The 126,091-nt window shown below is 43.3% G+C and overlaps 1 protein-coding gene across 2 annotated transcripts; it reads left to right on the top strand.

Moving 5' to 3' along the window:
• Window positions 1-33,454: 33,454 nt before the first annotated feature.
• Window positions 33,455-108,964, top strand: FBXO38 (F-box protein 38). 2 transcript variants are annotated; one of them, XM_073651354.1, is made up of 22 exons: window positions 33,455-33,583; window positions 35,214-35,370; window positions 48,582-48,715; window positions 49,962-50,125; window positions 50,790-50,955; window positions 51,043-51,180; window positions 67,044-67,181; window positions 69,593-69,686; window positions 71,964-72,094; window positions 72,262-72,432; window positions 75,817-75,959; window positions 76,960-77,191; window positions 78,481-78,597; window positions 83,566-83,745; window positions 90,425-91,081; window positions 91,194-91,291; window positions 96,796-96,898; window positions 98,039-98,205; window positions 100,103-100,248; window positions 105,905-106,008; window positions 106,391-106,504; window positions 107,911-108,964. In XM_073651354.1, the coding sequence occupies exons 2-22, from the start codon at window positions 35,243-35,245 to the stop codon at window positions 108,087-108,089; spliced, it is 3,504 nt and encodes a 1,167-aa protein (XP_073507455.1). In that variant the 5' UTR covers window positions 33,455-33,583; window positions 35,214-35,242; the 3' UTR covers window positions 108,090-108,964. The 2 variants fall into 2 exon arrangements, with proteins under 2 accessions (XP_073507455.1, XP_073507456.1); XM_073651355.1 differs by having other exon boundaries at window positions 33,461-33,583; window positions 35,218-35,370.
• The last annotated feature ends 17,127 nt before the right edge of the window (window positions 108,965-126,091 follow it).

The following is a 126,091-nucleotide window of genomic DNA, read 5'->3' as shown; positions in this document are numbered from 1 at the left end:
GACATAACAACCTCGCGTGAGGTCTGGAAATGCGAGTGCCGACACAGCTGGAACGACGCCGACACGGGAGGTGAGCATCAGTGTTTTTATTTTAATAGGGGCAAACATTCAGCATAAGAAGGGGTGGTCCTAGTAGTGGACAACCCCTTTACATTTTTTTAAAGAGTATCTCTCAGAAAAAACAACAAACCTCCTGCTTTCCCCAAGCCACATACAGTACAGACCAACAGTTTGGACGCACCTTCTCATTTAAAGATTTTTCTGTATTTTCATGACTATGAAAATTGTACATTCACACTGAAGGCATCAAAACTATGAAATAACACATGTGGGATTATATACTTAACAAAAAAGTGTGAAACAACTGAAAATATGTCTTATATTCTAGGTTCTTCAAAGTAGCCACCTTTTGCTTTGATGACTGCTTTGCACACTCTTGGCATTCTCTTGATGAGCTTCAAGTGGTAGTCACCGGAAATGGTCTTCCAACAATTTTGAAGGAGTTCCCAGAGATGCTTAGCACTTGTTGGCCCTTTTGCCTTCACTCTGCGGTCCAGCTCACCCCAAACCATCTCGATTGGGTTCAGGTCTGGTGACTGTGGAGGCCAGGTCATCTGGCGTAGCACCCCATCACTCTCATACTTGGTCAAATAGCCCTTACACAGCCTGTTTGGGGTCATTGTTCTGTTGAAAAATAAATGATGGTCCAACTAAACGCAAACCGGATGGAATAGCATGCCACTGCAAGATGCTGAGGTAGCCATGCTGATTCAGTATGCCTTCAATTTTGAATAAATCCCCAAAAGTGTCACCAGCAAAGCACCCCCACACCATCACACCTCGTCCTCCATGCTTCACGGTGGGAACCAGGCATGTAGAGTCCATCCGTTCACCTTTTTCTGCGTCGCACAAAGACACGGTGGTTGGAACCAAAGAACTCAAACTTGGACTCATCAGACCAAAGCACAGATTTCCACTGGTCTAATGTCCATTCCTTGTGTTCTTTAGCCCAAACAAGTCTCTTCAGCTTGTTGCCTGTCCTTAGCAGTGGTTTCCTAGCAGCTATTTTACCATGAAGGCCTGCTGCACAAAGTTTCCTCTTAACAGTTGTTGAAGAGATGTGTCTGCTGCTAGGACTCTGTGTGGCATTGACCTGGTCTCTAATCTGAGCTGCTGTTAACCTGCGATTTCTGAGTCTGGTGACTCGGATAAACTTATCCTCAGAAGCAGAAGTGACTCTTGGTCTTCCTTTCCTGGGGCGGTCCTCATGTGAGCCAGTTTCTTTGTAGCGCTTGATGGTTTTTGCAACTGCATTTGGGGACACTTTCAAAGTTTTCCCAATTTTTCGCACTTACTGACCTTCATTTCTTAAAGTAATGATGGCCACTCGTTTTTCTTTACTTAGCTGCTTTTTTCTTGCCATAATACAAATTCTAACAGTCTATTCAGTAGGACTATCAGCTGTGTATCCACCAGACTTCTGCACAACACAACTGATGGTCCTAACCCCATTTATTTGAAGCTCATCAAGAGAATGCCAAGAGTGTGCAAAGCAGTCATCAAAGTAAAAGGTGGCTACTTTGAAGAACCTAGAATATAGTGTTGAGCCACCCCCACAGTGTTCGAGTTCGGTTCGGTTCGTCGAACACCCGTATGTTCGCCGAACTGTTCGTCGAACTGTTCGTCGGACACCTTCGAACACCATTAAAACCAATGGCAGGCAAACAAAAACACATAGAAACACATAGAAAACACATAGAAAACACTTCAAAGGTGTCCAAAAGTTGACAAACTGCTCAGAAGACACAACTAACACATGGAAAAGTGACAAGTACATATAGTCATGTGAAAAGAAAAGAGCTGGAGGAGTAAAAGGAGGGGGAGACACAGATATAGGCATGTCATGCCCTTGTAAAATCAAGAAAGGCTGGAGTAAAAATCTAAAATCAGTCTACCAACACCCAGACGTCGTGACAAGAAAATTAAAAAAAGAAATATCTTTAGGTAGAATGGCGGTTCCATTCAGAACACTTTCCTTATAAGACGTAGTGGTATCCCCGTTGTGAGTTGTGCCAAAAACGGAACCCAATACATTCAGACTAATCCACCATTTGTCATATCCAAGGGGCAGGTCAGTAAACGACAACATCGACGCGGAACCAAGTACAGTAGTATATACTGTACATCCTTTGACAAGGCAATCAGGCGGATCAAGAAGTTGAGAAGGGTCACCCTAATGGCCAAAACAGACATTGATGTGGCGTTCCGGTTACTTACTACCTGTGCCTCCAAATAGTGTCCACCTATTGGGCTGCTTCTGGGAAGGAGCATACTATATAGATAGCTGTTTGCCCATGGGGTGGTCCAGATCCTGCTCACTATTTGAGGCGCTTAGTTGCTCCTCGAATGGGTTGTCATGGACGTTTCTAAGGGAGCACATATTATCCATTACCTCGACAACTTCTTATACCTGGGCCCAAAAGATTCGCCACAGTGTGAATACACGCGGTAGTCCACCTGTGAGAAGGAGAGAGCTGGAGGGAGAGCGGACACCACAGAACCGAGGGGTTAGATGGAGAACGGAAGAAGGAAAGAGGGCGAGGGAGGTAAGCGAGTACAGTGGAAGGCTGACCTGAGCTCCCCCACGTTCCTGCTGGGCGGGGAACAGCCCTGGGAAGAAAAGCAGCTTGCGCATCCCTTTGAGGTTACGGGCGCGAGCGGGCAGAGGGACTACGCTGGAGTGTGAAGCCGACATGGCCAGTCCGTTCCTGCCTGTGCGACCTCCGTGTCGCCGGGTTTGTGCCAGAGCCACGGTGGACCCTGACGGCCAGCCCCCCTCTCCCAATACTGGTGCCTGTCTGCTGGTGGGTCGAGCCCCCCCGCGGTGGGGGGGAGTAACATCTGCAGAAGAAAGACCATCTTCCAGCCAAACTAAGATGTCTATTTCTTTTCATGGACAATGTGATACGATCCCTTTCTTACGGACACGCCCATCGCTACAAATTCCAGATGAGGCACAAAAACAGCAGGTGCTTCAACGGATATCAAGTGCTCCTTCAAGTGGGCTCTCCTTCACCTCAACTTCAACATCACAAAAACTCCAGTCCTCAGAGGTGTCACCCCAATCGCACTTGCTTCCTCACAGCTCCCAAGTCTCCAGCTGCCCCTGTGAGTATGGGGTAACACAGAAGGTTGAGTCTGCACAGCTGTTTACTCATACTATAGCCTGGGAAACAGAGGTCTGCTCCAGAGCTTCTGTTAATCCAGACGAGGAAATGATCTGCACTGATGCCCAGAATCTTTATGAGTCGGATCCAGGACCAGATGAAGAAGGTTCTGTGCATAATGTAGACCCTCGTTCCCAAACTGTAACTCCTGTTGGTGGAGACAATGATGAAGAAGATGATGAGACTCAAATACATGATTGGAGCGACAACTTGACTTTTCGGTCAGGGCAGGAAGAGGTTGGCTCTGAGGACGATGGGTATGAGAACACACAGGGTGATGATGACGAGGTTGGAGATCCCACTTACTGTCAACCCACAGGCAGCCAGTCGATGAGGTCAGCAGAGGAGGTGGAGGAGGATGTGACTAGCCCAGGGGATGGGGATGACTCGGTACCTGGGCCTTTGCCTGGCCTTTGGGATGTCGCGGTGGTCAGCTCCCCGGCCCGTACCCTGGGGTCAGTATTTAAAAGGGTGGATAATTGTTAATTTTATAAGAGTTTGTGACGCCACCTGTGGTATCTGGTGAGAAGCACCAGCGCTGCAGTAGTCCACTGAGGCCGGTGATAAGGCAGCTCGATGGTATAGCTCCCCACAGGTGGAGCTAGGCCTCAGAAAAGCATATGCAGGGGGAATGCAGGACAGGCGAGACCCAGCTGGGTCAGAGCAAAAACGGGAACGGACACGGTAGTCACTTCAGTACCTTTTACTGGTGGAAATTCAGGCACATCCCGGAGCACTGTAGGGTGAAGGGTGCATATCAGCATCCTCCCCAATGAGCGGGTGTAGGGCCTCCTGTTTCTTGCCTCCGCGTAGTAAGTTTCTGACCTGCCTGGAGCTAGGACTAACTTTGTCTCTGTCCTGCGCTGGCTGACCTTGTGGTAGGGCCTTGTCTTGGAGTTCACGCTCCCAGTATGTGGGGCCTAAGCGACTCCTGGCTCTGTTACGTATCAGCACCTTAGCGATCCTGGGACTTGTATTTCTCCAGGGATTCCGGTTATGCCTTACTGGGTCATAGAGATCCCGGTAAGCTCGGATCCGGTGTCCGGTAAATACTTCGGGGTGAGCTGGTTAAGCTCCTCTGGCCCCTATGTACTAACTCTCCACTCGCCTTCGGCCTACTCGGGCCCTCACTAGGCTATATACACTAACGGCAGCTTGCCGCGCTTCACCGATTTTATGGCGCCTGCACACCTTAAGCTCTAACTGGGCTCCCTGAATCTAGCTAGCAGGAGCCTCGTGCTCCACTGCTGAACTATTAACTGAGTTCTCTAGACTAGACTGAGCTCCACTGCAGACTGACCTCTCTTAGGCTTCTCTACTGCAGGAAATCTTCAGAGGTACTGAACTGCCTAGCTCCACCTTCCCTATTTATATCCCTAACGGGCCCCCTCTGCTGGTCTGAGGTGGAAGGTGGAGATGTGTGAATGTTTATGGGGGCCTCTTGTGGAGGATTCCATCAATGCACTCTTCTAGGATCTGTGATACCAAGCGCAGCTGGACGTCACAGATGCTATTGACGACGAGGTTAGGTTGCGCCTTCCTGGACAGAGACGGAGTACTGGAAGCACGTCAACAACTGCATCCTCAACCACAACTCTGCCTCTGACCACAAGTTGTAGTGGCTCTTCAGGTGGCATGGGCTCTAAGCCTTGCATAGCCTGGGCATTTTTTCAGATCGATAAGGATGACCCAACTCATGTTATCTGTAATATTTGTCACCAAAAGCTAAGTAGAGGCCAAAAAATCCATAGTTTGAGTACTTCATGCATGAACCGTCACATGGATATGAAGCATAAGTTGCAGTGGGAAGCTCACCCTTGCTACAATGCGGCCTAGCGGGCCGGGCCAACCACCGTCTGCCCCATCTTGTGCATCCGCGGCCTCTTCATCCTCTGTGACTGGGGGGACAGCAGTCACACATGTTTTTGGACGCAGACCTGCCACCTCTTTACCCGCAACAGCCAGTGTGATTGGCAGGTCATCATTTCATTTGGAAGTGGAAACACCAGCTGGTGTTGAGCGCTCTCCGACATCGAGAGCACCACCTTTGGATCAAGGCAGCCTAACTTTTCCGCCTGCATCTTCCTCACAGACCGGCAAGTTTGCCGGGGACACCCTACTCAACCCCGTCTAAGCACAACAGCCAGCTCTCGGTCCCTCAAATGTGGACAAGTAAAAGACCATTTCCTCCTAGACATGACAAAGCTAAGAGGTTGAATTTCACCATCTGCAAGCTGTTGGCTACAGAAATGCTGCCTTTCCGCCTGGTGGGCACAGAGGATTTTCGAGACCTTATGTCCGTTGCAGTGCACCAGTACCAGATGCCCAGTCGGCACTACTTCTCAAAGAAAGGTGTGCCTGTGCTCCACCAGCATGTCGCACACAACATCACCGCTTCTTTGAGAAACTCTGTGTGTGACAGGGTGCATTTCACCACAGACACTTGGGCGAGTAGGCATGGACAGGGGCATTACATGTCGCTGACTGGGCACTGGGTAACTATGGTGACAGCAGGACAAGGGGCTGCTGTCCAAGTCTTGCCGTCCCCACGAGTTGTACGTTAATCCTCTTTATCTAGAAGTTCCTCCACTGCTTCTGCCTCCTCAACCTCCTCTCGGTCCTCCACCTGCACCCAAAGCCTGTCTGGTAATGCCACCCGCTTTCTAACTGCGCAGAAGGAATCCTGCACATCTCCTTACTATGCTGGCAGCAGGGCTCAATGGCATCAGGCAGTGTTTACTTTGAAATGTCTGGGAAATGTGAGTGACCAGCTGAGAAGTTGTGGTCAGCTCTGGAGACCCAGTTTCATGAATGGTTGTCTCCACTGGACCTGCAACCAGGGAAGGCCGTGTGCGACAATGCTGCAAACCTGGGTGCGGCCCTTCGCCGGGGCAATGTTACACACATGCCTTGTATGGCTCACGTGTTGAACCTGGTTGTCCAGCAATTTTTAGCCCACTATCCCGGACTAGATAGCCTTCTGCAGAGGGCACAGTCGCTGTGTGCTCACTTCCGCCGTTCGCATCCCGCAGCTCAACGACTTACATCTCTACAGAAGTCGTTGGGCCTGCCAGTTCACCGGCTGAAATGCGATGTGCCGACATGGTGGAATTCAACTCTGCACATGTTGCAGCGACTGTGGCAGCACCGACAAGCCCTGATGCATTACGTTCTGATGTATAGCCTGGGCCAACGAGATCCAGAGGTGGGGCAAATCACGCTGCAGGAGTGGTCTCAGATCAGGGACCTATGAAGTTGACGCGCCCCCTGGGCCGTGGGGTACCCGGAGCAGGGCCGGTAGACGCTGGGGGTTGTATGCACTGTGGCGGCGACCGGGTCCGTGACCCAGGGCGGTCAATCCAAGGGTAATTTGTATATATGGGTTTTATAATGTCCGACTACGCCACCTGTGGAGTGCGGCCAAAGGGGCCGCCGCTGCGGAACAGTCCTCTGAAGCGGGTGGTTTTGCAGCAATGGTACTATTACTCCCCACAGGAAGAGTGTAGCTTCAGGGCAGTGTGGGTGGATGATGGTGGTTGTAGTGCAGGGAGTCAGTAATGAACACAGAGTCCGTGTGATGCAGTCCCAAGATCTTTACTCACAGTTGTTGCAGTCCAGATTACAGGTACCAGAGCAATCTCCCCTGTCATGCTGTGCATACTCAGTGAGGGGCTCAGTCCACCCTCAGATAGCTCCGGAGTACTTAGCAGGACCCCCTTATGTGTGTCCTTTCTCTGGCCTTCTCCCTGCACCTCACACCCCGTTACACTTCTATCCGGTATCCTTGGGCCTTGGCGGGCGACGTGTGTTCCGTCCCCTGGGTCCTATGTGGCTACCTTCTTAGTGAGACTGGTGTGGACTTTGGCCTTCAGTACATGAAATTCTGCAGCCTCCGGTTTCTAGTTGAGCCTTGCTGTTTCTCCTCTAGTTGAGGGACCGGTTCCCCTTATCTGGCCTGACCCCTCTACCTCCTGGTAGCAGCGGGCGTACGGGTGGCCTTTTGCACGGCCCGTACCCCTAGGGTCCCTTCGGTTCCTGGAGTCTTCCTGCTCCCACTCCTCTCTTCTCTCCTTCAGTCCTGGGCCTCCCAGGCTAGGCCCGCCTCCGGAGCAGAGCTCATGCAGAGCCTCTGCTCCTGTCACTTCTCCTCTGACTGGCTTGCTCTTTCTAAGATGGCTTCCTATTTATACTCTCCCTGTCATGTGCTCCCCTAAGCTGCTTTCTCCACCCACATCCACTACATAGGACCCTCCCACCAGCTAGGGACCTGGGACTGTGCTCTCCCTTAGGAGCAATCTCGCACTACCCCCACTGCGGGTATGTGTTGGATGCAGGTGTTAGGGTCCCGAGCCATACTCCTTCCTTACGTGAGGGTGAGATACCACACGTCTGGGTGAGATGCAGTACCTCTGTGGTGACTGAACCCTCAGGGGCGCCACACATCCTTCTGCACAGTTTTGAAATGGCGACGAAGATGTTTAGTGCTGACGACGATGCCATTATCAGCATGACTATTCTGGTGATTTACATGTTGGAGCACACGTTAAACAGAATTCAGAGTCAGGTGGTGGGACAAGAGGAGGTGGAGGAAGTAGAGGAGGAGTCGTATGCGGAAGGGATAACATCTCCAAGGTCCAGACGGTCGGCAGCACCAAGGCGGCAGGCATGGGAGGGTGGGGGAGAGGGATTAACCAGGGCGCATGGTAGCAGCAAAACTGTTGAGAAAGGTGCAGAAGCCGTGGAAGAAGTGGAGGACGAACTGGCGATGGGCATGTAAGACTCATCAGATGAGGGAGACCTTGATCACATTTCTGATGTACGAGGTTGGGGGGAGAGGGCAGAGGAAGGAAGCATGATTCTTACCTCGCTACCAACACAACAAGGACTTGGTCCTCCTGGATGTGCAAGACGCATGAGTGCCTTCTTGCTGCACTACCTGCAACATGACCCTCGGATTGTCAGAATTCGAAGTAATCCCAACTACTGGGTTGCTACACTCTTAGATCCCCGGTACAAAAGTAAATTTGCCGAAATAATTCCTGCCATAGAAAGGGATTCACGCATGCAGGAGTATCAGCAGAGGCTGTTGCAGAATCTTACATGTGCTTTTCCACAAAACACCAGTGGTGCACGTAGTGAATCTCACAGTTCTAACTTGCAAACCGTAGGACTGTCGAGTCTTCATCACTCAAACCGTAACAGTAACACAGTATCTGCTGGTAACAGCAATTTTGTGGAATCGTTTCACCACTTTTTTAGACCATCCTTTGCAAGGCCACAGGAGACAAGAAGTCTGACACATAGTCAACGCCTAGAGAGGATGGTACAGGAGTATCTCCAAGTGAACATCGAAGCTATGACTGTGTCACTGGACCCTTGCTCATTTTGGACTTCCAATCTGGAAAAATGGCCGGAGCTCGCCACTCACGCCTTGGAGATCTTGTCATGCCCTGCAGCCAGCGTTCTCTCTGAACGTGTGTTCAGAGATGCTGGTGGTGTGCTGACAGATAAGCGCACGCGGCTGTCCTCTGAGAATGTAGACAGACTCACGTTCATAAAGATGAACAAATCATGGATCCACAAGGACTTTTCTACCCCTGTGTCATCCTGGGGAGACTAAAAGCTTGAGGATTTGGTAAAATCACCTCACCAAACATTTTAAACAACTCTGGGGCAATTGATGCCACTCTTTTTGGAGTCCCCTTGCTGTGTTTTACGTGACGTTGGCATCGTCAATTCCAGGTGGGTTGGGTCGCCCCCCTTCCCCTTTTAACTGTAAGAAACTACATACACTATGGCTTGGGGTAACACAGATGGTTGAGTCTGAAGAGCTGTTTACTCAGAGGTCTGCTCCAAAGCTTCAGTGTCTGCTAGTCAGCGTAGAATTTTTAACTGCATCTAGCCTAGGCAATACTTTGGGCATAGTAGCCCAGCTGCAAAGCAAGCTGCACCGCCTGTGTATCTAATAAGAATTTTTAAATGCATCTAGCCTAGGCAGTCTGTGGGGACCCCCAACCAAACCCAGACGCTCAGCCCCCCTACCGCCCCCCTTTCCTTGACAATACAATAATGTAACTCTTACAACTGGATGGGTGAGAATCGGTCACAGCTTTATTAACTCTTTATACTCATTCCATTAGAATGGCATTTTATTTCAAAAATAATTCAGCTTGTTGCAGCATGCCCTGGGTCTCCACACCGGCAAGTTGGCCAACAAGTGTAACTCTCCAACATGTCCTTTCTATTTCCAGGCCACGAAGGATCCTGTGTACTCGTATGCAGGACTCTGACCCCCATCCATCACACTTAACGCTTGTTCCACTCCGTCCTGGAGTCCTGACAGGAATATGTCCAGTTCAATATCCATTAAGTGAACACCGTCGGGCCGTATGAAGCCTGCTTTATCTCCTTCCAGTTGTCGGTGTTGTATCATTACACCGCCTCAGTCTCTTCTAAATTTTGCCATCCGAATATTTATTACCCGCCTTGTCCGTTCGATGGCCGTGATGTCTCGCGCACCTTGCCATACCGCTATCGGCACAATCTCTGACCATACTATAGTTAGTTTTGTGAAAAATTCTCTGAAGCGCTCAGTGTCTAGTTTCATTATTGCCATTAGTTAAGCGCTCTTGTGATCACCTAGGTCGCTTCACCCGGCCTGTATAACTAAGATGACCGGACCTCTTGCCTCTCTCCCTACCTTGATTACCTTCATTAGTACCTGTGGCCATAGCAGGCCTCTAATACCTCTCCAGTTGAAATATGTGTTATGAAACTCTAATTTCCTCCCGCCTGGGCTGACTTTCGCCCTTTTTACTGCCCAATATATATACGAGTGGCCTATCACCCACACTGTTGGCATAGCATCACCTGTAAAAGAAACAAACCACGTTAGGATAACAAGTCCGGTCTTATGTATCTCGCCAAACACGTGGATCGCCATCTTCCTATCCTCTGAACTTCCGTTTCTGACAGTCCTGCTCTTGCTGCTTCCGTGGCCGCGCCTATGCGGAATGATTGTGTCCCGTAATCTTTGAGGTGGTTCCCTGCCGATGTTATGCATTTATTAAATATAGCTTGGAACTGGTATCTTGATAATGGCGTTCCATCAATGTGTGATAGGAAGAAATTACTTTGTGATCTGATGGTTATATATGTTTTTACTATTGTTACCCGACTCAGTGTACCGTTTGTGGGTTGTAGAAGTACCCAAGTGCCCCTGCCCACTGGAACCGTTTTCGATTGGCGTATGCGTAGACGTATTGCATTATTGGCTATGACTACATCCTGGTGTAATAAGCCTCCACTGGTGGTAATTTTGGATTGAGGGACTAATTCGCTTATGCATAGCGCCCCGAAGAAGGCGATCGCAAATGCAGTAGACAGTAGTGTTGCTTCAAATTGTGAGTGTCATGTTAATGGTGTTAGGGATATGATGTGAGAAATCAGTTTTAGTGACACGGGACGGGACATCTACACTCCTGACTTGGCTGACCCCTTTTCCACCCTTTTATGGATTGTCTGATGATGAATCTCTTTGTCACATCTCCCCAATTCAGTAGTTAGAAGTGAAATGCTACTTCGGTCAGACACCGCTGCGCTGACGCCTCTGATATGCCCCTCATCATTAGCTGGTGCAGAAATTCTATGGTGACTTGTAATCTGGCTTGTTCACATTGGTCAACCCGTCTGTGTGCTACTAGTCGTGTCCACTCTTCCCATGCCTTACCGTATGCTTGACACGTCGACGGGGCAACTGACGCTCTGACTAATGGCATCAACTATTCGCCACTAGATCCCATAGGGAGGGTGAGCAACTGTTGCCCGATGGGTGGGCGTTGGGGAGGAGCTCTGTGAAAATCTGCCAATTGAATTGTGATAAAGCGTTAGCAGCAGCTTTAGACCCCTCAGCATCGTGGCTAGCGTGGACCCATACATTGTGTTTTAGGCACAGGAATGCTAGCCGGCGTAGTAGGCCTAGCACTGGGAGAGACGATGATGCCATCTTATTAATGCAGTGCGCTAGGCTGGTGTTTTTTGTTATGAAGCGTATATTTTTGTTAGCCAGGAGCACGGCCCATATTTCTATTGCTACCACTATTGGGAAGAAAAATTATTTTCCGGGCTAGATGCAGCTACAAATTATTATTAATTTCAAAGCTGGTGGAGCTTGGTATAGATGGCCTAATACAATGAGTACCACACACTGCTACTATGCCCAAAATTATTTTCCAGGCAAGATGCTGCTAAAAATTATTAGCAATTTGAAAGCTGGTGGAGCTTAGTATAGATGGCCTAATAGAATGAGTACCACACACTGCTAATATGCCCAAAATTATTTTACAGGCAAGATGCAGCTAAAAATTATTATTAATTTCAAAGCTGGTGGAGCTTGGTATAGATGGCCTAATACAATGAGTACCACACACTGCTACAAGCCCAAATATTTTTTCAGAGCTAGATGCAGATAAAAATTATTTTGAATTTGCAACCTGGTGGAGGTTAGTATAGATGAACTAATAGAGCAAGTCTCACACACTGCTACAAGCCCAAGCCCATATATTTTTTCAGAGCTAGATGCAGATAAAAATTATTTTGAATTTGCAACCTGGTGGAGGTTAGTATAGATGGACTAATAGAACAAGTCCCACACACTGCTACAAGCCTAAATATTTTTTCAGAGCTAGATGCAGATAAAAATTATTTTGAATTTGCAACCTGGTGGAGGTTAGTATAGATGGACTAATAGAACAAGTCCCACACACTGCTACAAGCCTAAATATTTTTTTCAGAGCTAGATGCAGATAAAAATTATTTTGAATTTGCAACCTGGTGGAGGTTAGTATAGATGGACTAATAGAACAAGTCCCACACACTGCTACAAGCCTAAATATTTTTTCAGAGCTAGATGCAGATAAAAATTATTTTGAATTTGCAACCTGGTGGAGGTTAGTATAGATGGACTAATAGAACAAGTCCCACACACTGCTACAAGCCTAAATATTTTTTCAGAGCTAGATGCAGATAAAAATTATTTTGAATTTGCAACCTGGTGGAGGTTAGTATAGATGGACTAATAGAACAAGTCCCACACACTGCTACAAGCCTAAATATTTTTTCAGAGCTAGATGCAGATAAAAATTATTTTGAATTTGCAACCTGGTGGAGGTTAGTATAGATGGACTAATAGAATGATGCTATGCCCAAAAGGTTTTACTTCACTAGGTGCAGTAAAACAATTGGTATTCTATACGCAGGTGGTGTAGCTTGCAACACAGATAGGCTATTCCACTGACTAACACACACTGCAAGAGGCCAAAAAGGATTTGCTTTGCTAGATTTAGCCAAATGCTGTGAAAAAAACTTGCACAGCACTGGCACAGACCTGCCTGGCTAAAAGTGATAGGAACTAATGTAACCTAGCCCTCAAAAGGACTGCAATTACAATTAGTCTTTACTCCCAACCTATCTATTTAAGAGCACAGACCTGCCTGATAAAAGTGATAGGAACTGATGTAACCTAGCCCTGAAAAGGACTGCAATTACAATTAGTCTTTACTCCCAACCTATCTATTTAAGAGCACAGACCTGCCTGATAAAAGTCGTAGGAAATGATGTAACCTAGTTCTTAAAAGGACTGCAATCACAACTATTCCCTACTCCCAAGCTATCTGTAGATTTGTGCGAAAATTGCCTTGAAATTAACAAAGTATAGCGCACACAGCAACAGCGGTGCCGTCTAACACGCAGCTGCAGCAGTGAGAAAATGGTGGTGACGGGGAAAATGGCAGGGTCTTATAGGGCAAGGACATGTGACATACACTGCCAATGACACATGCCTTTGCTTGTGTGAAAAAAAGCAGTTCGCTCCGTGTGTGCGCTGCTGATAGGCTGACAGATTGCACCTCCCCACTGTAAATGCGGGAAAGAGAAAAAAAAATGGAGATCTTCATTATTCCTGCAGAGATCCATCCCCTGCCCCTCCCCCCGCCCCGCTGTACACTCAAACTGCGTATTAACATTAATTTTCAGCATTACTGAGAAAAAATCCAGTTATGATTTTGGTGCACGAACAGTTATCGAACATAGCCTCGAACAGCAGAATTTTTTTCAAATTGTTCGTGTTCGCTGAACGGCTCGAACACCGCCCAAAACAGCTCGAATTTGAGATTGGCGAACAGTTCGAGTCGAACACCGCTCATCTCTGCTAGAATATAAGACATATTTTCAGTTATTTCACACTTTTTTGTTAAGTATATAATTCCACATGTGTTAATTCATAGTTTTGATGCCTTCAGTGTGAATGTACTATTTTCATAGTCATGAAAATACAGAAAAATCTTTAAATGAGAAGGTGTGTCCAAACTTTTGGTCTGTACTGTATATAAGCATGCAGTTCTTTGAAATGTAAATCCATTGACACCCTTATATCTTCTATCTGTTGCTGCATTTAAGAATAATTAGCATTTTCATTCATATTCAAATGAGGCCCTAATTTCTCTGTGCTCAATAGAACACTTATCAAGCCACTGCCTCCCAAAGGTTGTTTCCCCGACCAGTATCAGCGTCTTTAGGCCGGGGTCATAGGACCATAGGTTCTCTCATCCTAGACAATCAGGTTGATTTTACTAATGACACTCTGATCAAATGCTGGTCAGAGTTTGATCCGAGTGTCAGCATAGTGTGCTCTGATTCCCTCGGATGAGAGAACTGGAGAACACTGTGAGGAGAAGATGAAAAACAAAATTTCTCCATCTTCTCCATTCTTTGAGTCCGGAAATCGGACTGCACTCGGGTGTCATTCAAGTGCAGTCCGATGATTTCCACGCACCCATAGACTTGAGTGGGATTGTCTTGTCCGATTCACGCATACTGCGATTTTTTTCTTGTGCCAAATCGGTATGAGAAAAAAAAACATTGATCAGCACTGCCCCATTACACATGATTGGCTCGGGTGCTATCCGCTACAAAATCGGATTGCATTCGTCTGATTAATACGGGGATGTGAGTGGGCAAGGCCCTCGAGCTATGAATCAAGCTAAAGTTATTAGTGCTAAGCGGGAAAACAACCTGGGGAGATCGTGGCTTGCTAATAGAAGCTTGTCACCCCCAAAACTCAAAATGAACTATTCAGACCTTCATATAAGGGACGTAGACCCTATAAAAATCATACATCTACTGTCGATTTTAGTAATTTTGTTATATATAAAAATAGTTTTATTAGTTAAGTAAATGAGGAAGTTTCAGAGCACCATTGGCATTGGCCTTTCCGCCATGTGTACCTTTCCGCCCCCTCAATTACTATCCTCCGCATTTCGGTGATTGACAGGGCACACTTTGGAGTGCTGCCTATTTTAAAGCCACAGTCCTGCATTTTGCATTCTCTTATTTCTCCTGTCTGTATTAGATGCTCACTGTACACAGGATCTCAATGCAGTGGGCGGCCGATGTGGACAGGAGGAGTTGAGAATGTGAACACACTGACATTGCATGTTCATTCACTCGGCCCCTGCAGTGTCAGTGTGTGCACATTGTAATTTTCTACTCCTGTGTATGTAGTGGCCACTCGCTGCACAGAGAATAACATAGCAGCGGGCAGCCGATGCTGACAGGAGAGGGAGATGAGAGCGTGCACACACTGACATTATGTGTGTTCTCAACTCTCTCTCCTGTCAGCATCAGCTGCATTGTGATCCTATATACATTGTGTACTCTCTCGGTCCCTACAATGCCAGAGCATGTAGGGCTGTAAATCACCATTAAGGGTGGAGCAAAGGATGGTAATTGAGGGGATGGAATGGTGCACTGAAACCTTGACCAAGTGAAACCTTGACCAAGTGAAAGAACAAATGTTCTTTTTGTGAATGCAGCAACAGCCAAAAGATTTAAAGGTGTAAAATATCACAGAAAAAAGCCGCCATACTTAACAAATGCCTGCTCACAATACTAATGCACTATATAATGCAGCAAGCTCCCATGATAAAAGGTGTGGTCCGGGACTTTTTTTTTTTTGCTATGTCAAAAAATTAACAGGCAAGTTGTTGCTAACAGAGGCCACTACCTGCCTGATGTACCCGACACTGGCACACAGCAGTCATTGACTACTCCTACTGGTGATTCAGATTCTGCCTGTCAACAGACAATCCCTTCTTTCGGGCTGTTCTATCGACATAGCATGACTGTCCATGTCATGCTGATTGACAGTTGGCTCCCCCAATTAGGCAGCGGGGATACGGCTGTCAATCAGAATGACTTTGAAAGACTATACTTGTTTCCTTACCTATAGAGTCTGTCGAGGAGCGGGAATTCACTGTTAACTCCACATTTGGGTGTCAACCACAGGAGCTAGGCAAGGATTTATTGCCCCTTGGTGTTTGCCTGGTATCGATACAGGGCTTATATCAAATCAGTTCCCTTTTTTCATCGACCCTGATTCTATCTAGATTTTTATGTGTGCTTTGTGGATTTGTGTTTGCTTGGTGTGTCTTGGACTTTTTAATGCATATCTAATAAATTCATGTATTTAAAGGAATTATTTTTCAATATTAGCCTTCCACCCTGACCTCTGAGCCATTGGCGATTTTTGTTCTAAAATTTTACCTATGGTGTCCTGAAAGTCTGCTCCCTCCTCATGGTTTAGCTGAGCCATGCATATTTTTTGTATTTTCCATAGGCTCGAATAGAGTAAAATTTACATGCCAATAAATTAATACTTTCATGTTTATCAAAGAGGAATGGTCATCCTGTGTTACAAATAAGGGCAAACAAAGACAATACTTACCTGGTATCACAAGACCAATATAGACATATCTAACTACCCTCTTTTATTTGCAGACTTAAGGTTAGTGTTTCCCTTTCCCAGGGAATAAGTCCTGATAGCAAAACTAATAGAATGGACAACAGGAAAAAAAAACTAATCCACTGGACTAATATATTTGCAGGTTCGTACATTACAACCCTTTACTATGCATAATACCATCTTACTTTATTTCTTTGTGCTTCATAATTTGCATAATAGGTCACTAAACATGAAATATAGGCAATGATACCGATGTTTAACCCCTTCACCCCGAAGCCTGTTTTCACCATTTCTGAGCAGGTCAATTTTTTCAATTCTGCCCATTGTCAATTTATGTGGTAATAACTTTGGAACGCTTCAACATATCCTAGTGATTCTGGGAATGTTTTCTCATGACATATTATACTTCATGATAGTGGTAAAATTTGTTCGATAAAACTTGCATTTTTATGTGAAAATGTGGAAAATTTCGCAATTTTCAAACTTTTCATTTTTATGCAAATCAGGGAGTTATGTCACAAAAAATAGTTAATAAATGACATTTCTCACAAGTCTACTTTACATCAGTACAATTTTGGAAACATAATTTTTTTTCTTTTAGGAAGTTAAAAGGGTTAAAAGTTGATCAGCAATTTCTCATTTTTACAATAAAATTTACAAAACCATTTTTTCTGGGGACCACATTTGAAGTGACTTTGAGGGGCTTATATGACATAAAATACCCAAAAGTGACACTTTTTAATTTTTTTTTACAAAAATTTGACTTTAGCCCTAATTTTTTTCACAAGGGTAACAGGAAAAAATTGACCCCAAAATTTGTTGTGCAATTTCTCTTGAGTACGCCGATACCCCGTATGTGAAAACTACTGTTTGGGCACATGGCAGGGCTTGGAAGGGAAGGAGCGCCAATTGACTTTTGAAATGCAAAAAGTAGATAGCGGACACCATGCAGTGTTTGCAGAGCCCCTGATGTGCCTAAACAGTGGAAACCCCCCACAAGTGACCCCATTTTGTAAACTACACCCCTCAAGGAACTTATCTAGAAGTGTGGTGAGCAACTTGAATCCACAGGTGCTTCACAGAATTCAATATTGTTGAGCTGTGAAAATGAAAAAATGCATTTTTCCCACAAAAATGTTCTCTTAGCCCCAAATATTTCATTTTCACAAAGGTAACAGGAGAAAATGGACAATACAATTTGTTGTGCAATTTCTCCTGAGTACACAGATACCACATATGTGGTAGAAAACTACTGTTTGGGCGCACGGCAGTTCTAGGAAGGCAAGGGGCACCAATTGACTTTTGGAACGCAAAATTGTCTGGAATAGATAGTGGATGCCATGTTGCATTTGCAGAGCCCTTGATGTGCCTAAACAGTGGAAACCCCCCCCCCCACAAGTGTCCCCATTTTGGAAGCTAAACCCCTCAAGGAACTTAAATAGAGGTGTGGTGAGCACTTTGAACTCACGGTTGCTTCACAGAATTTTATTTTGTTGAGCTGTGAAAATGAAAAAAGTTGCTTTAACACCAAACTTTTAATTTTCACAAGAGTAACAGGAGAAAATGAACAATATAATTTGATGTGCAATTTTACCTGAGTACACAGAAACCCCTTATGTGATGGAAAACTATTGTTTTGGTATGCGGCAGGGCTTGGAAAAAAAGGAGAGCCAATTGAATTCTGGAGTGCAATTTTGGCTGGAACAGATTGCGAATGCCACTGACAGGACAAAACAGCTAAAACCCCCACAAGTGACCTGATTTTAGAATTTACACGTCTTGAGGAATTAATCTAGCAGTGTCGTGAGCATTTTTAACCCTCAAGTGATTCTCAGAATTATATAACATTGGGCTGAGTCAATGGAAAATTATCATTTTTTCCACTAAAATGTTACCTTGGCCTGAAGTTTTCAATTTTCAAAAGGGATAATAGGACAAAATGGACCACAAAATATATTATGCAATGAGTGCGCCAATGTAACATCCCTGTTGGTGTGCTGGCATGGTTTACCATCTCCCACCATGCAAGACCGCCGACTTTCCCACCAGTCTAGGCTGTGCACCTCTACTTGCTGTGTTCATGTCTCTTGTTTGCAGGCTTAGGGCAGCGGCGCTGGAACTTCCTGAGTCTTAAAGGGACAGTGCATGCATTCCTAATGCGTCCCCAGCCTATTGCTGTGAGGCACTGGATACTTAAGGCACCCCCGCCCAGTGGGAGGTGCCTGAGCTCCTGTCCTTATCTTGTCTTGTCGCTATCTTGTCCTGTCCTGTCTCTATCTTGTTTTGCCACCCTGGGTGTTGTATACTCAGGCCTGTTACCTGTACCTGTGACTTCTTGTCTAGTTCTGCCACCCTGGGGGCTGAGTACCCAGGCCTGTTACCTGTGACTTCTTGTCTAGTTCTGCCACCCTGGGGGCTGAGTACCCAGGCCCGTACCTGTATCTCATTCCCGTCTGAACTGTGCCCCAGCCCATTACCTGTTTGTCTCTATGTCCAATCCTTCCCTTTGCCTGCAGTGTCTGTACCGCAACCTATCTCCTACCTGTTGTCTCTGTACTCCAGCTTGTGTGTCCACTCGCTACTTCATAGCAAGTACCTTGTGTGTATCTGGCTCTGCTTGTCCCGTATCCCTGCCCCTGTATCTACCTTCTGTGTTCTAGCTACCTTCCTGCGTTTTCCTGACCCTGTCTGTTCCATGTGAACAGAGCCCTGTTCCACCGGGCCACTTCTGCGGCATTCCCGTTCGCTCTAGTCTGCGGCTCCACTCCCCGTCCGCTCTCGTCTGTGGCTCCGCTTCCTGTCCGCTCTCATCTGCGGCTCCGCTCCCCGTCCGCTCTAGTTTGCGGCTCCGCTCCCCATCCGCTCTCGTCTGTGGCTCCACTCCCCATCCGCTCTCGTCTGCGACGCCGATCCCCGTCCACTCTCGTCAGCATCTCCGCTCATCGTCCACGCTCTGTGGCTCTGCTCCTGTATCCCAGTCTGTACTGGTCCCTATCCAGCCTGTCTACCTGCCTGCCTGTATACGAGCCGTGCCCACCAGTACCTGCCCGTTCCTGCATACCCTGGTGTGGATCAACAGCTGTGTGACCGGGGTCTGCCCTTGAGTAGCACCTGGGTCACCTCCCTCTTCCCTCCTTGTTCACAGAGTCGACTAAGCCGCCGTATTAGCCAGTGTCAGATCTGGCAAGGCCCCTAGTCAAGACCTTCCAGACACTCCTCAGTTCATGGCCCAGTGGGACTACTAACCACGCCAGAAGATCCAGGCGTGAGCGTAACAGCCAACACCTCATATGTAGTTGAAAACTACTTTAGAGGCACAGTGCAAAGCTCAGAAGGGAAGGAGCACCATATTGTCGCATTAGTAAAGCCCCTGAGGTACCAGAACAGCAGAAATCCCCATAAGTGAACTCATTTTACAAACTACACCTCTCAATGAATTCATTTAAGGGTGCAATGATCACATTGACACCCCAGATGTATCACAGTATCTTACACTATTGGGCAGTAAAGAATAAGTAATTACATTTTTACCACAAAAATTTTGTTTTAGCGCCAGGTTTTATATTGTCACACGGGAAAATGGGTAAAAATGGCACCAAAATTGTCACACAATTTCTGTTGAACGTGGCAATATTCCATATGCGACTGTATAGTACTGCTTGGCCACACGGAGAGACTTGGGAGGGACGGAGAGCTATTTGACTCTTGAAGAATAAATGATTGTAGAATAGTTTGCGGGCTCCTTATACAGAGCACCTAAGTGCCAAAAGAGCAGAATCCCCCCTCAAGTGACCCAATTGTGGAAATTACACCCTTCTGGGAATTTATCTACAGGTGTAGTAATGATTTTGACTCCATCGGTGTGTGCCAGAAACAAGCAGCTGTAACGGGTCCGGGAGGCGGAACCTCTGAGCTATTATACAAGGGGGCGGCCCTTGTAAGGGAGCGGGTGGCAGTCTCTGGGTGAACGGACAGGGAGTTACGGCAAGTGATCAGGGCAGTCTCTGGGTAAGGGGTAGGTACGACCTGTGATGGCAGAGCCTCCGGGTAGGCTAGCAGGCAGATGGTAGATGTGTGCTCCCAGGTGAGCAAGCGAGAGTCTCTGGAATAGCAGGTGGTCACGGCACGTGACGGCGGAACCTCCGGGCTGGCAGGCAGGTAGGTAACGGAGAAGCGCTCCCAGGTGAGCGGGCAAGAGTCTCTGGAATAGCTGGTGGTCACCGCACGTGACAACGGGACCTCCGGGCTGGCAAGTAGGCAGGTAACGGAGATGCGCTCCCAGGTGAGCGGGCAAGAGTCTCTGAGAAAGCTGGTGGTCACAGCACGTGACAACGGAGCCTCCGGGCTGGCAAGCAGGCAGATAACGGAGAAGCGCTCCCAGTTGAGCGGGCAAGCTGGTCCATAGACAGACTGACCGGAGTAGTAAGGCAGACCGTCGGACCTCAGGCAAGCAGGCAGGTAGCTGATATGCGCTCCCAGGTGAGCGGGCAGGCTGGTCCTTTAGACAGACTGACAGGAGTAGTAAGGCAGACCGTCGGACCTCAGACTGGCAGACAGGTAACAAGTATTCAGGCAGGAATCAGGCAGGTAACTAGCAGGAAACTGGCAGGAAACTGGCAGGTAACTGGCAGGTAACTGGCAACGGGACCTGAGGGCTGAAGCACAGGTGAGACACAGGTGCAAACAACATTGCTCGGGCACCTCCATCTTGGAGGAGGTGCCTTATATATGATGAAGTCCTCCGGCCATTGGCCGGGGACTCCTTAGGACGACGCGCGCGGTCCCTTTAAGAGGAGGGGAGCGCGCGCGCGCGCGCCCTAAGCACAGGGGCCGGGAAGGAGCGCGCGCTGAGAGCAGAGCGGGAGGAGGACGCCGGGAAGGAGCGCGCGCTGACAGCAGAGCAGGAGGAGGACGCCGGGATGGAGCGCGCGCTGACAGCAGAGCGGGGAGAGGACGCCGGGCACGGAGCAGAGCGGTGAGGGGAGCAGCGTCCCTGCCTAGCAGAGGGCAGGGACGCCAGCGCTACAGTACCCCCCCCTTTAGGCCCCCCCTTTTTTAGGCCAGACAGAAATTTAGCTAGGATGAGAGGGGCATGGATGTTCTCCCGGGGCTCCCACGTTCTCTCCTCAGGACCAAACCCCTTCCAATCTACCAGAAAAAAGGTCTTTCCTCTTACCCTTTTGGTGGCAAGAATGTTCTCTACCTCAAACTCGTCCTCAGCAGAAACCGGAGCAGGAGGCGTACCTGTAGACTTGGAAAAAGAGTTAAGCACTACAGGTTTGAGGAGAGACACATGGAAGGAGTTAGGGATCCGTAAGTTGGCCGGGAGTTTCAATTTATAGGCCACCGGGTTGATCTGACTGATGACCTCCAGTGGGCCGATGAACCGAGGCCCTAACTTATAGGAAGGGATCTTGAGCCGGACATATTTGGACGAGAGCCAGACTTTATCCCCAGGGCGGAATTGAGGAGGGTCCAGACGTTTTTTGTCAGCGTGTCTTTTCATACGCTCGGATGACAGAAGGAGTGCGGACCGGGTACTCTCCCATATGGAGGAAAATTTGTAAACAAGAGATTCCGCAGCCGGATTGTCCGCCGAGGTGGAGACGGGAAACGGGATCCGAGGATGCTGACCGTAGACTATAAAAAACGGGGATTTGGAGGAAGACTCGCTCTCGTGATTGTTGTACGAGAATTCGGCCCATGGCAGGAGATCCACCCAGTCAGAATGGTGGGCATTAACGAAGTGCCGAAGGTAACTGGTCAGGTTCTGATTGATCCGCTCCACTTGACCATTAGACTGTGGGTGGTAAGCGGAGGAGAAGTCCAGGGTGACGTCCAGCAATTTACAAGTGGCTCTCCAGAAACGGGAAGTGAACTGTACCCCACGATCCGACACGATGTGACGGGGCAGGCCATGAAGACGGAAGATGTGGTGGATAAAGTCTTTAGCCAGCTCGGGTGCAGACGGAAGACCTGGCAGTGGAATGAAGTGAGCCATCTTGGAGAAGCGGTCAGCGACCACCCAAATGACCGTACAACCGGCAGAGACGGGTAGATCAGTAATGAAGTCCATCGCTATATGCTGCCAGGGGGCAGCAGGTACTGGCAGAGGTAGGAGGCGGCCGGCCGGCAGGTGTCTCGGAACTTTGTTGCGGGCGCAGGACACACAGGCAGAAACAAAGTCTATTACATCCTTGTGCAGGTTAGGCCACCAGTAGTGCCGGGTAATAAGCTGGAGGGTCTTTTTCTGACCGGCGTGGCCAGCTAGTTTAGAAGAATGACCCCAGTGTAGGATCTTCTCCCGATCAGGTACTGGTACGAACGTCTTACCAGGAGGAAGACGATTTAGACTCACGGGAGCCACCTGCATTACTCTGGCGGGATCGATGATATGTTTCGGATCCTCCTCGAGATCAGACACCAGAAAGGACCGAGACAAGGCGTCCGCCTTGACGTTTTTGTCAGCCGGGCGAAAATGAAGGACAAAATCAAAACGAGCAAAAAACAAGGACCACCGGGCTTGGCGCGGGTTAAGTCTCTGGGCATGCTGGAGGTAAGCCAAGTTCTTGTGGTCAGTGTAAATTATTACCGGGTGAAGAGCCCCCTCGAGCAGGTAACGCCACTCCTCCAATGCCAGTTTGATGGCCAATAACTCTCGGTCTCCTATGGAATAGTTGCGCTCAGAGGGGGAGAAGAGTTTAGAGAAGAAGCCACAAGTTACCATCCTCCCGGAAGATGATTTTTGAGTAAGTACCGCTCCGGCTCCAGAGGAGGAGGCGTCAACTTCCAGGAAGAACTGTTTGTTGCCATCTGGGCGATGCAGCACCGGGGCGGAAGAGAAGGCCTGTTTAAGGGAAAGAAAGGCCTCCTCTGCTTCGGGTGGCCACTCTTTGGGATTAGTACCTTTACGGGTGAGCGCAGAAATTGGGGCCGTCCGGGAAGAGAAGTGTGGTATGAAGAGGCGGTAGTAGTTGGCGAAGCCCAGGAATCGCTGAATGGCCTTCAACCCCTCCGGTCGGGGCCATTTCTCGATGGCAGACAGTTTCTCAGGATCCATTTGTAGGCCGGTCTGAGAGATAATGTAGCCCAGAAACGGAAGCGAGGTCTGCTCAAAGAGGCACTTCTCAAATTTAGCGTAGAGATGGTTCTGCCTTAGCCTGAGCAGGACCTGACGAACGTCCCTCCGGTGAGTCTGGAGATCCGGAGAGAAGACCAAGATGTCGTCCAGGTACACCACTACGCAGGAGTAGAGAAGGTCCCGGAAGATGTCATTGACCAACTCTTGAAAGACGGCAGGAGCGTTACAGAGACCAAAGGGCATTACCAGGTATTCATAGTGGCCGTCCCGGGTGTTGAATGCCGTCTTCCATTCATCCCCCTGACGAATACGAACCAGGTTGTACGCCCCACGAAGGTCCAGTTTGGTGAAGATCCTAGCCCCCCTCAGGCGATCAAATAATTCTGGAATGAGCGGAAGGGGGTACTTATTCTTCACCGTGATCAGGTTTAGGCCTCTATAGTCTATACAGGGACGGAGAGAGCCGTCCTTCTTTTTGACGAAAAAGAAGCCTGCTCCCGCCGGGGAGGTAGATTTCCGGATGAATCCTCTGGCCAGATTCTCCTCAATATATTCGGACATTGACCGGGTCTCAGCAGCGGATAAAGGATAGATACGCCCACGGGGAGGAGTAGTACCGGGTAGCAGATCGATGGGACAGTCGTATGGTCTATGTGGTGGTAATGTCTCTGCCTCCTTTTTATTAAAGACATCAGCATAAGACCAATAAGGAATCGGAAGTCCAGGTAGATTAGCTGGGGTAGGAGAGGGACGGACGGGATGGACGGGAACCAGGCAGGTTTTATGACAGTCTTGTCCCCAGCGAAGGACCTCTCCGGTTTGCCAGTCTAGCACGGGTGCATGTCTCTGGAGCCAGGGCAGACCTAGCAAGAGGGCGTGAGAGAGTCCAGGCAGAACATGAAAGGAGATACTTTCAGAATGCAGCATTCCCACCTGCAGGGTAATGGATTCGGTGATGAGTTGAATGGGGCGAGGTAAGAGGCCCCCATCCACGGCAGCGACAGACAAGGGTACAGCCAGAGGTTTGGTAGGGATGCGGTATTTCTCAACCAGGGACTGTGAAATAAGGTTCCCGGCTGCTCCAGAGTCAAGTTGGGCTAGTTCGAAATAACGGTTCTCCCCGTAGATGATCGAAACTGACAACAGCAGGGATGGAGAGGATTTATTCTTGTCTAGGTGGACCTCTCTGAGCGAACCTAGACACAGGCGTTTCCCGACCTCTCCGGGCAGGCACGGATCCGGTGCTCCTTACTGCCACAGTAGAAGCAGCTCCCCTCGGCACGGCGTGAGTCCTGACGGGTTTTGACCATCTTGGTCTGGTCGACCTGCATAGGCTCAGGAGAGTGTACCTGGGGAGAGATGGAGGGAATGACGGGTTTCTGGAAAGTAGGAGCTAAACGTGGAATCCTTCTCTCACGGGTGACCTCTTTGGCACGCTCCTGGAACCGTAGGTCAATCCGGGTGGCAAGGGTTATTAGATCATCGAGAGAGGTAGGAATGTCCCGACCAGCAAGTTCATCTTTAATACGACCGGACAGACCCTCCCAGAAGACGGATACCAGAGCGTCGTTATCCCAGGCCAGCTCCGAGGCAAGGGTGCGGAACCGTATGGCATATTGGCCCACGGTGAGACCCTCCTGACGGAGGCGTAGCAGAGAGGATGCGGATGAGGTCTTCCGTCCGGGTTCGTCGAAGACTTTCCGGAAAGCCGAGAGAAAAGCAGGCAAGTTGGACACCAGGGGGTCTCCTCTCTCCCATAGAGGATTTAGCCAGGCCAGGGCCTCCCCGGTGAGATGGGACATGATAAAGGCAATTTTGGCCCGGTCGGAATTAAACTGATGGGACAAAAGTTCAAAGTGCAGGGTGCACTGGTTTATGAAGCCCCGAGCCTGGACGGGGTCGCCTCCGAAGCGAGGAGGTGCAGAAAGCCGGGGTCCGGGGTAGGATACCATAGTATTAGTGGGCAGCGGAGCTGCCGGATTGCAAGATATGGCACTGGCGGAGGTTGTTGGTGGATCAGACAGGGTGTTCAGGCGAGTATTAACATTCCGCAGATGACCCAGGATGGCCTCCTGTTGGGACTTCTGACGGGACAGTTCAAGACAGAGGTCCGAGAGCGAGGGAGCTTGGGTGCCACCGGGTTCCATGGCCCGAGCAAACAGTAACGGGTCCGGGAGGCGGAACCTCTGAGCTATTATACAAGGGGGCGGCCCTTGTAAGGGAGCGGGTGGCAGTCTCTGGGTGAACGGACAGGGAGTTACGGCAAGTGATCAGGGCAGTCTCTGGGTAAGGGGTAGGTACGACCTGTGATGGCAGAGCCTCCGGGTAGGCTAGCAGGCAGATGGTAGATGTGTGCTCCCAGGTGAGCAAGCGAGAGTCTCTGGAATAGCAGGTGGTCACGGCACGTGACGGCGGAACCTCCGGGCTGGCAGGCAGGTAGGTAACGGAGAAGCGCTCCCAGGTGAGCGGGCAAGAGTCTCTGGAATAGCTGGTGGTCACCGCACGTGACAACGGGACCTCCGGGCTGGCAAGTAGGCAGGTAACGGAGATGCGCTCCCAGGTGAGCGGGCAAGAGTCTCTGAGAAAGCTGGTGGTCACAGCACGTGACAACGGAGCCTCCGGGCTGGCAAGCAGGCAGATAACGGAGAAGCGCTCCCAGTTGAGCGGGCAAGCTGGTCCATAGACAGACTGACCGGAGTAGTAAGGCAGACCGTCGGACCTCAGGCAAGCAGGCAGGTAGCTGATATGCGCTCCCAGGTGAGCGGGCAGGCTGGTCCTTTAGACAGACTGACAGGAGTAGTAAGGCAGACCGTCGGACCTCAGACTGGCAGACAGGTAACAAGTATTCAGGCAGGAATCAGGCAGGTAACTAGCAGGAAACTGGCAGGAAACTGGCAGGTAACTGGCAGGTAACTGGCAACGGGACCTGAGGGCTGAAGCACAGGTGAGACACAGGTGCAAACAACATTGCTCGGGCACCTCCATCTTGGAGGAGGTGCCTTATATATGATGAAGTCCTCCGGCCATTGGCCGGGGACTCCTTAGGACGACGCGCGCGGTCCCTTTAAGAGGAGGGGAGCGCGCGCGCGCGCGCCCTAAGCACAGGGGCCGGGAAGGAGCGCGCGCTGAGAGCAGAGCGGGAGGAGGACGCCGGGAAGGAGCGCGCGCTGACAGCAGAGCAGGAGGAGGACGCCGGGACGGAGCGCGCGCTGACAGCAGAGCGGGGAGAGGACGCCGGGCATGGAGCAGAGCGGTGAGGGGAGCAGCGTCCCTGCCTAGCAGAGGGCAGGGACGCCAGCGCTACAGCAGCAGTGAATGTTGCTGAGTAAAAATTGAAAATCTGCCAGTGTAGTGCCCAGTATATTGTAGTGCCTGTACATTGTGCCCAGCTCGTGCTTCTGGAGATATGCACTCATAAATTAGGCAGGCTTTCATCGCTACAGAAATGTCAAACGTGATTAAGGCACACTAAATGTTGTTTAGGCACTGTGGGGCTCTGAAGGGAGGGAAACATTTTGATTTGGGAGTGCAGAATTTGCTGAATTTATTTTGTGGGGTGAGGAGCAAAAGCACTTTTCCAGAGCCTTTGTGCTATCAGTAACGTGAAAGCCCGCCATATTTCCATTGACAGATAACGGACCTGAGTGGGGACTTGCTTTTTTGTGGATTGAGTTGAAGCTTTTGTTGGAAACATTTTACATAACGTTTGGGATCACATTTATCCTGTACTTTACGCTGATCACTTACATCGGGGTTTCCATCTAAATCTTCTAGTGACGTGACTCAGATGAAACCCCCGATGGATCCATGCACTATAATGAGGCAGCAGAGTTACTCTGGACTCCGTCTGGCCTCTGTTCAGCAGTGTCCTTCTTTTCAGAGGTGCACAAAACTGTAGCAGACCACGCTTCTATGCACTCCTAAAAATACAGACACCGCCAGCAGGGGTGTGGAGTCGGAGTCGTGGAGTCGGTATAAAATGGACAGACCCCAACTCCTAAAATATATAATAAATTGGGTACAGTAGTTCAATGCAGTTTGTGGGGAATATTTTTTCATAAGAATTTGGGAAAGTTATGAAATGTCCTATTCCTGATCTAAGGGTCTAGACTTTTAGCTGACATTAATCTGTGCTACAGAAAATGTATAACTTAAACATGAGCCATGTATGTCGGAGTCGGTGTCATGGAAATTGAGAAGTCGGAATTGGAGTCGGAGGTTTGGCCTACCGACTCCACAGCCCTAACCGTCGGATCATAGGCCAGGTGGCGTCCACAGTGTCTCCATCTGCCTAATTATAGGGAATCTTCCGCCGGGGGTTCCATCTGAATCACGTATTTTAGAAATTTACACAGAAACCCTGGTGTAAGCGCTCAGCGCATAGCGCAGGATGAATGTGCACCGAGCCTTACTGCGATCTTCGGGAGGCAGAATGAACAAATCAAGAGCAGGTGAGGAATTGGTTTTATTTTTTATCTTTTATACCATTCCTCATACAGTATAAGTGATTAGACGATTTTATTCTTTGGGTCTGAGAGATTACAGCGATACCAGATTTATATCGTTTTTTTATGTTTGGCTCCTGTCACTAACTAAAAGAAGCTTTTTTTTGCAAAATTAAGTTTTTGCATCGCCATACTTTTGTAAAGGACATATTGATATTCATGCTTTGGCAACTCCATTTTGTCTGCCTGCTTCAAAATTATGTTATTATACTCTTTGCATAACATACATTCTTTCCCTCCTTTTCTCTTGCTTCACATAAAACTTTCCCACACTAACCTTTTCTCTCAAGAACATTCTATGAGACACCCTGCTCCTGCTATCTAGCTAGTCTGAGCCGGGATGTACGACCTTGTAACTTTCCACCATACACCGAACTAACGATAATATGACCATATGGGTATTTCCGTAATAATTGTACTAACATTGGTTCAAGCTTGTAGAATGGCTGAAGGTGATTGGATATTAATAAACTCACAACAATATAAAATGCTAAGTAGAAATAAACGGGGTGAGAGATTCTTGAATCCCCCCATACAGAGCTTTGCCTCCGTCTGGTTTTCTGTTGGATTGCACAATCAACCTTGTAACAAAATAATTTGACACTCACTTGGTCAACCGTGAAGGGTCATTACTGCCCTCCCTCAACACTTTGAGAGCTATAAGTTTTCTATATTTCCGCTGACAGTCATGTGAGGGCTTGTTTTTTGCGGGACGAGTTGATGTTTTTATTGATATCATTTTTGGTCAGATAACGTTTGTTTGTTTTTTCAAACATCATTTTTATTTGGTAGATAACGTTTTTTCATCGCTTTCTATTACGATTTTGGGGAGGCAGAATGAACAAAAAACAATAATTTAGGAATATATATATTTTTTTAATGCCGTTCACCATGTGGTAAAATTGGTAAGGTAGCATTATTCTTCGGGTCAGTACGTTTACAGCGGTATCACATTTATATCATTTTTTTATGTTTTGCCGCTTTTACAAAATAAAAACAATTTTATAGAAAAAATAATTATTTTTGCATTGCTTTATACAGAGAGCTATAACTTTTTTATTTTTGCATTGATGGAGCTGTCTGGGGACTTATTTTTGTGGGACAAGATGACGTTTTCAGAGATACCATTTTTATTTATATTCAATGTCTTTTTTTCGCAAATCAAAACTTTATTGAAAAAATGATTGGCAATCATTAATAAACAACATGTTGCAATTGTGGCATTTCTTGGTGATTTAAGAATACAGAACTCAATCAAAGTGCATCACCAAAAAATCAATACAATAGAATTACGAGATTGTAAACAATATAATCAAATTACAAAAAGTGTGAAAAATATTAAAGTAGTATTCTACAAAATGGAAGAAAAAGGGAATAGAAAAAATAGGTAAAGTGAGGGAGGAGGGAAGGGAGAGATGAATGTGAGAGAGAGAAGTGTGGGAGGGGAGGGAAAGGATATTAAAGGGATTAGAGGGATTTGATCTCTCCTCAGATAGGTCTCATCTAATGACTCTATGAGTAAGGCAAGCCACTCCGTTGATTAGAATCCCAGTTTTGTTATTTATAAAGACCATGATGAGTGCATAGCGTAGCTCTCAGGTTGTTGTTTAACTCAACCAGGTGTTTAAAGGGAATTTGTCACCCCCCTGGGCGATATCAGACCACTACTATGGCCATACAGGTGATAGAAAAGTAAATCTATACTTACCCGTATGGCCAATAGCAGTGGTCTGATTCCAGAGAAATCTTCTTTTATAAAGTTTCTTCTCCAGAGGCTTGGCGTCCCATACGGGTAAGTATAGATTTACTTTTCTATCACCTGTATGGCCATAGTAGTGGTCTGATATCGCCCAGGGGGTGACAGATTCCCTTTAATTCAGGGGTTTCTCTAAAAGCGATCCACGGAGCCCAAGTGTTATAAATCTTATCTGGATTTCCACCAATTTGACCTATCAAAAGTTCAATTCTACAGATGTTGTTTAGTTCAGACACAAATTCCGAGCGGGTTGGAACTTTTTCTTGTTTCCAATAACTCGGGATTAGGTTCCTGGCGGCTGTAAGGAAATGTCTAAGCAAACCTTTCTTGAATCTAGAAATGGAGATGTCACTCAACGAAAGTAGGGCTAGCTCTATAGATGGATAAATCTTATGTATGGAGAGTTTGTTATATAGATCAAAAATTGCCAACCACAAGTTCTTAATACGGGGGCACGACCACGAGATGTATGTGTATGAACCTCTGTCTTCAAGACATCTCCAGCAGGTGTCTGTTGTTGTGGGGGACACAGTGAATGTTGACAGGGTATCTGTACCATCTAGAAGGAACCTTATAGCTTCTCTTCTGTGATACTGAACATAGAGAAGACCTAAACGTGAACAAGAGGATTTTGGAGAAGTCCTCAGGCGAAATGGGACTACCCAGGTCACTCTCTCAGTTTGTGAAAAACAGAGGAAAGTTTTGTGAGGCAGTTTGGCCATCTATGTATAGTTTGTATAGTGATGAGACAGTGTGGTCCAGAGGGCTCTTTGATAAGCATAGGGTTTCAAATGGAGTCAGAGGTCTAAGGATATCTGTTTCATTATTGAGTTGATGTAACTTTTAAGCTGTTCGTAGAAGAGCCACGTGCCCACTGGGGGCTCTTCGTCCAAGAAAATGTCTTGAAGTGATCTCATTCCAAATTGAGTTATGAAATCAAGTACAATAGGGTGTGAATTTTTACGCTTATTTCGAAAAAATGTTCTGTTATTACCTGCTGGGAAACCTGGATTGTCATAAACTGGGGTTAAAGGGCCTGGAATGGATGACAGACGAAGAAACCTATTGCTTCGTCTGAGAAATGGTATGAGGCTCCTAGTAAGAAAAGGAACGACGCCCTGACTCTCTCCTGTTGACCTCGTAGTCCATAAGGTCGCAAGTGGGTCAAAGCTGGACAGATCTCTCTCTAAACCTACCCACTTCTTGCTACGACCATGATGAAACAGATCTAGGATACAAATTACCAAAGTGGCATAACTATATAGGGTGAAATCTGGTAGGCTCACACCACCAACTTGTTTGGGTTTACTCAATAAAAAGTAGGCTAGACGTGGGCATTTGTGGGACCAGATGAATCTAGTAATCACTTTCTTGAGTCTAAAGAAAATACATTCAATGTTTTGATCGCGTTTTATTCCACTTTTTGTTCGACGGTATGATGAAAAACCATAGTTTTTTGCCACTCTTTTTTTACATTTTTTACAGTGTTCACTGAAGGTGTTAACTAGTGGGACAGTTTTATAGGTCGGGTCATTCCGGATGTGGCGATACCAAATGTGTACTTTATTTGTTTATTTATGTTTTTATACAAATAAATGTATTTATTGGATTAATATTTTTTTCTTTTTTTTTTGTACTTTATTTTGTGATTTTTTTAAAAAAATATTTTTTACAATTTTTTAAAACTTTTATTTTACTTTTTTTTTTTTACCTTTTCCCAGTATGAGACATCAACTTTTCCTGCCCTGATCGCTAATCTAATACTCTGCAATGCTTTTGCAGTGCAGGGCATTACTTGGCATCTCGCACACAGGGAGAATGCACATCAGCTACTGCTCTGAGCAGCAGCTTACAGGCCACCATCCATGGGTGACCCTTAGGCCATATTTCAGTGCAGAGTCACAATGGACACCATGATTGCGATTTTGTTGTGCCGATGTGAGCAGAGAGGGAGCTCCCTCCCTCTGCGATGCCCATCGATGTCGCTGTCACTATTGACAGCGGCATCAGAGGGGTTAAACGCCCTGCTAGCACTGATCGTGAGCATTGCTGCAGGGTATCAGCTCTAATATAGAGCTGACACCCGCATTTTATCACAGCGGCGCTCGGCGTGAGCCCGTCCGATCGTCACGAAGTATATGTATAGTGGTTTGCGGAACGAAGCTCCCGCAGTGCCATACAAGTACAGCGCGTGTCGGGAAGGGGTTAAACCTGCAAAAAATGTGCACACTATTTAATATAACAAAATATATCATTTTTATTAGATCATTCTAAAAAACATCCAATTAGCTAAAACAATATAAAATCAGGGAAATAGATCATAAAATTAGACATCCATGGGTTGGGATATAAAAGTACAGAAGGTCGGATCAGAGTATCAATAAATGTAAAAATTGATGGCTACAAAAAATGTAGCATATTAATATATGTCTATATAAATAAGTTGAAAAAGTATATAAATATATACAGTACAGACCAAAAGTTTGGACACACCTCATTTAAAGATTTTTCTGTATTTTCATGACTATGAAAATTGTACATTCACACTGAAGGCATCAAAACTATGAATTAACACATGTGGAAATATATACTTAACAAAAAAGTGTGAAACAACTGAAAATATGTCTTATATTCTAGGTTCTTCAAAGTAGCCACCTTTTGCTTTGATGACTGCTTTGCATACTCTTGGCATTCTCTTGATGAGCTTCAAGAGGTAGTCACCGGAAATGGTTATGCAGCATTTCTGCACCGTGGGCACTAAGCCTCAGTCTGCAAAAAAATCACGGAGCTATGAACAGCCCAATAGACTGTAAGGCTATGTGACCACGATGCAGAAATGCTGCATATTTTTTCCGCTTCTCCCTGGCAGGAAAAACGCATGGGGTTTTTACATGCGTTTTTCCCGTCAGGTAGAAGCGTTTGTCAAGCGTTTTTGCATGCATTTCTGCATGCGGGTTATCAAGCGCTTTTACAAGCGATTTTAGCATCACTTGGAAAAGTGCTTTAAAACTTGGTCACGCTATATACAGTAAATCCATGCAACCGGCATGGATTTATAGTAGTGTGACCAAGTTAGTTAAAAAAAAAAAAGAATGAGAATGGTAAAAAATAAAGATTATACTTACCTTCCGATGTCCTCCTGGTGTTTGACGGCTCGCGGTGGTGTGAAGGACCTGCGGTGACGTCATTGAGTCATGTGACAGGTCACATGACTCAGTGATGTTATGGCAGGTCCTTCACAACACCGCGACCGATACAGCAGACCAGACGGAGCGGAGAAAACACCGGGAGGACATCGGAAGTTAAGTATAATCTTTGTTTTATTTTAAATTCCTTTTTTTACAGTTTCTATGATACTCAGGTCTGGAGGAGAGTCTCCTCTTCTACAGGCCTGGGTACCATCCGCACATTGAACCGTGTGATATCCGCATGTGCAGATGCAGTGATTCGGATGTCACGCGGTCCAATGCAAGTCAATGGCGGCGATTACGCTGCGTGTCCGCAAAATTAATGGACATGCTGCGTATTTTTCCACAATGATAATCCGCAGCACAGCACATGCGGATTATCATTGGGGACCATGGGGCACGTATTACCAAGCGGTTTTTAAGCGTTTTCGCTGCGGAAATTCCGCGGCAAAAACGCTTGAAAAACGTATAGTGGGCACGCTGCCTAATTAGTATGAAAAACACGCATAGCAGTGGTACAGGTAAAACTACTGTGTGAATGAGACTTTAGATTACAACGCAGCAGATGGGAGGACAGCAGGCACACTGCACCATGCGATTATCACTGCTGTATAAGCATTTCTGTGGAGAGTATAGCATTGTTCTCTGCGTGGGCCACACGCCAACTGGTGCACACATACGCTAGAGTGGCTACCACTAGTGCCCGCCCGGCCACGGACAGAACCATACTGCAAAGCAACGCGCTCCTCCAGCGGTTATTAATAACGTGACGTCACGCTGTGTCATCACGTGCTTACAATCTACCAATGGACGCTGTCTTCGGCTCGCGTGCTTCCCCTGTACACAGTATCGTCTGTACTGCTACTGGCTATGCACATAGCGGCCGCTGATTGGCTGTACCTGGAGCAGTAGGCGGGGCTGAGTCAGGAAGTGTTTGCCTGGACTGTCTGTACCTGCTTCCGGTACCCACAGACGCTCAGCAGCTGGACGGCCGGGGGCCGGCACCTACCGTGCACTTGGCAGGGAGGTAAAGTCAGTGGAGATGATGGCTGCTATTTCCTTGTATGCAGGGGAACGCGCAGCTACAGAAGCCCCCTGCTTCACTACACTTGTCACTCTGCTTTACGTCTTGTCTTCACTCTCATTATTGTTTACAGTTAAAAGTTTTCCCTGCAGACTGACGAGCTATCCTCCATGTGTGCTCAGCACATTACACACAGGGTGACAGCACAGGGTGACAGCACATGGCCACTTGTCTGTCTGTAGCTCTGTCACTACAAGTCCCAGCAGTCATACAAATGCAGTGCACTGTATAATATCCAAGGCTGACCTGTGCAGAGGAAGTGCCTGGTGCTGTGGTGATCAGATGTGGTTCCCTAGCTCTACATGTAGGGGGCGAGCTTCTATAATGGCCTTTTATTAAATGCTTGGACACATTTACTTCCCCAGAGGAGTTCTCATCACGCTGTGGTATGCCACTCGTTAAAGGGGTATTGGATAGGTGATCAGTGCCAGGGCCCCCACAGATTACACCCCACTTGTGACTCCATTCTTCCTTGGTTGTAAAGATCACATCCCAGAAGAGATGACTGGAATAGCCGATCCACTTTCTTCAAAGTCCATGGCACAGCCAAAGATAGCCAATCATTGAGCGACCTGCCCATTCATTCAACTCCTGACATTGGTCATGTGACCAGAGAAGGACGGAGAACGCTGTCCTCCAATAGGGCGATCAATGGGGGTCTCGGCTGTGGCAGACTCACCAAATTAACAGTGATCACCTATGATGGAATATCCTTTTAAACATAGGTATAGCTACTAACCCCTCTTGCAAAGTGCTGATTGTATCAGTGGGAGATCGCCGTCATCCAGACACATTTTGCTAAGTGGCAATGTTGTCTCAAGTCAACCATATACCGTACCTTAAAGCGAAGCAAAACAGAGTACCTGACATGTACAATTCTTATTAGTTGGACCCATGTATGATGTTTGCTGTGAATCTGGCAATTGCCATGACAGCTTTATTCTCCTGCAAGCAGATGGTCAGGTCGGCCTAGTGATCAAAAGTCTGGGTACACTAAGGCACAAGGACAGGGTTTGTCATTAGGAACTGATATTCATGAATCCTCATTTCCTTTTATGAAGCCATCCATTTTTGCTGGGGTTCAGAAATATTGGAAGGGAAATAAGGGGCACATTCATACCTAGAAAGCAGTCCCAAGTACTTTCTTTTTTATTACCCCAGAAGATATCATGTAAATTCTGTTTGGCTGAAGGATCACGTGGTACTATCTTTGACATGTTAATTTTGAGTGACTTTAAAGGGATAGTCACCGGATCTGTCCTGTGACTGTCATAAGCAGCACCCGAATAACCCCATCGATGTGTAATGCTTTCTCTCAGGTCCCACCGCTGTGTCCATCAGTATGGTGGGAAGAATAACTGCGTGCTGCACTATTCTTCCTATCAAATATGACAACATCTGCAAGTGTAAATTGAAAAATTGCTTTTTTTTTTTTCTTATCTACATTGTTTTTTTTTTGTTTTTTTTTAAAGCTGGTAATCTAACACTTTTACATGAAGTTACAGTAGCCTTGTATTCATTCTACAAAGTTATAAAATGTATTTTCTATGTTTTTTTTTTTTTCTTTTCTAAGAAAGGTGTTTAAAAATCTAAGTTTTGAAGATGGGGCCCCGACGGAAATCGGTAAAAGGATGCAGAGCTAATGGTGACATTGAAGAGCTGGACAAATCCAGTGATCCTAAGGATTACATGAATCAGCTCTCCCATGAAGTGCTTTGTCATATATTTAAGTGAGTGTATTTTTTTAAAGTCCCCTGTAGATTGCTAGATCTCCTATTTGATAACACTTTCTGTTTAATATGACTACCAGTAAATTGCATAGGTGCTGATTTTCTGAGTGACAGACACCATTATTAGTTAAAGCACATTTCGACCCGTCGATAATCAGCATATAAGCATTATAAGGTCACTCGTTCCCGATTAACGGCCTGTGTAAACATGTAAGTGATCACAATGGAAATACAGTTCTATTGCTTCAGGTTCCTGATGTGCTGAATAACTTTTTTGCACCATTCTTCCAGGTAAAAATGCAAACAGAATGAAACCATTACATCAGTTATTTATTTATTTTTTTCATCTATAGAACTTTAAACTGCATATAATTAACTGCTTCCTAAACAGTGTAGGTGCAGAAACATCAAGGGTTGTGGCCACACCATCTGCTACTAATGTCACCTGTAACTAGGGCTGTTACGTCCACATGCCAAACTTCTGACTGCTCTTCCCTACCTTCTGATTCCTTCACAAATGGCTTGTGTGTGATACTATAACAATCTGACTCACACAGCACACCTTCAGATCATGAGCTCGGCAAACCTGTAGTAAATAACTATGTATAGAAAAGGGTCACTCAAACTACATAAGGAAAACACTTTGTTAGGTAGTCAATGAGCTAATTAAAAAAATCTTCTATTATACATCATTAAAAATAGTAGTAATAAAAAGTCTGCCACATTGGCAAACAGATATTTAAAAAGGATAACACCCACATAATCTCAGAAGCAAAGTCTGGATAGGTGGTGTACATAGGTCAATTGTAATTATATGGGTGGCACAGTGTGTAACGACTTTCTTAAAGCACCACTCCAGCATTTTTTTTATTGCACCCCTGGGGTGATGCTTTAAATGCAAGTCCCCTGTCTAATACTCACCTTCCAGCATTTTCATCTGTTTTTGCTGCCGCTCTGGTCAGTCTCTGGCGAAAAGTGACCTGCCTGGATTACTCCAGTGTTTCATGGAGCTGCAAGCTGGTCACTTTACAATACAAGTCTATGAGATCCTTGTTCTGGCTGTCATAGGCTTGCATTGCACTCTTGTAACGTAGCTTCTGACTTCTGGCCAGTCAGAAGCTGTGCTCACAAGATGGCGCAGGGGGACCGGAGTGGCACCGAAGAAGCTGTGAAGACGCTGGAGGGTGAGTATATGACTGGGGGCCGGGGGCTAAGATTTCAAGCGCCACTCCAGTGCTGAAAAAAAAACCTCTAGGGGTGCTTTAACTATCTTAGAAAGTATTAAGACTCAACTATGTAAAATAGTTGAGGATTGCCTTACCGATAATGTTAGTCCAGTACTTGCCCACTATTATGCCCTGATGAGCATTTTGCATACTCACTTCTTGCTGAAGGTACTTTTCGTCCAGCTCAATAGTCAGACTTAAAGGGGGACTTGTGTAAGAACATATTATCACCTATCCAAAGGATAAATGAATAATACTAGATCAATGGGGATCCAACCTCTGAGAACCCCACTGATCCTGAGATCAGGGTTTTCCAGTGTCTGAATGGAGAGGAAGTCGAGCATACGCACCACAGTTTTTTGTTTGTTACTGCTGGAGATGGCCAAGGGCTCTACCTAGCTAATTTTGGCAGCTGCATAGTCGGTGATTAAAGTGGAGGTAAATATGCTTGAGAGCTATTGTTTTCAGACAGGTAGGAATGTCAGCAGTGGGACCACCAATAAACCTTTCATGTGAATAAGTTATAAATTGTTCTTACTGGATTACCTCTTTAATTCTGATTCCAGCTACATAATACAGCGACAGTCACAATATATTAGCAACTCTTAAATAGGACTTCTACATGACAAATTTGGTGTGAACTGGAAGGTAATGCGGAGCAGAATAAAATTTACACATACAGCTACAGCTCTGGCAAAAATTAAGAGACCACTGCAAAATTTTCATTTTCTCTGATTTTTCTCTTTATAGGTATATTTTTGAGTAAAATGTACATTGTTTTATTCTATAAACTATTTCTCCAAAATTCAAAGCTAAAAATTTTGTATTTCTTTGCAGCAAATCCGAAATCGTCAAAATAATAAAAAAGAAACCGTGCTTTCAGATCTCAAATAATGCAAAGAAAACAAGTTCTTATTCATTTAGAAACAACAATACTCATGTTTTAACTCAGGAAGAGTTCAGAAATCAATATTTGATGGAATAACCATGATTTTTAATCACAGCTTTCATGCGTCTTGGCATACTTTCCACCTGTCTTTCACACTGTTTTGGGTGACCTTATGCCACTCCTGCCACACAAATGTAAGCCGTCCTTCTTTGTTTGATGGCTTGTGACTATCCATCTTCCTCTTGATTACATACTAGAGGTTTTCAATGAGGTTCAGGTCTGGAGATTGGGCTCCTTCATTCACACATTGATTGACCTACAGTACAGACCAAAAGTTTGGACACACCTTCTCATTTAAAGATTTTTCTGTATTCTCTTGACTATGAAAATTGTACATTCACACTGAAGGCATCAAAACTATGAATTAACACATGTGGAATTATATAGTTAACAAAAAAGTGTGAAACAACTGAAAATATGTCTTATATTCTAGGTTCTTCAAAGTAGCCACCTTTTGCTTTGATGACTGTTTTGCACACTCTTGGCATTCTCTTGATGAGCTTCAAGAGGTGGTCACCGTAAATGGTTTTCACTTCACAGGTGTGCCCTGTCAGGTTTAATAAGTGGGATTTCTTGCCTTATAAATGGGGTTGGGACCATCAGTTGTGGTGTGCAGAAGTCAGGTGGATACACAGCTGATAGTCCTACTGAATACACTGTTAGCTGCTTTCTGCTTTTTTTCTTGCCATAATACAAATTCTAACAGTCTATTCAGTAGGACTATCAGCTGTGTATCCACCAGACTTCTGCACAACACAACTGATGGTCCCAACCCCATTTATAAGGCAAGAAATCCCACTTATTAAACCTGACAGGGCACACCTGTGAAGTGAAAACCATTTCCGGTGACTACCCAGATCATGGGTCAGACGCCGTCCACAGTTCCTCCATCTGCCTCGTTACAGGGAATCTTCCGTCAGGGGTTTCCGTCTGAATCACGTATTTCAGAGATTTACATGGAAACCCCGGTGTAAGCACTCAGCGCAGAGCGCAGGATGAATGTGCGCCGAGCCTTACTGTGATCTTTGGGAGGCAGAATACACAAATCAGCAGCAGGTGAAGAATTGGTTTTATATATTTTTTACGTCGTTCCTCGTGCAGTATAAAAGTGATTAGACGACTTTATTCTTTGGGTCGGTGCGATTACAGAGATACCAGATTTATATCGGGTTTTTATGATTGACAGCTGTCACACACTAAAAGACGCTTTTTTTTGCGAAAACTAATGTTTACATCTCCGTATTTAGAGAGCTATAATTTTTCCATATTTCGGCCGACAGTCATGTGACGGCTTGTTTTTTGCGGGATGAGTTGACATTTTTATTGGTACTACTTTTGGGCAAGTTACATTTTTTTTGATCGCTTTCTTTTCAGATTTTTGGGAGGCAGAATGAACAAAAAACAACAATTCAGGATTTTTTTTGTTACTTGTGTGGTAAAATTGATAAGGCAGCTTTATTCTTTGGGTCAGTACGTTTATAGCAGTACCACATTTATGTAATTTTTTAATGTTTTTGCGCTTTTACATAAAATTTTTATAGAAAAAATAATTATCTTTGCATCGCTTTATTCTGAGCGCTGTAACTTTTTAATTTTTCGGATGATGGAGCTGTATGGTGGCTTGATTTTTGCGGGACAAGATGACGTTTTCAGCGGTACCATTTTTATTTACATTCGTCTTTTTGATTGTGTTTTATTCCACTTTTTTCCAGCGGTATGATGAAAAGTCATAGTTTCTAATGTTTTTTTTTTTTTTTTACGCTGTTCACTGAAAGGGTTAACTAGTGTGATACGTTTATAGATCGGGTCGTTCCGGACGCGGCGATAACAAATATGTGTACTCTTTTGTTTTTATTTTTTTTTTACCTATAAATCTGTATTTATTAGTGTAATAATTTTTTTTTTTTTTTTTTTTTTTTTATACTTAGTCCCACTATGGGACTTTCACTTTTTTCATAGGTATAATGTACTGCAATACACTAGCATTGCAATACATTATACCTCTATTGAAAGCTCCTGAGACCATGCTGTGCATTGGTCTCAGGAGCTTTCCGTAGCTTGGTGACCTGGGGGTCGTCTTGACGACCCCTGGTCTCCATGGCAACGGTCGGGCCCCCGCGATGACGTTACGGGGGCGCCGACCTGAAGGCAAAGGGAGCTCCCAGCCCTCTGCCTGCCTCCTGAACACTGCGATCGCTCTCGATCGCAGTATTCAGACGGTTAACAGCCAGGGGCGTCGATGCGCTCCAGCACTGATAGAGCAGCAGACCCTGAAATTTCAGCGTCTCCTGCTCCATCATGCTGTGATTGGTCAGTCAGATTGACTGACTGATTGCAGTGATCTGGGTGCAGGGACCGACGGCATGGGTCCCTGCACTTCTTCTCGTGCCGCTCAGCTGTCACAGACTACTGTCAGTTCAAAGCCATGACGGACACTGCACGGCAAGGAGCAGTAACTTACTCCCGCTCATGCCGTGCAGTGTCCGTCATTGAGCGTTATGGGGTTAAGTAGAATGAGGTGGACTTTGGTTGGAATTCAACTGACACTGGAATGGAATGGCTGTCAGACATGTAGAGATGGTGATTTTTAGAAAACTGTGCAGTGGTTTCTTATTTTTTGCCAGAGATTTTATATACTTGTATATACTGTACAGACCAAAAGTTTGGACACACCTTCTCATTTAACCCCTTTACAACCCAAGGTGGTTTGCACGTTAATGACCCGGCCAATTTTTACAATTCTGACCACTGTCACTTTATGAGGTAATTACTCTGTAACGCTTCAACGGATCCCCCTGATTCTGAGACTGTTTTTTCGTGACATCTTGTACATGATAGTGGTAACATTTCTTCGATATCACTTGCGTTTATTTTTGAAAAAAAATGGAAATTTGGCGAAAATTTAAATTTTTATGCCCTTAAATCAGAGAGATATTTCACACAAAATAATTAATAAATAACATTTCCCACATGTCTACTTTACATCAGCACAATTTTGGTACCAAAATTATTATTTTTTTATTGGGGAGCTATAAGGGTTAAAAGTTGACCAGCGATTTCTCATTTTTCCAACAAAATTTACAAAACCATTTTTTTTTAGGGACCACATCATATTTAAAGTCACTTTGAGGGGTCTTTATGACAGAAAATACCCAAAAGTGACTCCATTCTAAAATCTGCACCCCTCAAGGTGCTCAAAACCACATTCAAGAACTTTATTAACCCTTCAGGTTAATTACAGGAATTTTTGGAATGTGGAAGAAAAAAATTAACATTTAACTTTTTTCACAAAAATGTTACTTTAGACCCAATTTTTTTTTTTTTTCGCAGAGGTAACAGGAAAAAATGGACCCCAAAATTTGTTGTGCAAATGGGCTCGCAGATACCCCATATGTGGGGAAAAACCACTGTTTGGGCGCCCGGCAGGGTTCGGAAGGGAAGGAGCGCCATTTGACTTTTTGAATGTAAAATTTGCTTGAATAATTAGCGGACGCCATGTTGCATTTGGGGAGCCACTGATGTGCCTAAACAGTGGAGACCCCCCACAAGTGACCCCATTTTGGAAACTAGACCCCTCAGGGAACTTATCTAGATGTGTTGTGAGCACCTTGAACCCCAAGGTGCTTCACAGAAGTTTAAAACATTGAGCCGTAAAAATAAAATTTTCACATTTTTCCCACAAAAAATGTTTTTCATCCCCTACTTTTGCTTTTTCATAAGGGTAACAGGAGAAATTGCACCATGCAGTTTGTTGTTCAATTTCTCCTGAGTAAGCAGATACCCCATATGTGGGGGAAAACCACTGTTTGGGCGCACGGTAGGGTTCGGAAGGGAAGGAGTGCCATTTGACTTTTTAAATGTAAAATTTGCCTGAATAATTAGTGGATGTGCCCCTGATGTGCCTAAACAGTGGAAACCCCACACAAGTGACACCATTTTAGAAACTAGACCCCTCAGGGAACTTATCTAGATGTGTGGTGAGCACCTTGAACCCCCAAGTCCTTTACAGAAGTTTATAACATGGAGCCGTGAAAATAAAAAAATCAAACTTTTTTCTCAAAAATGATGTTTTAGCCCCAATTTTTTTATTTTCACAAGGGTAAGAGGAGAAAATGGACCCCAAAAACTTTTGTGCAATTTCTGCTGAGTACGCCAATACCCCATATGTGGGGAAAATACAGTGTTTGGGCGCACGGCAGAGTTCAGAAGGGAAGGAGCACTGTGTGACTTTTTGAACGCAAAATCGTCTGGAATCGAGAGCGGACGCCATGTCGCTTTTGGAGAGCCCCTGATGTGCCTAAATAGTGGAAACCCCCCACAAGTGACCCCATTTTGGAAACTACACCCCTCAAGGATTTTATCAAGGGGTATAGTGAACATTTTGAACCCAGAGGTACGACACATAATTTGATAACATTAGGTCATCATATTGAATAAGTTGTCATTAGTCTTGAGCGCAAGTGCTCACTACTTGAGTTTGCATCGGGTACTCAGGTATGCACCATGTATCGCGGGTGCTCGAGTCCCCGCCCACATGTTTCACGGTTATTAGACATCCCAAAAAAAACATGCGGGGATCGCTCGTGCATGGCAGACAATCTCCACGAGGTTTTTTTGGCCGCGAAGCATATGGGGCGGAGACTCGAGCATGTCACTCCAGCACCCGCGATACTCAATGCATACCAGAGCACCCGATGCAAACTCAAGTAGCGAGCACTTGCGTTCAACACTAGTTGCCATATCGTCATCTTTTTTTTTTTTTTACTTTTGAAAAAAAAAAAACAACCCTAACATTAGCACAACCCTAACCTCAACCCCAGCCCCTAGCGTTTATTTTTTACGCCGTTCCTAGTGCGGTATAAGTGATTAGACGACCTTGTTCTTCGAGTCGGTGCGACTACAGAGATACCAGATCATATCGAGTTTTTATGATTGACAGCTGTCACACACTAAAAGACACATATTTTGTAAAATCTAGTTTTTGCATCGCCAAATTTTGAGAGCTATAATTTTTCCATATTTTGGCCAACAGAGTCATGTGACGGCTTGTTTTTTGCGGGATGAGTTGACGTTTTTATTGGTGCCATTTTCAGGCATGTGACATTTTTTGATCGCTTTCTATTCCAGCTTTTGGGAGGCAGAATAAACAAAAACCAACAATTTAGGAATTTTTTTTATTTATTTATTTATTTTTTTTATTCTACTTCGCGTGTGGTAAAATTGATAAGGCAGCTTTATTCATCGGGTCAGTACGTTTACAGTGGTACCACATTTATATAGTTTTTCTATATTTTTCCGCTTTTACACAATAAAAAGCTATTTTATAGAAAAAAATATTTTTTTGCATCACTTTATTCTGAGAGCTATAACTTTTTGATTTTTCGGATGATGGAGCTGTATGGTGGCTTGTTTTTTGCGGGACAAGATGATGTTTTCAACGGTACCATTTTTATTTATATTAGTCTTTTTGATCGCATGTTATTCCATTTTTTGTTTGGCTGTATGATGAGAAAGCATTGTTTTTTGCTTCGTTTTTTTTTTTTTACCGTGTTCACTAAAGGGGTTAACTAGTGGAACAATTTTATAGGTCAGGTCGTTCCGGATGCGGCGATACCAAATATGTGTACTTTTATTGTTTTGTTTTTTTTTATAATAATATTTATTGATGGGTACATTATATCTTTATTTTTGGTGGATTATTTTTTTTTACAATTTTTTTTCACTTTCTGACCGTTTTTTTTTTTTTGTTTACTTTGTCCCACTATGGGACTTTCACTTTTTTTATTCTGATCGCCTGCATAGCATAGCGATGGAGCACCATCCCTGTGCTATGCAGGCTGTCAGCGCTGCACAGTGAGAAGGTAGTAGTTTGGTCATGTACTGCGCATGACTAATAAATCTTCCTGCTGTCTGGGGACCCGGATGTTGTCATGACGACATCGGGTCGTCATGGCAACATCCGGGAAGCCACGGCAGACAGCGCTGGAGGCCGGAAGAGGAGGTGAGTATACCGATCACCTCCCCTTAGCCACCGCAATGCTGCGATCGACTTTGATCGCAGAATTGCGGGGGTTAATGTGCCGGGAGCGGTGTGGGACTGCTCCCTGCACATAGTACCGGGTGTCAGCTGTGACAATCAGCTGACACCCGGCGGCGATCGCGCCCGCACAGCCTGTGTGCGCGCGCGCGATCGCCATGACGTACTAATACGGGTCAGGCTCTTAAAGCCCAGGGCACTGACGCGTATTAATACGGCATGGGCTTTAAAGTGGTTAAAGATTTTTCTGTATTTTTATGACTATGAAAATTGTACATTCACACTGAAGGCATCAAAACTATGAATTAACACATGTGGAATTATATACCGTATATTCCGGCGTATAAGACGACCTGGTGTATAAGACGACCCCCCTACTTTCCTGTTAAAATATAAAGTTTAGGATATATTCACCGTATAAGACTACCCCTTTTCCAACGCATACCAAACACCGGTAAAAATTTAAAAAAAACAGATTTGAATTTAACATGGTCCTTTTTTAATTTAAATTCTTATGACATGCAGGTATATAGCAGGAAAACTGTCACTCATAAACATATTAAAATAGGGGGGACCCCACATCATTTTTTGGGGGGGTCCCCCATTCTAATAGCTAGTAAAGGCTAGGTATTCAGCTGGGGGCTGATATTAGTAGCCTGGGAAGCTCCGTGGGTATTACCCCCTTCCCAGACTTCAAACATCTGCCCCAGCCGTCTGCTTAACCTCCGCTAGAGACTATAATGATGGTGGATCCCACGCCAATTTTCTTTTTAAAAAATCCTTTATTTTAACACTAAATGACAATTGAGGGGTTAATAAAGATGCAGTCCCTAAATTATTATTAATTTTGTAATTAATTTTTCCCAAAAATGTTGACGTGGGCTTCGCCATATTTTTGTGTCCAGCCAGGTACAGCAGGCAGGAACGGGCTGCCCCCAACCACCAGCTGCCTATTTGTACCTGGCCGGACACAACAATATAGGGAAGCCCTTTTTTTTTTAATTATTTCATGAAATAATTAAAAAAAAAAGACGTGGGGCTTCGCCCTATTTTTGTGTCCAGCCAGGTACAACTAGGCAGCTGGGGGCTGGAATCTGCAGCGCAGGGAGACCCAAGCTTTCTGGGCCCCCCCCGCTGCAAATTGCAGTCCGCAGCCACCCCGGAAAATGGCGCGTTCATAGAAGCGCCATCTTCTGGCGCTGTACCCAACTCATCCAGGGCCCTGGTGCGGTGGCTCACTGGGTAATAAAGGGGTTAGGGCCAGCTTGGCATTATCAGCTGGCCCTAAGCCCGAAATTCATGGGGTCACGCCAATATTAGACATGACCACCATGAATTTCTAGTAAAGTAATTAAAAAAAACACAACACCCAGAAAAAAGTCCTTTAATTGAAATAAAGACACAATTTTTTAATGTTCTAAATTAAACCATACTTACCGTCACGCCCATTCCAGCTGAAGCCAACGATCTCCTGCAATAAAAGAAAAATAATAAAGCAACCTCATCCGTACCTTTCCATGGTTCCCAGGACCGGTCCAGCTCTGCTACATTCACATGACAGGCTGCACCGCAGCAGAACGCTGCCGTTCAGCTTGCCATGCGGCAGACACTGAGAAGCGCAGGCATGCTTGTGCTCCTCAGTGTCTGACTGTGACGGCATCCAGATGAGCCGAGATCATGTCCAATGAACTCGGCTCACCTCATGCACGTCACTGACAGCGTGGGAAAATTCTCCTGCTCCCCGCATGCGCAGTAGAAGTTTCCCACGCTGTCAGTGACGGACGTCCAGGAGGTGAGCTGAGTTCATTGTCGGCTCATCTGGATGCCGTCACAGCGAGACACTGAGGAGCGCAAGCATGCCTGCGCTTCTCAGTGTCTGCGGGATGACAGGCTGGATGGCGGCGTTCTGCTGCGGTCCAGCCTGTCATCTCGATGTAGCAGAGCTGGAGCTGTCCTGGGAACCATGGAGAGGTAAGGATGAGGTTGGTTTATTATTTTTCTTTTATTGCAGGAGATCGTTGGCTTCAGCTGGAATGGGCGTGATAGTAAGTATGGTTTAATTTAGAACAATAAAGAATTGTGTCTTTATTTCAATTAAAGGACTTTATTCTGGGTGTTTGTGTTTTTTTTAACTTTGACTATGGGGTTAGTAATGGGGGTGTCTTATAGACGCCTCTCCATTACTAACCTGGGCTTGATGTCAGCTGGCATTATAAGCTGACATCAACCCCAACCCTATTACCCCCTGCCACCGCACCAGGGCAGCGTGGAAGAGCGAGGCTAAGTGCCAGAATTGGCGCATCCTGTGGATGCGCCATTTCTGGGGCGGCTGACGGCTGGTGTTTCTAGCCTGGGAGGGGGCCAATATTAATGGCTCCCTTCCTGGGCTATTAATATCAGCCCCCAGCTGTCTGCCTAGCCTTTGCTAGCTATTAAATTAGAGGGGACCCCACGTCATTTTTTTGGGGGGGTCCCCCATTTTAATAGCTAGTAAAGACTAGGTATTCAGCTGGGGGCTGATATTAGTAGCCTGGGAAGCTCCGTGGGTATTACCCCCTTCCCAGGCTTCAAACATCTGCCCCAGCTGTCTGCTTAACCTCCGCTAGAGCCTAAAATTAAGGGGAACCCCACGCCAATTTTTTTAATAATAAATCCTTTATTTTAATACTAAATGACAAGTACAGTAACCAACACTATCACTGTACTTCATATATATGTGACTGACATGTTTCTATCTATCTAATCTATGTGTGAAGCTCTATTCTGTCTGTTATAAATTGTCGGGTACCGCTGCTGAATTGCCGGCCGGCTTTTTTAAAGAGACGGTGCATGAAAACACTATTATTTGTTTTAATAAATCCTTTACACTAAATGACAAGTACAGTAAGCAATACTGTCACTGTACTTCATATATATGTGACTGACATGTTTCTATCTATCTAATCTATGTGTGAAGCTCTATTCTTTCTATTCTAAATTGTCGGGTGCCGGCTTATGCCGCTGCTGAATTGCCGGCTTTTCATATATTGTCACAGAAGCGATGCGAACTTCCCTGCTCCGGACACAGCGCAGCGCTTCTGTGACAAGTGAAAGCTGTCGGCACAGAAGCCCTGCGCTGTGTCCGGAGCTGGGAATACGCAGCGATGTGTCAGTTTCAGCACAGAAGCGCTGACTGTCTGGACCTACCGCCGCCGTATTTTAACTCCCTCCACCTTATATTAACTCCGACATGGCAGGGATACGGCTACGGCAGCTTATTAACACCCCCAGAGTATCCCCGCATGTCAATTTCTGAAAGTTTAAAAGCATTACCGGCGTATAAGACGACCCCAGACTAGACAGAAGATTTTTCAGTCTTCAAAAGTCGTCTTATACGCCGGAATATACGGTACTTAACAAAAAAGTGTTATACAACTGAAAATATGTCTTATATTCTAGGTTCTTCAAAGTAGCCACCTTTTGCTTTGATGACTGCTTTGCACACTCTTGGCATTCTCTTGATGAGCTTCAAGAGGTAGTCACCGGAAAAGGTCATCCAACAATCTTGAAGGAGTTCCCAGAGATGCTTAGCACTTGTTGGCCCTTTTGCCTTCACTCTGCGGTCCAGCTCACCCCAAACCATCTATATTGGGTTCAGGTCTGGTGACTGTGGAGGCCAGGTCATCTGGCGTAGCACCCCATCACTCTCCTTCTAGTCAAATATCCCTTACACAGCCTGGAGGTGTGTTTGGGGTCATTGTCCTGTTGAAAAATAAATGATGGTCCAACTAAACGCAAACCGGATGGAATAGCATGCCGCTGCAAGATGCTGTGGTAGCCATGCTGGTTCAGTATGCCTTCAATTTTGAATAAATCCCCAACAGTGTCACCAGCAAAGCACCCCCACACCATCACACCTCCTCCTCCATGCTTCACAGTGGGAACCAGGCATGTAGAGTCCATCCGTTCACCTTTTCTGCGTCGCACAAAGACACGGTGGTTGGAACCAAAGATCTCAAATTTGGACTCATCAGACCAAAGCACAGATTTCCACTGGTCTAATGTCCATTCCTTGTGTTCTTTAGCCCAAACAAGTCTCTTCTGTTGTTGCCTGTCCTTAGCAGTGGTTTCCTAGCAGTTATTTTACCATGAAGGCCTGCTGCACAAAATCTCCTCTTAACAGTTGTTGAAGAGATGTGTCTGCTGCTAGAACTCTGTGTGGCATTGACCTGGTCTCTAATCTGAGCTGCTGTGAACCTTAGATTTCTGAGGCTGGTGACTCGGAAAAACTTATCCTCAGAAGCAGAGGTGACTCTTGGTCTTCCTTTCCTGGGGAAGTCCTAATGTGAGCCAGTTTCTTTGTAGCGCTTGATGGTTTTTGCAACTGCACTTGGGGACACTTTCAAAGTTTTCCCAATTTTTCGCACTGACTGACCTTCATTTCTTAAATGAATGATGGCCACTCGTTTTTCTTTACTTAGCTGCTTTTTTCTTGCCATAATACAAATTCTAACAGTCTATTCAGTAGGACTATCAACTGTGTATCCACCAGACTTCTGCACAACACAACTGATGGTCCCAACCCCATTTATAAGGCAAGAAATCCCACTTATTAAACCTGACAGGGCACACCTGTGAAGTGAAAACCATTTCCGGTGACTACCTCTTGAAGCTCATCAAGAGAATGCCAAGAGTGTGCAAAGCAGTCATCAAAGCAAAAGGTGGCTACTTTGAAGAACCTAGAATATAAGACATATTTTCAGTTGTTTCACACTTTTTTGTTAACTATATAATTCCACATGTGTTAATTCATAGTTTTGATGCCTTCAGTGTGAATGTACAATTTTCATAGTCATGAAAATACAGAAAAATCTTTAAATGAGAAGGTGTGTCCAAACTTTTGGTCTGTACTGTATGTATCATTTTTCCTAACCACATGAAAAAGTATTCACAAATGCAATGTTAATTTATTAGTAACCCTTATATTATTGTAATGCTTCATAACACAATTTCTGGGTAGATATCTGCCACTGCAAGACATCATGTGCATGGAATGCTTGTCCAGGAAGCTGAAGGAAGCCGTGACTCTGTATCTGCGTGTTGTCAAAATGGTTGACCTTTGCGCTGGACGCTGGTGGGAGTATATGCCAACTGGTGAGCAACAGTTATTGTATTATTGTTCTTGTTTTTATAGCCAAACAGTATTTGACTAATGCTGCCTATAGGGTAGCTGATTATGGCCTGAAAAAATGAGCACCAATTGACTATATACAGGTCATTTGATGCTTAATGAGCAATTATGGACACAGAACGATCAATAATATGATCGTTCTGTCCTCACAAAACATCATGTTATTGATGGTACATTTATTGCCAACATTTTCCTCATTTGACGTAGATTGCTGGCATGTTATCAAGGGCCTATAATCAGGAACGACAACTCCTATGGATGCTCTTAGGCCACGTACACACATGCACCACTTCTGCATTTTACACCCACTCCTGGTTTTGGCTTACAATCAGAGGAAAAGTATAATAGAAACAAGTCACCACTTCTGGATTTATCACCCACTCCTGGTTTTGGCTTACAAATACTGATCAAATACTGAACATGTGAACATGACCTTAGTCTAAATACACATTAAAGGGGTTGTCAGGTTAAACAAGCTATCACTTATCCACAGGGTAGATGATAACTTATTGATTGGTGGGATTATGACCACTGTGACCCGCATTGTCAGAACAGAGAACTTTTACCCCTGTTAGAATGGAGAGGCAGAGCATATGCTCGACCACTGCTCTGTTCATTTCCTATGGGGCTGCCAAGCGCTGAGCTCAGCTTTTTCCAGTAGCCACTTTGTGAATAAATGAATGAAGCTGCATTTGGGCATCCGACCTGACACGATAATTTGCCATAGTTAAAATTTCCCCAATCTACCCATTGGTTTGGGCCTCATTAGGGCATCGACTGACAGATCAGAAGGCAGACATCCCCCTTTTATAAAAAAAAAAAAAAAAAAAAAAAAAAAAAGTGTGAAATATGTGTAAATTATTTATAATGAATTGGATTTAACTCTTAAAAGGGTTTCCAGCTTTGATATTAGTAACCTATCCTTAGGTAGCTAATATCAGAATAACTGCTCGCCAGTTGGCTCTCTTGAAGGGGCTGTGAGGTTATTTTGCTCTGTACATTAGAACACTGTATATTTAGTAGCAGCTGCAATACCATGTATGTCATGATTACTGTATTCACATATATCTGATGCATACACCATTCTGCTATACTGCTGGATTACTGGACTCTTTATTTCCATAGCATATTTAATTATAAGACTTCTCTTCTGTATCCGTACAGATGGTAGTGTCACTGATTGATGTTGCTTGTTTTCTGTTCCTGTAGGCTTCACTGATTCCAGTTTTCTGAAACTCCTTAAGAAGATGCCAGACATTGAACAGCTTTATGGCCTTCACCCAAGATATTTGGAGAGGCGCAGAGTTCGGGGCCATGAGGCCTTCAGCATTCCTGGTGTGCTAGAAGCTTTGCAATCATGCCCAAACCTTCTGGTGAGCGACGCTTAAGCATGTCCAAAGACACAGTAAGGCTATGTTCACACGTTGCGTCTTTGCGGTGTTTTTTTTTTTTTAATGCAAATTTTAAGCTGCATTTTACAGTACCAGCAAAAGCTATGATATTTCAGAAATCTCAAGCACACACATTGGTTTTTCTTCCTGACTGAATTGTAAAACTGCGGCGTTTTTGAAAATTGCAGCATGTCACTTCTTTCAGCATTTTTGCACCCAGAGAAAGCAATGAGTAAGTGCAAAAACGCAGCAAAAAATGCAGGTATCAGGGTTTGCTGCGTTTTTGTGCTGAAAACTCAGGAAGTTGCATCATGTTTTTTTTTTTTGCTGGGGGGGGGGGGGGGGGGGGCACTAAACTTTTATCAGCATGTACAAGACACAAATGTACCTGAAAAAAAACGCAGCAAAATCTGCTTTTTGTATGCAGCTTCTTTACTGCCAAGAGAGGCAACTTGTGAACATAGCCTAAGAGACTAAATGTCGCCTGTCCCTGCTGTGCTGTTATCTGTCAATGCTCCTTAGATGTGTATTAATATACAGATGGATACTCAGAAAGTTTTACACGTTCAGTCTTCGGCGTAGTCTTCTCATGTATCAATGCGTACTATAACCTAACCATTTCTCTTTATTGCCATACTATCACCAGGGTGTAGAGACCTCACATCTGGAACTTGTAGAAGCTATATGGACCTATATGCCACAAGTTCACATTCTAGGCAAGTTTCGGAATCGAAATGGAGCTTTTCCCATCCCCCCAGAAAATAAACTCAAAATACCCATTGCTGCAAAAATCCAGACGTTACATTTAGTGGGTAGGTATCTTGATGTACACAAAAATGCTTCTCCTCTGACATTGTCTTAAATTACTAAGGTGTTGCAACTTTTTACACTCTATACAGGAGTGAATGTTCCTGAAATCCCCTGCATTCCTATGCTGCGTCATCTGTACTTAAAGTGGGTGCGTCTAACCAAACCTCAGCCTTTTAAAGACTTCTTGTGCATTAGCCTCCGAACCTTTGTGATGCGAAACTGTGCTGGTAAGGACTCGATATTGTCGTAACTTATGACCGGATTGCACTCCCTAATTGGAGAACATTTATTTAAAAAGGACCAAAAGTGACCCGTTTTTTAGTTTAGTTCTGCTGCTCCCTTTAGTATTCTGTTTTATAGATACCTGTCTTGCTCTGCATTGCTCCACATGTAGAGCAGCCAAAGACATGCCAACAGAGGAAACTGTGAACAACATCCCTTGGGTAAATGCCACAAATATCTGAATTTGGGGCACTTTACTCCAACCCACTTTTCATCAAGACTTGCTTCCAAAATCACCAGTTTTGATGAATCGGAGCCTTTATTTTCATCTTGAATCACAAGCTTTCGTCTTTTAACCCCTTTACCCCCGAAGGTGGTTTGCACGTTAATGACCGGGCCAAGTTTTACAATTCTGACCACTGTCACTTTATGAGGTAATAACTCTGAAACGCTTCAACGGATCCCCCTGATTCTGAGATTGCTTTTTCGTGACATATTGTACTTCATGATAGTGGTAAAATTTAATCGATACGACTTGCGTTTATTTGTGAAAAAATCGGAAACTTGGCGAAAATTTTGAAAATTTCGCAATTTTCAAACTTTGAATTTTCATGCCCTTAAAGGGAACCTGTCACGTCCTAGCTACTATCTATACTGCCCCCATAGCGTTGTATGTGATGCAATGTGCATCACTAACAAGCTGTTTTCATGAAAATTGGTGGTGGTATAATGATGTTATAAGGTTTTATATACACTTTGTCCTATATGGTCGTATTCAGTCATAGGGGTGTGATTCTCAGATTCAGTCATGGGCGGTTGCCACGTTCAGCTAGTGCTGGTGCTGCCCATGAAATTTGAATACTGCTCCTGGCAAGTGCTAGGTTTGAGGGGTGCATGCGCATTTGCACACGTCGGGCCGCTGATCCGGCACTTGCGCACTGAGGCTGTGTGATTACCAGCTTCAGTGTGCACGTGCTGTGTCCTGTGGCTCCCACCGTGTGCGCACTGAGGCTGTGTGATTACCAGCTTCAGTGTGCACGTGCTGTGTCCTGTGGCTCCTGACGCGTGCACAGTGAGGCTGTGTTCTGTGGCTCCTGGCGCGTGCACGGTCAATGTATCTTACAGTCACCGCATGCGCAGTGACACTGGCAGTGGTAATCACACAGCCTCAGTGCGCACGCGCCGGACCAGCGGCCCGACGTGTGCAAATGCGCATGCGCCCCTCAAACCTAGAGCTTGCCAGGAGCAGTATTCAAATTTCATGGGCAGCACCAGCACTAGCTGAACGTGGCGACCGCCCATGACTGAATCTGAGAATCACAACCCTATGACTGAATATGAGCAGGTAGGACAAAGTGTATATAAAACATTATAACATCATTATGCTACCACCGATTTTCATGAAAACAGCTTGTTAGTGATGTACATTGCATCACTATCAACGCTATGGGGGCAGTCTAGAGGGCAGCTAGGACGTGACAGGTTCCCTTTAATCCCTTTCCGACGTTGTCAGTAATAGTACGCACCACGTCGGAAAGGTCAGTTCAGCGGGGGCTCCGGCGCTGACCCTGCACTGAACCGAGCACATGTCAGCTGATTATTACAGCTGACATGTGCCTGCAACACATGTGCCGCGGGTGGAATCTCGATCCAGAATCGCCCGATCTATCAATATAAAAAAAGAATTAGGTTATATGCACACGATGCGCTTTTAATGCGTTTCCGCAGCATTTTTGGAGCTGCGGAAACGCATTAAAAACGCATGGTAGAAGGTCTGCAATGTTCCCCAATGATAATCCGCATGTGCTGTGCACATGCTGCGGAAATTTCCGCTGCGGATTATCATTGCGGAAAAAAACGCAGCACTACCAATTATTTTGCGGAAGTGCTGCGTCTTCACCGCCATTGACTTGCATTAGACCGCATGGATTCCGCATCACTGTATATGTAGATGCGTAATCCAAGCCCCTTCCTATGCTGGTGCTGAAACCTTTTCTCTTCCAGTCTTAGTGAATGCCCTCTTGTTACCGTAATATCCCTCCTTTTGAACAAATCCCGGGCAAGGTCTCTATACTGTCCCCTAACATATTTGTACACATTTATTATATCCCCCCTCAACCTTCTTTTTTCCAGGCTGAATAGTCCTAGTTTTGCCAACCTCTCTGGGTATTGCAGTCCCTCCATTCCCTTTATTAATTTTGTTGCCCTCCTTTGTACCTTTTCAAGCTCATTTATATCCTTTCTATATATTGGGGCCCATAACTGAGCACAGTATTCCAAGTGTGGTCTGACCAGTGCTTTGTACAGTGGAAGAACAATGTTCTCATCCTTTGCAGCTATACCTCTTCTGATACATCCCATTACCCTGTTTGCCCTTACAGCAGCGGCCTGACTTTGGGCACTCCAATTTAGTTTGCTATCAATCAAGATGCCCAAGTCCTTCTCCATCTCTGAATTCCCCAATGATTTCCCATTCAGTGAGTACTGGTGACTTCCATTTTTCCTTGCCATATGTATGACCTTACATTTCTCCTCATTAAACCTCATTTGCCATTTAATGCTCCACCTACCCAGCTTATCCAAATCCCTCTGTAGGTCTGCACTGTCCTCTTTTGTATTAATTGTTTTACATAACTTTGTGTCATCTGCAAATATTGATATTTTACTATTTATCCCATTGACTATGTCGTTAATAAAGATATTAAATAACATTGGGCCTAGTACAGACCCCTGTGGTACCCCACTAGTGACGCTTACCCAATCTGAGTATATTCCATTTATAACCACCCTCTGCCTTCTATCCTTTAGCCAGTTAGCTACCCACTTGCAAACATTTTCCCCCAGCCCCATCATTCTCATTTTGTATACCATCCTATTATGTGGCACGCTATCGAACGCTTTTGAGAAGTCGAGATACACGACATCCACTGGTTCCCCATGATCTACTCGAGAGCTAACCTCCTCGTAGAAGTCAATCAGGTTTGTTTGGCAGGAGCGATTCCTCATGAATCCATGTTGGTTCGGGATTAAAAGATTATTAGCATCAAGATGCTCCGTAATTGCCTCTTTAATGAAGCTTTCAAAAATTTTGCCCACAACGGACGTCAGACTCACCGGCCGATAGTTTCCGGCGTCACTTTTCGCTCCCTTTTTGAATATTGGCACTACATTCGCCTGTCGCCAATCAAGTGGTACTGACCCAGTCTCAACAGAGTCCTTAAATATAAGATATAACGGTCTGTCTATCACATTACTTAGTTCCCTTAGTACCCGTGGGTGTATGCCATCAGGTCCTGGTGATTTGTTTATTTTAATGTTACTGAGGCGCTTCTGTACCCCAACTTGGGTTAGATTTGTCATACTTAGTGGAGGATTAAGCTTGTCACTTCTCATTTCTCCTGTTAGTTCTATTTCCTTTGTGAAAGTTGTCGAAAAAAAATTATTTAATATATTAGCTTTATCCTCATCTTTCTCTATGATTTTGCCTTCATCACTTTTTATCGGTCCAATATTATTCGATTTAATCCTTTTACTATTTATATACGTAAAGAACAGTTTGGGATTTGATCTACTTTCCCTAGCAATACGTTTCTCTGTTTCCTCCTTCGCTATTTTTATTTGTTTTTTACAGGTTCTCGTTTTTTCCTTGTAACACTTTAGTGCCTCCTTACTGTTTTCCTGTTTTAATCTCTTGAATGCCTCTTTTTTGCTATTTAACGCCCCTTTTACCTTCTTGTTCAACCATATTGGTTTCTTCTTATTTCTGGCCCTTTTATTCCCATACGGTATATACCTCTCGCACTGAGAATTCAGAATTCTTTTGAAGGTTTCCAATTTACTATTCGTATCCCTTTGATTAAGAACTTTGTCCCAGTCTATAAGTTGGAGGTTTTCTATCAGCTGATCAAACTTCGCCCTCCTAAAGTTTAATGTTTTTGTTGTTCCCTTATTGATAACCCTACTGAAGGGCATTTTGAAGTCGATAATATTATGATCGCTATTACCTAGGTGCCCCCCTATCTGTACCTCAGTTATTCTATCAGGCCTATTAGTCAATATTAAGTCCAACACGGCCTTCCCTCTCGTTGGTTCCTGCACTAGTTGGGAGAGATAATTATCCTTAATATTTGTCAAGAACCTTTTTCCTTTCTGAGATCTACAGGTTTCTGTTTCCCAGTCAATATCCGGGTAGTTGAAATCCCCCATTACAATCACTTCATTATGTTTTGCTACTTTGTCTATTTGTCCTAATAGCAGATTCTCATTCTCCTCTGTTATATTTGGTGGCTTATAGCAGACCCCCAGTAATATTTTATTATTATTTTTTGCCCCCTCTATCTCTACCCACATGGACTCAACCCCCTCTTCTCCCTCTCCTATATCTTCCCTTAGTCTGGGCTTTAGACATGACTTTACATATAAGCAGACTCCTCCTTCAATCCACTGCTGCCGGCAGCCGGGACCGAGCGAAACAAGACAGCGCGGGCCATCTGAGGGTAAGTATACATTTATTTTTTATTTTTAACCACTCTCTCGGGTCACACTATATAAATCCATGCAGTTTGCATGGATTTATATAGTGTGACCTAGTTGTCACAAACACTTTCCAAGTGATGCTAATCGCTTGGAAAGCGCTTGTCAATCCGCATGCGGAAATGTCAGTGAATAACGCTCCATTTCCGCATGTCCCTGACAGGAAAACGCATGTACAATCCGCATGCGTTTTTTTTCTGCCAGGGAGATGCAGAAACGCTCAGGATCCTGAGCATTTCTGCATCGTGTGCACATAGCCTTAATCCGATCGGTAAACGGCGTAGCGAGGAAAAAAAATTCCAAACGCCAGAATTTTTTTGGTCGCTGCAACATTGCAATAAAATGCAATAACGGGTGATCAAAACATTGGATATACCCCAAAATGGTATCAATAAAAACGTCAGCACGGCGCGCAAAGAATAAGCCTTCACCCAGCCCCAGATCATGAAAAATGGAGACGCTGCGGGTCTCTGAAAATGGCACCATTTTTTTTTTTTTTTAGCAAACTGGAATTTTTTTTCACCACTTAAATAAAAAAGAACCTATACATGTTTGGTGTCTACGAACTCGTAATAACCAAGAGAATAATAATGGCAGGTCAGTTTTAGCATTCAGTGAACGTGGAAAGAAAAAAAAATTGCGGAATTGCATTTTTTTCGCAATTTCACCGCACTTGGAATTTTTTTCCCGTTTTCCAGTACACGATATGGTAAAACTAGTAATGACGTTTAAAAGTACAACTCGTCCCACAAAAAAATAAGCCCTCACATGGCCGTACTGACCCAAAAATAAATGGCTCTGGGAAGAAGGGGAGCAAAAAACTAAAACTCAAAAAAAGGAAAATGCTCCAGTCGTGAAGGGTTAAATCAGAGAGATATGTCACACAAAATAGTTATAATAAATAACATTTCTCTAATAACCCCCCACGACAGCACACAGGAGAATGTAACCCCACCCTAATAGGGACAGGAAATACGAAGAGGTTTAAATAGCCCCTCCCACATCCTCCCTCCAGTGTTATTTCCTGTCCCTATCGGGGATGAAGAGGTCATCCCCAGTGTGCTGGGCTGGCAATGGGCACTAGGGCAAGCTATTAGCCGGGCAGCGGAGGATCGAGCGGTTTTACCATTCCTCCTCAGGGCGCTGCTCCTGTCTCCTCCGGATTCGGGACCCCCTCCTGCAGTCCGCGCTCTCGGGCAAGGTCCGCATAATCTTCTGGCCGGAGGCCTTTTTGAGCTCTCCGGTCCATCTCCTCCACTCCCACGCTGGATGCGCGGGCGATGCCGGCTCCAGGATGTGGAGCGCACGCCGTTGCGCCGGAATTGACGTCGGACGCCGGGTGGTAGATGATGACGTCACTTCCGGCAGTTTTGCTTTCCACTGTGGACCACATCAGGAAGCTAAGGGGAAAAAGAGCGGTAATGCCGCCGGTAATCACAAGTCTTCACCTGGACACTGGGGGAGGAGCCCTCTAAACAGACGGAGGCGCTGGTCCAGTCGCCCATAAAGGAGCTCTGGACAGGAAGACATCTGCAGGTAGGACAAAACCATGTCAGTTGAAGCTTCTCGCTCTGCATCTGTAGAGCCCAGCGCCGGTCCGGTCCCAGTAAGTATGGCACTGGTAGTCCATCTCCCAGATGCAGGTAATAGTGATTATAGCTCCCCTTCCCTTCTCCCCTCTCTTGTAGGGGGACAAGGAACCTGCATCTGGAGACAAAGTTAAACCGTCACGCCATTCCCATCTGTACAAAAAAACTATCATCCTCCCATAGAAAGCCCCTATGCAAGGATTGTACTGAGAAGATTATCAGGCAGGAACAACCTTCCTTAATGGCAGAGATAAAGGGGATTGTACGTCAAGAGATCAAATCCTCCTTAGGCTATGTGCCCATGATGCAGAAATGCTCTGGATTTTTCCTGAGCGTTTCTGCATCTCCCTGGCAGAAAAAACGCATGCGGATTGTGCATGCGTTTTCCTGCCAGGGACAAGCGGATGTGAAGCATTCTTCACATGCATTTCCGCATGTGGGTTGTCGAGCGCTTTCCAAGCGATTTTAGCATCACTTGGAAAGTGCTTGACAACTTGGTCACACTATATAAATCCATGCAAACGGCATGGATTTATATAGTGTGTCCGAAAGAATGTTAAAAAATAAATATCATACTTACCTTCTGATGGCTCCCGGCGTCTTGATTCGATGCGTTTCGGCTTGCCGGCAGCTTGCGGTACACTGAAGGACCTGCCGTCACATGACTATGACATCAGCGCAGGTCCTTAAGTCCACCGCGATCTGCCGGCAAGCCAAGACCAGCACACCGGGGGCCATCAGAAGGTAAGTATAATATTTATTTTTTATTTATTCTTTTTTTTTTTTTTTTTTTATACAGGTTCTGTGGTACCCAGGTCTGGAGGAGAGTCTCCTCTTCTCCAGACCCTTGTACCATCCGCACATTGAAACGCATGGAATGCGCATGTACAGATCCAGTGATGCGGATTCCATGCGTTCCAATGCAAGTCAATGGCAGCAAAAACGCAGTGCTTCCGCAAAATAATTGGTAGTGCTGCGTTTTTTTCCGCAATGATAATCCGCAGCGGAAATTTCCCCAGCATGTCCACAGCACATGCGAATTATCATTGGGGAACATGGCAGGCCTTCTACCAAGCGTTTAAGCGTTTCTGCAGCGGAATTGCCGGTGCGGAAACGCTTAAAAAACGCATCGTGGGCAGACAGCCTTAGCCTCGGTTTCTTTCCCTAAGCCCTCACCTAGTCAGGGTTCTACATCTACTCCCTCAGCAGCCAAAAAGAGGAAAATTAGCCCGCCAGAGGGAGGGGAGGAAGACTCTCAAGAGGATATGTATATCTTGGAAGATCTTCCAGAGGAAGGTGAGCTTAGTCCAACTCCTGATAACTCCCAGCGAGAGACATTTTACTTTCCATCAGATAGCTTGGAGAAACTCCTCATGGCAGTAAGGAGAACTATGGAGGTCGAGGAACAAAAAGTTCCCCAAACAGTACATGATCAGATGTTTGGGGGGGCTACGTTACAGAAAAAAAATTGGTGTTCCCTATACACCAGAGTATTAGGGACTTAGTCTAGAGGAGTGGGAATCTCCAGAAAAGAGGTTAAATACCCCTACGGAGTTAAAGGATAGATTTCCTGTAGACAATGAGACGGCAGAATGCTGGTCTGAAGTTCCAAGAGTGGATATCCAAATTGCACGAGTGGCAAAGAAAACCACACTGCCCTTTGAAGATTCCTCTCAATTAAAAGACCCCTTGGAACGCAAAATGGAGGGACTACTCCGAAAATCCTGGGGGACCCTCGGCAGCACTATTAAACACCAACGCAGTCTCTACGGGCGTAGCTTGGTCAATGGCTCATTGGCTAGATCAACTGGAGGAACACCTAGTCTCCGGCACCCCCAGAGAAGACATCTTGGCATCCCTACCGCTTCTACAGAAAGCTATGGGGTTTTTAGCTGACGCTTCTGCAGAATCAGTGAGAGTGGTGGCAAGAGCATCTGGGCTATCAAACTCTGTAAGAAGGGCCCTATGGTTGAAATCCTGGAACGGCGATGTGGCATCAAAAATTAAATTGTGTTCCATCCCCTTTAAAGGGAAATGCATGTTCGGGCCAGCCCTAGATGATCTTCTAGAGGCGGCCTCAGACAAGAAGAAGGCCCCGGAACCTAGGAATATGAGGAAAAGGCCTTTTCGTCCCTCCCAGGAGCAGAACCCTCAATATAGGGGTAAAGGGAAAACAGGACGATGGAGCTACCCAAAAGCTAGAGGAGGCAAAAATCTTTCTCTACCAAAATCAACGTCAGAACAGACCATGGCGTCAGGACAGTCGGGGGCCGCATCTCGAATTTTCTCCCTCAGTGGAAGGAAATCTGCTCAGACCCATGGGTCCTGAGGGTTGTCGAGTTTGGAGTAAAAATAAATTTCTCCTCCTATCCTCCAGAGAGGATAAAGTTAACACAGCTCTCCTCTCAGTCATCAGGCCACCCTGATATCCGGTCTTACAGACCTATTGTCCTCAGGGGTGATATCCCTAGTTCCTACAAGAGAGATAGGCATAGGACATTAATCCAGACTTCCTAATAAAAAAAAAAATAAAAATGGCCCACACCGAGTTATAATCAATCTAAGTCACTGAATCAGTATATCCACTATCAATGATTCAAGATGGAATCCATCAGGTCGACGGCCCCCCTGACAGGACAGGACCATGTCATGGCCACAATCGACCTCCAGGATGCATATTACCACATCCCCATACATCTACTTCACAGGAGGTTCCTAAGATTCGCAGTGGCTCAAGGGGAACAAATGTTCCACTATCAATTCAATGTGCTCCCATTTGGAATATCACCAGCCCCGCGAATATTTACAAAAGTCATGGCAGAAGTCATGGCTTATATCCAGGATCAGAATATTTTAATAGTACCATAACTCGACGACCTGTTATTAATCGGGCCCTCAGTACCAGTACTCCAAGAACATCTACAGTTGACCACTCAGATCATATCATCTCTGGGCTGGTTAATGAACCACAAAAATTTGGATATGGTTCCCTCCATGACAAAAACATTTCTAGGAGTACTATTGGATTCCCACAGCAAGATGTCATTCCTGCCCAAACAAAAACAGGTCATGATAAAAGTAAAGATCAATGTCCTAAGGAGCAGGAGATCAGTATCATTGAGAGATGCCATGTCGGTCCTCGGGTCTATGACATCCTGTATTCAGATGGTGGCCTGAGATCAGGCCCATACCCGAACATTACAGACCCACATCTTTACGAATTGGGACGGATCCCCACGGTCTCTGAACAGGAGAATCCCTATACCACCACGGGTAAGAACCTCTCTATTCTGGTGGCTGAGTGTAAAAAATCTGAACAGAGGATTACCATGGATCCAGAATCCGCTAGTAACCATAAAAGTGGATGCCAGTGAGAAGGTATGGGGAGCCATGGTCTCCCAGGAGCTATTCCAGGGTATATGGACCAAAGAGGTGAGCCAACGCTCATCAAATTTCAGAGAATTAAAAGCCGTAGAGGAAGTCCTCAGTGCAGCAGAGGCTCTGGTCCAGAAATCTCACATTCAGATATTTTCAGACAATATCACCACAGTAGCCCACCTTCGTCATCAAGAGGGCTCAAGATACGAAAGTTTAAAAGCAATCTCCGCGAGAATATTTTCAAGGGCCGAAGAACGTCTTCTTTCCCTGTTGGCTCTTCACATCAAAGGTTCAGTCAATGTCCAGGCCGATTTCTTAAGCAGAACAAAGATTCATCCAGGAGAGTGAAGCCTAAACCCAGACTTCTTCCAGATGTTAGTCGAGAGATGGGGCTATCCAGAGGTAGATCTCTTCGCCGGACACCAGAACGCGAAGGTACCTCAATATCTCTCCCTGGATCCAAACGGCCCTGCTTGGGTGTGGACGCGTTCGCTTACCAATGGGAATTCAAACTAGCATATGCCTTTCCCCATCTGCCTATCCTTTCATAAACCTTACAGAAGATAAGGACCAAAGGGACCAGAGTAATCCTAGTGGCCCCTCTCTGGCCAAAAAGAAGTTGGTTCGGAACGTTAACCAGTCTGAGTGTGGAGAGTCCTCTAATCCTTCCTCCCATCAAAGATCACCCATCAAAGAGTGTGTGAACTACAGGCCCTTTCGGTCAACGAACCCTACCTGAGAATCCTGGAAGATCGTCTAATTTTCCAACTTGACCCTTCATTTCTACCTAAAGTGGTTTGAAATTTCCACAGAAATCAGGAGATAATCCTGCCATCATTTTGTGACAACCCAAAAGACAAAATAGAAATGGAATTCCACACTCTGGATGTTTGGAGAATAGTACTGCACTATCTTCAGGAAACTGAAGAAGGAAGGAAAGACTAGAACCTATTTGTCCATACACAAGGTCCAAACAGAGGAAAGAAGGCAGCAAAATCCACAATAGCCAACTGGATTAAGAGGGCAATTACGGAGGCTTACCAGATCCAGGAACTACCTCCTCCAGCAAAGCTCAAGGCCCATTCTACAAGGGCGATATCTGTCTACTGGGCTGAAAAAGCCAGTGCACCCATCGAACAGATTTGCAGAGCTGCTACATGGTCCTCAATTCATACTTTCTCCAAACCCTACAGACTAGACCTAATGTCTGTTGGAGATTTAGCCTTCGGAAGGAAGGTCCTTCAGGCTATTGTCCCTCCCTAGTATATCTTTGGTATACCTCCTGTGTGCTGTCGTGGGGGTTTATTAGAGAAAATAGAACTATACTTACCGGTAATTCGGTTTCTAATAACTCTCCACGACAGCACGGGTAATTCCCTCCCCCTCGCTTATTGTTTCTACGACAGCTGGATCAGTAGAAATAAAAATTAATTTGAATCATCTATACTCTTGTGGTCCTTTGTAATAACACTGGAGGGAGGATGTGGGAGGGGCTATTTAAACCTCTTCGTATTTCCTGTCCCTATTAGGGTGGGGTTACATCCTCCTGTGTGCTGTCGTGGTGGGTTATTAGAAACCGAATTACTGGTAAGTCTAATTCTATTTTCCCACACGTCTACTTTACAGCAGCTCAATTTTGGAACCAAAACTTTTTTTTGTTAGGAAGTTATAAGGGTTAAAAGTTGATCAGCAATTTCTAATTTTTCCCACAAAATTTACAAAACCATTTTTTTAGGGACCACATCACATTTGAAGTGACATTGAGGGGTCCATATGACAAAAAAATACCCTAAAGTGACACTATTCTAAAAACTGCACCCCTCAAGGTGCTCAAAACCACATTCAAAAAGTTTATTAACCCTTCAAGTGCTTCACAGGAAGTTTTGGAATGTGGAAGAAAAAAATTAACATTTTTATTTTTTTCACAAAAATGTTACTTTAGACCCAAATTTTTTTATTTTCGTAGCGGTAACAGGAAAAAATAGACCCCAAAATTTGTTTTGCAATTTCTCTTGAGCATGCAGATACCCCATATGTGGGGAAAAACCACTGTTTGGGCGCACGGCAGGGTTCGGAAGGGAAGGAGCGCTGTGTGACTTTTTGAATGTAAAATTTGCTTGAATAATTAGCGGATGCCATGTCGCGTTTGGGGAGCCCCTGATACGCCTAAACAGTGGAAACCCCCGACAAGTGACACCATTTTGGAAACTAGACCCCTCAAGGATTTTATCAAGGGGTATAGTGAACATTTTGAACCCAGAGGTACGACACAGAATTTGATGACATTAGGTCATCATATTGAATAAGTTGTCATTAGTCTTGAGCGCAAGTGCTCGCTACTTGAGTTTGCATCGGGTACTCGGGTATGCACCAAGTACAGCGGATGCTCGAGGCCCCGCATGTTTCATGGTTATTAGATACTCAAAAAAAACATGCAGGGATCGCTCGTGCATGTCAGGCAATCCCTGCAAGCTTTTTTTGGCTGTATTACAGCCACAAAATATATGGGGCGGAGACTCGAGCATGTCACTTGAGCACCCGCTATACTCTGTGCATACCCGAGCACCCGATGCACACTCAAGTAACGAGCACTTGCGCTCAGCACTAGTCACTAGTGTTGAGCGAGTGTGTTCTATTAACCCTTTCGGCGAGTATGCTCGGGCCGAGCTCCGAGTATTTATAGCTGCTCGGTGATATGGTTGAATCGCTCCCGTGTGCATGATTTGCGACTGTTTGACAGTTTTATTACATGGGAGGAATGTCTATTTCTTACACATTCCTCCCATGTAATAAAGCTGCCAAACAGTTGCAAATCATGCACACGGGAGCGATTCAACCATATCACCGAGCAGCTGTAAATACTCGGAGCTTGGCCCGAGCGTACTCTGACAGAACATACTCGCTCAACACTACTAGTCACCATATCGTCATCATTTTTTTTTCTTTACTTTTGAAAAAATCCCAACACAACACTAACCCTAGCACAACCCTAGTACAACCCTAACCCTAGCGTTTATTTTTTTTACGCCGTTCCTTCTGTGGCATAAGTGATTAGACTACTTTATTCTTCGGGTCGGTGTGATTACAGAGATACCAGATTCATATCGAGTTTTCATGATTGACAGCTGTCACACGCTAAAAAAAACGCTTTTTTTTTTTGCAGAGACTAGTTTTTGCATCTCCATATTTTGAGAGCTATAATTTTTCCATGTTTCAGCTGACAGTCATGTGACCGCTTGTTTTTTTGCGGGACAAGTTGACGTTTTTATTGGTACCATTCTCGGGCATTTGACATTTTTTGATCGCATTCTATTCCGAATTTTGGGAGGCAGAATAAACAAAAACCAACAAGTCAAGAATTACTTTTTTTTTTTTTATTCTGTTCCGCGTGTGATAAAATTGATAAGGCAGCTTTATTCTTCGGGTCAGTACATTTACAGCAGTATCACATTGATATTTTGTTTTGGCTCTTTTACACAATAAAAACTTTTATAGAAAAATATATATTTTTTTTGTATCGCTTTATTCTAAGAGCTATAACTTTTTTTTTTTTCTTTTTTTTTTTTTTTTTGGCTGATGGAGCTGTATGGCGGCTTGTTTTTTGCGGGACAAGATGACGTTTTCAGCTGTACCATTTTTTCTTTTACATTTGTCTTTTTGATCGCGTTTTATTCCGTTTTTGGTTTGGCGGTGTGATGATAAAGCATTGTTTTTTGCTTTTGTTTTTTATTTATTTTACCGTGTTCACTAAAGGGGTTAACTAGTGGGACAGTTCTATAGGTCAGGTCGTTCCGGACACGGCGATAACAAATAAGTCTACTTTTATTGTTGTGTTTTTTGTTTTGTTTTTTCTTTAATATTTATTTATGGGTACTGTATATTTTTATTTCTTTTGGATTATTGTTTTCATTTTTTAAAAATATTTTTACAAATTTTAATTTCGTTTCCACTTTGACACTTTTTTTTACACTTTGTCACACTATGGGACTTTCACTTTTAGCAGTCTAATCGCCTGTATAGCATAGAGATGGAGCAGCATGCTATACAGCCTGTCAGCGCTGCACAGGCAGAAGTTACTTTGATCGCACTGTGCATGATCAAAGTAACTTCCTGCTGTCTGGTGACCTGGATGTCATCATGACGACATCGGGTTACCATAACAACTTCCGAGACCCTGCACAGACAGCGTGGGACGCTGGAGAGGAGATAAGTAAGCGGCGCTTACCTCCCCTATGTGCGTTCCCTGCACATAGTACCGGGTGTCAGCTGTGAGAATCAGCGGACACCCGGCGGCGATCGCGCCCGTACAGCCTATGTGCGGATGCAATCGCCAGGGCGTATTAATACGTATCTGGTCCAATAGGCTCAGGGCGCAGATACGTGTTGGTATGCCCAAAGTCAGAAAGGGGTTAAAATTTTCTGATGGGGATGTCCTATACTTTGGCCATTAGGGTTTAAGTCGCATTAAGATTTACCGTATCTTTTGGACTATACGACACATCGGACTATAAGACGCATCAAGGTTTAGACAAAAGAAAACAGGAAAACTATTTCACAGAACAACCTGTAAGTATTAATTACTAAGGAAACACAGGGGTTATTGTAACTGCGCAAACGTACCTGGTGCATGATGACTGTTTCCTGTGGCTTCAGAAATGATGCATAGCAACAGCTGAATCAGGGTTAACTAGACCGGTGTATCTTTAAACCCTTAACGGCCTATTTGCCTTTTTACTAACTTGAAAAATTTACTAACTATGCTCTGTGTTGTCAGTGATCATGACCCTTTACCCCCCTAAATGCAAGCTGTCAATAGCAATATTGGCATTTGGATGGTTAATTGGTTTAAGAGGGGGGCACTGTCACTGAAACTGGCACGCCAAGATCGTGATTGTGTGGTTGCCATGTTAATCCAAGGCCAAGTAATAACCTTATGATTTTCTAGCTATGGTGGTCTGAAATAAAAATGTATATATTTTTTTCTAAAATTGAAACATTTTAGTGGAAAAAAATATATATAATTTTTAATTTCTTCCATTCCACCTTGCTTGAATTCCTGTGAAACACCTGGAGGGTTAACAAACTACCTTACAGCACTTTTGAATACTGTGTGTTTTTAGTGTTGTTTATAAAAAGGTATTCATTTTGAGGGGTGACCAATATATAGGCCCCTCAGTCACTTCCAAAACTGAATGGGAAGGAAAATTTGTTGCTAAACTTTTGAACCTCCTAACATCCTAACAAAAATAAAAGGACACTTGAGAAATGATGTTGAAGCACGGTAAAAATATATGAAATGTTGTTAGTCATACCACACAATGAAAGTTAATTATCTGCTTAAAGGGTATAAACATTCAGTTTGAAAACTGCTAATTTTTCAAAAATTTTGTTTGATTTCTGATATTTTCATAGGTTGATATGTTTTGCATTTCCTTAAGTTACCATTACCATAGAGTACAATGTGTCACAAAAAAACATTCTCAGAATCACTAGGATATGTAGAGGCATCCCAGAGTTATTACTACATAAAGTGACACATGTCAGAATTGGAAAATTTGGCCTGGTTACCAAGGTTTTTAAATACAAAACAATCTACATTTTAAAGCATAAAGCAGAAGAACTTTAATGCTGTCTCCCTGCCTGCGCTTGCTCTGCACTGATATCAGAGCTTCACAAACATGGGGGGAGGAGGAAGAGAGGATAAAGGAGAGGCTACAAGGCACAGTATATGTATGCAGGGAGCAGGGGATTCTCTGGCAGACTGCAGGTGAGCCAGTAAGGAAATTGAATGACATTCTTTTTCTCCTGCCCTGCACAGATTACAGGTCAGTGTCTGGCAGGGAGAGATCCCTCTGCAGCTATGTGTTCTTTGTGATGCTCGGGATTATCAGGAGGTGCGATTCATAAGTGATCCGTCAGATCACCGAAGAAGCGATGATGAGCTACTGGCACAACACAGTGGATTCTGACTGTAAAACACAGGCACTTTTTAGCAAGGCTTTTTCTTTCTAAAAGTTTATCATATAGTTCAAAAAATACTGTAATTCTTCCAGTATAGTGTAGAAAGTAAAACCTGAACTCTAAAGACATGGCCACACGCTATACATTCTAGGGCATATCAAATGTTTATTTTTTTTCTTTATACATGTATAAAGAAAAAAAATAACCCTTTGATATGCCCTAGAATGTATAGCGTGCTACTGCAGCTCCCTGTTGTAGTAACTGATCGCTAGCTTCACTTTTAAAGAGGGTTTTATTTTTGCCGGTTTGAGTACACAAGCCTATGTCCTATATGATTGTAGTCACTTTTTTTTCTTTATATACCAGTGCATCTTCTTAATGTTGTCTTTTTCGCTTTGTTGTAAAAGGACCTACAAACTCCTTAAAATATGTGCCATTGGTCACTGGTTTGGCTTCCGCTCGCAACTTGGAGCATTTAGAGCTTGTTCGAGTTCCTTTTCTAGGTGGCCTTATACAACATGTCGTGGAGGACAGCTGGCGGTCTGGTAAGTAATGCTCAGTACATACCATAATTAATGTTCACAATGTTCAGAATAACTGGGTAAACTTGTTTTATGTGCAAAATTATATTTATATTCTGGTTAAGTCAACTGTAGCCAGTGTCAAGGATTTGTGTTTTTCCCAAAATAGTTATTACATATCCTCAGCAATTTCAAGGACAGAGTCCCAAAAGTCCCATAAGCAATGAACTTCTGACTATTTCTGACTCATAGAGGATGAATGGTGCGAGATTGTACTTCTGCACCTCTGCTCCTGAGTTCTGCGATGCTTGGTTTTGAACCCTTGTTTGGGATCTCTGGAGTTCCCAGCATTTGAACCATTAGCGATTAATAAATATCCCCTATCCACAGGATAGGTAAAATAACTATTTTCATAATAACTCTGTTTACTGTTATATATTTTTTTACACGTTATATACATTTTGACAGTTCTATATATTTATTAGATAGTTCTATATAGACAGATGTGTAGAAATAAAATAGTGATAACAATGATTGCATTACCTATAGATTACCTACAAATATCTAAATATGTAGTGTTCCTTGTAGGTATTTTCTACATATACAGTGGCTTGCGAAAGTACCTTCCCAACCCCTCTGGCTTTTTACCTATTCTGTTACATTGCAACCTGTGTTTAAATATTTTTGTAATCCTATTTGTGTGTGTGTGTGGTGCATCAGCACTAAATAGTCTAAGTTGGGGAAGTGAGAAAAATATAGGCATAAATTAAATTTATGGGATCAAATAACTAAAAATAGGCATGTGCATATATATTCACCCCTTTTGCGTTGAAACCCCTAAAAATTTTTGGTGCAAGCAATTACCTTCATAAGTCACATGCTTAGTGAAAGGAAGTCCCCCTTTGTGCAATCTAAGTGTCACATGGTCTGTCAGTATATACACATCTTTTCTAAAAGGCCACATAGAGGCTGCAACACCATGAAGACCAACGAGATCTCCCAACAAGTCAGGGACAAAGTTGTTGAGCAGTAAAAGTCAGGGTTGGGTAATATAAAAATATGTCCCAATCTCTGATGATCCCCATCAAATCCATTATCATCAAATTGAAAGAACATGGTACCACAACAAATCTGCCAAGAGAAGGTCGCTCACCAAAACTCTCATCCCGGGCAAGGAGGGCATTAATCAGAGAGAGGCAGCACAGAGACAAAAGGTAACTCTGAAGGAGTTGCAGAGTTTCCAAGCAGAGACTGGAGAATTTGTCCATATGACCACAATAAGCCGTACAATCCATAGAGGTGGCCTTTATGGAAAAGTGGCCAGAAAAAATCCTTTACTTGCACACACAAATTGTAAGGCTCGTTTTGAGTTTGCCAAAATAAATGTGGGAGACTCCCCAAATGTATGGAGGAAGGTGCTGTGGTCAGATGAGACCAAAATTTTACTTTTTGGCCATCAAGGTAAACGCTATGTCTGTATCAAACCAACACAGCTCGGCACCCCAAGAACATCATCCCCACAGTGAGACATGGTGGTGGCAACATCATGCTGTGGGGAGGTTTTTTTTTTCAGCAGGGACAGGGGAAATTGTCCGAGTCAAGGGGAAGATGGATTGTGCGAAATACAGTGGATATTCTTGAGCAAAACCTGTTTTTAGTCTGTCAGTGATTTAAGACTGGAACGGAGGTTCAGCTTCCAACAAGACAATGACCCAAAGTATACTGCTAAAGCAACACTTGAGTAGTTTAAGGGGAAATGTGTAAATGTTTTGGAGTGTCCTAGTCAAAGCGCAGACCTTAATCCAATTGAGAATATGCAGTCAGACTTGAAGATTGCTGTTCACCAGAGGAAACCATCTAACTTGAAGGAGCTGGAGCAGTTTTTCCTTGAGAAATGGGCAAAAATCCCAGTGGCAAGATGTGGAAAGCTTGAGACTTATCCAAAGTGACTTGCAGCTGTAATTGCTGCAAAAGGAGGCTCTCCAAAGTACAGACTTTATGCGGGTGAATAGTTATGCACACAGAAGTTTTCAATTATTTTGTCCTTTTTGTTTGCTTCACAATAACAAGAAAACCAAATGATCACAGTTTTAGGCATGTTCTTTGGATGAACTGATGAAAACCCTAAAAAAAAACAGTGAAATTCCCGGTTATGATGTAGTAAAATACGATACATTTCAAGGGGGTGGATACTTTCGCAAGTTACTGCATTTTTCCAGTTCTTTTGCCTAGCACTAAAATTCTGCTCTTTGAAGATGACATACATATTCATTAACTTGTGTTTAGGCACTGTGAACTCTCTTCCAGACCTCTTATTCATAATTGTGGTGTTCTTTTTTTTTTTTTTTTGTCATTTTTCCCTCAAATTCATTAAAATTTATTTAGAACCTGTATTTTTAAAAGAGATTTTATGAACAGTGGTATTTTCTTTTCAGGTGGCTTCCGGAATTTGCATACAATAGTTTTAGGAGCATGTAAGAACGCTTTGGAAGTTGATCTTGGCTACCTCATAATCACAGCTGCTAGAAGGTAAGTTACTGGAGTTATATGGGTTGCCTAGGATTACAAGGTTGAAAAAACAATATTCTTCTCCTTTTCGCTCTTGTTCCTTACTGTCAGTCTTCAGCATCCCTCAACACTTACGTTGCCTGTCTATTTGTGCTAAAGTAAAGTTGCTGTAGACAGACCATTGCTGCTGTACTCACCTGATCTGCTACATAAAAAATCAAGGGAATGTACTTTTTTTTTTTTTTTTTTTTTTTGTACAGTGCATCTAAAATATAAAAAGCAACTTTGCAGATTCTGGTGATTAAACATCATCCATTTTTTGCCTGTTTAACTCATACACAGACTTACATGCCTTCAAGTTTGCACACCACAACCACAACCTTGCGCAATCTAATCCTGTCATGAAACCATAGAAGATTTTAACTAAAAAGGCATTTTTGTAAAGGCCTTTTAATGTTTATTAAATGTATACATTTTGCATTACTTAGTTTGAATATTATAGAGCAATCAATCTGAAGTTTTAATCGCAAATTCAGTGGGCAGACATTGCACTTCCAGCTCTCATGCCAGTCTCAGACTGGGCAGCGAATGCACAGTAAGCTCAAGATGACGTTGGGGCAGCTGACATAATGATCTGATGAGATGACTGCAGGTAGTGAGTCTGCGTGGATGCTGAATCATCGCTAAGGGTAGTTTCAATAGAGGGAGCAGCACATGCGCAGATCTTTAGGCTAATTCCCGCGACATCATCCGGAGCCTGATGCACTTGTGCCGCCTCATCTGAGATGACTCTGATGATTTGATTCCTGTGCAGAATCTCAAGCAGAGGAAGAAAGAGTTATCGGTCAGTCAAAGACTGAGGGTCCATTGCTGGTGTGCAAATAAGGAGTCAGGCATGAGAGCTTGGATGTACAGTGTTCGCCCACTGCACTTGCAGATAAAGCTTCAGAGATGTATTGCTTTACAACAGGAGTGGGGGAACCTCCGGCCCCCGGGCCGTTTACTACCCTTGATGACCTTTTGTCTGGCAGATTCCCAGGGACCGCAGTGCTTGGGCCGCAGCTGTATTGTGACGGACATTGGCCCATTAATTTCTTCTTGCTCTGTGAGTAGTGCATGCGGTGTTCACTACTGAATGCTGAGGCGCGTGCAATAAAAGATGGTGTCCTGATACCAGTGCCAGCGTCAGAACGTACTTCATGGGTGGAGTTAGCACCCAATTTGTACAGCCCCCAAAGGATAGTGTAAGTATCCAAATGGCCCTTGGCAGAAAAAAGGATTCCCCACCCCTGTTTTACAATTTCCAAACTCAATATTACAAGATAGGTATGCATTAAAGGGCCTTTACAAAGATGCCTTCAGTTAGCGGCAATACTTTCTTTATGGCAAGTTTCATTTAAGCAAGACTAAGTTGTTCCTTTTTTTTTTTTTTCAAATGCATTAGAGCATTTAAAAACCATGTTTGCAGTGGTGGACATACTTTCACATTATAAAAATCTTATTTAGTTTGTGATTTGTAACTTTGTAACTTTTCTTCTCTAGATTGCCCACATGCCTGACATGAAGGCATATTTGGATAGATAATTTATGACCTAACAGGATATTCTTTAAGTATCTGATAGATTTGGGTTCTGATTATTGGTTCCCTACCTATGAAATACATTTTTATGAACCCTGGTTTTCAATAAAATCTGGGAGTGTTTGTAGCTGTTTCTTGCCTGTTTCCTTTACACCCATAGATTTTGATGGCCTAAATTTACTTAGAAAATGTCAAACATTCTGTATACATAAGGTCAGGTATTGGTACATAGTCATCTTTTTCTTTTATGCAGTGGAGAACTACTCTACAGCCTTATCTTTACATTGGTTACATGTAGTGTTAGATTTTTGTAGTTAGTACACTTTGAGTCGCTTAAAGGAAATTGACACCTTTTGGAACATAACTTAAAGAGGACCTTTCACCAGTTTGAGCATGATTAACTGGCCACATCATGGTTTAGTGGCTGCAGAGCTGAGTAAAATGTATTCTCTTTATTTTTTAATTTCTCCTCTCTGCTACAGAGATATTAGCTCGTAAAATTGAGCTAATAATTTATGTTCGAGTTAATCTTGAGTTACCAGAGATTTGTCTCTGGGGGCGTGTACTTCTTCTCCTGCAGAGGTTGACCATTCACAAGCAGTTAGCGTCATGCAGGGGCAACAAAACACACCCTCTTCACTGAACTCTCCTATTTAAAAGTATAAAGGCACCTGTGTAATCTTGCATTGATAACGTTGTCTGTCTGTTTTTCCATTAAGGTTACATGAAGTACGCATCCAACCTTCATTGACCAAAGATGGAGTTTTCTCGGCATTGAAGATGGCTGAGCTTGAGTTTCCACAGTTTGAAACTTTACATTTGGGATATGTGGATGAATTTTTGTTACAATGTAAGTAAAAACTTGAGGACGACTGGTTTACATATTAGAATTGTGAGCTTCCATCGTGTCAGAAATATGACTGTGTGCGCCATGTACTGCTGTTGCTGTTTCACACCTGCATCTTGGAGACCTTATTTTCATCCTTTTTCAGTCTGTTTTTTATATTGTGTTTGCAGGTAAGATGACCAATGCAGATTTAATGAAGTACGGCTTGGCTGATGTTGCTGAGAATCCTGGAATTATTACTGATATTGGAATGAAAGCTGTAAATGAAGTTTTCTCTTGCATCAAATATTTAGTAATATACAACTGCCCCCATCTTCATAATCCCAAAAATTGGATCACAGGTACAGAATATTTATGATTGTATTTTTTTTTTTGCAACTTTTTCTATTGGACTGCCTTGCAAGTATTTCGCTGTACTACTAGTTAATGCTTCTGTAGCGCAGAATGTAATTTTACCACTGATATTGAGCAGATTTGTGTTACCCAAAAGAGAGATGGCACCTTGTGGGACAGGATGGATGGATGCCGATGGAACCATTGTAAAAAATTGTATACTGCATGGTATACATCTTTTTATGGTGGCCATCTGTATTAGAAAGCCCAGTCTGCAAATTCATACTTGCTAGACAGAGGCTGAAAGAATACACTCTTGGCCTCTGTCTGGTGAATGGGGGCCTATGGGCACGTTACCGTGTACATCAGGAAAAGCTACTAATGTATACTGTAGGCTAATTGCATAGACTGATTTTTCTGGGATTTTCATCTGACAGATGGGAGTACAGAATACTTCATTAGGCATATATAACCACATATTGTACATTGATGCCACCTCAATGTTTATCCAATGTGATTGTGGCTGCGCTTGGTACTGTATCTGTATCTCAACTAACCAGCAGTATCAGGCTCAGCAAGACTTGTGTGAACTTTGCTGTGGAAAGATAAAGAATAAAAGGGCTTCCTTCTGTATGATCATTGACCAGGGGCTCGATGATAAATGTAAGATTACAGATTTTTTTATTTTTTATACTTGAATACATGTATTTTTACTTAAAAAAATAATTTTTGATAACCAGAGTAATTAAGAATTATGCACCGTTTGACTTTTAATGCCTCAGTTTTCCTGTTTAAGGGTTGTTCTAACAGTTTCTAATTTTTTTTTTTTTTAGCTTTATCTTACTGAGCCACCGTGAGGGACCACATCACAGTTGAGCTGAGCTTTGATGTGGTCATAAATCAGCTGAAAGGAGCTCAAATAAGAGTTAAAAATTCTGACAGAATGAGCTCACTGATGAATTCTTAGTCTCATTCTGCAGTCAGTAATTGACACCATAATTGGAATTGAAAAATTATTATTGACACCATATTGCAAAAATTATTTGAAGTACATGCATTTAAGTTTTACAAAAATGCCCTCCATTAATTTACTCTGAAACGCCTTAACATGCTATGAAAGCTGCTGGAGACTATATCTCTGCTGATTAGTCCGATGATGTCCTCGGACGGGTTCTCCCTGCTCCAGTTGACACACGTACGTACATAGGGAGAGACTTGTCAGTCCAGGGGAGCAGGGAGAACCCCACCTCCAAACTAGTTAGCGGAGATACCTGGTGTCCGATTCATTATTGAATTTGTGCCTGTTTTGGCTAATTCTGAACACAACCACATCCCCAATTACAAGAGGGTGTTCACACTTATGCAACCACATTATTTTAGTTTTGTTATTTTTATTTTCCCTCTCAAAATTATTTTGAATTTGTTTCTCAGTGGATTTGTACAGATTAAAAGGATATCCGAGGGAAAAAAAGGCACGTATTTGCTAACAGAGTCAACTACCTGTCTGTTGTACCGGGGGCCGGTCATTGACTGCTCCTTCCGGAGATTCAGATGCTCCCTGTCAACAGAGCAGCAGCTTCTCTCCCTGTTGACAGGGCGGGACTACTGGTGTCATGCTGATTGACACACAGCTCCCCCCAATTAGGCGGCAGGGAGCCAGCTGTCAATCAGCATCACACCAGTAGTCCCACCCTGGAAACAGGAAAAGAAGCTGCCTCTTTGACGTGACGTCAGCGTAAGTCTGTGCCGGCGGAGAACGGTATTGGGCACAACTGACAGGTAGCTCATCAAGAGAATGCCAAGAGTGTGCAAAGCAGTCATCAAAGCAAAAGGTGGCTACTTTGAAGAACCTAGAATATAAGACATATTTTCAGTTGCTTCACACTATTTTGTTAAGCATATAATACCACATGTGTTAATTCATAGTTTTGATGCCTTCAGTGTGAATGTACAATTTTTATAGTCATGAAAATACAGAAAAATCTATAAATGAGAAGGTGTGTCCAAACTTTTGGTCTAATATATATATAAAAAAAAAAAAAAAAATATATATATATATATATATATATATATATATATATATATATATATATATATATATATATATATATATATATATATATATATATAATGCTATTGAACCCGTTCTACGTCCTGGTGGCGAGCATTTTTGTTGGTACGTATGGTACCCTTCATCCTGGTATGCATGGCTCCCTGATCCCCAATCCTGGTATGCATGGCCCCCTCATCCCAAATTTGGTATACATGGCACCCCTCACCCCACAATCCTGGTATGCGTGGCACCCCTCACCCCACAATCCTGGTATGCGTGGCACCCCTCACCCCACAATCCTGGTATGCGTGGCACCCCTCACCCCCCAATCCTGGTATGTGTGGCACCCCTCAACCCCCCCCCCCAATCCTAGTATGCTTGGCACCCCTCATCCCCCAGTCCTGGTATATGTGGCACCCCTCATCCCTTTCACGTTTCACACATACACAAAAATAAACACTTATACGCACCTTTCTTCCCTGTTCTCCAGCGCTGCTATGTCCTGTTCTGCCGGAGACCGGCAGAGGAGTGCGGCGCCGGAGTATGTGCATGCCCATTCCGCGCTGTCTGGCGCCATTTTGCTCAAGACACACTGCAAATGTGTCTTCAGTAAAATGGCGCTATGCGCTGATACGATGCCTCACTCCTGCCCTGGTCTTCGGCGAGAAGAGAGGCGCCGCTGCAATATATAAATATAGATAGATAGATAGATATAAATATATAGATATTTATTATAATATAATGTATTGTGTGTGTGTTTGATATATAGATATATATATATATATATATATATATATATATATAATCTATATATCAATCTATCTATAATGACTTTAAAGATGGAAAGTTCTGAAATCATTCTTGTTGGTATGATTTTTTATTTTTTTTTAAACATAACAAAGGCCTTGCATTTTAACAGGGGGGTGTAGACTTTTATATTCACTGTATATACTCAACCTTTTATCTCCTACACGTCCCAGCGCCTCATCTTTGATTCTTCTTTTTATATTGGCTGCCATCGTCACAGCCTGGGTACACACAAGAATGCTGAGGTCAATAATTAGCTGCAAATGTCAGATGAGTTGCGTCGGCAGTGATGTCTGCAGCCAATATAAAAAGACGCCACAGGACCTGAAAGGGTTGGTATATGTGAGTACATTATTTTACATGTATTTCTGTTGCCTGTGTGCAGTTTTTTGATTATTTTGGACAACTGCTTTAATTTGTTTGAGACCAAAATACAATTGCTTACTGAAACTACCTTTTAATTAATTCTAGTAAAGCAAAATCGAAGAGCTTTATTAGTTTTATAAGCACATTGTTTTCTGTTCCCTTACAGATCACTCCCGATGGAACAGATTGGTTGATCTAAGCTTGGTGCGCTGTCATGCCATTAAGCTGGAATCCTTCAGTCAGTTTGTTGAGCTTCTCCCCAGTTTAGAATTTATCTCGTTGGACCAGATGTTTCGGGAACCCCCAAAGGTAATTGGGAGAAATTACACATGCATCTTGCCTAGAACTTTTTTTTATTGTTTTATTTTCAATGGGGCAAAAGGGGCGGGGGGGGGGGGGATTTGCAACAAAGTAAGGGAGACAACATATGACCTAAATGTACTTCATATGTGGTGAAGGGGTTAAGTTGCATTTGGACCTGCCATTCTTTGCCCGTTGATGAGTGCAATTGACTTTTTATATAAGTTGATCAGCTCTCATTTACTGGCCTTTTTATACAAGCCAAGAAGTACTGTGGGAACCGAAGGGTAGTTGATATGATCATTCTGTTCCCAGATAGCATCATGTTTTCAATAGCACAATCGCTGATAACATGATGATTTTTCTGGTAGCATAAATGATCCAATCCCAATGAACTAGTGTTTTGCTCTAATTGGGTGATCGCCGATATGTTTACATGGACCGATAATCAGGAACATCTGCGAACACTCATTCACCAACTTTCAACTTGTCTAAATGCACCTTTAGACATGTATTGAGAGACATTTTATCTGCTACTATTTCTTTAGAATAACTTTTTTTGCCATTTTATAGAAACCCCAATCAATTGCTAAAATGCCTATTTCTTCTGTACTTGGCAGAACGGAAGGCCAAATACTTGACCATTGACTGCTAGGACAACATATTAGAACCTTGCAGTTGTACTATAGATAGGACTGATGGGATGACAGAGGGAGCCCTCTCCTTCTGTCTGATTCATTAGATGCAGCAATCTCTATTAATTGCAGCATCTAATGTATTAAACAGCCAGTATTGCACATAAATATCATTCTGACCGTTGAAGCGGGAGACCAGCTGTATGTAACAGTTGGCTCATGCTGCAGATGTTCCCACTTCATCCCTGCGACGTATATGTTTGTCATAGTACAGTGAAATTACCTTCACACAACATACTTCTGCCTCTAGGTACAGGGGTTAAAAAGCCGGTATTAGATCTGCTGTATTGATTTTAGAGGATTTCTTTTTCTAGGGTTGTGCTCGTGTAGGTCTTAGTGCTGGAACGGGTATTGGAGTATCATCAGCCCTCGTGAGCAATCAGAACTCCAACAATGAGAATGAAAATAACAACCACCAGAACAACAACCTGCAACAAAATAATCAACCGCCGCAAAATATTCCACCACCCCAACATGAGGAGGGAAATGAGGAGCCTGATGTCAGAGCAGAGAACCATGTAGAGGAACAGCATATAGCTGCTGAAGGTGTGACATACCTTTTTACTAAAAAAAACGTTATGGCAGAATGCTCATTCTATTGTGGAATATTACATCAGACAGGGTCTTGTTTAAGAGTTTAAAGTTGGAAATCTTCACTTACACTGTCTTACTTATTTATGGGATATCCACCACTGAGAATTTTACCTATGTTGACAGCTGGGGTCCCTGTCTTGCGACCACTCTTTGTGAAGAGCTGGCTGCTCATGGGTGACTTTCTCCATATCCTGTTGTAGTTGTGTAGTATTCTCAGCTATGATTATGCAGAAAATTGTCTTTAATTATTATGCAAATGAGGGTGCATGGTGCACCCTTGTTATGGCCAAGCTCTTGGTGCATCGTTCCGCCGTTGTTGATTGACAGCGCTCTTGTCCAGAGAGAATACTGCCTGAACTAACCACTTATCTGTGCTTGCACAGTTTGGGTGGGAGCAGACTCCTTTCAGCTCATAAAAAAAAAATGATATGGGCAGTTTGGCTTATTCTTGTTGACTTCTTTTTAATCCTTCAATACAGATGTGACCTCCCTTACTTTTTCCTACCTTTGGTTAATGGAACCCTGTCGCTAAATTCATATAGACACAAGGTTCAGGCAGCATGAATCAGACTAGTTGCACAACTGCAGCCTTTTAGGTCTTTCTCTGAAACACTGCTACGTATTAGAGGAAACCTAGTGTGAAAAGTCATCTGGGAGCTATAGGGATAAACCTGTCTAGTCCACTGAAAACACTGGCTACCATTTCCCTGCACCGCTTCAGGTGATTGGTAGATCTCTTCCTATTGGTCAACTGAAGCGAGGTGTGGAGAAGCCGGCCATGGGCCTCAGTGGACTAGTCAGGTCTTTCCCTATAGTCAAAGTATGTTTGCTCTGAAATCTGCAGCCTTTCAGAAAAAGATTTAGACTGGATGGGCAATTGCAGCCAGTTATGATTCATGCCGCCCTTGGCACCATGAATCTGGCGACTGTTTCTCTTTCATGAGAAATTAGTTTTTAATTAAACAAATTAAACTAAATTGTAACATTGTTAGCAAAACCATTAACAGCCAGCAATTCACATTACAACTGCACATTGAAACATTTATCATACACATCATAAAATCATAATTTTGTTGTTTTTTTTTTGTTCATTTTTTTGTCATACCAAAAGTTTATATTCTCGTGCTACATATCTACAGAAATTTTTAGCCAAGAGAAAAAATGAGGACATGCACATCTGTATGTAGAATGCATTCACTTCCATGTTGCAGTGATGATTCACCATGTGCTTACCTTTGTAGCTCTAAATGACATGGAAGATGTTCCACAAGATGAAGGTAGACTAGCTGCTCAAGACAATGAAGTGGCAGGCCCAGATTTGGCTGTTCTACCAGTGGATGCGGATGAGGAACGAGCAGGTTGTGCTAATACAATGTTCTGATTATTTTCCTGTATTTTCCATTTTGCTCCATGATGATAGGTTTTTCACTTACATTTTATGTTGAGTTCATATAAAGCATGAAGTGGTTCTCTTAAAACTAACAACCACATATATTTAAAAAAAAGAGTTTGTATGAAAAGAGTTTGCATGTGGGTATTTAGTGCACAACGTGCATGTATGAATCATATCCTTTAGTTGTATTTATATCCTTTTGGAGTGACCGCGCTATTAAAATACTTTTATTATTAGAAGTCATTTTCAAGCGCCTGTCCCATGAACAAAGTAAATTTTAATCAATAGATCTTGGAATAATAATAAGTTCCTCAATTGGATGTGTTAAAAAAATGATGTTTTGCTTAGATAAACGTATAAATGTGCCCCTGCTGTGTCCTGTTATTTGCTGCATCCAACCATGCAGGGCTGCTCCAGTTCATGGTCGGCATATAGCACCGATCCTAGCCAGGGGAGATAGTTGAAGTCACTTATGATAAGTGAATATACAGATAACAAGGCAGGGGTTCACAGCTGCTTCACTCTGTAATGTAACTCTTTCCTTCCTGATTTATCACAGGAGCGAGTGTTTCTGCAGAGTCTCCAGCCCTCTGAGCTTATCATAACTCAGGTTAGGGTTATAGAAGCTCCTGTGTAACTGTGCTCGTCTGGTACTGACTTTATTTGTGATGAGCTCACAGGACTGGTGACTTGCCAGAAACACTCACCTGTGATATTTAGGCTGTGTGCCCACGATGCGTTTTTTAAGCGTTTCCGCAGCGGCAAAAACGCTGCAGAAACGCTTAAAAATGCATGGTAGAAGACCTGCCATGTTCCCCAATGATAATCCACATGTGCTGTGCACATGCTGCGGAAATTTCCGCTGCGGGTTATCGTTGCGGAAAAAAACACAGCACTACCAATTATTTTGCGCAAGCGCTGCGTTTTCACCGCCATTGACTTGTATTGGAACGCATGGATTCCTCATCACTGCATCTGTACATGCGGAATCCATGCGTTCCAATGTGCGGATGGTACCCGGGTGTGGAGGACAGGACACTCTCCTCCGGACCCGGGTACCATAGAACCTGTGAAAAAAAGAATAAAATAAAAAATAAATATTATATTTACCTTCTTATGGCCCCTGCTCTTCTTGTCTTCACTTGCCGACAACTTGTGGTGGACTGAAGGACCTGCGCTGACGTCATAGTCATGTGACGGCAGGTCCTTCAGTGTATTCTACCGCGAGCTGCCGGCAGCCAAGATGAAGCGAAGCAAGACTGCGGGGGCCATCGGAAGGTAAGTATAGATTTATTTTTATTTTATACCATTCTTTAAGGTCACAGTATATAAATCCATGCTGTTTGCATGGATCTATATAGTGTGACCAAGTTGTCAAGCACTTTCCAAGTGATGCTAAAATCGCTTGGAAAGCGCTCGACAACCCACATGTGGAAATGCATTTGAAGAACGCTTCACATCCACTTGTCCCTGGCAGGAAAAACGCATGTACAATCCGCATGTACAATCCGCATTCGTTTTTTCTGCCAGGGAGATGCAGAAACGCTCAGGAAAAAAATCCTGAGCATTTCTGCATCATGGGCACATAGCCTAACACAGGCAGGGAAATGTGTTAGCTCACAGAAAGCACCTGCTGCGGGAGGTGTGGTATACATCAACCATGAACTGGAGCAGCTGTGCATGACTAGAAAGCGCAAATAACACAGCACATAGCCTAGGATATCTGCACACAGGAATTAGATTTGTAATAAAAATATCGCTTAAAATGCACTTTACCTTATGGAAAAACCCCTTCAGAGTTGTTCCCCTATCATGTAATTTGAAGAGGGTCGTGTTTCATCTCTTGTCAAATCTGGGTGGCAAGGGAAAGCCGTAAAGGGGACACTGAACTACACTGTCAATGAATAGATATTCATTATTATCTCTTAGTTCCTTCACGACCTTTGACAGACCGATACGTCATGGTCAGATAGGGGTTCCCGACCTTTGACGTATGGGTACATCATGGCAATCATGCGTGGCACAGAAGCTGTGCCCGCGTAATCGCCACCGGGAGCTCGGCTTAAGTTATAGGATAGGATATGAAAAATTGGATGCTCAGTCTCATAGCTACCCTTCCCTTATTGAATACATCATATGAAGTGCAATATGGAGTGCATTAGAGACAGACTACTTGGAAGTGGGGGCACCAATTATGTATTGTTGTTAGGTTGCCAACCCCTGCGGTCAGGAAGAGCCAGTCTAGGGGATGCCAGGGAAATACAACTAGCCATCTGACTATACCTATACCTTTGGTCTTGTCATTTGAGTAAGTGCAACTATACACTATCTCATGTGGTATATTATCATTATTTATTGCCGCTAGGTCAGTTGTTAACGAAGACCACCTTAGAGCAGGTCATAATTGAATAAGGAAACAAGAAAGCTCTATATTTGGCCATTGAACTCTACCACAAGGCAAGAGTGAAGGGACACATGAATTGATATATTGAATATGTTTAATCCAGTATCTCTGTGATAATCCTTACAATCCTGCTCTTCATTATTGGAACCCATGAAGTTTAAGTACATAATGTGGAATATCTCCTGAAAATGAATCATGTGAAACAGGTTTTTTTTTGTATGGAGCACTCATGTTAAATTAGCAAATCATGAACAATAATTTAAAACAAAAAAAAAGAGAAAAATAGAAAAACCTAAAGCTTGCTGTGTCACTGGCATTGGCACCCTTTACATTAACTTATTATGGATACACATTTTGACTCGCCTGTGGTAAATCACAAAAGAGATTCTTCTGCGATTAATTGTCGGTGCCCATGTGACATGAATTAGCCAATGAATGATGACTTCAGTGTTTTAAAAAGAAACCTGGTCACATGGTAAGCCGTATTCCTTTGTCACAATGGTGAAGACAAAGGAGCTGTCTGAGGAAATCAGAACTGCTATTATTAGCAAACACTAGGTTTCCAAGTGTATAAGGCCATCTCCATAGACCTTGGTATCCCAGTTTCAACAGTAAGCAGTGTTATTAAGAAGTTCGCCAAGCATTGAACCGTCAAGAACCTCCCTGGACTTTGTGTGTGTGGGGGGGGTGGGATTGACAAGAGATGTCTTCGAAGGTTGGTGCGAATGGTGAAAAAAACCACATCCAAAGACCTAAATGCCAACCTGGAACAGTCTGGGGTCATGGTTTCAACAAGTACCATACACCGCACACTAAACCAAGCCAAGCTTTATGGGTGAAGGCCAAGGAAGAAACCATTGCTGAAGAAAGACACTAAAAGGAACGACTGATCTTTGCCAAAGAGTACCTTGACAAACCACAATCCTTCAGGGAAAATATTTTGTGGACAGATGGAACAAAGAAAGAGCTTTTTGGCAATGCAAAGCAACAGTTTGTTTACTGACGGCGCAATGAAGCTCATAAGGAAAAGAACACCTTGCCTACAGTTATGCATGGTGGAGGATCCATAATGCTGTGTGGTTGCTTTGCTGCATCCGGTACTGGAGGCCTTGACCGTTTTCACAGGAATCATGAAATCAGAGAATTATCAAGATATTTTAGAGCGAAATGTCCAACTCAGTGTAAGAAAACTTGGTTTGAGTCAAAGATCATGGGTCCTTCAGCAAGACAATGACCCAAAGTACACATTCAAAAGTACACACGAATGGTTGAAAAATAAGAAATGGACTGTTTTAAAATGGCCAGCAATGAGTCCTGACCTCAATTCCATTGAAAATCTTTGGGGTGAGTTGAAATCTGCCATTGGGAAAAAGAACCCTGCAAACATTCATGAGCTTGAACAAACTGCAAAGGAAGAGCGTGAGAAAAGTTCAGATAATAAGTGCAAGAAGCTTGTAGATGGCTACAAGAAGCGTTTGGAGGCTGTCAGCAATGACAAAGGGTGTGCAGCCAAGTATTAATTAGGGGTGCCATTATTGCTGAACATGTTGTTTATTCTGTTTTTTCTTTGAAATTGCAACATGGAAGTTGAAAAACAATGTTTTATTGTTGTATTACTTTGGACCACTAATTAAAAAATCCTGAGGATATAACTTTGTACAATATCTTCTGAAATAAATGGAAATGTACCAGTCTATGAAAAGAATTAAGGGGTGCCAATAATGGTGAGCAGCACTGTACATCAATTACTGCTATGTTTTATTAGTACACAATTTTTGTCTGTTTTTTTTTTAAACTAATATAATAAAAGTAAAGTTTTAAAGGAATATTTGTTAGTCATTCAGTCCACCAAGATAAGCGGATTTCTCTGCTTAGATACGGTGTAGTACAAAGTTTCTTATTTTCATGTATATTATTGATTTATAAAATAAAAATTAAAACGAAAGTTACTCTTTAATTGTTAATATTGTGCTCTATAATTAGTTGGATGTCCTTGTGACACATGAAAGAACTGTGTTCTCCAGTAGGCAGGAGTTCTCCTTATAGAATTCTTCATGCTGGTTGTTTGAGGGAAGTCTAGAGTGGAGGATTCCCCTCTATTAAATATGCAGTTGGGTATGTGCTCATGTTTTTTCTTTCTGGCTGGGGAACCCGTCGAGCAGACGCTTCAGGAAAAGCTGTTTGTGAGGTGTGTTTTTGGTTTTTTTTTTGCCGTTCTCTGGCCATTATTTTATTTTTGACTTCATTGAAGAAACCGGTATTGTTTTTTGAAGCAAAAACACTGTCAAAATGCTCAAAAAGCCGCCTACGAGTCTTCCGGATGTTTTTTGAGCCATGAGCAGGAAGCACCTGAAGAATAATCTGCTCACTTTTTTACCTACTTGGCATAATCTGATCACAGTTTATCAGAATTTTTTAAATGGTTATTACTGCACATATTTTATTTTTCAAAACCTAAGTATTCATCTTACCAAAATAGGTGCAAATCAAATTCATAGCTGCTCTTACACATCTATACATGTTCTGCAGGTCCCAGTGGTTTACAGCCTGCTGTAAAAGCTGCACCAATAACCGTGCACGATTCTGATAGTGAGGATGAGGATGATATAGGCAATGACTCTAATGTCCGTACCGCCTCTGTCAGAAACTATCCTGAAGAAGATAAAAGCTTTCAATTGGCAGACCCTCCTGACAGCACAAATGACAGTGGTGAGTATATACTATGGATACAAACCTTGCATGTTTTTTTTTCATATGCTGGTTACTGTTTTTTTACTTGGCCACTGTTCTGCCAGTAGACATCTCTATTGGCAGCACCCACAGAATTATGTCTTGATAGGAACACATTTTATATTGTTCATGGGCTAAAATATGCTCAAACGATACCTCTAATCGCTACTTTAAAGGGAATCTAGCAGCAGGTTTTTGTTATGTAATCTGAGACCAGCATGATGTGGGTGCAGAGAGCAGGATTCCAGTGATGTATCACTTACTGGGCTGCTTGGTGTAGTTTTGATAGAATCTCTGTTGTAGATATAGTGGTCAGAATGCTCAGCTGTGTATAACCCCGCCTATACCACTGATTGGCTGCTTGCTGTATACACTGTGCATAGTCAGCAAGCTACCAATCATTTATAGGGGTGGGGCTACACAGCTTAGCTTGACTGGCCTGCATGTGAGAACTAGTCCTCTACTGATAACTACTTCTGATAAAATACTGATTGTATTGAAACTACAACAAGCTGGTGAGCAAGTGACACATCCCTGGAATCACGCTTTCTGCACCTACATTGTGCTGCTCTCAGATTAAATAGCAAAAACCTGCTGACAGATTCCTTTCTTTATCGCTTCATTGGGGGACGCAGGACCATGGGTGTATGCTGCTGTCGCTAGGAGGTTGACACTAGGCAAAAAAGAAATAGCTCCTCCTCCGCAGTATGTACCCGCCTACAGGCACCAAGCTTACCAGTTTAAGCTTAGTGTCTGTAGGAGGTAGACTGGATCCTAACAGATCCAACCCTGTTGTGTTTTATTGATACTTGTTCTTTATTTTTCAGATACAGCTTTTCAGCGTTAACAGGTAACACTGCGTCCCCTGTTAACCCATTTCACAAGCGACCAAGAGAGCAGTATGGCAACCCCCACATAGCCCACTCTCGGACCCGCTGGGCAGGACCTATCCCCGTCACCTCTCGATGTCTCAGGGTGATTCCTGGTGGCCAGTCCCTGCCTATTCCCCATCCCAGCCCCCTCCTCGGAGCTGCCTGGGACGGAGACGGTGATCTCTGCGGTGACCTTCCCCCAGGTTCTGGGGTTGACACCGTCTCCTGCACTGTCCAGGACCGGACAGTGTAGGAAGGAGAAAGAGCCAGGTGCCAGAATCCCCCCCCCCCCCCCCCCCCCCCCTATCCACGGAGGACCTCCTGTGACCATCCTCAGAAGGGGAGAGGAAGAAGAGGTATCGGGACCCTAAAAAAGGACAGAAAGGTACATCTCCTGCTGTTTCACACCAGCAAGGCCCAGTCCCCCAGCGCTGCCTGCCACCTCTCCCCCTCACATCAAACATGGCGCTTACTTCAGCTGCACTTCCCGGGCCATGCCCCCTCTCCTCGCATCTTCAGCATCCCTCATTCCCACCTCCTTCCCCATTATGCGTGGCAAAACTGCCCGCGCTTTCTCTGTCGGGGGGAGCCGTCCCTTTTACCGGTGGGTATACGCCCCCTCCGGCAATCTACCAATCAGGGCCGAGGAGCATTGTGACGCTTCCGCCACGCCCTCAAGCCCTCCCGCGGACCTATCAGTGGCCGGGTCCTTTAAGCCCGCCCCCTTTCCTTCAGCCTATCAGAGCCTCGGCGCCCCTCGTCATCGGGGCAACGTGCTCTGCTCCTGCCCCGCCCCTCTACGCCGACACCATCACTCTGCCTGGCTGCTTCATCACCGCAGCTCTGCTCCTGACTCCGGCGGCATCACTCTGCCTGGCAACAGCGGCCTGCTCCAGCCTCACCTCCGGAGTTCCGACGGGGACACGGGACCGTGATTATTTCAGGATCAGGTAGGCTCTGCCCTGGCACCGAACCACACCCTTTCCTGCCCACAGACTCCCTCCTCTGCACATATGCCCAAACCCAGGGAGCTCTCTGTCCGTCCCTCTCACATAGTCACATACTACACCTGTTTTCTTTGCGGTACTAAGTGACCCGCGGGTCACACAACAGCTTTCTGCTCGACCTGCAAACCTCCCGCCATGCTGGCACCCCAAGATCCCCCCGCCATCCAGGACGAAAGAACTCCCTCTCCTACGGAGTGGGCTGTTGCTATGTCCCAGTCTGTCTCTGACCTCACCAAGGTATCTCAATCTCTGGTGCAGGTCCTAGAACGCTTGCCTATGTTATCCATGGCCACCAATGCTCCGAACGTTCCCACGGACAGTTCGCAGGCACCCCTGCCCCCTCCTCCCAAGGGCAGACTGAGAGCATGTTCTCAGAAACGGACTCACACTAGCTCATCCTCCAGCTCTCCAGACTCCAAGATGCTCCCTGCATCTCACATCTCTTTCCCGGAGGTCACCCTGGTTCTAACTCGGCATCAGATTCAGGCTCTGGTTCCGACACGGACCAATATTCCAAGATCCAGGACATGATTGACAGCCTTATCTCGGCCGTCAATCAGACTCTGCACTTTAAAGAGGACAAGAGCCCTTCTCAGGACTACTGTCTTCTTCAAGAGAATTAAGCGCCCGGCACGCACTTTTTCTAACCATACGGAATTTGACGGTGTCTTTCAGAAACAGTGGGAGCATCCAGAAAAGAGCTTCTCTGGAAAGAAACAGTTAGACATGCTATGCCCATTTAACCATGACCTTGTCAGCAAATGGACAGAGTCCCCATCAGTGGATCCTCCTGTCTCTCGGAGAAAACGGTGCTGTCTCTTCCAGGCGGCTCCTCCCTTAAGGACACTGCGGATAAACAGGTTGAGGCCTTGGCTAAGTCAGCCTTCGAGGCTGCTGGCGCCTCCCTTTGTCTTTACTTTGCCTCTACTTGATTATCAAAAGCAGTGTCCGCATGGGCCAAACAGCTTAGGCAGGGCATCTTAACGGGGGCTTCCCACGGCCATCTGGCTGACCTAGCGGATCAGATAATCCATGCAGGGAAATATCTGCTCACGGCATCCCTCGACGCCGCTGCCTGCTCAGCCCGTGTCTCAAGTAATCTTATTGTCTTATGTAGAATTCTTTGGCTGAAGGCTTGGAACGCCAACCCGGCTTCCAAAAAATCTCTAACAAATCTTCCTTTTCAAGGCTCCAGGCTGTTTGGGTCTAAGTTAGACCAAATCATTTCTGATGCCACTGGGGGCAAGAGCACCTCCCTTCCCCAGCCCAGACCTAAACGCCCCTTTCCTAGGAGACGTTCCCTTCAGTTTCGGTCCTTTCGTCAGTTCGCTCAACCGGGCCCCTCCTCTCAACAGGACCGTACCCCAGCACAGCGAGAGAGACGTAAGCCTTCCTTTAGGCCCACTCCCAACTTTCGCGCAAAGGGTCGCTCCTCCAAGTCCTCTGGATCCCGTTCACGATCCAACAGATTTTCCTCAGCATGACGGGTCACTCCCACCTGGGACATCTCCCAGGTTGGGCGGCCGTTTGCTTCTGTTCCGAGACTCTTGGGTCACGGCAATAGAAGATGCCTGGGTCAAGGAGATTGTGAACTCCGGCTACAAAATTGAATTCAACGCCAGGCCAGGAACACGATTTCTCAAGTCCTGCCCCCCCACAACCATCTCTACTTCCCGGCTTCCTTCAGGCCATCGCCTCCCTGCGCTCAGGAGTCATAGTTCCCGTCCCCTTTCAGGAAAGGTTTTCCGGTTTTTACTCCAATCTTTTCGTTGTCCCAAAAAAGTACGGCTCACTACGTCCGATCCTGGATCTCAAACAACTAAACCGACAAGTACGCATCCGGCACTTCAGAATGGAGTCCCTCAGGTCGGTAATCGCCTCAATGGAAGCTGAGGAATATCTATGTTCAGTGGACATTCAGGACGAGTATCTTCACATCCCAATCTACGCATCACATCAGAAGTTCCTTCGCTTTTCCTTCCAGAACGCACATTACCAGTTCACTTCCCTCCCCCTTCGGCCTCGCCTCCGCCTCGAGGGTTTTCACGAAGGTAATGGTGACGGTCATGGCCATTCTACGAGCCAGGGGGATAGTAATTATCCCCTAACTGGACGACCTGTTAATCAAAGGCCCCACGTTCAAGGACTGTCTCCACAGCCTCCAGATCACCTTGAACACACTCTCTCGGTTAGGCTGGCTGATCAACACAGACAAATCCTCCCTGGTCCCATCTCAACATTTAACCTTTCTAGGGATGCAGTTCGACACGACCCATGCCCGGGTCCTTCATCCGAGGGAAAAGATAAACTCTCCGTCGGGGGATCCACCTTCTCTCCCACCCAAGTCCACATTCCCTTTGCCTATGCATGAGTGTCCTGGGAAAAATGGTGGCTGCTATGGAAGCAGTGCCGTTTGCCCAGTTCCATACCCAGCCTCTTCAACTGGCCCTTCTGTCGACTTGGGACAAGAACCTGTCATCTCTAGATCGACGCATGCGGTTACCTCTTCAGGTAAGAAGTCACTAACCTGGTGGACCCGCCCCTCTTCCTTCAGACCCGGGAGGTCATTCCTACCGCTTCGTTGGCAGGTGGTCACGACCGATGCCAGCCTCTTCGGTTGGGGGGGGCAGTCTTCCTCCACCACACGGTGCAGAGCTGGTGGAGTCCCCATGAAGTCTCCCTACTGATCAAAATCTTGGAGATGAGGGCAATTTACTTGACGTTGCGTCACTTGCAGGAGATTCTAGCAGGGTTCCCAGTCCGCTTACAATCGGACAATGCCACGGCCCTGGCATACATAAACCATCAGGGAGGAACGCGCAGCAAGCCCGTCTTGAAGGAGGTGGCAAGAGTGTTAGTTTGGGCCAAGAAGACTGTTCCGGCAATATCAGCAGTCCACATTCCGGGGGTCGACAATTGGGCGGCCGACTTCCTCAGTCGGCAGGGCCTTGCCTCAGGAGAATGGTCCCTCCATCCCGCGGTGTTTCATCAGATTTGCTTACGGTGGGGCACGTCGGACGTCGACCTCATGGCATCTCGGTTAAACCATAAGGTCCCATCCTTTGTAGCTCGGTCCCGAGATCCGCTAGCGATCGCTCAAGACGCGCTAGTCATATCATGGTCTCAGTTCCAACTGCCCTATCTCTTTTCCCCTCTACCTTTTGATCCCTCGAGTCGTCAAAAAGATCAAGACAGAAGGAGTACCGGTAATTCTAGTAGCCCCGGATTGGCCCAGACGCGTCTGGTACGCAGATCTAGTAAACCTTCTCGTCGACTCCCCCTGGAGACTACCAGACCGTCCGGTCTCCTCTCTCAAGGACCTATTCTTCATCAGAGTTCTCGTTCTCTGAATTTAATGGTATGGCCGTTGAGGCCGCAGTGTTGAGGAAGGCGGGTTTTGCTGACAACGTCATTCAAACCCTAATTAACGCCAGAAAACCAGCTACCTTGCGCATATACCACAGAACCTGGAGAGCCTTTTTTCGTCACTGCGAGCAAGATCAGCTAGCTCCCATGTCCTTTTCGGCTCCAGTGCATCCACGGGAGAAATCCCTGCATAAACTGCACCTGGTCAGAGCTCTACGTGTGTACCTTTCTAGAACGGCCTCCCTTTGGCGTTCGGATGCACTGTTAGTCATTCCTGAGGGGCGTCGCAAGGGTCTTCCTGCTTCCAAGGCAACCATTGCCCGTTGGATACGTTCAACCATTTTGGAGGCATATCTCGTCTCCGACAAATTTCCCCCTCCGGGAGTAAGGGCTCACTCCACCTGGGCGGTGGGGGCCTCTTGGGCGGTTCGCCATCGGGCTTCGGCTTCTCAAATCTGTAAGGCCGCAACGTGTTCTTCACTCCACACCTTTTCAAGGTTTTACAAGGTCCACACTTATTCTTCGGCTGATGCCAGTCTTGGACGGAAGGTCCTGCAGGCAGCGGTTGCCCGCAGTCTGACCTAGTCTGTGACTATCTTGTGTTCTCCCACCCAAGGGGCTGCTTTAGGACGTCCCATGTTCCTGTGTCCCCCAATGAAGCAATAAAGAAAGAGGGATTTTTGGTACTCACTGTAAAATCTTTCTTGGAGCCTTCATTGGGGGACACAGCACTCTCCCTGATTTTGGGCTTATGTCCAGTTGGCCCTGTTGGGCATCTCCTTTAGTTTTTACGGTTGTGCCCCGTTGGGCATTGCATAGTTGGTTATTTTATGTTTCTCCTACTGCTTTAGCCACTAACTGGTGAGCATGGTGCCTGTAGGCGGGTGCATTCTGCGGAGGCGGAGCTATTTCATTTTTGCCTAGTGTCAACCTCCTAGCGACAACAGCATACACCCATGGTTTTGTGTCCCCCAATGAAGGCTCCAAGAAAGAGATTTTACGGTGAGTACCAAAAGTCCCTCTTTTAAGAGTATGTGTACACAGCGCATGTTTGCTACCAAAAATGCATTTTGCTGTCCCAGCAAAGTGAATGAGATTTCTGAAATCTTATGCACATGTTGCTTAATTTTTCCTTGCAAATTTGAAGCAGTTTCAGATCCACAGTATGTCCATTCCTTCAGTGTTTTTGATGAGTTTTTCACCCATTCTAAAAACACAAAGTGGCAAAAATGCCGCAGTTTATTTCTAAGAGACCATGTTTTTGATGCAGAAAAATTCAACAAAACTTGTGCTCTGAGCTGAGTTTTACAGATCCCACACGCTGATCATTGACAGCCAGAGGAGCCATTTTAACAATGACCACCAATCACACATTTATACATTTTTAACACTCTTTATTTTCATTCCTTCCAGTTGTAAGTGGGAAAGGTAAAACTCCATTGCGGAAAAAGTGCAGTGTTGCATTCAAGAGTCCGCCACAGCCGACTGCACCTAGTGAAGAAAGATGCTGTGAAAAGGGATGCCAAGTGACAAGCGAGCAGATAAAAGCTGATATGAAGGCCACCAGTGATCCCTCTGACAGGACCAAAGTAAAAACTTGCTCGTGTGACGTGAATTCAGCAGGTGGAGTTATAAATGCCAATGAAAACCAGGATATGGATATCGATCATTCTTTGAATGAGCATCCTGATTCTGCCGAAGGAGTAGATTCATGTACGTGTGGTAGTAGAGCAGAGGATTTTGAGGTCGGTGCTGCTCAGGGACAAGAGATGGGTCCATTATGTCCTCATTGCTCCAAAAATGTGAACCAGGAACCAAAATTGCAAAGGAGAAACAGTGAGAGTGATGACAGACCACAGCCTTCAACTAGTCGCTCCTCTCCAGGAGATGGCTCTGAATCCACACTCAGGACTCCACACAATGGGGCAAACAGAACTAATTCAGGTATAGTGATGGCTCCAAACTCCTCTCCTGAAAACGACAGGATACAACATAGGTGCTGTTACTCACACGGGCCACTTACAAGAGCAAGAACAAGGCTGTCTCAGGTGTCTCTTAGCTCCGATGGGGGTGAGTCCCAATTAGATTTAATTATTTGCTACAATACTTGTGTTAGGCTGTGTCTTGCTGTGTCTACTAAAGTCGTCCATTTCATGGTTTTCTCGCAATATGTTATGTACAGAATCACTTCCAAAATGCAGAAAACCCGTAAAGCGGAAACGCATGGCAGATAAATCTACAAGCACCAGTGACCCAGTTATTGAAGATGACCACGTTCAGGTAGGTTTACAATATGTGTAGAAACCGAATCTAAAAGGTCTTTTTAGTAAAAATGTGGCAGAAATCATGTAACAAACATGGTGTTATTGACATTTTGTTTTACACCCTGAATTATATTAATGAGTAATCGCAAAGCTTACCCATGACACAAGACAAAAACCCTCTCACAGAATATGCAAATATTGGTGCGTGTCAGGCTCTTATTAGCAACGACACTACATAGTAATATCAGGTTTACGTGTTACAGAAGGGTACATTTAGGCAGTATGTCTGACAAGGTAATCGGTTAGGAATTTACAATTGCTATATTTTTTTTTGACTTGCTGAAAAATGCTTGCGTCGTATAGTCAGGAGGCAGCTTCCCATGATGAAGATGCGGACACAGCGTCCTTGTGTGTTTATGTAGCAGGGTGTGTGTGTGCGTGCGTGTGTTATGTAGCAGAGGTGTATGTATTCTTATGTAGCGTGTGTATGTTTTTAGAGGTGTGTGGGTGCACATGTAGCAGAACTGTGTATACAGAGCTGTATGTGCGTATACTGTTCAAGAAGCAGAGTTGTGTGTGTGTGTGTGCGCGCGCGTACGTGTGTGTTCTGCATAGTGTACATAATGTGTGTGCTGTAAAGCTATGTGTGTATAATGCACGTTTCAGAGAAGCACTAACAATAGTTCTATTACCTCCTATTCTACTCTAGTGTATTAAAATTATTGAAATTGACCCCTCCACTTTACAACCCCAGGGAAGTTTTAATTAAAGGAGATGTGTTTTATGATATTTGTCTTATAGTGCACTATAATCCAAAATACATGGCAAATGAACGCTGAACCCAGTTCAAGTGAATCTGTCAACAGGTTTATGCCATGTTATCTGACAGCAGCATGATGTAGGAGCAGAGACCCTGATTCCAGCAATATATATGTATATATCACTTAGTTTACTTGATGTAGCAGTTGTGATAGAATCACAATTTTCTCTGCTGATGAGCCCTGTATATCGCCACTCACATCACTGATTGTTAGCGTTCAGTGTACATAGAAAGTTGCAAATCAGTGGTGGGGGCGGGCTACACAGAGCAGATGACTAGGAGGCACAAGACACTTAAGCCCCCGTTTCACATAGCGAGATCACTAGCGAGATCGCTGCTGTGTCACGGTTTTGGTGACGCAACAGCGACCTCACCAGCGATGTCGCTATGTGGGACACTTTGCAGCGATCAGGCCCTTGCTGTGAGGTCGCTGATCGCTGCAAAGTGTCCTGGACCATTTTTTGGTCGTTGCCCTCCCGCTGGTCAGCACACATCGCTGTGTGTGACCAGCGGGAGCAGCGATCAGGCTGGTAACCATGATAAACATCAGGTTACTAGGGGCACACGCGCGCCTAGTAACCCGTTGTTTATCATGGTTACGAGCCTGCTAAAGTGAGCGGTAACCTCCCGCTCACCGTAGCAGAGTGGTAACCATGGTAAACAACGGGTTACTAGGGGCACGTGTGCCCCTAGTAACCTGATGTTTATCATGGTTACCAGCCTGCTCCTGCTTCAGCAGGCTGGTAACCGGAGCAGGACATCGTGGAAAGATTCTTTCCACGATGTCGCTGCTCCCCTGATCGTTGGTGAGCCTGCCTGTTTGACAGCTCACCAGCGACCACATAGCGACGCAGCAACGATCCCTGACAGGTCATATCGTTGTCGGGATCGTTGCAGCGTCGCTAAGTGTGACGGGGCCTTTAGTCCTGTAGTGATAATCTCCTGCTGATAAACACTGGCATTATTGACACAACAACAAACAGCCTAGTAAGTAACATCGCTGCAATCAGGATCTCAGCCCTTACATCATGCTGTCCTAAATTACAAGGCAAAAACCTGCTGACAAATTTCCTTTAAACATAAAAAGCATATAGGCTATAGATTTCAGAACAGGCTGAAAATCTTGACCATGACCAATTCCTTTCTATTTCTTCCATGTTAGTCTTACAGGGAGGCATGGTTTAACCAGGTGGCGTAGATTAGAGATCACTGGGTAACATTGTCTAGGAGTCCACAGTATTCATGAAAGTAACAAATTCCCATCTTGGACCTCATTCTGTCTCTGTTCGCCATTACCATGCGTTTGAAACCAGTTGTTGCTTTAAAAGGGTTATCCACTACTTGACCATCCCTTTTTAAATGCTAAATTACCCCAAAAGATAAAAAAAACACATGCCTGTCTAATAATAACCTACTTTTTTTTTCTTTTTTCTTTTAAGGGCTATAGGGCGCACCACAAGTTTAGACAGCAAAAATTAAAAACTATTGAATACTAATTAAAACTTCCCTAGCAGTGAAAGGAAGTAAAGTGGGCAATATTACAAATTGTAATCTTCTAGGGTAGAATCGGGAGGTAATAGATCTAGATCTCGTTAGAAAGAAAAGAGATTGGGACAGAGATGGCATGATCCTGAGGGACAGACCGAGGCAGAGCGAGAGAGTTACGGAAAGACAGAGGATAGTGCCAGCTCAGAGGACTGAGCAGAGTGACCAAGTGAGACGGGTCTGGAGAAGGTACGCCTAGCAGCACGGTCCGAGTAGTTTACAACAATTAAAGGTAACGGGCCAGGACGGAACAGAATGTGGGATGAAGTGAGTTTCCCGGGCGTGTGTTCTCTAGGCGTCAGAGAGCTTAGGCAAAACCTTTCCAAAGAGATTCAGGTGCGGAGCCGCTTGAAGAGGAAATTACTTTCACAGACTGTACTGTGATGAAGGAAATGAGACCAGTGGAGGTAGGAATGTATGAGGTCTAGGAAGAAATGAGGCTGTGTATTGAGATGCTCTGTATTAATGAAGATACGTGCGAGAAGTTGTGTACCCGCTATCCTATGTACACAGTTTCCAAGCAATGGCTGTTTAGCAAAGCTTTGTTTGTTAAGAACTGGTGGTCTACTTTCATGAACTGGTTCTAATAAACCAGTGACATTGGTTACATGCGGCTTACATGAGCGTATGCCCCTCAGAGCACAAGGACACACACTCAGCCCGGACCCCCACCTTCATGTAATGTGCCTGGATGCAAGAGAAGAGTACCTCGTCCACGGCTACCGCCCCGTGGCACGTTACACTTTCTGCAGTGCACACCTACACAGAACTTTGCTGTACACACAGTCCTGCCACATGCACATACTACTCTGCTATAATACATACACACATACACAGCTCTGATATATATATATATATATATATATATATAATATATATATATATACACACACACATACTGTATACTTTGCTACATTTTGAAGTGCCCGTTTCTTCTAGGTATGTGATTGATTGCATGACCTGAAATGTGTTTACGCTATTCAGGACGCGCAGTATCTATGCAAGTCTTTGCAGCTTTCTGCATGTGCCCTGCACTAATCAAATAGATCAGTGTCTGGCAGGAGAGTCTGTGATTGAGAATTACTGTGTCTGTATTCTCCTCGATTCAATCAGTAGAAGTTGACTCTGAACTGGAAATATCAGGTTGAGGTAGCTAAAGGTGAGGGAGGAAGCACAGGACGATCAATTTTGGTAAGATTCACTTACAGATAGAGAGGACAACCACTGGTGTTTTGTAGCCATTATAAGGTGATGTCAGGAGATGATGTGTAATTTTTTTGGGGGCGGCGTAGAGGTTCTACTGAAGGCTAAATCCACTGATAGTTTGTCCAATAAGGACTGTGTGTAGAGAGAAGAGAAGTGGACACAGGACTGAGGGATTCCAGCAGTAAGGGTTAAAGGAGGGGAAAAAGAGCAAACGATACACTGAAAGAACAATCAGAGGAGAACCAAGAGAGCGGTATCCTTCAAGAGTGTCTTCCATTTACGCATCCATTTCTGTTTTTACAACCATTTAAAAATTGACTTTTTTTTTCCCTCCTTGTGTCATCAGTTTTTTTTTATTTTATGTTTTCTCATCAGTTTTAAAAATTCACGGAGTTAGTGTTAAAAACTGATATAAAACAGATGGAATGGTTGTCTGCCATTTTTCATCTATTTTTGATGGATTCCCACTGACTCAAATTACCAAGTCTGACCTGTAAAAACGGGTCTGACTTAGTAATCACTCACAATTATCACTCACAGCCTACCAGTTCATGGAGGGGGTGATTGCTTAGTATTAAAATTGAACACAAAAAAGGCTTGTATAGGGGCGCTGTTCACACACAGGTAGTGCAGTGTCTGGCTTTACAGCCTATTAGTGACGTCCATACTATTAGTGCTGGGCAGCCCACCTAATCTATCTAAGTGCACCCCATGGGAACAGACACCCCAGTCACATTGTCCTGTGTAAACTAAGGATGTGCTGCCAAGATCCATAATAATCTGTGTTCATTGAAGTACAGTCTGCCTGCATAATCAGGTTATTAAACGACTACCGATCAGCTTGCGGACAGTGGTTGGTGGCTCAGTGGTTAGCACTATTGCTTTGTAGATCTGGGGTCCTGGGTTCAAATCCCATCAAGGACAACATCTGCAAGGCGTTTGTATGTTCTCTCCTTGTTTGTGTGGGTTTCCTTCCACTCTCTAAAGACATACTTATAGGGAATTTAGATCGTGATCCCCAGTGTGGACAGTGATGATGTCTGTAAAGTGCTGTGGAATTATTGGCGCTATATAAGTGAGTAAAATAAATACATTTATATCTGATGGGGCTTGTGAGTATAAAATACCTTTGCTGAAAGTAGAGTGAAATTGGACTGCAGAGGACTGGGTAAAATTATTTTATCTGATGAATTCTGATGAATATCAGACTGCTTGGGACATTAGGAGGAATGATTGTCTGGAGAAGATAAGCTGAGCACTACCATGAGTCCAGTGTCATGCCAGCAGTAATAAATCCTGAGACCATTCATGTGTGGGGTTCCAAGGGAGTGGGCTCACTCACAATTTTGCCTAAGAACACTGCCACGAATAAAGAATTATATCTACTAATTCTCTAAAAGAAACTTCTCCCAATGATTCAGGAGCAATTTGGTGGACAATGCTTTTTCCTGCATGATGGAGCACAAGGTAACAAGCAAAAGTAATAGTTAAGTGACTCGGTGAAAAAAAACATTGAAATTTTGGGTCCATGACCAGGAAACTCCCCAAATTTCAATCCCTTTGAGAACCTGTCAATCCTCAAAAAGTGGGTGGACAAACAAAAATAGAGGAATTGTGATTAAACTCCAAGCACTGAGTAGACAAGAATGGGTTGTCATCAGTCAGGGTTTGGCCTAAAGCCGATATCCAGAAAGTCAGGGCGAATTGCACAAGTCTTGAAAAATAAGGGTCCGCGCTGTAAATATTGAGTCTTCATATAAACTTGATGTCAATAATGAAATGCTTTTAATTGTACTTCCGTAAACATATAAACATCTGATTGGATCTAAAAGACCTAACCAAACTGAAGAAGCAAACTTTGTAAAAACAAAAATGAGTCCTTCTCCAAACTTTAGGCAGCGACTGTAGTTTTCATAGGGTGTAATGTATCCTGTTTATGATTTTTCTAGGTTTTGAACCTTAAATCTAAAAATCTTGTGGGTATTACGCTAACTAACTGTGGCATCACAGATTTGGTCCTTAAAGACTGCCCGAAAATGATGTTCATCCATGGTGAGTCTTCTTATTACTGTTAGGTCGTTTCATTGTATGGGTATACAGTATACATAGTTTGCATGATAAGCAGTGTAATAATACTTTTGCACCATCAATAGCTGAAAGGCCGGTACTCTTTGATGATCAGTTTAAATGTCACAGATTTATTGAAAATAAGCCACATATAAAGCTATAGAAACTCTGCTTACTTATTTTGACTTATAATTTTTAAACCATAGCTGGACTTTCATCTATTAATGCTACATCAAAAGTCTCTTTTGTTTCCATGTATCTGCAAGGAAAAATCTGAACTGATCACATTTGTCACACAAGAATAGTTCATCCTGTTTTCCATCTACCCTAATCTTTGTGATATCTACATGGCCTTCGGATATCTTCTTGAGATTAAATGCTAAAAAGCATATGAATCAAGTTTTTGATTTTTGTTTTCTAACAATTTAGCTGTAGAATTCTGCCCGGTTTGACCACTTTTAGACAATTTATCTGCACTCCGCTCCACTCAGCTTTTTCCAGGCACTTTGGCTATGAAAAGCCAAAAACGATTGGAAGCATGTAACACGTTGCCTTCTGAGTGCTACTGCCACTTCATTCTGATGGTTGCTTTGGGTCATATCAAGTTGGACCTTTGCTGATTGATGCCATATCTCATGGAAGCAAGCATATTCTATCTTGTTGAAACCTCCCCATATTAATTATTTATTAATTATTTTTTGTGACATAACTGTGGTTTAAGGGCATAAAAATTAAAAGTTTGCAAATTTTCGACAAATTTCCACTTTTTTCACAAATAAACGCAAGTCATATCTCACAAATTTTACCACTATCACAAAGTACAATATGTCATGAAAAAACAGTCTCAGAATCAGTGGGATCCATTGAAGCGTCCCAGAGTTATTACCTCATAGTGACACTAGTCAAAATGATAAAATTTGGCTTGGTCATAAAGGTCAAAATTGGCTCCGTCACTATAGGATTAAAGGGAAAAATGTTAATAGTAGTTATCTCCTTAATAGAACAATGTACATGTACAAGATCATAAGCATGGACATGCGTATCGTTAATAATGCATTTGTTCCCAGTTACTGAAGTTTTCAAAAGTGACCCCTTCTTCTTTTTTTTCTTTTTTTTTTATCCCAGCAACACGATGCCGTGTTTTGAAGCACTTAAAGGTAGAAAACGCCCCAATAGTCAATCGCTTTGATTATGCTCAATGTAAAAAGCTTAATATGGAACAAGTACTTGACCAGATTCTTAGGATGCCCCCTGAAAGAAATCGTATTATCTACCTGCGTCCCATGCAACAAGTAAGTTTTTTTTTTTTTAATAAGAAATGTATTTATTACTCTTAAAGATTATTGGTAACAGGATGTCTGGAGAACATTCACGTTTTGGCTCCAGTCCTGAAATAGTTTAATCTGATAAGTATGTGCCAGGCATTGTGATGTCTTCAGTACTAAAGCCCTATTTGGGCATTCTTTGTGGGACAGATGTTAGTGCATTTCATGCACAGACTAGATTTCATTAAAGCTTTGCCAGATGGTACGATCTTACATACTAGGGTCTTGCAATCTCGAGACTTTGTAGATTTTGCTGTGCAAAGTGTAACTCTTCATCACTAACTGAAGTCGGTGGTTACTGTATTTTTCAGACTATAAGACGCACCGGACCATAAGATGCACCCCAAATTTTAGGGTGGAAAATAGGAAAAAAAATATTTTATATAAGATGGGGGTCCGTCTTATAGTCTGAATAGGTATCTCACCTGGGGGGCGGTGGAGCTGGAGTAACAGGAGGCAGGGTTCTTCAGGAAGCCGGCGGAAGTGGAGGCATGCTGGTACCTGGGGGCCTGGTGCCCTGGTACCCGGGGGCCTGGTGCCCTGGTACCTGGGGGCCTGGTGCCCTGGTACCTGGGGGCCTGGTGCCCTGGTACCTGGGGTGCTGGGATCCTGGGGCTGGGGGGCCTGATACCTGGGGTGCTGGTACCTGGGCTGCTGGGGGCCTGGTACCTGGGGTGCTGGTGGTCTGGTGCACTGGTCCTGGTGGCCTCGTACCTGGGGTGCTGGGGGCCTGGTGCCGGTGTATTGCTGTGGTGGTGGAGCGGGATCGCAGGGCGGCGGCGGAAGAAGAGGTGAGGCGGGCCGGTATCTGGCTGGGGGCCGGGTACCGGGGCCGGGGTATTGCTGTGAGCGGAGTGGCAGAGCAGAGTGAGCGGCTTCCGGTGGCCGCGGCCATCTTTCTGAAGCTGTGCTCTACAGGAAAATGGCCGCTGATTCGGCAGAGCGCATGTGTCAGCTCCGGCAGCCATTTTCCTGTAGAGCACAGCTCCAGGAACATGGCCGCGGCCACCGTAAGCCGCTAACTCTGCTCTGCCACTCCGCTCACAGCAATACACCGGCCCCCAGCCATGTACCGGCCCGCCTCACCTCTTCCGCCGCTGCCGCCCTGCGATGCCGCTCCACCACCACCGGTAAGTTGCGTTTGGACCATAAGACGCACCCCCCAGTTTCCTCCCAAATTTTTTGGGGAAAAAAGTGCGTCTTATGGTCCAAAAAATACGGTATATTGATGGTCCAAAAAATACGGTATATTGATGTTAGATCTCCTTTTTTACAAAAGATTTGCTGCTACAATTTTTTAGGTGGTAAATACATAAATTAAAATGCTGTTCTGATGATAAAGTTATCCTTATTACGAACACTATATAGATTGATACACTTATCTGAGGTTTCAGCTGTAGTGATGAGTGCAAGTGCCTAAGGTGCTCGGGTATGCACCAAGTATCGCGGGTGCTTGAGTAACCTGTTCGAATCCCCGCGGCCGTATATTTCACGCTCAATTCCCGCATGTTTTGTTGCTCTCTAACAGCTGCGAAACATGCGGCCGCGGGGACTTGAACATCTCACTCGCACCCACGATACTCTGTGCGTACCCGAGCACCCTAGGCGAACTCAAGTGGCGAGCATTTTCGCTCATCGCTATTCAGCTGTTGTGAAACTACTATTTTCAGCATGTCCTGACAACCTGTTGAAGTCTGACAACAGATGGAGAGCCGGAGCTTGGAGACTGCTTCTATAGCATATACTTGTTTTAGTTCAGAATTGTTACAATTAGACAAGTAGTGTTACAGATTACTGCTTGTCTGAAAGTCATCATTAATGAAAACAACTGATTGAATTTCTTTGTTTTAATTTTCCTTTACAGGTAGACACCTTGACCTTAGAAAGAAAAATATTCAGTGGCCCATACCCTTATCACATCTGTATCATACATGAATTTAGCAATCCACCTAATGTTAGAAATAAAGTTCGTGTCCGAAGCTGGATGGACACTATAGCAAACGTCAATCAGTGAGTATACCATTTCGTGGGGTTTTATTTTATTTTTTTTTCCTCATATTGTTACAGCGTATAATTGTCTTTGCTGTTTAAAATCAACATATGGACCCACAATAGTTAAGCCAGCATGCTCTTGGAAATAATGATTAGAAGCAAGCTACTTCTAGACTAGCCACTCTCTCCAGTTTAGAATAATAGAAGCACACCCCTAAATATATGGTTCACAATTAACCCCTTCAACCCCGGGCCGTTCTTCGTTTTTGTTTTTTCCACCATTTCTTTTAAGAGCGATCACTTTTTGAAATGTTTCCGTCAATATAGCCGGTTTGATATATGGGACTTTTCTGAACGCAGCGATACCAAATATGCGGGGGAGGTTTGGGGGAGGGAGGGTTTTCAACGGGGCAAAAAAGGGTTTGTTTGAACTTTTTGTGTTTTTTATTTTTTTTCTCATGCTTTTAAAAAGGTGGGTTTTTTGGGTTTTTTTGTTTTTTAACTTTATGTAGCCCCTTCACGACATTTGACGTATGTTTACGTCATGGTCGGGAAGGGGTTCCCACAAAGTGACGTGAATTTACGTCGTAGCAATCATGCGAGCATAGGAGCTGTGCCCGCACAATCGTCGCCTGGAGCTCAGCTTAAGTTATAGCCGAGACCCGGCTGTCACTGCTAGGAGCGGTGCCCGCACTACCCGTGGCCATTTAATCCCCTAAATGCTGCGATCAATAGCGATTGCAGCATTTAGGAGGCTGGGGGAGGGAGGATCTCCCTGTCTCTTCAGATCAGCACCCTCACAACGTCATTGCAATGCATTATACCATCGATCAGAGTAATAAAAGTAAAAGTCCTATAGTTGGACAAATGTTAAAAATAAAATAAAAATGTAAATAATATTAAAAATGAAAATCATAAAATATGTAGACAAAGGTGTATTTATGTATTAAAAAATAAACCAAAAAAATACGCATTTGGTATCGCATCGTCCGGAACGAACCGACCTATAACACTGTCACACTATTTAACCGCTTCAGTGAGCTCTGTAAAAAAAAAAAAAAAAAAAAAAAAACGTAGTGTTTTTTTGCCATGCCTTTCCATCATACCGCCAAGAAAAGTGGAATAAAATGCAATAAGAGTAATATAAATAAAAACAGTTTTGCTGAAAACTTCATCTTGTCTCGCGAAAAACAAGCCGCCGTACAGCTTCGTCAGTGGAGAAATAAAAAATTTACAACTCTCAGAATACAGAATAATTATTTTTTTATATAAAATTGTTTTTGTGTAAAAGCGGCAAAACATTAAAAAAATTATATAAATGAGGTATTGCTGTAATGGTACTGACCCGAAGAATAAAGCTGCCTTTCCAATTTTACCGTATGGTGAGCGACATACACATGAAAAAAAATACAATTCCTGAATTGCTGGTTTTTGGTCATTGTGCATCCCAAAAATCGGAATGGAAAGTGGTCAAAAAATGTTATGTTCCCGAAAATGGTACCAATAAAAACGTCAACTCATCCTGCAAAAAACAAGCTCTCAAGTGACTGTAGAAAAATTATAGCTCTGAAAATATGGCGATGCAAAAACTTAAAGGGGTATTCCCGTCTCCAAGATCCTATCCCAATATGTAGTAGGTGTAATAATAATAATATTAGCAAATACCTCCAATTAGAAATGGAAATACCTCCACTGATAGTCATAGTTAGTTAGCTAGTTGCTAATGGTCGTAACCATGGATACCTAAGGTCCTGCAATGCCTGCACATGAGGTAAGAGATAGCTAATCAAAAATACTATACTATATTTCTAATTGGAGGTATTTGCTAATATTATTATTATTACACCTACTACATATTGGGATAGGATCTTGGAGATGGGAATACCCCTTTAATTTTTCAAAAAAGCATTTTAGTGTGTGACAGCTGGCAAACATTAACTTTACAAATCTGGTATCACTGTAATCGAACCGACTCAAAGAGTTAATTAGTCTAATCCCTTATATCACACGAGGAACAGCGTGAAAAATAAATAAAACCAATTCTTGACCGGCTGTTGATTTGTTTATTCTGCTTCCCAAAGATCACAGTAAGGCTCGGCGCACATTTATCCTGCGCTCTGCGCTGAGCGCTTACACCGGGGTTTAATGTAAATCTCTGAAATACGTGATTCAGACGGAACCTCCGGCGGAAGATTCCCTATAATGAGGCAAATGGAGGCACTGTGGACGCAGTCTGCCCTGTGATCCGGTGGCGTCTGTCTTTTTAAGCTTGCATAAAAGCGCAGTCGGTCACAGTTTTGTGCACTTCTGAAAAGGACACCGCTGAACAGAGGCCAGACGGAGTCTAGAGTAACTCTGCTGCCTCATTATAGTGAATTGACCAGTCAGGGATTTCATCTGAACCACGTCATTCGGAGATTTAGATGGAAACCCTGATGTAAGTGCTCAGTGTAGAGCGCAGGATAAATGTGATCCAAAATGTTACCAATAAAAGCTTCAACTCCAATCCATGAAAAAAAAAGCAAGTCCACACTCCTGTCCGTCATCTGTCAATGGAAATATAGGGGGCTTCCACGTTACTGGTAGTGTAAAGTCTCTGGAAAAGTACGATGGCTTCTTGCCCCCCAAAAGAAATCCATTGAATTCTGTGCTCCCAAATTCAAATGCCCCTCTCCCTTCTGAGACCTAGTGTGCATAAACCACATTTAGCATCCACATGTTTAGCATCACCAGAGCTATAAGAAACCTGCCTAATATTCGGGTGCATGTCTCCAGGAGCATGTGCTGGGCAAAATGTGTGGGCACTACAACATATTGGACACTACTCTAAACTGGGCACTACACTGGCAGATTTGCTATTTTCACTTGGCAAAAAACACTGCTGCTTGTTTCTAGAAAACACCCATGGAGTCACAACACCTGTAGATTAATTCCTAGAGGGGTGTAATTTCCAAAATGGGGTCACTTGAGAGGGGATTCTGCTCTTCTGGCACTTAAAGGGGTTTTCCCACGAACAAAAGTTCAACAAAATCTATGGCTGTGTCTGACCGTGTACAGAACATACCACAGCTTCTGGGCACGGGAGGAAGCGAAAGAGTATATAGACATTACAGCAGGGGAACGCAGAGGATTCATTTTTGTGGGGTAAAACATTTCACTGCCTGTGTTTAAACAATATTTACCTCACGAAATGAATCCTCTGTGATCCCCTGCTGTAATATCTGTATTGTCTTTTGCTTCCTCCCCTGCCCAGGAGCTGTGGTATGATCAGACCATGTTCCGTACATGGTCAGACACAGCCATTGATAAAAATGAACTTTTGTTCGTGGGAAAACCCTTTTAAGGCCACTGTATATGGAGTCCACAAACTATTTTACAATTATTTGCTCTACAAGAGTCAAATAGTGCTCCTTCCCTCCCGAGTCTCGCCTTGTGGCTAACCAGTACTGTACAGCTACATATCGGGTATTGCCACGTTCAGCAGAAATTGTGTGACAAATTTCGGTGCCATCTTTACCCATATCCCCATGTGAAAATTAAAAACTTGAGGCTGAAACAACTTTTTAGTGGTAAAAATGTAATTATTCTTTCTTCACCGCCCAATGGTATAAAATTCTGTGAGGCACATGTTGTGTCAATACGATCACTGCACCCTTAGATGAATTAATTGGGGGGTCTAGTTTGTAAAATAGGGTCACTTATGGAGGGGTTTTGGCACCTTTGGTGCCAATGTGACATGGCACCCGCAAACCATCCCTGCAAAATCTGAACTCCAATATGGTGCTTCTTTCCTTCTGAGCTTTGCACTGTGCCTCAAAAGGAGTTTTTGACCACTCTGGGCTATTGGCATACTCCGGAGAAATTGCTTAATAAATTGTACTGTTCATTTTTTCCTAATATCCCTTTTGAAAATTTAAAAACTTTGGGGCAAACATCATTTCAGTGAAAAATTGTAATTTTCTATTTACTCAGCCCAATGTTTTACAATTCTGTGAATCGGCTGAAGGGTAAAAATTCTCACTAGATGAATTGGCATTGCAGGACCTCAGATATCCATGGTCGCGACCACTGATATAGTGACAGCTAGTTGCTAGTGGTCGTAACCATGGATACCTAAGGTCCTGTAATGCCTGCACATGAGGAAAGAGACATAGCGAATCAGAAAAACTATACTAAATTTCTAATTGGAGATATTTGTTAATATTATTACACCCACTACATATAAGGATAGGATCTAAACTTTGAATGTGGTTTTGAACACCTTGAGGGGTGCAGTTTTTAGAATGGTGTCACTTTTGGGTATTTTCTGTCAAAGGCCCCCCAAAGTCACTTCAAATGTGATGTAGGCCCCTAAAAACAAAGATTTTGTAAATTTTGTTGTAAAATTGAGAAATTGTTGATCAACCTTTCTAGCAAAAAAAAACCTAAAAGTTTGAAAATTACGACATTTTTGCCAAAATTCCAATATTTTCACAATAAACGCAAAAAATATCAACCTTAACTTATCATTAACATGAAGTACAATGTGTTGTGAAAAACCAGTCTCAGAATCAGTGTGATCCGTTGAAGCGTTCCAGAGTTATTACCACATAAAGTGACAGTGGTCAGAATTATAAAATTTAGCCTCGTCAGGAAGGTGAAAACAGGCTCGGGATTGAAGGGGTAAATAGTCCCCTTAAGAGACTTTAAGCCACAAGCCCAAACCTGGGTACCATCCGCACATTGAACCGTATGATATCCGCATGTGCACATGTAGTCATGCGGATATTAAGCGATTCAATGCAAGTCAATGGCGGCAATTACGCTGCGTGTCCGCAAAATTAATGGACATGCTGCGTATTTTTCCGCAATGATAATCCACAGCGGAAATTTACGCAGCATGTGCACAGCACATGCGGATTATCATTGGGGACCATGGGGCACGTATTACCAAGCTTTTTTTTTTTTAAGCGTTTTCGCAGCGGAAATTCTGCGGCAAAAGTGCATAGTGAGCACGAGCCTAAGGATCATGAATGGTGGTAGCATACTCACGGGTCTTCTCCCGGTTTCAGTGGTTCTTCGGTCCACTCCAGCAACACGTGACCGCATCTGTAACCTGCTGGATCACTGTGTGGAACGGCGGTTACTCTTCCAATGTAAATCTGTGACTCATAACAACGCTCTCTAGATTCTGAGTTTCATAGACTTGCATTGAAAACATTCAAAATTGATCTCTGCTCTTCACAGTGTGATTCATTAAGGTCACAAATGCAGTCAGATGGTACCGCCGTGGACCTGAAATTGGAAGGAGACGGCGACCGGTAAGTATGTTACTACCTTCCTGAAACTTGCACATACACGATAGCTAACAAGAGTGCAAGTAAAATAAAATCACTGAAGTTTGACCTTAAGGAACCCTTCAAGTAACTGTTTTCCAATAACCACTAAAAGAAGTCTGAGGATATGGTAGACACAGGGTTGAATGTAAACTCTTAGGCTGAATCTATTGTGTATGTTATGTAGATATTTAACCCACAAACTTTGCAATCTATTAATGCTAAAGTAATAAATAAAATAACCATTTCTGAGTATTCCTTTTGTTTTATTCTTGAAATTATTAAGCTACAAAGCTTTTCTCTTTTTTTCCCACTAATGCATCCTAGACTTTTTATCTCTTTTGATATTTCCTCTTCAGAGAGCTCATTAAATACGAATTCTTTCCTGAGGCCACGCGCACAGAAGAAGATGTAAAGAAATATACAAAATATCCCTGGGGTAGAGACATTTACACCCTGGAAGGTAATTAACATTTTCATCCTTCAAAGAATTAGTCATTGAAACCAACTATTAACTGAGCTGCGGTCAGTCAAATTTTAAGTATTTATTCTGCCTAAAAGAATTGTAAGAGCGGACCACTTGTGTGAGACTCACGTCCTTGACCTTATTTACTGTGTTACGGACAATCCCAGCTCCCTATACCTCAAGCATACAGCTGATTTGGGGGAGAAGCGGCAGAAGAAAATAAGTATGGCGGCCATTCAGATGTCCTCCCAAGAGACATCCAATACTTGACCCCTCACCCCTCTATAATGTGCCCCATTAGGGCTTGTGGTTATTGTATATGCAAGCAATATGGATCACAGAATATTGCTCTTGACTAATTCTGTCAATGATTTTCCAGGTGTTGTGGACAGTGCTCCATACTCCATGATCACAGACTTTCCTTGGTTGCGCTCACTAAGAACTGCAGAACCAAACAGCTATGCAAGATATGACTTTGAAGATGATGAAAAAAGTAAGTTGAGTGAAAAAATGTCCACGACTATTTACATGAAATTATTCCACATTAAAAAACAAGTAACTGTAGATTACATTGTCTTAAGCTGTACCATATACTGTAGACTTCTAAGCAGCAATATCTGCATATTGCTTGTTGTGGCAATCTGTATTCGCAGTAAGGCCTCATTTGAACGTCTTTATTTTTTTTTATTTTGCGGACGAGAAAATCAAATGGATTATTCTGATTAGAGTTTGTTTAGCGTGTAGTAAAAGTGTCATCCAATTTTGTCATACATGTAGAAATTTAAAAAAAAAAAACTTTATTTTTATATAGCGCTAACATATTCCGCAGCGCTTTACATACATAATTATTGCTGTCCCCATCAGGGCTCACAATCTAAATTCCCTATCAGTATGTCTTTGGAGCGTGGGAAGAAACCGGAGAACCCGGAGGAAACCCACGCAAACACGGAGAGAACATACAAACTCCTTGCAGATGTTTTCCTTGGTGGGATTTGAACCCAGGACCCCAGCGCTGCAAGGCTGCAGTGCTAACCACTGAGCCACCGTGCTGCCCAATGTAATCCGATGTTGTCCGATTATTTTTTTTTTTTTTTCCGCGAACCCGTTTACTTGCATTGCCGATTATGATCCCACCCTCGGATCAAAATTGGACATGTCTCTGATATTTTCTGTGTACCACTTAGTCCGAGGGAAAAAATCGGACATGTGAATGGCCCCATAGACTATCATCATCCGTGAAAATCACAGCACTCTTACACAAAAAAACTAACATCTGAATGAAGCCTAATACAACACGATCAATCTGATCAATCTGAGCAGACTGATGTATGAAAGAAATGGAGCTCAGAAAAGCTGTAAGGGTGTATCTGACAACATGGCCTGCAGAATTATGAGCACATCCGTCACTATAATACAGGCCATACCTCTGGACCACTAGAAAATAGGTTCTCAGTAGTAATCTTGTGTACCCCTTCAAGAGCACTGTATGAAAGTAGTACTGACATCCTAAAGGCTGGAGGTCCCTACCCTGAGACCCTCAATCTTCACAGAAAGGAAGGGGTAGTAGAAGTACTCAGTTGAGTGCTGTTGTCCAACGGCTGTGTTCATCATTTCTCGTCTGATCCTTTTGAGAGGTTGGGTTAGCGGCGTTCAGACTGGTAGCCTTTATCTTGCTCTGTTCTTTATTTTGCGCTCACTCCAATTATCAGCTGATCACTTCTGACCCTTTACTTCTGCAATATTTTGGGGTCTCTGGACCGCAACGCCCATTGCAAAAAATTTCGGAGATGATATAATGGAATGTAAAGTTATTTCTTTTTTTTTTTTTTTCAAAACTCCGTTTCTCTTCATCATTACTCTGTTAATTAGTGCGTTGTGTTTTGTTTCCTTTATTATCAGCTACAATATACGCACCAAGGAGGAAAGGACAGCTTTCTGCGGACATTTGTATGGAAACCATTGGCGAGGAAATCTCTGAGCTACGACAGATGAAAAAGGGGGTTTTCCAACGAGTTGTTGCCATATTTATCCATTACTGCGATGTTAATGGAGAACCTGTGGAAGATGACTATATTTAGACAGAACTGGTTGCCATCATTACATCAGCTGTACCTTGTCCAGCTGCGTGGGCTGGAGATGTGACAGATAAAAGGTCAATCTAATGGTAATTATTAACATTTCCATTGGATCCTTTTACAGCAAGCTACACTTACACATGATTGTGGGACAATCTGTGCTCTGAAGACCAGCATAAAAAAAACAAAACTGTAAACCAGGGCAGCTCAACTCATTTTTCCATAACCTTTTCCACCTTCAGCAAGTCTTCCTGTGAGCTCGGATGCAAAGTTATTGCTATCTGTATAGGACTGTAGTATAGTCGCGTCAAAGTTTGACTCTTAAATCCAGTATCCATTAAGGGCATCTGTTCAGTGTCATGGGTCCTGTAACCATCTGGCTACTTAATTTCCATAAAGTCATGAAACAAATTTTATAATGTGTGATGTCTTTATGGTGGTAGCCCTCCACTCTCACCAAAAAAAGCTGAACTTGTGTGCGGTGGCTTGGCCAAATGAGAGACCTATTAGAAGATAACGTAAGTGATGCTAAGGCCTTAATATATAAGAAATGTGTAAAAAGAGTAAATGGTCTCTAGAAAGAAATAAAGAAATGATCATTTCAGTCTTCTGCTACAATCTTGATACCATAAGACTTTAGGTTACCCTTACAGACAGGTTTGCAGCACAGCATTTTGCTCATTGCAGTGAAAGTACTTAGGCTGTTGTTGTTATTATTATTATTATTATTTTTTTTATTTTTTTTTTATGATTCTAAATCATTCTGATTCTTTGCACTGAGTTGAAGCTGCCATATTCTAGAAGGCAAATGAAGCTTCAAAGGAGCAGCTTCTAGTTTATTGTAAAGTTTGTATTTTTTTGTATTTTTTTTTCTAATTGCACAGACCAGATTGTAAAATGTGTGACAATGCTTTGTCTGGATTTTTAACCGTGACCACACTTCCAGATATGGTTAAAACAATGTAAAGTAAAAGGTAAATTAAACGACATGTGTCAGTGAGTATTCTGATCTAGAAATGCTACAATCAAATGGAGTAGATAACCTTTGACGGATGGGAATAAGACTTTAAAGTTATCACTTATCTCGAGAATAGGAGATAACTTGCTGATCTGTAACAGGCTAAATGCCGAGACGCCCACGGATTCCAAAAAGGGGCTTTTATACATGCGCTGTCGGAATGGAGTGGTGGCAGCATATGCTGAACACTGCTGCAATTATTGTATATGAGACTGCAATGGGATATCCATACAGCATTCTGCTACCACTGCAGTCCCATAGACAATGAATGGAGCAGCGGTGCACATGCACAGTGACCGTTCCAATCCTACCAGTCATAAGTTAGAAGTTGTAAAGTTGGAAATAACTCTTGATGGTGTAAATATCAGACCTTCTGTGGCAGCTTGTGTTGACAGACATGCGTCTCATGTCTATGTTAGACCGGATTTGCCATAGACAGGATTGTTTAAAGTAGGCTGTTTTTGCGAGCATATAATATACACACAACTAGGTGCTGACCCAGAAAAGAACAGTATTTGGGGTCCCTTCCACCCACTATTTTACAAGTCTGTGGGTCTGAGTGGCCAGTTCTAAGTCCTGATCCTGGCGTTGGAACACTGCAATAAAAATGTGATCTTGTTCAGTTTGGAGAAGAAATTACATCACAGAATTAAAAATCATCTACCTTAAGAAAGACCATCTCAACCACAAAATCATCACTTGGATAAAGTAAATTATAAGTTAAAGTGTAAAAATGTGCTGCGCATCAATGTGTAGTATAAATAGACGTGGCATCACATACAGGAATAAATCGGGAAAGGTATACAAGTAGACGAAAAGTCCAATACAATTCCATTTGAGATCCCGATCCTTACAAAGCTATTAGGCAGAAAAAAAAATTCAGCATATAAGTAAAATACCACTTGAGGAAGCTAAAGAGAAACGTGCGTTAGGCACGATCTATTTTACGTAGTGTTCTGGGATGTTACTCATGTGCTATGGGTATGTGTATATATATAATATATGGTCCAAAAGTAGGTGGACAGAAAGTGTAATAAGGTTATGAAGGGGGAGATTTATCAAACATGGTGTAAAGTGAAACTGGCTCAGTTGCCCTTAGCAACCAATCAGATTCCACTTTTCATTCCTCACAAAGTTTATAGTCGAAAACCAAAAAGTGTCAGTGATTTGAAAAATGACATAAGAGATGCATTTCAAGAAATTAATACCCAAAGAGACTTGTGCAAAAAAGTTTGTCGAAGCGTAAGAGGCGACTTCAAAGCTGTGCAAATTGTAATGGAAAACAGTTTGAGCACCTGCGTTGATAAAATTTAAGGGCTTTTGTATTATTGTTCAGAATAAAATTTAATTGTCAATGTTATGCTTGTGTTAGTAAATGTAATTTTAGATATAAATCAAAATAAATGTTATTTTCTGCCCACCTACTTTTGGACCACCCTGATTATATATAATCTGACTATTTACTTTAGTAAATGGTATCCCGATCTTTGTAAACTACAGATATCTGCAGTTTACCAAATGTTCTAGATACATCATTATTTGCAGGTCAGGAAATGTTCTTGATACAGGCATATAGGTGCTTATCACAAAATTAGAATATCATCAAAAAGTTAATTTATTTCAGTTCTTCAATACAAAAAGTGAGACTCATATATTATATATAGTCATTACACACAGAGTGTTCTATTTCAAGTGTTTATTTCTGTTAATGTTGATGATTATGGCTTACAGCCAATGAAAACACAAAAGTCATTATCTCAGTAAATTAGAATACTTTATAACAGCTTGAAAAATGTTTTTAAAATCCAAAATGTTATCCTCCTACTGAAATGTATGTTCAGTAAATGCACTCAATACTTGGTCGGGCTCCTTTTGCATCAATTACTGCATCAATGCGCTGTGGTATGGAGTCGATCAGCCTGTGGCCCTGCTGAGGTGTTATGGAAGCCCAGGTTGCTTTGATAGCAGCCTTCAGCTCGTCTGCATTGTTGGGTCTGGTGTCTCTCATCTTCCTCTTGATAATACCCCATAGATTCTCTATGAGGTTAAGGTCAGGCGAGTTTGCTGGCCAATCAAGCACAGTGATAATGTTGTTTTTAAACCAGGTATTGGTACTTTTGGCAGCGTGGACAGGTGCCAAGTCCTGCTGGAGAATGACATTTCCATCTCCATAAAGCTTGTCAGCAGAGGGAACCATGAAGTGCTCTAAAATGTCCTGGTAGACGGCTGCGCTGACTTTGGTCTTGATAAAACACAGTGGACCTACACCAGCAGATGACATGGCTCCTCAGACCATCACTGATTGTGGAAACTTCACAGAAGACCTCAAGCAGCTTGGATTGTGGCCTCTCCACTCTTCCTCCAGACTCTGGGACCTTGATTTCCAAATGAAATGCAAAATTTACTTTCATCTGAAAATAACACCTTGGACCACTGAGCAACAGTCCAGGTCTTTTTCTCCTTGGCCCAGGTAAGATGCTTCTGGCGTTGTCTATTGGTCATGAGTGGCTTGACACAAGGAATGCGACACTTGTAGCCCATGTCCTGGATACATCTGTGTGTGGTGGCTCTTGAAGCAATGACTCCAGCAGCAGTCCACTCCTTGTGAATCTCCCCCAAATTTTTGAATGGCCTTTTCTTAACAATCCTTTCAAGGCTGCGGTTATCCTGGTTGATTGTGCACCTTTTTCTACCACACATTTTCCTTCCACTCAACTTTCCATTAATATGCTTGGATACAGCACTCTGTCAACAGTCAGCTTCTTTAGCAATGACCTTTTGTGGCTTACCCTCCTTGTGGAGTGTGTCAAGGACTGCCTTTTGAACATCTGTCAAGTCAGCAGTCTTCCCCATGATTATGGAGCCTACTGAAACAGACTAAGGGACCTTTTTAAACGCTTAGGAAGCCTTTGCAGGTGTTTTTTGTTAATTATTCTAATTTACTGAGATAATGACTTTTGTGTTTTCATTGGCTGTAAGCCATAATCCTCAACAGAAATAAGCACTTGAAATAGATCTCTCTGTAATGACTCTATATAATATGAGTTTCACTTTTTGAATTAAAGAACTGAAATAACAACTTTTTGATGATATTCTAATTTTGTGAGAAGCACCTGTATATCTGCAGTTTAGTAAATATTCTAGACACCATTATTTGCAGGTCAGGAAATGTTCTCGATACAGGCATATATCTGCAGTTTAGTAAATATTCTAGACAAATATCTGCTTGTATCTAGAACTTTTGATAAGCTGCAGATATTGACCTCTATCTACAAAATGTGAATTCTACACATATATGTGCCTGTATTTAGAATGTTTGCTAAACTTCAGATCCCTTTTGTAATTCCATTAAAAACAAGACCATATCTCACAGACACTTGTAGGAAGATGATTGGGGGATATAAAGTTTTGGTGAAATTCATTGACTATTTCCTAACTGCAGTGTGCTGGAGTATGATGAGCTAAAGATGGCGTAAGGAGAAGAGCATTGCCACTCAATTCATTTGATGTATCCCTGCCCCCATGTGCTCCACAAAACTGAAATTTGTGATATGTCCTATTATGCCAGTTTCTGGAGTAAATAATGGTAAATCTTTTAGACCACTGGAGCATTGAAGAGTATTATAAAAATTTGCTACTATTCAAAATTGCATCTTTTTTTCCATTAGAAAAGTGAAGTACAGACCTTGATTAAAGTCGCCCATTATGTAAGCTTTCATTATGCAGATAATACCGACACCAGATGACTAGAAGTAAAGTGAATATGAAAAGCTATCGACAACAAGACATAATGGGTAAATAAGTTGATCTCACAAACATGGCACTAAGGGTGAAGGGTGTTATTAAAAGCAATGATAAAAATAAAACATAATTTATCTATACAGGTGTTTGTACTTTTTGTTGCACAATGCTACAGTAAAATTATGAGAAATCTTGCAGGAAGAGAAATACCTCTTTTCTCCTGACCCCATACTTCTTCAGCTTGGCACCTGCTAATAACTGTATGTGCGCCAGTCAAAGATGCAAGGCTTAAATAGTATTTAGTGCAATACACCCACTGACGTGTACTTCTAAAAAGCTACCAGGTGTTCTAGTTTACACTTGTTTCGAAGATGTCCTACTGTATATGTGTGTAGGTATCCTATATAGTAACAGGGCCTTCCCACGTGTCTGAATGGCACGTTTGCTTATGAGATTTTCACTGTATATTTTAGGCAAATTTGCAATTCTACAGTCTGGGAAACCTAGGGTAATAACTGTTGCAGGAATGTAACAGAGGCCACACCGAGTACCTTGTCACTATACATACATTCTACATAGAATAGCATCATGGCAGCAGTGAGTTTCTACTACGTGCCTAGTTTGGTCTCCAGCATACATTACCATTGCTTGTTACTGCGCCTAATTTGGTCTCCAGCATACCTTACCATTGCTTGTTATTTCGCCTCAAAAGCTGCTAAAAAACAAATTCCCCAATTATGCAGCATTCACGTATCTGTGCGTCACAATCTGGGTATAGACCACGATGCACTGACTGTCCAATAGGTCTCCTTTTCTGAACTTGATGGCATTATATGAGGCTGTAAAGTTTGCTTAAGGAGACCCACAGGCTGTCCATGCATGCATCATGGTCTGTACACGGACCGTGACATAGGGATGTGTGAAAGCAGCATTAATGGCAGATTTACCATTCCACAGTCTAGAAAAATTGGAGAACTTGCCCAGAAGAGCAGTAATGAATGCCTCGTTTGGCTGCAAACAGCTCTGCCGTAATACTACATGTGTAGTATAATATTGGGATGGTGCATGTTTTCTACCTTTTTGTCCCTGTATAACCAATACATTTCTTCCACAGATCTCAGAACAGATTGCTATTGTGTATTTGTTCCAGTTTGTGTTTTTGTTGCTTTTTTTATGTTTTGGTGCAGCATTTATTCATTTTTAATACGTATTCTTTCCCTTAACTTGATGTTTAATGTGGATAAGAATGGAAGTAGTGAGAAAATCTGACTGTCCCTTAAAGAAGTTTGCTCAAGGTGCCTTTGCTGTTAAGGTTATGTCCACATTTGTGTTTGCCTCGATTTATACTGAACAGCAGCAAAACTATCCAGTAATTGTTGCATGCAAGCATCTGAGCACTAGATGGAGCTACTGCCCAGTCGGCTGTTTGCTTGGTAGAATGTTATATTTCCTTGCATCATGTCATGACCTTTTTATAATACAGTGTAAAATAATTTAGGTAATTGTAATTGATGAGTCCTATCAACACAAACAACTCTGATGCGCAGCCAAGCTTTCTGGAAGAGCACAAGATTGGAAAGAACGTTCTGGTATCTGGTTCAGTAGGTAAGGCAGGATTGTGTGGAGGGAAATGTAGTGAAATTGCAGTGTTATGTATAGAATCCATACCCTGAGAAATTCATTTTTGCACGTACTGTTCGCTGTGCCAGTTTAGACTGCAGAATAGCTATGCTAGCTGTGCTGGAGAGCTGGATATGGTTAGCGGTGTGCTACCAGGGTCATGTTATTTTTCCTTTTAGTTCCCCACTTGCTTTCCAGTAATAGAAAATGTGCTGTTTTCTTCTCCAGCAGTAATCTAAGACAGGATACACCACAGCGTCAGATGTAAGTAACGCAAGGTCTGTCTGCTGGGCATATGGGTGTCCTGCATAACCACAGGAAGCACTATTGACCTTAAAATTCTTATGTCCTGTAGTGATGACACTGTCTGCTACAGAACCATGTATAATGTATCTTTTTTTATTTTCTGTTGTAGAAAAAGTATGTTAGAAGTCGTGGTGTTATAAAAACTTGATCCGTGTCACCCAAAAATCTGTTACGGGTACTGTACTCCTATTTTTACATGTAGTGGATCTGCTGTGTATTTCAGTCCGGATTTAACATTTCATCCACATGCTCCGAGGGGAAAAAAATCTGCACTGAAATTGACACATGATGGGTGATTTTAAATGTAGGGTCATACAGTGGAGTCATGTCAGAGATGTACTTCAAGCAATACAGCTAAACTAAATTATGTACACTACTGTGCAAACATTTTAGGCAGGTGAAGAAAAATTGCTGCATAGTAAGAATACTTAAAATAAAATATTTTTTTTAATCAAATAACAAAATACAAAGTGAATGAACAAAAGCAAAGTCTAAATTATATCAATATTTGGGGTGACCACATTTTGCCTTCAAAACTGTATCAATTCTTCTAGGTACACTTGTGCATTGTCAGGGATTTGTAGGATAGTCTGGTTTATGAGTAACCAATTGTATCAAACAGATGCTAACAATCATCATTTTCTTATATAGGAAGAAACACTCATTAATAGAAACAGCAGTGTTAGGAGGCTTAAAACAGGGTGGGGAACAGCCAAACTCTGCTACAAAGGTGAGGTTATGAAAGACATTTTATGTCACAGGTCATACACCAGAACAAGAATGAGTACAGCAACAAGACACAAGGTAGTTATACTACATCAGCAATGTCTCTCCCAGGCAAAGATTTCAAAGCAGACTGGGGTTCAAGATGGATGGGGCTGTTCAAGCTCTCTTAAAGCACCAAAAATGTTGAACACCATCGATGCAGTGGTCAGCCAAGGAAACTTATTGCAGCAGATGAAAAACCTATCATACAAACTTACTTGGAAAAATGTCTAGCAGTGCCATCAGCTCAGAAATGGCAGCAACCACTGAGACCCAGCTTCACTCATCTACTGTTCGTTGAAGTCTGGCCAGGAATGGTCTTCATGGAATACTTTCAAAAATAATTTTTAAGTCAAGTTGCTAGGTGAAACCTTCATAGATCAGACTTGATTTTCATGCACTTTTTATACATATTAACATAATTTTCAAGCCTATAAAGAGCCTAACAAGTCCACACAGTTCCTCATATTCTCTTGTAATGTTCATCAGGAGGAAATGAGGATTGAATCTTTAGGTAATATTATCATGAAGAAGTATACCTGGCCAGCAATAGTGATGGGTATGTATGTATGTATTCTAATTCCACCAGAATTTAGATTAAATTACACAGTATTCATAAATTTGTCCCTGATTTAGGTTTCACTTTACACAACTACTTACATTTATAAAATGAAACAATTCCTGCTGCACTAAAACCAGAATTTTGCTCTAAATTACTGTGTTTTTATGTGCTTTCAGCCGTCCACCCCATGGGTAAGTATTATATACTATATAATCCATGCCTCAGTAAATTATTGTCAGTGTATCAACATTAGCTGGTAAATTAGGTCTATTAATTCCACTTGTATGTCATAACGAATTGAATTTCACTTCAATGTTAATGGAAAGCAACGTCTATTGGACCATGTGTCCTGGAAGATGTCAATCATGAGAAACAGAACCTCAGGTAATAGGAAGAGACTGCTTTTACATTTCTTGCTAAAAACTCATTATTTGAGGGGAGTGGGGTGCTAACTTATTAAAAATATAATTAAGGGTATGAAAAATGCAAATTCTACATGTACAGAACAAAAGTCCAGATATGTAGCTTCATTACAATTATACAAGCATAGCTCTAGAAATTTTGAGAAGACTGCTAAGGGTATAAAAAACGTCTACATTAACTTGTTATAAATTCAAAGTTTTGTATTTCCTTGCATACAGATGTTTCCTAGACAGATTTTATATAATGTATATATTATATAAACATATAATTTCTTGCTCAGAAACAGAGTGCCTCGTATAGTGCCTCTACCCGGTTCACTGGATGAGCTGCTATACCGGAATGAGCTCGTGTGGTGTAGTTTCTGGAGTAAAAATGACAATTTTTTTTAAACCTGTATACACCTTAAACCTAAGACAAGTTTTACACATCCATGAAACACTGGACCATTGTCGCATTGGAAGACTTGGCTGGGATACTCTGCAGTCAGGCTGGGTCTTCTAATGCAAGAACAGCCCATGTTTAACAGAAGTGTGAAATCGGCCTAAGTAGGAACAGGAGCTTGTTATCTCCTGTCTCACTGAAATCGTTCCCAGCATTACTTGTTCTTCAGTTTACGAACAGAAATAATACTTTAATGTAGTAATGTATTGTTGCAAGGACATAGGGTAAGGGTGACCAGCAAAATATCTCTGAAATTATGTCATACTGGCATGGTATTCCATAGACGTGAACAAATTATCTTGAGGTGAATTGAATTCAACTCTAATTTACGAAACATTCAGATTCCCGAGTCAGGGATTATTTTTGTGATTCACTTTGTGAGGATTAATCAAAATGGTGGCAACTCTACATTTTGATGATTCATAAAAAGTTAGGAAAGAGTTGCAAGAAAATTCAAAGTCTCACCACTTGTCTTGCTGCCGCAGCCCCCCGTTTCATTCCTTCTCATATTTTTCCATCTTTCTTGAAATCTAATCTATCAGCAGGGTTTTGCTATGTAACCTGAAGACCTCTGTAGATAGGAACTGAAACCTAGATTTCAATGCTGTATCACTTACTAAGCTGTGTGCTATTGTTTACTTACAATGAAGGTTTTATCACCTGGAGATTCATTGCCTGGACTAGGTCTCATGTGCTTGCTGGTCCAGTTCCACCCCTTCCTCTGATGAGCAGCTCACTGTCAATAGTCAATGTACACAATACCCATGGTATGGGTGGGGTTAGCTTTCTTGAGCTCTGCTATAGTGTCTTGTGAATGTATTCCCCTTGCTTGGTTTTTTGTTACATGACAGCCTGTTTAAATATTTCTGTAATCTGATTTGTGTGTCATACATCAGCATTAAACAGTCTAAGTCGGTGAAGTGAGAAAAGTATAGACATAAATTTAATTTTTGGGATCAAAAGACTAAAAGTTAGCATGTATTTATGTATTCACTCCTTTTGCTATTAAGCCCCTAAAAAATTCTGGTGCAAGCAATTAACTTCATAAGTCACATGCATAGTGAAAGGAAGTCCACCTGTGTGTAATCTAAGTGTCGCATGGTCTGTCAGTATATACACAACTTTTCTGAAAGGCTACAGAGGCTGAAACACTATTAAGCAAGATGCACCACTAACCTAACACCACCATGAAGACCAAAGATCTCCAAACAAGTCAGGGACAAAGTTGTTGAGAAGCCCAAGTCAGGGTTGGGTTATAAAAATATATATATATATATATATATATATATATATATATATATATATATATATATATATATACACAGTACAGACCAAAAGTTTGGACACACCTCATTTTAAAGATTTTTCTGTATTTTCTTGACTATGAGAATTGTACATTCACACTGAAGGCATCAAAACTATGAATTAACACATGTGGAATTATATACTTAACAAAAAAGTGTGAAACAACTGAAAATATGTCATATATTCTAGGTTCTTCAAAGTAGCCACCTTTTGCTTTGATGACTGCTTTGCACACTCTTGGCATACTCTTGATGAGCTTCAAGAGCTAGTCACCGGAAATGGTCTTCCAACAATCTTGAAGGAGTTCCCAGAGATGCTTAGCACTTGTTGGCCCTTTTGCCTTCACTCTGCGGTCCAGCTCACCCCAAACCATCTCGATTGTGTTCAGGTCTGGTGACTGTGGAGGCCAGGTCATCTGGCGTAGCACCCCATCACTCTCCATTTTGGTCAAATAGCCCTTACACAGCCTGGAGGTGTGTTTAGGGTCATTGTCCTGTTGAAAAATAAATGATGGTCCAACTAAACGCAAACCGGATGGAATAGCATGCCGCTGCAAGATGCTGTGGTAGCCATGCTGGTTCAGTATGCTTTCAATTTTTAATAAATCCCCTGCAATGTCACCAGCAAAGCACCCCCACACAATCACACCTCCTCCTCCATGCTTCACGGTGGGAACCAGGCATGTAGAGTCCATCCGTTCACCTTTTCTGCGTCGCACAAAGACACGGTGGTTGTGAAATTAATTGCCAATCAGTGTTGCTTCCTAAGTGGACAGTTTGATTTCACAGAAGTTTGATTTACTTGGAGTTATATTCTGTAGTTTGTGTTCTCTTTGTTTTTTGAGCAGTGTATATCTCTACCTATCCAAATTAGAAATTTTGCTATGCAGCCCAATGATTTCAATGTATTCCCCTGTATGTAAATGCAAATATAGCAAAATCTCTAAGGAATAAGTCTTTGCTTTTGAGACAGAAATGGTTGAAAACCATTGTATGATTGGCAGCTTTGTTGCAGATCATCCTAACTTTGTAAATGCAAGGACTTTCGTTGTGTGCAATTAGAGATTAGTAAATATGTTTAAGGATAATTGAATTTACTCAAAATATAACACACAAACATTTCTTCTGATCCTTTTCGCATCCTCTTCTGATCCTTTTCGCATCCTCTTCAGCTCTTTCTTCATTTCACTCGGCCTCAGTCATGATTGCTCTGTCATCACCCTCATTCTAGTAGGCCTCAGATATCTCAATGTCAATCGCTCAAACCATAGTCAGCGCCTCAGGTGAACACAAGTCATGATGTTCAAGGCTTACTAGCCCCCAGCACCAACCAAAGAGGACTGGAGAAGAGGCTATTGCAACTGGACAGGTGAGTATATTTTTTTTAACTGTTTGTTATGCGCCAATAATAAGGAAAATTTGATTCTCGTCAAATAACTTTGATGTGAATTGAATTTTCTGGCCAAATTTTAAGTGAACTTTCAAATTTCACCAGATTCACCTATTGCGATCTGTAGTAATTATCTGTTTATTTTCCTTTAAGCGGTTTTCCGGTTTCAGAAACCTCCTGCTCCCTAACTGTAGTTTGGTTTAAAAGAAACACTGTGCATGGGCTCGCTCTCACTTGCGATTAAATCGGACGAATGCAATCCGATAAAAAAATTGGATGGCATTCGAACCAATTTAATCCTATGATGGCATGCTCTGTGGCGTTTTTTTTTCCAGTGCCGATCGGTTTTAGCTAGAGCTGGAAGAACTGGCATGAAAACACAAAAAGTTGCAAAAATTTTGCACAATTCAAAATCGTGTAAAAAAATTTGCGATCTTTTTTTTATTTATTTTTTATCAAATGCATTTTACACCAGTATTCTTGCAAAATTGCTTTGATGAATCAGGGCCCTAGTCTCAAGTAACTACTCTTCTGGCACCTGAATTGCTTAACAGTGCAAAGGTGATATACAGATTGACTATATATCTCCATAGAACTTTGTGAACCCCTGTAAACTATTGCCACTTCTTGGAAATGCTACAATCATTGCTACCTCAATAACTGGTTGAGGAATGGACAGTTAAAGCATACTTTTACTTTTGAGGAGTCAAAAATCATTTTGTCCCTCTATTTTGTGTAAGTGATTGCTGTTAATGTTTTTTTATTTTTTTTTCTGTGGAACACTTGTCAAAAATTTCTGTATTAGGCTATGGCCCCACTGTCAGTATTTGGTCAGTATTTTTCCTCAGTACTTGTAAGCCAAAACCAGGAGTGGGTCAAAAATGCAGAATTGGTGACTTGTTTCTATTATACCTTTAGTCTGATTGTTCCTCACCTGGTTTTGTCTAACAAATACGGATAGTTTCCTTAGGGAAGTGCAATTATCCTACAAAAAAAATTATGCGAGTTCAATTACAAGTGTACCTAAACCGGGAATGGAAATAAGTTTGTCTTTTGTAACAGCTGTTAACTATTTTCTTTGCAAGTAATGCAGTCCAAGGACATGTTCACACGTCCAGTATTTGGTGAGATTTTTACCTTAGTATTTGTAAGCCAAAAACAGGAGTGGGTGATAAATACAGAAGTGGTGACGTGTTTCTATTATACTTTTCCCCTGGTTGATCCACTCCTGATTTTGGCTTCCAAATACTGATGCAAATACTGACCAAATACTGAATGTGTGTACGTGGCCTAAGAGAATCCATAGGAGTGTTCGTTCCTGATTATTGAGGTAAAAAACTAATCAAATACTTAACGTGTGCATGTGGCATAAGACAATGTGCTCGAAGATGTGTAAAATTCACTTGTCCAGCCTCACAGTTGTCCAGCCTCACAGTTGTCCAGCCTCACAGTTGTCCAGCCTCACAGTTGTCCATCCCTGGCACACGACCTACTGTTGATGGTAGTGTCACCTTCAGTTTCTACTGGAGTCTCGTCCAAAGACATGCCAAGTATAAAATAACGTGGATCTGGTCTTTAGTGACCGTTTAGCTGCATTGGTTTTACAGACATGTCTGGATTATATAGCATTTTGAGATTATTTTACTTTATCTGACATGCTGCTAAAATTGTGCCTGTGAGTTCTGGTTGCAATTATATAAGTGCAAAGAATCTAGGCTAATGCTGATTTATAAAGCCTTAATAATTCATAAAGTAGAGTATATTGGTCGAAATTGCTATTCCTAGTGGGTGGTAGATTCTGAATAAAACTTCCTGATGCCTACATGGATTTGGACAATTCTTTGTCTTCTATGAAAAATGTTACTTTGCTTTTGCTACCTTATTAGATTTCTGTAAAGTAACCATCGGATTCGGTTGAACAAATAAAAGAAATATTTTATACTATATTTTTTTCTTTTTTAATTTGTTATTATAAATTACTTGGAGAACAAAAACATGAAAAAACATGTCTAAATAATCAGTAAAAATAAATATTTACACACAATCAAATGGAGGTCTTCAAAATTACTATATAAATCAAGTTCACAATTTTAGAGACATCACATTTTAGATTTTCATTTCCTTCACTGCATCTTCACGGTCTATGGCTGAAATCAGTGTGTAGCTACAGGTGCAGATTTATCAATGTTGCAGGATCAAGTTCTGGCTCTCTGTTAAAACCTCATTCAGTTGAGGGATGTCTGGTCACAGAGTTGATGATAAATGAAACCTAGAAAACTTGAGCACTGAGAGAGCTTGTGTCTGTTTTGTAAGAGAATGTTCTACAATCAGACATTGAGAAATATGTGATGAATATCTAGACACTCCTGTTAGAGACACAAATCTATCTTTTCTTCAGTGGCCATAGACATTGGATCACAAATCAAGTTTTTTAGATTAGTAGCACATTTTACCAAAATTGACTTCATATACAGTACAGACCAAAAGTTTGGACACACCTCATTTAAAGATTTTTCTGTATTTTCATGACTATGAAAATTGTACATTCACACTGAAGGCATCAAAACTATGAATTGACACATGTGGAATTATATACTTAACAAAAAAGTGTGAAACAACTGAAAATAGGTCTTATATTCTAGGTTCTTCAAAGTAGCCACCTTTTGCTTTGATGACTGCTTTGCACACTCTTGGCATTCTCTTGATGAGCTTCAAGAGGTAGTCACCGGAAATGGTCTTCCAACAATCTTGAAGGAGTTCCCAGAGATGCTTAGCACTTGTTGGCCCTTTTGCCTTCACTCTGTGGTCCAGCTCACCCCAAACCATCTATATTGGGTTCAGGTCTGGTGACTGTGGAGGCCAGGTCATCTGGCGTAGCACCCCATCACTCTCCTTCTTGGTCAAATAGCCCTTACACAGCCTGGAGGTGTGTTTGGGGTCATTGTCCTGTTGAAAAATAGATGATGGTTCAACTAAACGCAAACCGCATGGAATAGCATGCCGCTGCAAGATTCTGTGGTAGCCATGCTGGTTCAGTATGCCTTCAATTTTGAATAAATCCCCAACAGTGTCGCCAGCAAAGCACCCCCACACCATCACACCTCCTCCTCCATGCTTCATGGTGGGAACCAGGCATGTAGAGTCCATCCGTTCACCTTTTCTGCGTCGCACAAAGACACGGTGGTTGGAACCAAAGATCTCAAATTTGGACTCATCAGACCAAAGCACAGATTTCCACTGGTCTAATGTCCATTCCTTGTGTTCTTTAGCCCAAACAAGTCTCTTCTGTTGTTGCCTGTCCTTAGCAGTGGTTTCCTAGCAGTTATTTTACCATGAAGGCCTGCTGCACAAAGTCTCCTCTTAACAGTTGTTGAAGAGATGTGTCTGCTGCTAGAACTCTGTGTGGCATTGACATGGTCTCTAATCTGAGCTGCTGTTAACCTGCGATTTCTGAGGCTGGTGACTCGGATAAACTTATCCTCAGAAGCAGAGGTGACTCTTGGTCTTCCTTTCCAGGGGCGGTCCTCATGTGAGCCAGTTTCTTTGTAGCGCTTGATGGTTTTTGCAACAGAACTTGGGGACACTTTCAAAGTTTTCCCAATTTTTCGCACTGACTGACCTTCATTTCTTAAAGTAATGGCCACTCGTTTTTCTTTGCTTAGCTGCTTTTTTCTTGCCATAATACAAATTCTAACAGTCTATTCAGTACGACTATCAGCTGTGTATCCACCTGACTTCTGCACAACACAACTGATGGTCCCAAGCCCATTTATAAGGCAAGAAATCCCACTTATTAAACCTGACAGGTCACACCTGTGAAGTGAAAACCATTTCCGATGACTACCTCTTGAATCTCATCAAGAGAATGCCAAGAGTGTGCAAAGCAGTCATCAAAGCAAAAGGTGGCTACTTTGAAGAACCTAGAATATAAGACATATTTTCAGTTGTTTCACACTTTTTTGTTAACTATATAATTCCACATGTGTTAATTCATAGTTTTGATGCCTTCAGTGTGAATGTACAATTTTCATAGTCATGAAAATACAGAAAAATCTTTAAATGAGAAGGTGTGTCCAAACTTTTGGTCTGTACTGTAGATATCTAATACAGACTTCAGATGACTTGAAGGTAACCTGTCACCAGGTTTTCTCAGTATAAACTTAGGCCACTATCTTTACCGCCTCTTTTACAGCAAAGTAGCAAGCTGTATATAAACCCTCAACCCCCAAAAATACCTTTTATAAACTCCTCATGAAGCATGGTCCAGTCATTGGTCTTGCTCAGGACTCTTCTCTTCTGCTGAGGGCAGAGCAAAGTATTATAGTGTACCTCGAAGTAAAGTCAGCAAATGCGCATTACAATACTTTGTTCTGCCCTCAGCAGAGTAGAGGAAGATTGTGAGTGCTGTGTGGATGATGTAGGGCGCGTCATCCACATTTAGTAGGGTAGGAGGACAGTGATTTGTGGGGAGAGGAGGCACCAAGCAAGACCAGGGATGCCCGACTTAGATGTATAAAGAGATCATAAAAAGTATTTTTTGGGCAATGCAGAAGGAGTTGGGGGCTTATGTGCGGGTTGCTAGACTAATGTAAAAGAGGTGTTAAAGGTGGTGGTTGCAGTTTATATTGACAAAACCTAGCAACAGGTTCCATTTAAATGTCACGCTATTTTAGAAATATGGACTAAACAACCCCAGCCAGTTTTCAAGAGTTACCAATGAGAAATCTACCTACTGTAATGACCTATTTATTTCTATATGACAGTTTTGTGAGCATACTCTGTGATGTGTGCAGGGAGATGGAGGAGGTGAGCTGTGACAATCACCTATTGTCAATAGTGCGTTCTGTGTTCTCTGCCTTCAGCTTTGTAATATTTTACTTTTAGAAACAAAAATGTCAAATAACTCAAGGTCTGACATAAAAGGGTTGAAATAAGACATCCATCCAGTTAAACTTATTTTACTGCAATGTTGAATCAGAAGAAGGTGAAACAATCCCATTTCAACACCAATGTCTTCTAGCAAAAAAAAAATATTACAGTCCTGAACATGAAAGGTGTTCCAAAGATATCAGAATAATTTCCAACTCATCATTATATTTAACTTATATTAATTTAATTAATAAAAAACACATTCCGGCCTCATCTGAATTCAGTAAACAAATCACAACATGGTGTAGCAGAGGGCACCATAGTCTCACTGCTCTTACCATAAAGAATCTTTATCTATGACAATAGTGAAACGTTTTTTTCCAAGACGCAGTGAAAGCCTCATTGTCTTTAACAGTTTCGGTATGTACCCATCATCATACAGATCTCTAATAGTCATTCATATATATTTATATGCAACAGGTCATGTAATATCTAGTGATCTGTGCTAAATGTAGCATTCAATAATTTACACTCATAGGGATGAGAAATTTATAGTTTTTTGGGCCAATGTGTATATATACAGTATGTGATCCTAATATATAGCAATTGTCAGGGAGTCTTGTGTAACAGACATCAGACATGGCAAGTAGTGTTGAGCGAGCATGCTCGACACTGCTCGGTACTCGCCCGAGCATCTCACTACTCGGGATGTTCGGCGAGCACCGAGCATTTTCGGGTTACTCGGGCGGGAGCTCGGGTCTCCGCCCTGCATGTTTGGCGCTCTTTACAGAGCCAATGAACATGCAGGGATTGCCAGCCAGTCACTGTAATGCCACAGCCATGTTGGTTGTGGGCATTACAGTGATTGGCTGGCCGTACAGCGTCACCTCGAGCATTTAAAACCGGGCGCCGCCATCTTGGACACAGTCGCTCCGGATCAGAAAGTGTAGGTAGAGTGCTGCTGAGCTAGGGAGAGATTTATACTGCGAAATAGGTAGTGTAGGGTCTCTAAAGCCTGCAAAATCAAACAAACAGTCCTACTGAGGACTAATATCCATCCCAGATAGCAGGCAGGCAGGCTGTATAGGAGACGCAGTGGTTATACCAACAAACACTGCATTACAGTCCTGTGTGCTGCTGCTGCTGCTCAAATTGCTAGACTTAGCCCCAGGTCTCAGGGGCCAGGAAAAATCCTTTTTTATTCATCTAAATCCTCTTTTTTTTTTTTTTCCTTCTCCTCAGTCAGACTGTACAAATACCCATCTTATTAACCTTTTGGTATACCGCCCCCCCCCCCCCCCCAAAAAAAAAAATTGAGTGTGTCTGTGAGTGTTCAGTCACAAATATATCTATTTAAAAGATTCTGGTGTAGGCCAGAGAACTAGAACTGTGGTTTTCCTCTTCCACGGTTCTAATCTCCTTTTTATTACCCTTTTGCCATTGATAGTGCGAGTGTAAGCTATTTTACTTCATTTACAATGGGCAAGGGACGTGGAACTGGATGTTCTGGTGATGGTGGGTGCAGAGGATGGGGCCGTGGCCAAGGTGAAAATGTACCACAACGAA

The sequence above is a fragment of the Phyllobates terribilis genome, unplaced genomic scaffold, assembly GCF_046119375.1.
Source record: "Phyllobates terribilis strain yellow unplaced genomic scaffold, ASM4611937v1 Scaffold_11__3_contigs__length_659146591, whole genome shotgun sequence".
Taxonomy (NCBI): domain Eukaryota; kingdom Metazoa; phylum Chordata; class Amphibia; order Anura; family Dendrobatidae; genus Phyllobates; species Phyllobates terribilis.
This window is presented reverse-complemented; position numbering and strand designations above follow the sequence as displayed.

Bases quoted from the DNA above. Each gene is read 5' to 3' on its own strand.
- FBXO38 (XM_073651354.1), top strand. From the start codon at position 35,243: ATGGGGCCCCGACGGAAATCGGTAAAAGGATGCAGAGCTAATGGTGAC. The intron at 83,746-90,424 runs GTGAGTATATAC...CATTCCTTCCAG, and splicing joins TGACAGCACAAATGACAGTG to TTGTAAGTGGGAAAGGTAAA. The intron at 106,009-106,390 runs GTAATTAACATT...ATGATTTTCCAG, and splicing joins AGACATTTACACCCTGGAAG to GTGTTGTGGACAGTGCTCCA.